At 32.5% G+C, this 144,179-nt stretch overlaps 1 protein-coding gene across 1 annotated transcript; it reads left to right on the forward strand.

Annotated features, from left to right (window-relative positions):
* Positions 1–65,165: 65,165 nt before the first annotated feature.
* Positions 65,166–65,663, forward strand: LOC139868989 (uncharacterized). Its single transcript, XM_071857323.1, has one exon. The coding sequence runs from the start codon at positions 65,166–65,168 to the stop codon at positions 65,661–65,663; it is 498 nt and encodes a 165-aa protein (XP_071713424.1).
* Positions 65,664–144,179: the final 78,516 nt, after the last annotated feature.

Below are 144,179 nucleotides of genomic sequence, written 5' to 3' on the forward strand. Positions count from 1 at the left end.
TTCATACATTCATTATAACCTCGACCAAATTTCGACGATTTACGAACCGTTATATATAAATAGATATGTATATGTATATATATATTATAACTTGAGAATATTAATAAAGTATTAAACGTATAATACTTTACACGAACGTATTTGTTTCAATATGATTTTCGACGAAAAAAAATATATATTAAATGATTGAATTATCAGAAACATTGAATTATGATTACAAGTCTCTGTTGAGAGGTCCACTATGATTTGAGAAAATCTATTCCTCTTAACGATATTCAGAATAATTTGTAAAGCTATTTATAAATAAAAACAAAAAGTGTCATTTACGAAAGTTAGACAAAAGTTAGTGGAGAATTGGTTTTCATAATATTCTATTAATCTATTTTCAAACGTACAAAGACGTTTTCAGTTTAAAAAGAATTTTATTATTAAAACGTATATAACTTTTATAAATATCTAGAATCACTTTTGACAACTCATTACTTAACCAGTATAATAAATATAACGATATTTATATTTTATTTCATTAAATATATATAACGATTTAAATTAATATTATATATATTTATAAGCGTATTATACATACATAGTTTTTTATACTTTTACTATACTTTAACTTTATCTTTACTTTACTTTAACTTTAATAATTCACTTTAATAATTCATACTTTAATAATTCACTTTAATAATTCATACTTTAATAATTCACTTTAATAATTCATACTTTAATAATTCACTTTAATAATTCATACTTTAATAATTCACTTTAATAATTCATACTTTAATAATTCACTTTAATAATTCATACTTTAATAATTCATACTTTAATAATTCAAAAATCTATTATAAATAGAATTCAATAGGTTTCATTATTTCATAGAAACTTGAAAATATATTTCTCTAAACTCTCTCAATCGATTTATATATATATATATATATATATATATATATATATATATATATATATATATATATATATATATATATATATATATATATATATATATATATATATATATATATATATATATATATATATATATATTTGCTCTGTATTATTTCAAGATATTATTAGTATACATAAAATATTACGACGGAGTGCTGTCCGAGTGATTTCAAAATAGTTTTTTTGAATGATTCGAAGCTAAGGAAATTATGGGTTATAGCTATGGAGGTGATGGGTATGGTTCATGGGTATGCTCGTGAGGTCAATCTAGTATTTATCATCTCCGTTGCGTCTAAGTACTTTCCTGCAATATTGAATCTCAATATTGATACGTTCGTGAATCCGAGGCCAACCTTGTACTTGTTAAATGACGTTATATGTATTTTTACTACGAAATACAGTATTGTGAGTTTCATTTGCTCCCTTTTATATATATTTTTAGGACTGAGAATACATGCGCTGTTTTTATAAATGTTTTACGAAATAGGCACAAGTACTAAAACTAATTCTACGTGGGTTTAAACCAGAAATATACCCTTAGCTTGGTAACATTAAACTACTTGTCTATGTACGGTAGGCGCGAATCCTAAAGATAGATCTATTGGGCCTGACAAACCCCATCCTGACTATGGGATGCTTTAGTACTTCGAGGTTATTTTAAACACACCTGATCTGGTGTACTTCAGAGGGTAAAACATGAACGTTAAGGCTTGTTACCGGGTGCCTACAACTTATAGAATACTTTTATACACTTGCGAGTGTACATATATTTATAAACGGAAATCTTGTGGTCTATTAATATGTTGAAATGATTGTTATGATAAACCTATGAACTCACCAACCTTTTGGTTGACACTTTAAAGCATGTTTATTCTCAGGTATTAAAGAAATCTTCCGCTGTGCATTAGCTCATTTTAAGGATATTACTTGGAGTCATTCATGGCATATTTTGAAAGACGTTGCATTCGAGTCATTGAGTTCATCAAGATTATTATTAAGCCAATTATAGTTGGATGTATTATGAAATGGTGTGCATGCCGTCAACTTTCGTTGTAAAGAAAGTTTGGTTTTAAAAACGAATGCAATGTTAATAAAATGTATCATATAGAGGTCAAATACCTCGCGATGTAATCAACTATTGTGAATCGTTTATAATGTATATGAACGGGTCCTTTCAGTTGGTATCAGAGCGGTGGTCTTAGCGAACCAGGTTCTGCATTAGTGTGCCTAACTGATAGTTTTTAGGATGCATTAGTGAGTCTGGACTTCGACCGTGTCTGCATTTCAAAAGTTTTGCTCATCATTCTTGTCGGAAATTACCTGCTTATCATTCTTAGTCTAGACACATCTTATTGCATTGATTGCATGAATAGTGTATAGACAAAATTCATATCTTAGCGTATCTGCTAATTCATATCTTAGCGTATCTGTTACTGTAAACTTTGCCTGACATATTCCGTAAATTCCTCCGTAATCTACGAAACCTTTTGCTCTATATAATTAGAATACCACCCGATAGCCGAAAAATCATTTCATATCGAAAAATTCTTTATTCAATCGTACGAAATGGAATTCGTCATTAGTTCAAGTCCCTCGGATTCTGAAATGGAATCCCACTCAAGTTCCGAAAGCAGTGTGACCGGAATGGATCAACCAATTAGTCATCATCTATTCTGGATGAATTGGGGATGGGTCCGTAGCCTCCTTAATCATTGGAGACAAGAAGAAGGTGATCCTTTCCATCCACCACATTGCCCTCTTGGCGAAGAACCTGAAGCACTTACCGACGAACCTATCTGAAACACCATTTTCTCTCTTATTTCTAGAGTATCTCGTCACGATTACATACTACACCAAATTCTAGATTTTATTTATCCGCTCGTCCGAACCAACAATCACCCAGGTGTAATAGAAGAAGTCAACGAGCTTCGCGCTCGGGTAGTGGCTTTGGTGAATATGGTGCAAAGGTTACAAACACCAGCAGCAGCACCAGCAGCATAAACAGTACCACCATCAGTAACACCAACAGTACCATCACCACCACCAACAACAACATCCACATCCCACACCGCAACATCACAATCTGTATCTCAAACATCAACGTCATACGCCCTGTAAATATACAGGAATATCAACAACAACAAACGATGAAGTATTAATTCATAAACTTCATTGAAGAGATATCTCTGCGGTAGTTATGTAATCTCCAAAATCTTAGAGATTATTTAATTCTGACCGTAAATCGGATGAGTGAACGGAGATGGTAGAGTAGAAACTTTGATAAAAAATGGTGTACGATTTACAAGCTAGAATTGTTTTACCAAGAGCATCAACAGGACCGTAGCATCATCAACACAGTCAGTACCGTCAGTATCGTCAGAATCAACAGCACCTGTAACATCACAAACTCTGTCAGTTCAAGAATCATTGTGGACATCATTACGAATCAACAACAAATATATTGTATCAACGAGTTATGAAGTATTAACTCATTTCCAATCGAAAGATTTATATGTATATTTTATATGTATAAATTTTTAAACCATAATAAATCTTCCCGTACTAAGCTATTATGTGTGAATCTTAACTACTCAGTTAATTCATATTACAAATATGCAATGATGTACGTCCTTCGTCCGCAACTTAACCATCGTTAATTACAATCTCTGTCTCAATTCAATAAAAAATTCAATTCATAATAAATCAAGTGTATTATTCGAATATATGTTTGATTTTACACTTTCATCATCGATGTACTCGAAACTTTTCAAATAACATCATTCGTACCTTGCGAAGTTCACAAGAATTTCACGAAAACCAACAAATAACAAAGTAATGATTCATAATTTCAATATTATTGAAGAAATACTTATGCAATTTATAAAGTTTTAGGGATTACTCAATTCTAGTTCCAACCATAAAACAAATGAGTTTAATTTAATATTAACTCATTAAATCTATATTACATCTAAAGAAAATATACACATATATTTTCATAAAGACTGTAATAAACTTCTTTTGTACAAAATATTAATTGTGAAATTTTTTTAACGGGTAGGTAATACCCGAGAGATATATAAATTCACAATTAATATATTACATTTTTCGAAACTGATTCAGCAATCATCAACTATACTCCCTACTTTCACAACAATATCCATTCTTTCATATAAATCAAAACAATCATACTCATTCAAATTCAATTACATATTCTGATTTTGAAATCGCATAATTCAATTCGAAATATAACCAGTATCATCACTCTTAGATTCCTATATCTTTAAAAGCTATACTTTGATTTCAAAACTGTGTTAGAACATCATATTTATTAACGATTACAATATGTGCTCAAACCCTTCGAAATTTCTGAAGACACTTCAACTAAGGAACAATCGAGATGATGATCCAACCACATGTTACCCACAGTTATACACCTGAAAAAAAAAACTCTCAAAACCCAAGTCATAGTTCGACATGTATCCATGTTAGACCCTTTGGCATTTACTAGCTAAAATAACTTTTCAATTCCGTTTCAAAATAGACAGTTTTGTCACAGCTCCAGCAAGTCATCTTCGACTTCTCAATCAAAACAGTCTTATTATAACCTCGATAGATACGTTGCCCTTTCGCCAATGTTACCGGGGAATCGTTTATAATCACCACATTAGCAATAAACTTACCAACAACTTCATTGATCTTTGACTTTCCAAAAAAAAAATCATTATAATTATCGAAACCCTATCATATACTCATTCGTACCTTATAACAAGAATTGCCATACCAATTATTGAGAATCAGCAATCAGTATTTTGAAACCTCGTAGCATGTCTACATCAACAATTACATATACACACAACGTCTACCTCCAAGACTTACATTCTTTGAATGAGAAATTTCTGAAAAACACCCTAAACTGCGAACCAATTCTCGAAATTTTGAAAAATGCTGATGAAGCAGCAAAAACTGTAAACGACCTTAACAGTAAAAAGTTGGATGATAAAGGATAGTATATTGGCAAAGTTCAGTAAAAGGGAAGCATTGGAACTGGAAAACGGATTGAGCAAAGTATGAAGGAGGCTGTGGACAAATCACAAAGGCTGAACCTGCCTTCAAAGAATCCAAATGATTCAGTACTTGCTGAAGTCATTAACGAATACCTTGCTCCTGACTCTAAACCCCTGCGGACAATATCCTTCATCATCCTCTGATATTAGATATTCTAAGATATCATCGTATCTTTCATTATAAATATCATCCATACTTCTGAAGATATTTTTATAATTATTCTTATTTGAAATCATTTACCTCTTCGCGCTATCTGTATTATATTATAAAAGAAACTATTTTAGTTTCTAAATTCTGAAACATTCGAGTTTAAAATAGGAATATTCTTGAAGAAGTGTTGGGAGCTGAAGCATGAGTTAGTATAATATAATGACACTTGATCAACGTGATTATATTACAGTAATTCATGCTGAGTTTCTAAATGGAACATGATGATTCACAGATCATAACGTCATCATGTGCTATGTTACACGACTCTTGTATTCTCTTCGATCTCTAAATATCAAGAAAATATTTCTTGATAATTCGGCCTTTTTCGAGGTATTCTGGTAATTTGACAAGTCAAGATCGTGTCATTACAATTTCCTTCCTAGAACATTAACAATGTTCATTCCGAAATTATATCTGCGAATTCTGGACCATTACAAGCGGTGCTTAATCGCAAGAAGAAGAAACGAAAGGACAAAGCTCCGAACTAGAAATGGGAGTATAAGTCATAGCAAATAGAAGAGAGCATTAACTGTGGATGACAATGATTATAGAAGAAGCAAGGACTTTGAAATATAAGGGAAGACATAAAACCCAACAACAACCCAGAAATCACAAACCGTATATATCAATGCATATAGCAATATAAAGACACGGGAGAACTAAAAACAGTATAAAACCAAGAGTATAGTAGAAGTAAATAGATTCTTCCGGAGGCAGCTGAAAAAGAAGAGCGACAGATATGAAAGTGAGGAGTATATCAAGAATCAGCACTGGATGAAGCATATTGACAAATACTTTAAAATATGAGTTGAGAAGGTGTGAGTTGTAAGAAAACAAATGAGGTGGATTTATAGTGAAATATCCGACAGAGAAATCAAAATGGATTATCGCATTAATTCGAAGAGGATCATAATTTCCTTAATCGCCGAATAATCAAATCCAATATAGATTACAAAGATTTTCTTTTCGGAGATCAATCGTGATGACGTCAAAAGATACGACGAATCACTATTATCTTATTTCATTCATTTACGATAACTTCACTCTCACGCTTCGAGTAATCGAATTATTTTATCCATTCTTCTTGAACATGATAAAACTCTATAATCGTTATAATAACATTCTCATTGTTAGTCATGACGGCCTCTATCAAATTTTGGGGACGAAATTTCTTTAACGGGTAGGTACTGTGACGACCCGGAAATTTCCGACCAAATTTAAACTTTAATCTTTATATTATTCCGACACGATAAGCAAAGTTTGTTAAGTTAAATCTCAAGAATTTTAAACTGTGTTCATACATTCATTATAACCTCGACCAAATTTTGACGATTCACGAACCGTTATATATAAATAGATATGTATATGTATATATATATTATAACTTGAGAATATTAATAAAGTATTAAACGTATAATACTTTACACGAACGTATTTGTTTCAATATGATTTTCGATGAAAAAAAAATATATATTAAATGATTGAATTATCAGAAACATTGAATTATGATTACAAGTCTCTGTTGAGAGGTCCACTATGATTTGAGAAAATCTATTCCTCTTAACGATATTCAGAATAATTTGTAAAGCTATTTATAAATAAAAACAAAAAGTGTCATTTACGAAAGTTAGACAAAAGTTAGTGGAGAATTGGTTTCCATAATATTCTATTAATCTATTTTCAAACGTACAAAGACGTTTTCAGTTTAAAAAGAATTTTATTATTAAAACGTATATAACTTTTATAAATATCTAGAATCACTTTTGACAACTCATTACTTAACCAGTATAATAAATATAACGATATTTATATTTTATTTCATTAAATATATATAACGATTTAAATTAATATTATATATATTTATAAGCGTATTATACATACATAGTTTTTTATACTTTTACTATACTTTAACTTTATCTTTACTTTACTTTAACTTTAATAATTCACTTTAATAATTCATACTTTAATAATTCACTTTAATAATTCATACTTTAATAATTCACTTTAATAATTCATACTTTAATAATTCACTTTAATAATTCATACTTTAATAATTCACTTTAATAATTCATACTTTAACAATTCACTTTAATAATTCATACTTTAATAATTCACTTTAATAATTCATACTTTAATAATTCAAAAATCTATTATAAATAGAATTCAATAGTTTCATTATTTCATAGAAACTTGAAAATATATTTCTCTAAACTCTCTCAATCGATTTATATATATATATATATATATATATATATATATATATATATATATATATATATATATATATATATATATATATATATATATATATATATATATATATATATATATATATATATATTTGCTCTGTATTATTTCAAGATATTATTAGTATACATAAAATATTACGACGGAGTGCTGTCCGAGTGATTTCAAAATAGTTTTTTTGAATGATTCGAAGCTAAGGAAATTATGGGATATAGCTATGGAGGTGATGGGTATGGTTCATGGGTATGATCGTGAGGTCAATCTAGTATTTATCATCTCCGTTGCGTCTACGTACTTTCCTGCAATTTTGAATCTCAATATTGATACGTTCGTGAATCCGAGGCCAACCTTGTACTTGTTAAATGACGTTATATGTATTTTTACTACGAAATACAGTATTGTGAGTTTCATTTGCTCCCTTTTATATATATTTTTGGGACTGAGAATACATGCGCTGTTTTTATAAATGTTTTACGAAATAGGCACAAGTACTAAAACTAATTCTACGTGGGTTTAAACCAGAAATATACCCTTAGCTTGGTAACATTAAACTACTTGTCTATGTACGGTAGGCGCGAATCCTAAAGATAGATCTATTGGGCCTGACAAACCCCATCCTGACTATGGGATGCTTTAGTACTTCGAGGTTATTTTAAACACACCTGATCTGGTGTACTTCAGAGGGTAAAACATGAACGTTAAGGCTTGTTACCGGGTGCCTACAACTTATAGAATACTTTTATACACTTGCGAGTGTACATATATTTATAAACGGAAATCTTGTGGTCTATTAATATGTTGAAATGATTGTTATGATAAACCTATGAACTCACCAACCTTTTAGTTGACACTTTAAAGCATGTTTATTCTCAGGTATTAAAGAAATCTTCCGCTGTGCATTAGCTCATTTTAAGGATATTACTTGGAGTCATTCATGGCATATTTTGAAAGACGTTGCATTCGAGTCATTGAGTTCATCAAGATTATTATTAAGCCAATTATAGTTGGATGTATTATGAAATGGTGTGCATGCCGTCAACTTTCGTTGTAAAGAAAGTTTGGTTTTAAAAACGAATGCAATGTTTGTAAAATATATCATATAGAGGTCAAATACCTCGCGATGTAATCAACTATTGTGAATCGTTTATAATGTATATGAACGGGTCCTTTCATATATACATGTAGTGTTTTAATATGTATTCATACACTTTTGAAAGACTTCAAGACACTTATCAAAATACTTCTACTTAACAAAAATGCTTACAATTACATCCTCGTTCAGTTTCATCAACAATTCTACTCGTATGCACCCGTATTCGTACTCGTACAATACACAGCTTTTAGATGTATGTACTATTGGTATATACACTAAAATGATCAGCTCTTAGCAGCCCATGTGAGTCAACTAACACATGTGGGAACCATCATTTGGCAACTAGCATGAAATATCTCATAAAATTACAAAAATATGAGTAATCATTCATGATTTATTTACATGAAAACAAAATTACATATCCTTTATATCTAATCCATACACCAACGACCAAAAACACTTTAAAACACTTTCATTCTTCAATTTTCTTCATCTAATTGATCTCTCTCAAGTTCTATCTTCAAGTTCTAAGTGTTCTTCATAAATTCCAAAAGTTCTAGTTTCATAAAATCAAGAATACTTCCAAGATTGCAAGTTTACTTCCAAGTTTTCTAAATCCATTCCAAGTAATCATCCAAGATCAAGAAACCTTTGTTACTTACAGTAGGTTATCTTTCTAGTACAAGGTAATAATCATATTCAAACTTTAATTCAATTTCTATAACTATAACAATCTTATTTCGAGTGGAAATCTTACTTGAAATTGTTTTCGTGTCATGATTCTGCTTCAAGAACTTTCACGCCATCCAAGGATCCTTTGAAGCTAGATCCATTTTTCTCATTTCCAGTAGGTTTATCCAAGGAACTTGAGGTAGTAATGATGTTCATAACATCATTCGATTCATACATATAAAGCTATCTTATTCGAAGGTTTAAACTTGTAATCACTAGAACATAGTTTAGTTAATTCTAAACTTGTTCGCAAATAAAAGTTAATCCTTCTAACTTGACTTTTAAAATCAACTAAACCCATGTTATATATCTATATGATATGCTAACTTAATGATTTAAAACCTGGAAACACGAAAAACACCGTAAAACCGGATTTACGCCGTCGTAGTAACACCGCGGGCTGTTTTGGGTTAGTTAATTAAAAACTATGATAAACTTTGATTTAAAATTTGTTATTCTGGGAAAATGATTTTTATTATGAACATGAAACTATATCCAAAAATTATGGTTAAACTCAAAGTGGAAGTATGTTTTCTAAAATGGTCATCTAGACGTCGTTCTTTCGACTGAAATGACTACCTTTACAAAAATGACTTGTAACTTATTTTTCCGACTATAAACCTATACTTTTTCTGTTTAGATTCATAAAATAAAGTTCAATATGAAACCATAGCAATTTGATTCACTCAAAACGGATTTAAAATGAAGAAGTTATGGGTAAAACAAGATTGGATAATTTTTCTCATTTTAGCTACGTGAAAATTGGTAACAAATCTATTCCAACCATAACTTAATCAACTTGTATTGTATATTATGTAATCTTGAGATACCATAGACACGTATACAATGTTTCGACCTATCATGTCGACATATCTATATATATTTCGGAACAACCATAGACACTCTATATGTGAATGTTGGAGTTAGCTATACAGGGTTGAGGTTGATTCCAAAACATATATAGTTTGAGTTGTGATCAATACTGAGATACGTATACACTGGGTCATGGATTGATTCAAGATAATATTTATCGATTTATTTCTGTACATCTAACTGTGGACAACTAGTTGTAGGTTACTAACGAGGACAGCTGACTTAATAAACTTAAAACATCAAAATATATTAAAAGTGTTGAAAATATATTTTGAACATACTTTGATATATATGTATATATTGTTATAGGTTCGTGAATCAACCAGTGGCCAAGTCTTACTTCCCGACGAAGTAAAAATCTGTGAAAGTGAGTTATAGTCACACTTTTAAAATCTAATATTTTTGGGATGAGAATACATGCAGGTTTTATAAATGATTTACAAAATAGACACAAGTACGTGAAACTACATTCTATGGTTGAATTATCGAAATCGAATATGCCCCTTTTTATTAAGTCTGGTAATCTAAGAATTAGGGAACAGACACCCTAATTATTTCGAATCCTAAAGATAGATCTACTGGGCCTAACAAACCCCATCCAAAGTACCGGATGCTTTAGTACTTCGAAATTTATATCATATCCGAAGGGTGTCCCGGAATGATGGGGATATTCTTATATATGCATCTTGTTAATGTCGATTACCAGGTGTTCACCATATGAATGATTTTTATATCTATGTATGGGATGTGTATTGACATATGAAATCTTGTAGTCTATTGTTACGATTTGATATATATAGGTTAAACCTATAACTCACCAACATTTTTGTTGACGTTTAAAACATGTTTATTCTCAGGTGAATACTAAGAGCTTCCGCTATTGCATACTAAAATAAGGACAAGATTTGGAGTCCATGTTTGTATGATATTATGTAAAAACTGCATTCAAGAAACTGATTTCGATGTAACATATTTGTATTGTAAACCATTATGTAATGGTCGTGTCTAAACAGGATATTTTAGATTATCATTATTTGATAATCTACGTAAAGCTTTTTAAACCTTTATTTATGAAATAAAGGTTATGGGTTGTTTTAAAAATGAATTCAGTCTTTGAAAAACGTCTCATATAGAGGTCAAAACCTCGCAACGAAATCAATTAATATGGAACGTTTTTAATCAATAAGAACGGGACATTTCAATATGTTTGACGAAATCTTTATTTTTGTAGTTCATAGGTTGAATGTTTATTTCAGGTTAGTTCGCACTCTTCTCGATTTTGATGGTTATAAAGAGGTATATTCTTATGCCTTTCACGTTAATAACGTTGTAATGTGACCTTAGTTTTTTTATCTTACAAAGCTATTACATTAAATACATTAATCGCCTAACGAGTGTCGTCAATAATGAGTCTAAATAGTTTGATGTTCAGGTATATTTATTTGATTAGATTTCGATTTGTAAGATGTTTCATGACCTTAAATTTAATCTTTTCGTTTATAATGTTGATGTCAAAAAAGGTAAACGATTTCAATACAAGTTAAATTTGTAATAACTGGCGTTTTTTGTTAATGTTACTTTTTGTAGGTAATCGAAAGTTGATGATATTATAATCACTTTAGAAGTCTGGATATGCATCAAGGAATAATGAAACACGATTTTTTGTCTTCATCAAAATTGCAGGTTATGTTTAATTTTATTGTTATTAATATTGATCTTATTGAAAACTTATAAATGATCAATTTTCATTCTACTAAAAATATCTTCATATGATATATGCTTCAAGAACGGAATCATATTAAAATGGGATCCAAACTTAATTAGTTTGCTTCCTCTGTTTCTTCCTTACTTTTAGGAACAATAACACACAATTAAGATCAGTTTATAAGATCTTTAATACAAATTTAAAATTAAATTTCATTTAATTTTTATACAAATTTAAAATTGGAAACACTATTATATTATTTGTCTGATATTTAACTACGGTTCTTTGGGCCTCGATTTTGCAATTCATGGTCTTTGTCTGCTTTGTTTCTTGGGTTTTTTCATCACATATACTAGATTTACAGCCATGTGACGCTTTTATGGTCTGAAGCATTACAAGCATGGTCCCTCCATTTGATAAGGTGATTATAATTTTTATGGAACTTAGACCATTTCAAAAATATGATCAGTCTGCAACCGTAAATTGGCATAACTTGGCATTAGTAACATTTGGAGAACATATTACTTTATTGCAACCATTTAACATAGTGAACTTAACTCATAAAAGAGACATTGTATTTGGGTCTCTGTTCGTCAACTTTAATTGGTAAAATGAGTCTGAAAGTAACTATTTAACATTTTTATGTTTGGGTCTAAATGACCACTTTATTATAGCTGTAGTTTCCTTCAGTTCCTTTTTGACGTATTTAGGTTTAAATGAACCATTTTACTACAACTGTGTACATGGGTTTTGATCTCAGTTCGTGTTTTAGTCTAAATGACCCAAAGTAATATAACTATGTACATGGGTCTAATAATAAAATGTGTTCTTCATTTAACATATGATATGTGTTTGGTTTTTGGTTAATAGCGGCTATATCAGTCCTTTTCATTTTTGGGTTTGGGTCTAAGTGACCACTTTATTAGAGCGTGTGAATCAGGGGATCCATTTTGGCATCTCTTAGTATGTTCCAGCAGGTAGGTTTTTTTTTTCTTTTTTCTTTTCTCTTATCTCTTTTTATTGGGATTCAGTGGGTAATGGGTCAAAACATGTCATTTTTTGGTATGTAATGGGGCGGGCTGGTGTGGCTCCAAAAAATTTCATGTTTTCAATTGTGGTTATAATTTGTTAGTTAGTCAAATATGAGAATCATGTTGACTTTTTGACTAATAAAGATTTTATCTACAACAAGGTCTTGCAGTATAAAAATATCTTATATCTTAGGTCGCTCATCATTGTTGACTTCTCTCTTGTGACGGACTTTCGTGAAGCTACATGTAGGCATTATGAAGAAAATGTATGTAAACATTGTGGATACTTCAATTTCATCTGATTAATAAAGATCGACAGGTCAGTTTGCAATTATACTTGATTGTACTTTTTAGACATATTTAGACGTGTCTCTTATTTTTTAGTATGTGATTATTGTGATCTTAAAATACTAATAGTTAGATTTATAGTATTGGATCATAACAACTTTGATTCGAGTTAACTCATTATAGGGGGTAAAATAGTAAGTTTTGGATAATTATAATTATACCTGTTGCAGCAATGATGATTTTTAAGAGGTTACTAACTACTGGTGCAATAGTGGAAGCATATAGAGCAAGGGATCCTAGAATGGTTATTGGTTATGGTCAACTATAAAATTCAAAGGAAGAATTGTTTCAAAACAATTAAAAGTTGCAAAAAATTTAAATGTAACTGATATTTTTTTTAATATATCAATGATTAATTTAGTCATAAGTGCTTTTTAAAGATTATCATTAAATAGTTTGATGATTATATCCACTTTGAATGATACTTAAATTCTATATATGTTAACTGTAGTATATAAAAATGATAATGTTATTTGTTTCCATTGATTAAGTCGACTACAAACCCATCTCCAATTCATTCAGAATAGATGATGGCTAATTGATCGATTCATTCCGGTTACTCTGCTTTCGGAGCTCGAGTGGAAATCCATATCGAAATAGCTGTCGGAATAACTATCGAAATAGCTATCGAAATCAGATGGACTCGAACTGGTTGAGGGATTCATCTCGTACGATCAGATGAAGGATTTTCGATAAGAAATAGATTATAGGATGTAGATTAGTACCCTGCAATACATAATTTACATATGCATATATAATACTAAAATCCCATAAGCTACGGAGGAATCTACGGAAGCTGTCAGGCAAAGGTAACAATAACAGATACGCTAAGATATGAATTTAACTATACACTGTCTATGCAATAAAGGCAGTAAGACGTGTCTTAGACTTTAAGGATGATAAGCAAATAATTTTTCGACACTAAATGATAAGCAAAACTTTTGACATGCAAACACGGTCGAAGTCCAGACTCATTAATGCATTCTAACGACTATCAGTTAGACTCACTAATGCAAGACCTGGTTCGCTAAGACCACCGCTCTGATACCAACTGTGAAGACCCGTCCTAATCCATCCGGACGAAGTCCATATCGATTATAAACGATTCACAACAGTTGATTACATCGCGAGATACTTGACCTCTATATGATACATTTTACAAACATTGCATTCGTTTTTGAAAAGACAAACTTTCATTACATCGAAAGTTGACAGGCATGCATACCATTTCATAATATATCCAACTATAATTGACTTGATAATAATCTTGATGAACTCGACGACTCGAATGCAACGTCTTTTGAAATATGCCATGAATGACTCCAAGTAATATCTATAAAATGAGCAAATACACAGCGGAAGATTTCTTTCATACCTGAGAATAAACATGCTTTAAAGTGTCAACCAAAAGGTTGGTGAGTTCATTAGTTTAACTTAAACAATCGTTTCCATCATTTTAATAGACCACAAGATTTCAGATTTCCATTTCTCATAAACATACGTCCCATGCATAGAGACAAAAATATCATTCATATGGATTGAACACCTGGTAACCGACATTAACAATATGCATATATAAGAATATCCCCATCATTCCGGGATCCTCCTTCGGACATGATATAAATTTCGAAGTACTAAAGCATCCGGTACTTTGGATGGAGCTTGTTGGGCTCGATAGATCTATCTTTAGGATTCGCGTCAATTAGGGTGTCTGTTCCCTAATTCTTAGATTACCAGACTTAATAAAAAGGGCATATTCGGTTTAATAATCCAGCCATAGAATGTAGTTTTAAGTACTTGCGTCTATTTCGTAAAACAGTTATAAAAGCAGCGCATGTATTCTCAGTCCCAAAAATATATATTTCAAAAGCATTTAAAAAGGGAGCAAATGAAACTCACACATATAAGTATTGTAAAATAGTTAATAAAGAATTTGCATGTATTCTCAGCCCAAAAATGTAATGAGTAAAAAGGGCAAATGAAACTCACGCATATAAGTATTGTAAAACAGTTAATAAAGCATTTGCATGTATTCTCAGCCCAAAAATGTAATGAGTAAAAAGGGCAAATGAAACTCACGATACTGTATTTTGTAGTAAAAATACATATGACGTCATTGAACAATGCAGGGTTGGCCTCGGATTCACGAACCTATATCAATTGTGTATATATTAATACGTATAATGTAAGTTACAAAATTTCATTTATTAATATGTATTATTTATATATTATAGTTTTGTAGAATTTATTCTAACCTTTATTTTAAAACGTATACTTATATTATATTTTAAGTTATATTATATATATATATCGATTTTATGTATATATATCTATAATGATTTACGTTTATATAAATAGTGACATTAATATATTTATATACATATATTTGTGGTTAGTATTGTATTTATGAAATTTTATTAGTTTGTTATGTGAATTATTAATACAATCCTAGTATATACCATAAGTATATATATAGTGTACAAAAGATTTATTTGTTAAAATAATAATTTAGATAATAATGATTTACTAATAATAATAATAATTTTATTAATAATGATAATACTAATAGCAAAAAAAATGAAAATGATAACTGTTAATGATACTAATAATAATAACTCTAAAATAATATTAATACTAATACCATACTTATGTTAATAATAAGGGTTCTAATATTTATAAAATGATAAATGATAATCATAATAATACTAGTAAATATTAATGATGATACTGATAAATATGATATTATTAATTGTAAATGTACTGATGATACTATTATTTATAAACCGGTACAAATTCTAATATTGATGATAATAATATATTTTTATTTCCTTCATAATAATAATAATAATGATAATCATAATCATAATCCTAATGATGATAAAATACTAAAATGATAAGTTTATTACTAATAATAATATTATTAATACCTATCATAATAATAATAGTAATGTCTATAATACTTTCAAATATGATAACAAGTATGATACTAATAATAACAATAACAATAACAATCAAAACAATCACAATAATAATAATAATACTAATAATAATTAATATATAATAACAATAATAAAATTAGAAAAGAAAACTACCTCACATGAAAAGAGTTTCAAAAAAAAAAAAAGAAACTACCGTCCTCTGGACTCGATCTCGTGACCACATGCTCACACGCAAACACTCTCGACCATCCCACCAATTCTGATTCTCTGTACTAATATCGAATTTAAATTTTATATATAAACTGTTTTTCTTCTATTCCTCTTCTTCTCCACAAGTCTCATGGATTCAACAAAACATCAATAACCAAAAAAAAAAAAAAAAAAAAATCAGGGTTCCTTTTAAAGCTTCAAAACATTACAGAAAAAAAAATAATTTGGGTTCTAAAATAAAAATAAAAACACTAAAGGCCTACTGCAGCGTCGGTTCTTGGAACAAAACAAAAAAAATTGATTTCGTAATAGATAACATTATAGATAATGTTTATAACACGAAATAGTTTTCTAAACATGTATAAAAACTACTGGAATCGTCAATTTGATCAGAAACATATACACGAACGCGAATTTGTCTCAAGAACAATTGTTGACTTTTTTTAAACTAAACTTTGACTTCAAAATTCAAGATCGATATAAAGATTTGAGAGTTGAGATTTTGCAGATAGATTCAAAGAAAGATTTCTAACCTTTCTGCATTTTTAGATTTTGAAACTTTATTCGAAATTGAATTAAGAGAAAAAAAATTGGAGCGTGCAGAGAAGAAGAAAAAAAAAATATCGCTGTGCTCTTTAATCCCATTGGATTTCCTTTTTATTTGATTTGCAATTATACATAATCATTTTGTAATAATAGAGATCGGTTGATAAAAAATGGAGAAAATGTCAACACAGGTTCACGAGTTTGGAGCAGGAAAGAAACAAAAAAAATAATAATAATAGAGATAAAGGATACAGAGGTCAAGCGTATAATATAGATCCCTACTGTTTTTTTTTAATTAATAATAATAATATATAATAACAATACTATTAATATCTAATAATATTAATAAAATTAATAATAATGATAAATATAATATTAATGATAATAATAATTGTAAAAATGATAATAATAATAATAATAATAATAATAATAATACCATACTAATTATGATAATATTAATATTTTATCGATAATAATAATATTAGTAATAATAATCTAATTTATACATCCAATTTCATCTTTATATGATATAAAGTGATATTATGAATACAAATATTGATATTTGACGATACAAATAACATTACTACAAAAACTATATTTGTATTTAAATTTAATTTATTAATATCATCTATTATTATGTAATATTTAATAATTATGTAATATGTATTGTAACATATACTGAATATTATATATTTATGCATTTTAATATAAATATATTATAATATTTATTTACATACTAATTATATTATACTTATGTATGTAATTATGAAAAATATAAATGTTTTATATATGTAAGTATTATATATATTTATTAAAATAGTACATTATTTCATCATAGATATATTATAAATTTCTACATATACATAATATAATAATTATGTATAAAATCATATATATATAGTTATATTTATGTATATATGTATACTACCATATATATAAAATCATGTTTTAAATGTTGAGTAGATGATTAATTATGTATATTAAACAATTAACTACAAAGTATAACATTGTACATTTAATATTTTGATAACGTTGGTAAAATATGTTTGAATCATTTATATACAATATACTATATATATTCAAAATGAAAATCTTTAGTTATTAAATGTTATCTTTTATAATAACAAAATTACTTAATAGTTCATTAATACTAATATAATTAGTTTTATATATAATTATTTATATTTACATTCTTAGTTACAATTAAAGGTTCGTGAATCGTCGGAAATAGTTAAAGGTCAAATGTTATCATGAAATAGTTCAAACATAATGAGACTCGGTTTAATAGACTTTGCTTATCGAGTCGAATCATATAAGATTATGTTTAAATTTGGTCGGAAATTCCCGGGTCATCACAGTACCTACCCGTTAAAGAAATTTCGTCCCGAAATTTGAGTGAGGTCGTCATAGCTAACAATAAATATGTTTTCCTGACGAATATGAGTTGATAACTTGAGTTTTATCATCATTGAGTAATATGGATAAAAATAATTCAATTATTCGAAGAGTGCGAATGAAGCTATTCACAAAAGGATGAAATGAGAAACAAAGATTTGTTTTTAACTTTTGACGTAGTCAGGTTTGAATTTAGAAAATAAGGCGCGTCTTAACTTTTGACATTGCCTTGGTTGAATTCCGGAATTTAAGGGATTTAAAGAAAATCTTGAAGATCTATAAAATCTGATTCTTCGGGATTTATGGAAATTAAGATCTCTTTAATTAAATACGGTGATCTGCCCCGATTACTACGTCTGATATTTCCAGTATAAATTAAGCTCTTCCTTTCCATTATTCTCACCATTCTTATACTTTCTTTCTTAGTTCATACATCCAAAAGATTCTGAAAATGATTAATCCAGTTCTGATCCTTGTCCTCATCCTTACTATCGCAACAATCATTCTCCTTTTCCAACTTCCACCAGAGGAATCTGCTTTCTTCTACTTCGCCCTCGGGATTATAATGTTTTTAATTCTCCCGTGTCTTTATGTTGCGATAAACATTGATATACACGGTTTGTAATTTATGTGTTGTTATCGGACTTTATATTCTCCCTTATATTTCAAAGCTCTATGCTTTTGTTTTCTCTTCCCGACTTCAAGTCAAGCGAATAATGGTCCAGAATTTATAGATATAGAGTTTCGAATGATTATAATGTTCTAAGCATGAAGGAACGTGATAGCACGATTTGATTTTCAAATTTATCAACATCACGGAAGATAGAACCATCAAGAATACATTTTCTTGATTTGTTACGGAGTTAAGTAGGATGAAAGAGTTATGTAACATGGCACATGATGACGTTATGATCTGTGAATCATCACGTTTCATTTAGAAACTCAGCATGACTTACTGTAATATAATCACGTTGATCAAGTGTCATTATATTATACTAACTCATGCATCAGTTCCCATCATTACTACAATAACATTCATATTTTAAGCTTGAAAATTTACAGAATATAGAAACTAACAGTTTCTATATGATGTAATACTGATAGCACGAAAAGATTAATGATTTCAGATAAGAATAGTTATAAAAATATCTCCAGAAATATGGAGGATATTTATAATGAAAGGTACGATAATATCTCAGAATATCTAAAGATCAGAGGATGATAGAAACTATTGTCTGCAAGGGTTTAGAGTAAGGAGCAAGTTATTCACTATAGACTTTAGCAGACATTGAATTATTTGGATTCTTTGAAGTCAAACTTATTCTTTGTGATTTATCCACGGCTTTCTTCATAGTTTCGCATAATCTGCTTTTCGGTACTATATTTTCTATTGAATGTTTCCAATATATTGATACACAGGAAGCACGAAGAGGTATATAATTTCGGACGAGAATATTTATGAAAATATCCTCAGAAATATCAAAGATATTGATGATGATATTTTGAAATTTCTAAGTTCGACGGTTGATGGAGAAAGATTTTCCGCAAGATTATAACATGACTTTGAAGCAAGATATTCTCTAAAGATTTCAACGGATCCAGAATTACCTGAATCCTTTGAATATAGGATTTGGTCCTTGTATTTGTCCTTGGTCTCCTTCATGGGTAACTCAATCTGTTTTTCAATACCCAATTTTCTATCGAGCGTTCCTAACACTCCTTTCTTTATCATCAAACTTTTGTCCGTTTAGACCATCTACCATTTTTCTGTTTCCTCTGCATTTAATGCTATGATATCTGAATCATCGGTTATTAATCCGAGGTGGTTTCAGGAGAATTGTGTTTTTAGATGATTAAACGCTGATGGTAATATGATGGAATATGAAAGGTTACCTGGTAACAATAAAAGAGCACGCGTATATATAAACGTTATAATAAGGTTGTTTCGTACGAAAAGTCGAAGTTGACTTGTTGGAGTTGTGACAAAATTGGCTAATTTTGAAAAGGGATCGCAAAGTTGTTTTTGTTAATAAATGCCAAAGGATCTGACGCGGCTACGTGTTGAACTTTTACTCAATTGCCGAGAGTTTCTCAGGTGCATAACTATATGCATAAATCTTTCCTTCCGTAGATGAAGTGCGGTTGATTCATCCTATCGATTGAGGTGTTTTCAAGAATCATGAAAGGTTTGAACGCAGAATGTAATCGTGAAGATACAAATGAGGTTTAAGACGAAATCAAGTGGCAAACTTGAAGAATTGTTTAGTTTCATATGTTATATTCAATATTTTAATTCATTTTAATTGTCCAATGTTATTAGTCCACAGTCGATAGTCCACAGTTGACAGTGCAATCATTCATATATAGTTTAATATATAATATTTGAATTAATTAATACGTATCGTGACCCGTGTACATGTCTCAGACTCGATCACAACTCAAAGTATATATATTATTATAGAATCAACCTCAACCCTGTATAGAGAACTCGATCATTACTGCATATAGAGTGTCTATGGTGATTCCAAATAATATATATAGATGTGTCGATATGATATGTCAAAACCTTGTATACGTGTCCCGATATTTAAAGTGCGTAAAATAAATAACAGAAATTAAATGACGATAAATAAAGTGCGTAAAGTAAATAACAGAAATTAAATGACAATAAATAAAATTGCGAGAATATAAATTGCGATAAAATAAATTGCGATAAATAAATTGCGATAAATAAAATGTAATACGGAATTAACAGTTAGCTAGGAACAGTTAGCTAGGATTTTGTTAGCGTGGTTTCTTAATAAAATTTAATATTGTTAATTAGTCTGTTTCTAATCAATTTTTATTGTGTCCATTATTTCTTCATTATGCCACTTGTTGGATTCTGATAGGTCAAAATTCAAATATGAAATTGAATTTGAATGAAAATAGTTATTCTTTGGTGAACGGATAAGTATCCCGGTGGTTGTAAATAGAATAGTGAATAACTGTTGAATCAGATTCGAAGAATATACAGTGTAACTTATTAATGTGAAATTTAAATATTCCTCGGGTATTACCTACCCGTTAAAATATTTTTATTATTAACAGTTTGTACAAAAGAATTTTTAATTACAATCTTTATGAAAACATATATACATATATATTTTCTTCAGATGTAATCATGAATTTAATGAGTTAACATGATATTAAACTCATTTAGTTTTCAGTTGGAACTAGAATAAATAATCTCTAAAACATTAGAGATTACATAATCACCATGTCGAACGAAGATAACTGATGTAGAATGTCATGTAGAATGATGATTATACTCGAGGTATAGATTGAGATGTTGAGGCATGTGATATTGAAATTTGGGTTGTTGGTGGTACCGTTGGTGCCGGTGATTTGGATGAAGCTGGTACGTTTTGCACCATATTTTCCAAGACTACAACTTATGCGCGAAGTTCGTTAACTTCTTCTATTACACCGGGATGATTGTCGGTTCGGACGAGCGGATGAATGAGGTTTAGAATCTGAGATAGTATATGATCGTGATGAGATACTTTGGAAATGAGAGAGAAAATGGTGTCTCGAACAGGTTCGCCGGTAAACGTTTTAGGTCCATTGTCAAGAGGTGAATTTGGTTAGTGGAAATGATCGCCTTCTTCGCGTTTCCATTGATTAAGTCGACTACAAACCCATCTCCAATTCATTCAGAATAGATGATGGCTAATTGATCGATTCATTCCGGTTACTCTGCTTTCGGAGCTCGAGTGGAAATCCATATCGAAATAGCTGTCGGAATAACTATCGAAATAGCTATCGAAATCAGATGGACTCGAACTGGTTGAGGGATTCATCTCGTACGATCAGATGAAGGATTTTCGATAAGAAATAGATTATAGGATGTAGATTAGTACCCTGCAATACATAATTTACATATGCATATATAATACTAAAATCCCATAAGCTACGGAGGAATCTACGGAAGCTGTCAGGCAAAGGTAACAATAACAGATACGCTAAGATATGAATTTAACTATACACTGTCTATGCAATAAAGGCAGTAAGACGTGTCTTAGACTTTAAGGATGATAAGCAAATAATTTTTCGACACTAAATGATAAGCAAAACTTTTGACATGCAAACACGGTCGAAGTCCAGACTCATTAATGCATTCTAACGACTATCAGTTAGACTCACTAATGCAAGACCTGGTTCGCTAAGACCACCGCTCTGATACCAACTGTGAAGACCCGTCCTAATCCATCCGGATGAAGTCCATATCGATTATAAACGATTCACAACAGTTGATTACATCGCGAGATACTTGACCTCTATATGATACATTTTACAAACATTGCATTCGTTTTTGAAAAGACAAACTTTCATTACATCGAAAGTTGACAGGCATGCATACCATTTCATAATATATCCAACTATAATTGACTTGATAATAATCTTGATGAACTCGACGACTCGAATGCAACGTCTTTTGAAATATGCCATGAATGACTCCAAGTAATATCTATAAAATGAGCAAATACACAGCGGAAGATTTCTTTCGTACCTGAGAATAAACATGCTTTAAAGTGTCAACCAAAAGGTTGGTGAGTTCATTAGTTTAACTTAAACAATCATTTCCATCATTTTAATAGACCACAAGATTTCAGATTTCCATTTCTCATAAACATACGTCCCATGCATAGAGACAAAAATATCATTCATATGGATTGAACACCTGGTAACCGACATTAACAATATGCATATATAAGAATATCCCCATCATTCCGGGATCCTCCTTCGGACATGATATAAATTTCGAAGTACTAAAGCATCCGGTACTTTGGATGGAGCTTGTTGGGCTCGATAGATCTATCTTTAGGATTCGCGTCAATTAGGGTGTCTGTTCCCTAATTCTTAGATTACCAGACTTAATAAAAAGGGCATATTCGGTTTAATAATCCAGCCATAGAATGTAGTTTTAAGTACTTGCGTCTATTTCGTAAAACAGTTATAAAAGCAGCGCATGTATTCTCAGTCCCAAAAATATATATTTCAAAAGCATTTAAAAAGGGAGCAAATGAAACTCACACATATAAGTATTGTAAAATAGTTAATAAAGAATTTGCATGTATTCTCAGCCCAAAAATGTAATGAGTAAAAAGGGCAAATGAAACTCACGCATATAAGTATTGTAAAACAGTTAATAAAGCATTTGCATGTATTCTCAGCCCAAAAATGTAATGAGTAAAAAGGGCAAATGAAACTCACGATACTGTATTTTGTAGTAAAAATACATATGACGTCATTGAACAATGCAGGGTTGGCCTCGGATTCACGAACCTATATCAATTGTGTATATATTAATACGTATAATGTAAGTTACAAAATTTCATTTATTAATATGTATTATTTATATATTATAGTTTTGTAGAATTTATTCTAACCTTTATTTTAAAACGTATACTTATATTATATTTTAAGTTATATTTTATATATATATCGATTTTATGTATATATATCTATAATGATTTACGTTTATATAAATAGTGACATTAATATATTTATATACATATATTTGTGGTTAGTATTGTATTTATGAAATTTTATTAGTTTGTTATGTGAATTATTAATACAATCCTAGTATATACCATAAGTATATATATAGTGTACAAAAGATTTATTTGTTAAAATAATAATTTAGATAATAATGATTTACTAATAATAATAATAATTTTATTAATAATGATAATACTAATAGCAAAAAAAATGAAAATGATAACTGTTAATGATACTAATAATAATAACTCTAAAATAATATTAATACTAATACCATACTTATGTTAATAATAAGGGTTCTAATATTTATAAAATGATAAATGATAATCATAATAATACTAGTAAATATTAATGATGATACTGATAAATATGATATTATTAATTGTAAATGTACTGATGATACTATTATTTATAAACCGGTACAAATTCTAATATTGATGATAATAATATATTTTTATTTCCTTCATAATAATAATAATAATGATAATCATAATCATAATCCTAATGATGATAAAATACTAAAATGATAAGTTTATTACTAATAATAATATTATTAATACCTATCATAATAATAATAGTAATGTCTATAATACTTTCAAATATGATAACAAGTATGATACTAATAATAACAATAACAATAACAATCAAAACAATCACAATAATAATAATAATACTAATAATAATTAATATATAATAACAATAATAAAATTAGAAAAGAAAACTACCTCACATGAAAAGAGTTTCAAAAAAAAAAAAGAAACTACCGTCCTCTGGACTCGATCTCGTGACCACATGCTCACACGCAAACACTCTCGACCATCCCACCAATTCTGATTCTCTGTACTAATATCGAATTTAAATTTTATATATAAACTGTTTTTCTTCTATTCCTCTTCTTCTCCACAAGTCTCATGGATTCAACAAAACATCAATAACCAAAAAAAAAAAAAAAAAATCAGGGTTCCTTTTAAAGCTTCAAAACATTACAGAAAAAAAAATAATTTGGGTTCTAAAATAAAAAAAAAAACACTAAAGGCCTACTGCAGCGTCGGTTCTTGGAACAAAACAAAAAAAATTGATTTCGTAATAGATAACATTATAGATAATGTTTATAACACGAAATAGTTTTCTAAACATGTATAAAAACTACTGGAATCGTCAATTTGATCAGAAACATATACACGAACGCGAATTTGTCTCAAGAACAATTGTTGACTTTTTTTAAACTAAACTTTGACTTCAAAATTCAAGATCGATATAAAGATTTGAGAGTTGAGATTTTGCAGATAGATTCAAAGAAAGATTTCTAACCTTTCTGCATTTTTAGATTTTGAAACTTTATTCGAAATTGAATTAAGAGAAAAAAAATTGGAGCGTGCAGAGAAGAAGAAAAAAAAAATATCGCTGTGCTCTTTAATCCCATTGGATTTCCTTTTTATTTGATTTGCAATTATACATAATCATTTTGTAATAATAGAGATCGGTTGATAAAAAATGGAGAAAATGTCAACACAGGTTCACGAGTTTGGAGCAGGAAAGAAACAAAAAAAATAATAATAATAGAGATAAAGGATACAGAGGTCAAGCGTATAATATAGATCCCTACTGTTTTTTTTTAATTAATAATAATAATATATAATAACAATACTATTAATATCTAATAATATTAATAAAATTAATAATAATGATAAATATAATATTAATGATAATAATAATTGTAAAAATGATAATAATAATAATAATAATAATAATACCATACTAATTATGATAATATTAATATTTTATCGATAATAATAATATTAGTAATAATAATCTAATTTATACATCCAATTTCATCTTTATATGATATAAAGTGATATTATGAATACAAATATTGATATTTGACGATACAAATAACATTACTACAAAAACTATATTTGTATTTAAATTTAATTTATTAATATCATCTATTATTATGTAATATTTAATAATTATGTAATATGTATTGTAACATATACTGAATATTATATATTTATGCATTTTAATATAAATATATTATAATATTTATTTACATACTAATTATATTATACTTATGTATGTAATTATGAAAAATATAAATGTTTTATATATGTAAGTATTATATATATTTATTAAAATAGTACATTATTTCATCATAGATATATTATAAATTTCTACATATACATAATATAATAATTATGTATAAAATCATATATATATAGTTATATTTATGTATATATGTATACTACCATATATATAAAATCATGTTTTAAATGTTGAGTAGATGATTAATTATGTATATTAAACAATTAACTACAAAGTATAACATTGTACATTTAATATTTTGATAACGTTGGTAAAATATGTTTGAATCATTTATATACAATATACTATATATATTCAAAATGAAAATCTTTAGTTATTAAATGTTATCTTTTATAATAACAAAATTACTTAATAGTTCATTAATACTAATATAATTAGTTTTATATATAATTATTTATATTTACATTCTTAGTTACAATTAAAGGTTCGTGAATCGTCGGAAATAGTTAAAGGTCAAATGTTATCATGAAATAGTTCAAACATAATGAGACTCGGTTTAATAGACTTTGCTTATCGAGTCGAATCATATAAGATTATGTTTAAATTTGGTCGGAAATTCCCGGGTCATCACAGCATTCACCAAATCATCACCATGTATCTTATTTTTGTAGTGACCCGAACTTTTCCATGTTTATATATATTAATTGAGATTGATATTTACATGATTAAATGTTTCCAACATGTTAAGCAATCAAACTTTTTAAGACTTGATTAATTGAAATATGTTTCATATAGACAATTGACCACCCAAGTTGATCGGTGATTCACGAACGTTAAAACTTGTAAAAACTATATGATGACATATATATGGATATATATATATATATAGTTAACATGATACTATGATAAGAAAACATATCATAAAGTATATTAACAATGAACTACATATGTAAAAACAAGACTACTAACTTAATGATTTTTAAACGAGACATATATGTAACGATTATCGTTGTAAAGACATTTAATGTATATATATCATATTAAGAGATATTCATACATGATAATATCATGATAATATAATAATTTAAAATCTCATTTGATATTATAAACATTGAGTTAACAACATTTAACAAGATCGTTAACCTAAAGGTTTCAAAACAACACTTACATGTAACGACTAACGATGACTTAACAACTCAGTTAAAATGTATATACATGTAGTGTTTTAATATGTATTTATACACTTTTGAAAGACTTCAATACACTTATCAAAATACTTCTACTTAACAAAAATGGTTACAATTACATCCTCGTTCAGTTTCATCAACAATTCTACTCGTATGCACCCGTATTCGTACTCGTACAATACACAGCTTTTAGATGTATGTACTATTGGTATATACACTCCAATGATCAGCTCTTAGCAGCCCATGTGAGTCACCTAACACATGTGGGAACCATCATTTGGCAACTAGCATGAAATATCTCATAAAATTACAAAAATATGAGTAATCATTCATGACTTATTTACATGAAAACAAAATTACATATCCTTTATATCTAATCCATACACCAACGACCAAAAACACCTACAAACACTTTCATTCTTCAATTTTCTTCATCTAATTGATCTCTCTCAAGTTCTATCTTCAAGTTCTAAGTGTTCTTCATAAATTCCAAAAGTTCTAGTTTCATAAAATCAAGAATACTTTCAAGTTTGCTAGCTCACTTCCAATCTTGTAAGGTGATCATCCAACCTCAAGAAATCTTTGTTTCTTACAGTAGGTTATCATTCTAATACAAGGTAATAATCATATTCAAACTTTGGTTCAATTTCTATAACTATAACAATCTTATTTCAAGTGATGATCTTACTTGAACTTGTTTTCGTGTCATGATTCTGCTTCAAGAACTTCGAGCCATACAAGGATCCATTGAAGCTAGATCCATTTTTCTCTTTTCCAGTAGGTTTATCCAAGGAAATTAAGGTAGTAATGATGTTCATAACATCATTCGATTCATACATATAAAGCTATCTTATTCGAAGGTTTAAACTTGTAATCACTAGAACATAGTTTAGTTAATTCTAAACTTGTTCGCAAACAAAAGTTAATCCTTCTAACTTGACTTTTAAAATCAACTAAACACATGTTCTATATCTATATGATATGCTAACTTAATGATTTAAAACCTGGAAACACGAAAAACACCGTAAAACCGGATTTACGCCGTCGTAGTAACACCGCGGGCTGTTTTGGGTTAGTTAATTAAAAACTATGATAAACTTTGATTTAAAAGTTGTTATTCTGAGAAAATGATTTTTATTATGAACATGAAACTATATCCAAAAATTATGGTTAAACTCAAAGTGGAAGTATGTTTTCTAAAATGGTCATCTAGACGTCGTTCTTTCGACTGAAATGACTACCTTTACAAAAACGACTTGTAACTTATTTTTTCGACTATAAACCTATACTTTTTCTGTTTAGATTCATAAAATAGAGTTCAATATGAAATCATAGCAATTTGATTCACTCAAAACGGATTTAAAATGAAGAAGTTATGGGTAAAACAAGATTGGATAATTTTTCTCATTTTAGCTACGTGAAAATTGGTAACAAATCTATTCCAACCATAACTTAATCAACTTGTATTGTATATTATGTAATCTTGAGATACCATAGACACGTATACAATGTTTCGACCTATCATGTCGACACATCTATATATATTTCGGAACAACCATAGACACTCTATATGTGAATGTTGGAGTTAGCTATACAGGGTTGAGGTTGATTCCAAAATATATATAGTTTGAGTTGTGATCAATACTGAGATACGTATACACTGGGTCATGGATTGATTCAAGATAATATTTATCGATTTATTTCTGTACATCTAACTGTGGACAACTAGTTATAGGTTACTAACGAGGACAGCTGACTTAATAAACTTAAAACATCAAAATATATTAAAAGTGTTGTAAATATATTTTGAACATACTTTAATATATATGTATATATTGTTATAGGTTCGTGAATCAACAGTGGCCAAGTCTTACTTCCCGACGAAGTAAAAATCTGTGAAAGTGAGTTATAGTCCCACTTTTAAAATCTAATATTTTTGGGATGAGAATACATGCAGGTTTTATAAATGATTTACAAAATAGACACAAGTACGTGAAATTACATTCTATGGTTGAATTATCAAAATCGAATATGCCCCTTTTTATTAAGTCTGGTAATCTAAGAATTAGGGAACAGACACCCTAATTGACGCGAATCCTAAAGATAGATCTATTGGGCCTAACAAACCCCATCCAAAGTACCGGATGCTTTAGTACTTCGAAATTTATATCATATCCGAAGGGTGTCCCGGAATGATGGGGATATTCTTATATATGCATCTTGTTATTGTCGGTTACCAGGTGTTCACCATATGAATGATTTTTATCTCTATGTATGGGATGTGTATTGAAATATGAAATCTTGTGGTCTATTATTATGATTTGATATATATATAGGTTAAACCTATAACTCACCAACATTTTTGTTGACGTTTTAAGCATGTTTATTCTCAGGTGATTATTAAGAGCTTCCGCTGTCGCATACTTAAATAAGGACGAGATTTGGAGTCCATGCTTGTATGATATTGTGTAAAAACTGCATTCAAGAAACTTATTTTGTTGTAACATATTTGTATTGTAAACCATTATGTAATGGTCGTGTGTAAACAGGATATTTTAGATTATCATTATTTGATAATCTACGTAAAGCTTTTTAAACCTTTATTGATGAAATAAAGGTTATGGTTTGTTTTAAAATGAATGCAGTCTTTGAAAAATGTCTCATATAGAGGTCAAAACCTCGCAACGAAATCAATTAATATGGAACGTTTTTAATCAATAAGAACGGGACATTTCAGTTGGTATCAGAGCGTTGGTCTTAGAGAACCAGAAAATTTGCATTAGTGTGTCTTATCGAGTTTGTTAGGATGCATTAGTGAGTCTGGACTTCGACCGTGTTTTCTTTAAAAATGATTGCTTAACATTTTTGTTGGAAACTATATATTTTTAACATATGAATATTATGTGATATATTAATCTCTTAACGTGTTTGATATTATGTGATAGATGTCTACCTCTAGAACAAGTCCCATTGACTCACCTAATAATAATGAAGAGTCAAATGTAAATTGGAATGATTTGTGGACTGATTCACAAGTTCCCGAAGAGGAACCGGAAGAAGAGTCGGAACAGGAAGAAGAATCGGAACCGGAAGAAGAATCGGAACCGGATGAAGAAATAGAACCGGTGGGGGAAATAATAAAACGGTTAAGTAAAAGAAAATCCTCAACCAACCGACCAAAGTTAATTTTGGTCAATGGTGTTTCCGCCAAGGAAGCAAAATATTGGGAGGATTACCAATTCTCCGATGAATCGGATTCCGACGAGAATTCCAATGATGTTATAGAAATTACCCCAACTGAATTTAAAAAGGCAAAAGAAAATAATAAGGGAAAGGGCATAAAAATAGAGAAATCTAATTCCAACCCCGATGAACTTTATATGTATCGTCAACCCCCGAAGTCCTTAAGTTGTAACAATGACCTGGGAACCTCTAAACCACCAGGTTTTTCTAAACCAATGTGGACAACGACGGCTCGTATTAGGTGAACATCATATATCCCTAGAAACTTGGCAAAACGAACCAAAACCGAAGAAGAAGAAACAAGCGAGTCGGAATAAGATAGTTGTATTCGTGTGGTGTAATATATGTAATATAGTATGCTTATGCTTTATGATATATGTAAAAATTGCTTGTATTAATAAGTATTTTTATTGATGAATCTAACTCTTGTCTATTTTACAGTATAAAAAACACAAAATGGATAGACAACCCAATATTTTAAGAGACCTACCCGGAGACATGATTGATGAAATCTTGTCTAGAGTCGGTCAGAATTCTTCGGCACAACTATTTAAGGCGAGATCAGTTTGTAAGACATTCAAAGAACGTTCCAAGAATGCCTTGGTTTATAAAAGGCTTTCGTTCGAAAGATGGGGGATATCACATTGGGAAATCCATAAGTTACGATGTGTTTACTTTGACGCATATATTGCGGGGAACCCAAATGCTATTTTACGCAATGGGTTAAGAAATTATTTTGACTCAATATATCCGAATATTGGACTTCGTGATTTAGAAAAAGCGGCTAACATGCAACATAAAGAAGCATGTTATGCTTACGGATTAGTAATGTTCGCTTCTCACCAAAGTGAGAACAAGAACATCGGGCTACAACTATTAAACAAAACGTTCCCACAAGTGACGGAGTCGGTAATTGGGGTAAGAAATGAGGTTTTTAGATTGTTACGGGACTGTTGGACATTACGTAACCCTCGTCCCTTTGACGACGTTACAACACACTGTCTTATCAACGGCCATAACGGTTATGTTCCACAAGACCAAGGATGGGAAGTAATCCTAGTAAAACCAGAATGCATGACTTGTTTCTGGACGTATGAATTACGTGTCTTTATTGCCTTTGCTGAACGACTTGTGTACTAGCTAGAATTATCTTCACAACCATCTTGTATCAAATTTATTGTGTGCTATATTTCATGCTATATGTAAAATAAGCGGTATTGTAAGTTTGTAAAATATTGTGTAAAAGTTTGAACGCGAAATATTATTATAATCAGTTTTTCATATAGAATTGTAGTAGTTGAATTGTATATTAGCTACTAAGTATGAACTTAACGGGTAGGTACTACCCGAATTTAAACTTATAAAACGCTAATATGAAGAAAAAGCTTTTATAAATGAGTTCATATTATGCTACGAAATACTATTAACTACTCTTAATATTCTGTATGATTAACTTGTTCCATTTGACTATTTTGAAGGAAATGGCACCGACTACTCGACACACCGTGAATATGAATGAAGAGGAATTCCGTACTTTTCTAGCTTCAAACATAGCCGCAGTACAGGCTGCGCTACATACCAATAATAACCTTGGATCTAGCAGTACAGGAAATCGTGTAGGATGCACCTACAAAGAATTCACTGCCTGCAAACCTTTGGAATTTGATGGAACCGAAGGACCGATCGGATTGAAACGGTGGACCGAGAAGGTCGAATCGGTGTTTGCCATAAGTAAGTGTACTGAAGAGGACAAAGTGAAGTACGCTACGCATACCTTCACAGGTTCTGCGTTAACATGGTGGAATACCTATCTAGAGCAAGTGGGACAAGATGATGCGTACGCACTACCGTGGTCCGCATTCAAGCACTTGATGAACGAGAAGTACCGTCCCAGAACCGAGGTCAATAAGCTCAAGACAGAACTTAGAGGGTTACGAACCCAAGGATTTGATATTACCACGTACGAAAGACGATTCACAGAATTGTGCCTATTGTGTCCGGGAGCATTCGAAGATGAGGAAGAGAAGATCGACGCGTTTGTGAAAGGATTACCGGAAAGAATCCAAGAAGATATAAGTTCACACGAGCCCGCCTCCATACAACAGGCATGTAGAATGGCTCACAAACTAGTGAACCAGATTGAGGAAAGAATTAAAGAACAGACGGCTGAAGAGGCCAATGTGAAGCAAGTCAAAAGAAAGTGGGAGGAAAACGGTGATAAGAATCACCAATACAATAACAACAACAATTACAATAATAATCGCAACAATTATCCCAACAATCGCAACATCAATCGCAACTACAACAAACGGCCCAAAAACAACAACAACAACAACAACAACAACAACAACAACAACAACAGCAACTACAACAATCATCCCAACAACAATAATAACCGCAACAACAACAACAACAATCAGAAGCAGCTATGCCAAAGGTGTGAAAAGTATCACTCGGGGTTCTGCACCAAATTTTGCAACAAGTGTAAAAGAAATGGTCATAGCGCAGCGAAGTGTGAGGTTTACGGACCAGGGGTTAATAGAACGAAAGGAACAAATGGTGTCGGAACGAGTAATGGCGGAGCAAGTAGTGTCGGAGCAAGTTACGCCAATGTAGTTTGTTATAAATGTGGAAAACTGGGCCACATTATTAGAAATTGCCCGAACCAGGAGAACACGAATGGACAAGGCCGCGAAAGAGTTTTCAATATTAATGCGGCAGAGGCACAGGAAGACCCGGAGCTTGTTACGGGTACGTTTCTTATTGACAATAAATCTGCTTACGTTTTATTTGATTCGGGTGCGGATAGAAGCTATATGAGTAGAGATTTTTGTGCTAAATTATGTTGTCCATTGACGCCTTTGGATAGTAAATTTTTACTCGAATTATCAAATGGTAAATTAATTTCAGCAGATAATATATGTCGGAATCGAGAAATTAAACTGGTTAGCGAAACATTTAAGATTGATTTGATACCAGTAGAGTTAGGGAGTTTTGATGTGATAATCGGTATGGACTGGTTGAAAGAAGTGAAAGCAGAGATCGTTTGTTACAAAAATGCAATTCGCATTATACGAGAAAAAGGAAAACCCTTAATGGTGTACGGAGAAAAGGGCAACACGAAGCTACATCTTATTAGTAATTTGAAGGCACAAAAACTAATAAGAAAAGGTTGCTATGCTGTTCTAGAACACGTCTAGAAAGTACAAACTGAAGAAAAGAGCATCAATGATGTTCCCATTGCAAAAGAATTTCCCGATGTATTTCCGAAAGAATTACCGGGATTACCCCCACATCGATCCGTTGAATTTCAAATAGATCTTGTACCAGGAGCTGCACCAATAGCTCGTGCTCCTTACAGACTCGCACCCAGCGAGATGAAAGAACTGCAAAGCCAATTACAAGAACTTTTAGAGCGTGGTTTCATTCGACCAAGCACATCACCGTGGGGAGCTCCTGTTTTGTTTGTCAAGAAGAAAGATGGTACATTCAGGTTGTGTATCGACTACCGAGAGTTGAACAAACTTACCATCAAGAACCGCTACCCACTACCGAGAATTGACGACTTATTTGATCAACTACAAGTCTCGTCTGTTTATTCAAAGATTGACTTACGTTCCGGGTATCATCAAATGCGGGTGAAAGAAGATGATATTCCAAAGACTGCTTTTAGAACACGTTACGGTCATTACGAGTTTATGGTCATGCCGTTTGGTTTAACTAATGCACCAGCTGTGTTCATGGACCTTATGAACCGAGTGTGTGGACCATACCTTGACAAGTTGTCATTGTTTTCATTGATGACATACTTATTTACTCAAAGAATGACCAAGAACACGGTGAACATTTGAGAAAGGTGTTAGAAGTATTGAGGAAGGAAGAATTGTACGCTAAGTTTTCAAAGTGTGCATTTTGGTTGGAAGAAGTTCAATTCCTCGGTCACATAGTGAACAAAGAAGGTATTAAGGTGGATCCGGCAAAGATAGAAACTGTTGAAAAGTGGGAAACCCCAAAAACTGCGAAACACATACGCCAGTTTTTAGGACTAGCTGGTTACTACAGAAGGTTCATCCAAGACTTTTCCAGGATAGCAAAACCCTTGACTGCATTAACGCATAAAGGGAAGAAATTTGAATGGAATGATGAACAAGAGAAAGCGTTTCAGTTATTGAAGAAAAAGCTAACTACGGCACCTATATTGTCATTGCCTGAAGGGAATGATGATTTTGTGATTTATTGTGACGCATCAAAACAAGGTCTCGGTTGTGTATTAATGCAACGAACGAAGGTGATTGCTTATGCGTTTAGACAATTGAAGATTCACGAACAAAATTATACGACGCATGATTTGGAATTAGGCGCGGTTGTTTTTGCATTAAAGACTTGGAGACACTACTTATATGGGGTCAAAAGTATTATATATACCGACCACAAAAGTCTTCAACACATATTTAATCAGAAACAACTGAATATGAGGCAGCGTAGGTGGATTGAATTGTTGAATGATTATGACTTTGAGATTCGTTACCACCCAGGGAAGGCAAATGTGGTAGCCGATGCCTTGAGCAGGAAGGACAGAGAACCCATTCGAGTAAAATCTATGAATATAATGATTCATAATAACCTTACTACTCAAATAAAGGAGGCGCAACAAGGAGTTTTAAAAGAGGGAAATTTAAGGGATGAAATACCCAAAGGATCGGAGAAGCATCTTAATATTCGGGAAGACGGAACCCGGTATAGGGCTGAAAGAATTTGGGTACAAAAATTTGGAGATATGAGAGAAATGGTACTTAGAGAAGCTCATAAAACCAGATACTCAATACATCCTGGAACGGGGAAGATGTACAAGGATCTCAAGAAACATTTTTGGTGGCCGGGTATGAAAGCCGATGTTGCTAAATACGTAGGAGAATGTTTGACGTGTTCTAAGGTCAAAGCTGAGCATCAGAAACCATCAGGTCTACTTCAACAACCCGAAATCCCGGAATGGAAATGGGAAAACATTACCATGGATTTCATCACTAAATTGCCAAGGACTGCAAGTGGTTTTGATACTATTTGGGTAATAGTTGATCGTCTCACCAAATCAGCACATTTCCTGCCAATAAGAGAAGATGACAAGATGGAGAAGTTAACACGACTGTATTTGAAGGAAGTCGTCTCCAGACATGGAATACCAATCTCTATTATCTCTGATAGGGATGGCAGATTTATTTCAAGATTCTGGCAGACATTACAGCAAGCATTAGGAACTCGTCTAGACATGAGTACTGCCTATCATCCACAAACTGATGGGCAGAGCGAAAGGACGATACAAACGCTTGAAGACATGCTACGAGCATGTGTTATTGATTTCGGAAACAGTTGGGATCGACATCTACCGTTAGCAGAATTTTCCTACAACAACAGCTACCATTCAAGCATTGAAATGGCGCCGTTTGAAGCACTTTATGGTAGAAAGTGCAGGTCTCCGATTTGTTGGAGTGAAGTGGGGGATAGACAGATTACGGGTCCGGAGATTATACAAGAAACTACCGAGAAGATCATCCAAATTCAACAACGGTTGAAAACCGCCCAAAGTCGACAAAAGAGCTACGCTGACATTAAAAGAAAAGATATAGAATTTGAAATTGGAGAGATGGTCATGCTTAAAGTTGCACCTTGGAAAGGCGTTGTTCGATTTGGTAAACGAGGGAAATTAAATCCAAGGTATATTGGACCATTCAAGATTATTGATCGTGTCGGACCAGTAGCTTATTGACTAGAGTTACCTCAACAACTCGCGGCTGTACATAACACTTTCCACGTCTCGAATTTAAAGAAATGTTTTGCTAAAGAAGATCTCACTATTCCGTTAGATGAAATCCAAATTAACGAAAAACTTCAATTCATCGAAGAACCCGTCGAAATAATGGATCGTGAGGTTAAAAGACTTAAGCAAAACAAGATACCAATTGTTAAGGTTCGATGGAATGCTCGTAGAGGACCCGAGTTCACCTGGGAGCGTGAAGATCAGATGAAGAAGAAATACCCGCATCTATTTCCAGAAGATTCGTCAACACCTTCAACAGCTTAAAATTTCGGGACGAAATTTATTTAACAGCGATATGTATTTTAAAACGTGTTTATTAATATTGATAATATATATTTAACAATACAATAAAATATAATATTAACTTGGTCATAAAAACGAATTGTTATTATATATATATATTAACAAATAGCGAGACGATGATTTATAGAAGTAAATGATCAAAATACTCGAAAGTTTCAGATATACTTTGAGTGGTATAGTTTAGGGATAATTTAAGGCTATATTTTGACAAAGGTACGTGATACGAAATGTAAAATACAAGTTTTCTCAGCGTACGAAAGGACATTTGAAAAACCGAAACCGGAACATAAGTCGAGTGATGACGTACGACTTATCGGAACAAAAATTACAAGTCAACTATGCATGTGAATTTAATATAATATATAATTAATTATATAAATTAAATATATTATATATATTATATAAAATTATGTCGACAAACAAAAAGTTAAAAGTTTGTGAGCTGGATCAGAGGGCCATGCGATCGCATGGCCTTGAAGCACAAATCCCATGCGATCGCATGGGGTACTTTTTCAGAAAAGGTTCTTTAAATTGCGCGATTTTTGGCTCAAACTGAATCTATCTCTCTTTCTCTAGTATTATTACTCCGTAATATTTATTTAATTTATTTTATTATTATTATTATTATTATTATTACTATTATTATTATTATTATTATTATTATTATTATTATTATTATTATTATTATTATTATTATTATTATTATTATTATTATTAATCTTATTATTATTAGTATTATTAATTATGTATTATACATAAAATACTACGACGAGGTCATGAGTGGGTTATTTTCAAAATGGTTTTCAAGCGGGATAGAGCTAAGGAAATTATGGGTTATTGCCGAGGAGGTTATGGGTAATGTTCGGGGGTATATTTGTGAATCAAACTTAGTGTTTATCATCTCCGTTACGTCTACGTACTTTTCTACAATATTGAATCTCAATATTAATACGTAAGCATTTATATTTTATATTTTATAAATTAATAGTGTATACATACTAGTGCTCGAGTGTATATATTTATACATGCTTGTATGCTAAATTTCATCGTTAAACGGTTTATAATAAATCACGAATTAAATACATATATTACAGGTAAAAGGTATATGATATACATGTTTTCGGAAAGCTGGCGAAAAATCAATAACTTTTCATTTAGATATCGAATAGTTTCGAGGAACGAATCAAAAGATATGGTCAACTGAATTATAATTGACATTAATTGGATTTGCTTTTTGAATCTGCAATTAATACTTAAATAACTTGTTTACGAGATTGATAAAATAGATTTTTGAATATTACCAACCGAGTAAATGAATCCTTATATAAGGTACGTCTCGTTTGTTGAACTATTGTCAAAATTGACTTTTTGGATAACTTTTGTATGTCAATTTCGAGCATTAGGATTGTGATACACTATGACCTGACCTAGCTTGATAGACATTTATTGACCAACATATGTTCTCTAGGTTGAGATCTACGATTATTTGATATACCGAGTTTCGGTCACATTACGATGAACAACTTTATGTGCTGCTAAGGTGAGTTTCATTGATCCCTTTTTAATTGCTTTTGCAATATATTTTTGGACTGAGAATACATGCACTTTATTTTAAACGCAATGGATACAAGTACATACTAAATTCTACACTGAGTTTGAACCGAAAATCCCTTAGCTTTGGTAACTAGTAACTGCCAGTTATAAGAACTGGTGGGCGCGAGTAGTAGTATATGGATCCATAGGGCTTGATATCCCCGTTCGAGCTAGAGCGCTAGCCTTTTAACGGACGTATGCTATTTGAGAAGCGTACACGTTGGTTTGCGTGTATTATTAAGATGATTATACAAATGGTACAAATTATATATACGTTAAGTTTAGTTACCAGGGTGCTCAATTTCGTAGAATATTTTGATAAACATTTCTGGATGAAACAACTGAAATCTTGTGATCCACCTTTATATACAGATTATGCGCAACATTAAAACTATGAACTCACCAACCTTTGTGTTGACACTTGTTAGCATGTTTATTCTCAGGTTCCCTAGAAGTCTTCCGCTGGTTGCTTATATGTTAGACAAGCTATGTGCATGGAGTCTTACATGGCATATTTTTCAAGGAAATGTTGCATTCACCAAATCATCACCATGTATCTTATTTTTGTAGTGACCCGAACTTTTCCATGTTTATATATATTAATTGAGATTGATATTTACATGATTAAATGTTTCCAACATGTTAAGCAATCAAACTTGTTAAGACTTGATTAATTGAAATATGTTTCATATAGACAATTGACCACCCAAGTTGATCGGTGATTCACGAACGTTAAAACTTGTAAAAACTATATGATGACATATATATGGATATATATATATATAGTTAACATGATACTATGATAAGAAAACATATCATAAAGTATATTAACAATGAACTACATATGTAAAAACAAGACTACTAACTTAATGATTTTTAAACGAGACATATATGTAACGATTATCGTTGTAAAGACATTTAATGTATATATATCATATTAAGAGATATTCATACATGATAATATCATGATAATATAATAATTTAAAATCTCATTTGATATTATAAACATTGAGTTAACAACATTTAACAAGATCGTTAACCTAAAGGTTTCAAAACAACACTTACATGTAACGACTAACGATGACTTAACGACTCAGTTAAAATGTATATACATGTAGTGTTTTAATATGTATTTATACACTTTTGAAAGACTTCAATACACTTATCAAAATACTTCTACTTAACAAAAATGGTTACAATTACATCCTCATTCAGTTTCATCAACAATTCTACTCGTATGCACCCGTATTCGTACTCGTACAATACACAGCTTTTAGATGTATGTACTATTGGTATATACACTCCAATGATCAGCTCTTAGCAGCCCATGTGAGTCACCTAACACATGTGGGAACCATCATTTGGCAACTAGCATGAAATATCTCATAAAATTACAAAAATATGAGTAATCATTCATGACTTATTTACATGAAAACAAAATTACATATCCTTTATATCTAATCCATACACCAACGACCAAAAACACCTACAAACACTTTCATTCTTCAATTTTCTTCATCTAATTGATCTCTCTCAAGTTCTATCTTCAAGTTCTAAGTGTTCTTCATAAATTCCAAAAGTTCTAGTTTCATAAAATCAAGAATACTTTCAAGTTTGCTAGCTCACTTCCAATCTTGTAAGGTGATCATCCAACCTCAAGAAATCTTTGTTTCTTACAGTAGGTTATCATTCTAATACAAGGTAATAATCATATTCAAACTTTGGTTCAATTTCTATAACTATAACAATCTTATTTCAAGTGATGATCTTACTTGAACTTGTTTTCGTGTCATGATTCTGCTTCAAGAACTTCGAGCCATCCAAGGATCCATTGAAGCTAGATCCATTTTTCTCTTTTCCAGTAGGTTTATCCAAGGAAATTAAGGTAGTAATGATGTTCATAACATCATTCGATTCATACATATAAAGCTATCTTATTCGAAGGTTTAAACTTGTAATCACTAGAACATAGTTTAGTTAATTCTAAACTTGTTCGCAAACAAAAGTTAATCCTTCTAACTTGACTTTTAAAATCAACTAAACACATGTTCTATATCTATATGATATGCTAACTTAATGATTTAAAACCTGGAAACACGAAAAACACCGTAAAACCGGATTTACGCCGTCGTAGTAACACCGCGGGCTGTTTTGGGTTAGTTAATTAAAAACTATGATAAACTTTGATTTAAAAGTTGTTATTCTGAGAAAATGATTTTTATTATGAACATGAAACTATATCCAAAAATTATGGTTAAACTCAAAGTGGAAGTATGTTTTCTAAAATGGTCATCTAGACGTCGTTCTTTCGACTGAAATGACTACCTTTACAAAAACGACTTGTAACTTATTTTTCCGACTATAAACCTATACTTTTTCTGTTTAGATTCATAAAATAGAGTTCAATATGAAATCATAGCAATTTGATTCACTCAAAACGGATTTAAAATGAAGAAGTTATGGGTAAAACAAGATTGGATAATTTTTCTCATTTTAGCTACGTGAAAATTGGTAACAAATCTATTCCAACCATAACTTAATCAACTTGTATTGTATATTATGTAATCTTGAGATACCATAGACACGTATACAATGTTTCGACCTATCATGTCGACACATCTATATATATTTCGGAACAACCATAGACACTCTATATGTGAATGTTGGAGTTAGCTATACAGGGTTGAGGTTGATTCCAAAATATATATAGTTTGAGTTGTGATCAATACTGAGATACGTATACACTGGGTCGTGGATTGATTCAAGATAATATTTATCGATTTATTTCTGTACATCTAACTGTGGACAACTAGTTATAGGTTACTAACGAGGACAGCTGACTTAATAAACTTAAAACATCAAAATATATTAAAAGTGTTGTAAATATATTTTGAACATACTTTAATATATATGTATATATTGTTATAGGTTCGTGAATCAACAGTGGCCAAGTCTTACTTCCCGACGAAGTAAAAATCTGTGAAAGTGAGTTATAGTCCCACTTTTAAAATCTAATATTTTTGGGATGAGAATACATGCAGGTTTTATAAATGATTTACAAAATAGACACAAGTACGTGAAATTACATTCTATGGTTGAATTATCAAAATCGAATATGCCCCTTTTTATTAAGTCTGGTAATCTAAGAATTAGGGAACAGACACCCTAATTGACGCGAATCCTAAAGATAGATCTATTGGGCCTAACAAACCCCATCCAAAGTACCGGATGCTTTAGTACTTCGAAATTTATATCATATCCGAAGGGTGTCCCGGAATGATGGGGATATTCTTATATATGCATCTTGTTATTGTCGGTTACCAGGTGTTCACCATATGAATGATTTTTATCTCTATGTATGGGATGTGTATTGAAATATGAAATATTGTGGTCTATTATTATGATTTGATATATATATAGGTTAAACCTATAACTCACCAACATTTTTGTTGACGTTTTAAGCATGTTTATTCTCAGGTGATTATTAAGAGCTTCCGCTGTCGCATACTTAAATAAGGACGAGATTTGGAGTCCATGCTTGTATGATATTGTGTAAAAACTGCATTCAAGAAACTTATTTTGTTGTAACATATTTGTATTGTAAACCATTATGTAATGGTCGTGTGTAAACAGGATATTTTAGATTATCATTATTTGATAATCTACGTAAAGCTTTTTAAACCTTTATTGATGAAATAAAGGTTATGGTTTGTTTTAAAATGAATGCAGTCTTTGAAAAACGTCTCATATAGAGGTCAAAACCTCGCAACGAAATCAATTAATATGGAACGTTTTTAATCAATAAGAACGGGACATTTCAATTTTGACTGCATTGTTAACGAAAGTACTATTGTAAACTATTATTTACGGTGATTGTCTATATGTAGAAATCATCAGATGTCGAAAACCTTTGATTTAAATATTCATTTATGGTGTGCCTTTTCAAAAGAATGCAATGTTTACAAAACGTATCATATAGAGGTCAAATACCTCACAATGAAATCGATGAATGACGTGTTCGTCCATATAGATTTGGAGCGATCGTCACAGTTGGTATCAGAGTGTTGGTCCTAGTGAACCAGGTCTTGCATGAGTGTGTCTAACTGATAGTTGTTAGGATGCATTAGTAAGTCTGGACTTCGACCGTGTCTGCATGTTAAAAGTTTTGCTTATCATTTCTTGTCGAAAATTACCTGCTTATCATTCCTAGTCTAGACATATTTTACTGCATTGATTGCATGAATAGTGTATAGACAAAATTCATATCTTAGTGTATCTGTTACTGTAAACTTTTCCTGACATCTTCCAAAAATTTCTCCGTGATTTATGGAATTTGGTATTATATATACATATGTAAATTATGTATTGAAGAATACCAAACTAAATTCTATAATCTATTTCATATCAAAAATCATCTCTCTAATTATACAAGATGGATCCCGTATCTAGTTCAAATTCCTTAAATTCTGACAGCTATTCCGATATGGATATTCACCTGAATTCCGAAGACAGTGTAACTGGAATGGATCAACCAATTAGCCATCATCTATTCTGGATGAATTGGGGATGGGTTCGTAGCTTACTTAATTATTGGAGACAAGAAGAAGGCGATCCCTTCCATCCACCACATTGCCCTCTTGGCGAAGAACCTGAAGCACTTACCGGCGAACATGTTCGAGACACCATTTTCTCTCTCATTTCCAGAGTATCTCATCATGATCATATACTCTCTCAAATTCTGGATCTTATTCATCCGCTCGTCCGAACCGCCAACCATCCCGGTGTAGTAGAAGAAGTCAACGAGCTTCGTTCTCGGGTATTGGCTTTGGAGGATATGGTGCAAAGGTTACAAGCACCAGCAAAATCACCGGCATCAACAGTACCACCGACAACAACACCAACACCAACAGTACCATTACCACCACAACCAACATCCGCATCGCAAACCTCAACTTCACAATCTGTTCCATGAGCATCAAAGTCATACGCACCATAGTTACCAAGAAATACCAGCAACAATAACCGATGAAGTATTAACTCATTTTTTCCCTGAAGAAATTTTATGTATATTTAATATATATGAATTTTGAAATCAAAATAAATCTTTTCGTACTAATCTATTACGTGTGAATCTTAACTGGTAGGTACTACTCGGTTAATTCATATGCTATGATGTACATCCTTCGTTAATGACTTAACCATCGTTAACTACAATCTCTGTTTCCAACTCAATGAATTCTATTTCATAATAAACTAAGTATATTATTCAATTATATGGTTGATTTTATACTTTCATCTTCGATGTATTCGAAACTTTCTAGAAAACATCATTCGTACCTTGAGAAGTTAGCAAGAGTTCCATGAGCACCAACATGATTCACCGAGAAAATATCAATAAAACTGAGTATTGATTACATTAGTGAATTACTCCGTAAAGATTATTAAATCTTTAATGTTTTAGAGATTATTCATTTCTAATTCAAGTCAAAAATAAAATGAGCTTAATATGATATTAACTCATCAAATCTGTATTACATCTGAAGAAAATATACATACATATATTTTCATAAAGACGGTAATAAAAATTCTTTTGTACAAAATATTACTTGTGAAATCTTTCACGGGTAGGTAATTCCCGGGAAATATATAAGTTCACAATTAATATGTTATACTATACATTCTTCAACTTTGATTCAAAAAAATTATTAACTATGCTCACAGCGATATACAATCGTTTCCATACAAATTCAATTACATATTCTGATATTGACAGAGCAGAATCCAAGTCAAGATTTAACAAGTGACATCATTCTTAGATCTCTACATCTTTCAAAGCTATACTTTGACTTCAAAACGGAGAAAGATCCTTTAGCATTGTTATTACCAAAAATAATCTTGCAATTTCTTTTCAAAGTATCCAATTTTATCACACTTCCAACTAGTCAACTTCAACTTTTTAGATTAAGCCTTATTGTAACCTTGATATATACGTTTTGTTACTGGGAAATCTTTCATCTTCCACCACATTAGTAGTAAATTTACCAAACAACTTTATTAATCCTTGACCTTTCGAAAAATTCTTATACTCATTGAAACCATATCATGTACTCATCCACATCTTGTAACAATAATTGCCATATCAACTACCGGGAATTAGCAATCAGTATTTCGAATATCGCAGCAATTCTACGTCAACAGTTATATATACATATAATGTCTATCTTCTAGACTTACATACTTCGAATGTGAAGTTTCTGAAAAACATCCTAAACTATGAACTAGTTCTCTGAAATTGGAACAATGCTGATGAAGCAGCAAAAACTGTAAACGACCTTAACAGTCAAAAGTTTAATGATAAAGAATAGTATGGTGGTAAAGCTGAGAAAAAGAGAAGGTTTGGAACTGGAAAACGGATTGAGCAAAGTATGAAGGCGGCTGTGGATAAATCACAAAAACTGAACCTGCCTTCAAAGAATTCAAATGATTCAGTGTCTGCTGAAATCCTTAGTAAATATCTTGCTCTTTACTCTAAAACCTTTGCGGACAATATTCTTCATCATCATCATTATCTTAAATATTCTAAGATATCATCATATCTTTCATTATAAATATCCTCCATATTTCTGAAGATATTTTCATAACTATTCTTATCTGAAATCATTTATCTCTTCACGCTATCTGTGTTACATCATAAAAGAAACTATTTTAGTTTCTAATTTCTGAAAATTTCGAAAAATGGATATTTTTGAAGTAGTGTTGGGAATTGAAGCATGAGTTAGTATAATATAATGACACTTGATCAACGTGATTATATTAAAGTAAGTCATGCTGAGTTTCTAATGGAACGTGATAAAGGTTCACAGATCATACCCTCATCATGAACCATGTTACATAACTCTTTCATTCTATTTAACCTCTAAACATATCAAGAAAATATTTTCTTGATGATTCGGTCTTTTCTAGATATTCTGGTAATTTGACAAATCAATATCGTGCCATTACAATTTCTTTCTTAGAACATTAACTATGTTCATTCCGAAATGAATAGCTACGAATTCTGGACCATTATTCGCTTGACTTAAAATCGGGAAGAGAAAACAAAAGCATGAAGCTCTGAAATATAAAGGAGAATATAAGCCCGATAACAACCCCGAAATTTACAAACCGTGTATATCAATGCGTATAGAAATATAAAGACACGGGAGAATGAAAAACAATATAACCCCAAGGTAATAGTAGAAGAAGATAACCTCCTCTGGTGGCAGATGAAAAAGAAGAATGAATGATATGATCGCCAAGAAAATATCAAGAATCAGAACCGGATGAAGCATTTTCACAAATCTTTTGTAAGTATGAAATAAGAAAGAAGATTATAGGAGTGGTGAAAATAAATGAAACGGAAGAGGTTAATTTATAGCAAAATATCAGACATAGCAATTGAGGCAGATTACGCATTTAATCAAAGGAAATCCTAATTTCCTTAAATTCCGAAGAATCAAATCTTATTTAAATTATGAAGATTTTCTATTCCTTAAATTCCGGAAATCAATCGTTACTACATCAAGAGATAAGACGAATCTCTATTCTCCATTTCACTCTATTACGATAACTTCTCTCATACGCTTCGAGTAATCGGATTGTTTTATCCGTATTATTCAATGGCGATAAAATTCTATTTACCAACTCATATTCGTCATGAAAACATTTTTATTGTCAGCCATGACGACCTCACTCAAATTTCGGGACGAAATTTCTTTAACGGGTAGGTACTGTGATGACCCGGAAATTTCTGACCAAATTTAAACTTAATCTTTAACGTTTCCGACACGATAAGAAAAGTCTGTAAAGTTGAATCTCAAAATTTTTGAACTATTCAATTACCTTTCGATTGTTCTCAACGATTCGCGAACAATTATAGGTAAACAGATACATATATATACCATAACTTGAAAACGTAACAAAGTGTTGAGTATATGATACTGTGCATTAAACTTATTGGTTTGATTATCTGATTGATATATTTAGATACAGAGTTAAAAGATTATGCCAAACAATTGAATTAAAAGATAATTAATAAAGTCCCTTAAAGATTATGATATTATTACGGGTCTCTGTTGTAAGGTCCACGTTGATCTGGGAAATCATTAATTCTTAACGGTATTCGGAATAAATGGTAAAGTGTTTGTTTAAATAATGTAATTTGGACACATACAATAATAATAAATATCAACTGTTGGAATTAGATATATGAATAACTTGCGATATGTATTTTAAAACATGTTTATTAATATTGATAATATATATTTAACAATACGATAAAATATAATATTAACTTGGTCATAAAAACGAATTGTTATTATATATATATATATATATATATATATATTAACAAATAGCGAGACGATGATTTATAGAAGTAAATGATCAAAATACTCGAAAGTTTCAGATATACTTTGAGTGGTATAGTTTAGGGATAATTTAAGGCTATATTTTGACAAAGGTACGTGACACGAAATGTAAAATACAAGTTTTCTCAGCGTACGAAAGGACATTTGAAAAACCGGAACCGGAACATAAGTCGAGTGATGACGTACGACTTATCGGAACAAAAATTACAAGTCAACTATGCATGTGAATTTAATATAATATATAATTAATTATATAAATTAAATATGTTATATAAAATTATGTCGACAAACAAAAAGTTAAAAGTTTGTGAGCTGGATCAGAGGGCCATGCGATCGCATGGCCTTGAAGCACAAATCCCATGCGATCGCATGGGGTACTTTTTCAGAAAAGGTTCTTTAAATTGGGCGATTTTTGGCTCAAACTGAATCTATCTCTCTTTCTCTAGTATTATTACTCCGTAATATTTATTTAATTTGTTTTATTATTATTATTATTATTATTATTATTACTATTATTATTATTATTATTATTATTATTATTATTATTATTATTATTATTATTATTATTATTATTATTATTATTATTATTATTATTATTATTATTATTATTATTATTATTATTATTTATATTATTAAGATTAATATTATTATTAATCTTATTATTATTAGTATTATTAATTATGTATTATACATAAAATACTACGACGAGGTCATGAGTGGGTTATTTTCAAAATGGTTTTCAAGCGGGATAGAGCTAAGGAAATTATGAGTTATTGCCGAGGAGGTTATGGGTAATGTTCGGGGGTATATTTGTGAATCAAACTTAGTGTTTATCATCTCCGTTACGTCTACGTACTTTTCTACAATATTGAATCTCAATATTAATACGTAAGCATTTATATTTTATATTTTATAAATTAATAGTGTATACATACTAGTGCTCGAGTGTATATATTTATACATGCTTGTATGCTAAATTTCATCGTTAAACGGTTTATAATAAATCACGAATTAAATACATATATTACGGGTAAAAGGTATATGATATACATGTTTTCGGAAAGCTGGCGAAAAATCAATAACTTTTCATTTAGATATCGAATAGTTTCGAGGAACGAATCAAAAGATATGGTCAACTGAATTATAATTGACATTAATTGGATTTGCTTTTTGAATCTGCAATTAATACTTAAATAACTTGTTTACGAGATTGATAAAATAGATTTTTGAATATTACCAACCGAGTAAATGAATCCTTATATAAGGTACGTCTCGTTTGTTGAACTATTGTCAAAATTGACTTTTTGGATAACTTTTGTATGTCAATTTCGAGCATTAGGATTGTGATACACTATGACCTGACCTAGCTTGATAGACATTTATTGACCAACATATGTTCTCTAGGTTGAGATCTACGATTATTTGATATACCGAGTTTCGGTCACATTACGATGAACAACTTTATGTGCTGCTAAGGTGAGTTTCATTGATCCCTTTTTAATTGCTTTTGCAATATATTTTTGGACTGAGAATACATGCACTTTATTTTAAACGCAATGTATACAAGTACATACTAAATTCTACACTGAGTTTGAACCGAAAATCCCTTAGCTTTGGTAACTAGTAACTGCCAGTTATAAGAACTGGTGGGCGCGAGTAGTAGTATATGGATCCATAGGGCTTGATATCCCCGTCCGAGCTAGAGCGCTAGCCTTTTAACGGACGTATGCTATTTGAGAAGCGTACACGTTGGTTTGCGTGTATTATTAAGATGATTATACAAATGGTACAAATTATATATACGTTAAGTTTAGTTACCAGGGTGCTCAATTTCGTAGAATATTTTGATAAACATTTCTGGATGAAACAACTGAAATCTTGTGATCCACCTTTATATACAGATTATGCGCAACATTAAAACTATGAACTCACCAACCTTTGTGTTGACACTTGTTAGCATGTTTATTCTCAGGTTCCCTAGAAGTCTTCCGCTGTTTGCTTATATGTTAGACAAGCTATGTGCATGGAGTCTTACATGGCATATTTTTCAAGGAAATGTTGCATTCACCAAATCATCACCATGTATCTTATTTTGACTGCATTGTTAACGAAAGTACTATTGTAAACTATTATTTACGGTGATTGTCTATATGTAGAAATCATCAGATGTCGAAAACCTTTAATTTAAATATTCATTTATGGTGTACCTTTTCAAAAGAATGCAATGTTTACAAAACGTATCATATAGAGGTCAAATACCTCGCAATGAAATCGATGAATGACGTGTTCGTCCATATAGATTTGGAGCGATCGTCACACATTGAGATCCAGTTACACCATAATAATTGTCATGAATATAAATCATAAGATGAGTAAACGATATACTTTTCTTGAAGAAATTGATGAACGGAGAGAAACCTATGATCAAAAGTATGACCGTCTCTTTGGATAGTCCACACTACACTTCAAACAACGTCAATGGATGTTAGTCCAAACCCAAGTAATAATTAATCAACATTTGATTAATATTATGAACCCAAAATAATACTCCGTATGAAACAATGTTATTTTTTTTTTACTTTCTCTCTTACTGATCTCATAACCCAATATATATATATATATATATATATATATATATATATATATATATATATATATATATATATATATATATATATATATGTGAATATATGATATACTCCGTTTGTTTGGTAGCAAAAAGCAAATTAAAAGAATATCTTGTTTTCGATTTCTTTGTGTGTAATATCATATTTCATTTGATTTGGTTTTAAAAAGTCGTATTTCTCAAATACTTTAAGGATATGTTATGTAACTTATAATTAATAATTTCTATCATGTCGCTTTCATGTGAATAGTAAAGTAATTAATTTCGTTTCATTTACTATTCATATAAATAGTAAATGCATTAATTTTGATTTACTATTTTGTTACTTGAATAATATATATACATCATATATATATATATATATATATATATATATATATATATATATATATATATATATATATATATATATATATATTTTAACGTCTCGGTGTATATGTGTGTGACCCCGAAGGCTCAAATGAAGTTGGCCATATAGTTATATGTTGTACCTTGCACATTAAACCTACAATTAAGTACTTATGTTACTAATTGTGTTCGGCAGCATCACATCGGGTTTGCTGTATATATATTGCATCTAGCGTAAGTTGCTCCAATTAAACTATTACTTATGTATTTCTTGTACCAACAAGAACTAGACTATCATGTACTAATAGCCAAAGTATTCAGCAAAATTGGAAGTGAAGTTTTAATTAAGCGACACTTAGAATAAGAAAGAAGTAAACAACAAATTAACACAACGATTTACATGGTTCAATCATAATTAATGACCGACACGAATTGGACCTAGCCACAATTCCAAAAATCTTGAACATACTAGCTAAGACTTAAAGGTTAGTGTGATGTGACACGGTCGTGGCCTCGGGAGGAGTTTTTTGGGTGTCTTAAGTTTCGTACATCTATCCTGTGGATGATCTCAAATTTTACCAATAACTAGGTTGACCTTGCCTATTGTGTACGTTTCATAACTATTTTACCAGCAATAACTGTCCAATTTAGTGAGTGTTTAATTTAATTTCAAGAACTTTTGGTACTTAATTGCAGTGGAATAGAATTTAGGTACTTTCGATGAACACTTCATTTTGGAGCCTTAAACAATGATATTTGCATAGTGTTCCGAGTCAGACGATCTCCATCCAGGCATTAATTTTGTTCCGTCAGTCTAGTAGGCATAAGTTGACAAAAACTGACGGTCGTCGCCGCGGCGTCAGTTTTCGTCAGCATCGGGCGTTAGTTGGACTAGCAACCGAAAAAGGTCAGTTTGGTATGTCAGTTTGTTATTGGGCCACGTGCACTAGCCGTTGTCCAACGGCTATCTATGCCGTTTTTCCTTTTTTTTCTTATTTAATTTCAATTATAAATACCACATATATTATTCATTTTTTTACAACAAAAACAAAAACTTTCTCTCAATATTTATACATTTTACTCTAAAAAATTATACAATTATGGCATCATATTTACTAGCTTTCGATTCCCATTCGGAGGATATTCGTGCCCAACAAGTAAGGAATAAAGGACGTGATCAAGACATTGTTACAAGAGAAATAAGGGATAGGGCGGTGCACGACCAACTCACTGAAGATTTAACCGGGCATATTTGGAATCTTCCAACGTCATTTTGACCTACGAATTAGTCTTTATTTATGTAATCTTAAATTTTATTATTTTTAGATGGTATTTTTTTTGTATTACTTCTTTTATTTAATAGTTTGTATTTTGTTTTTATAATTAATGAATATCTTATTATTAGTTATATTAAAAACTGTGTTAAATTATATAAATAATATGTAAAAATAAAAAATAGATGGACTCTACATGTAACACCCCGTCAGAACACACTAACGGAATATTAACTCATGGTCCCACAGTTAACAGTCACGCCCTTTAAATGAGACGTTCTCAGAAAAGCAATCGCATATATTTCAAAAGACGTTGTCATTAAATGTAAATAAAGTAAAAAAAATTAACATTAATGACATAAGTAAATAATCTCAATATTAATTAAAAGAAACAGTTTTAAATGCGAAAGTAATTGTCTTGACATAAATCATGCTGGACTCCAATCCAGTGTATGCACCACCACGTAAGCACATAGTCATTAAAGTTTGCGGAAGCATAGTACTTTTAAAAACCCGAGATAATACATAAAAAGATCAACAAAAATGTTGAGTGAATCTACAGGTTTAGTAAATCAGTTTATCTGTTGTTAGACCACGAGATTCGTTCAAAGAAGTAAAATTTATACATCTGTTATGAGCACTTGAATATAAAGCTTTAACCCGCTGATAACTAATGCGCCACACGACTTCCTTTACCCTATATAGCATACACTGATGACGTATATGGTTACGGAGTAATAAGCACCCGTTCGTTGGACGGGGTTTGTCAGACCTATGGATCCGTTCTTATAGTTCGAGCCTTACGTATGTAATAAATATATTCAAGCTAAGGGCTTTTTAGATCGAACTCATTATGTATATTCAGTTTAGTACTCGTGTCTAATGCGTAAAACAGTTTCAAAAAAGCATGTTATCTCATCCCAAAAAGGTAAAAGTGTATGGGACTATAAACTCACCCTGTGTGTACTTGAGTAAATCACAAGTAAAGAGTAGTCGAATTACTACGACCGAGTAATGTAACCTAAATGCACCAATATATAGTTACCTAAGTTTGCTTCAAAAGACTGACTCACAGTACAGTTGTCCTATTGCTCAGACCGACGCACTTGTAAAGTAAAAGTAAACACAAAAGTCAACTAGTCAAGCAAGTTAACAAAAGTCAAGCTTGGTCAACCTAAGTCAACTACAAGAAAACTGCGTTCTTAGGACCCTTCGTCTGGGACCCCTGCGAAAAAGCTTCATAAGCAACTAAAAATTAGGACGGGGTAATTCTTGAGGTCCCATAAGATATATGCAAAAGTAGTGGTGTCTAATGCTAATAAAGTGGGGTCCTAAGAATATGACACGTAATTTTTGGGTCGTATCATTGATATGCTTATAAATCTTTATCCTAAAAAGCTGTTTAATATGACACACAATTTGTTGGGGTCCTATTTTTTTTAGGACACTTAGAAGGTGAGTCGCATGGTGTCATAAAATCTATATGATAGGACACATAATTTTTTGGTCCTATTATCATAGGTGTTCATAGGACACTTGATATGTTCATAGGACACTTTATTTGTGAAGTCTTATTACAATGCAACATGGTGGGTCGCTTTTATAATAAGGTCACAAAAATAGGACGCTTGGGTATTTGAGGTCCTAATTATCATATGACTATATAGGACCCTTAAATTTGTGGTTGCATAAAAATGTACTTAATAGGACACTGTCTTGTTGGTATCTCATAATGATCAACCAACAAGATAATAAGGTCACAAAAATAGGACATGATCATATACATGGCGATGTATATGTATATTTTAAGCGCAAAAGCTAAAGACAAGACTTGCGTGAAGTCCTTTAGCCAGATAAAAAGGATCCGCTAAAATCAAAGATCAGCGGAGGCCGCTTAGTTCATCTGCAAAGTTTAAGACCTGCGGGAGTTTACCGCTAGTCGGTAGCGAGTAGCGGAGTTGCGGTCACAAAGGTGATTCGCCGAAGTTTCCAAACCTATAAATAGGTAGCTTGGCCTCCTATTTTAGGTTGTTGATTCCATTGGATTTGCTCTCAAGGCCTTCGTGATTCTCCTGTAACCTTGCCCAAGGAATACGATTGTGCATAAGGTAAATTCATTCAAGACTGGGTCAGGGTGATTGATCAATTATGCCTCAAAGTGAAACACGATCATCGGGGCCCAAAATGAGGATCAACCTCCCGTTCCACCCCTAAATATCATTGCACTTGATCCTAGATTCAACTCCGAAAGGAGGACGAAAATAGGATCGATCAATTGGCGCCATCTGTGGGACACGAAATAAAAATTGAATATGAAATATTAATGTCGTGTTAGCGAGTTAATCAATTTTGTGTTTGATTTTTTAATCGTGATATGTTTAATGATTCGCAGGTAAAAACACAATTAAAACGCTATGAAAACGTTACGCAAAAATACGAGCGAGTAGCAAAAACATGAAATTTTTAAACAACAGCGAACTCCGAAGTTAATTAGCATGGTGCAAAAGCACAAAAGAGGTCGCAAGCTAAAAGCAGCAGGATGTGCGAAAAATGGAAACTTGAGCCAATCACGTTTCCATATATGTCCGCTTAAGACATGTCTGAAAAACCAATAGTTGTATCATGTAAACTAGCAGACACCGGAATAACAATAATGAAAGTACATGTGGATAATGGCAGCAGTGTAGACATAATTTACGAACAATGTTACCGCAAGTTGCCAAAATGTATTCAGATGATCGCTACTGAAACTTCACTTTTAGGATTCGCGGGAGAATCTGCATGGCCTATGGGCCAATTGATATTAAATGTCGAGCTTATTGATGAAATTGATAAAAAAAATTATTGCGACAGGCGGAATTAAAATTCTATGTAGTACGCTCGAATTCTCGATATAACATGCTACTAGGAAGATCTGCGCTAAGTAAGCTTGGCATTATCCCATCAACAATACAAGGGATGATAAAATTCACGACCCAAGCGGAAATTGCAACGGTGAATTCAGCAGAAATTCCGCCGATGTGCGCAACAGTTAACACTCAAGAAGCAGTTCTGGAACACGCTAATATTGAAGATGATATGGTCATCATAAATAAAAAATATCCGGAACAACAAATAAAAATTGGCGCTAACTTAGACACAGAGATAAAAAAGAAAATTGTGCAATTATTGGTTGCAAATATGCATGTCTTCGCTTGGTGTGAGCAGGATATGACTGGAGTTCCGTGCGAGATCGCAGAACATAGACTCAACGCTAATCTTACGCTAAATCCAATAGTTCAAAAACGCAGGGGGATGTCCCCCGATCGCATGAAATGGCTATGTGGCTAGGTAACGAAACTTGTTAATGCAGGTATTTTGCTGGAAGTACAATATCAAACTTGGGTTGCAAACCCCGTGCTTGTGAAAAAGCCAGACGGATCTTGGCGAATGTGCATAGACTTCAAAGATATAAATAAAGCGTGTCCAAAGGACAATTATCCGCTACCAGAAATCGATTGGAAGGTAGAATCGCTACATGCGTTTCCCTATAAATGCTTTTTGGATGCCGCCAAGGGATATCATCAAATACCAATGGTGAAAGAAGATGAAGATAAAACCGCATTCCATACGGGAAAAGGTATATTCTGTTACATAAAGATGCCGTTCGGGCTTAAAAACGCTGGCGCAACATATCAGCGGCTAATTGATAGCGCGTTTGAGAGCCATATTGGGCAAAATCTTGAGGCTTACGTTGATGACTTGGTTATTAAAAGCGAATCACAAGAGCAAATTTTGATTGACATGGCAGAAACCTTTGCGAACTTGCACCGCATAAACATGAAACTCAATCTGTCAAAATGCAGTTTTAGCGAAAGAGAGGGCAAATTTCTGGGATATTATGTTACGGAGCAAGGTATCCAGGCTAATCCCAAAAAGATAGCTGCGATTGAAAGTATGACCGCTCCTAAAACAATCAAAGAAGTCCAAAGCTTAACAGGCAAATTAGCGGCATTAACAAGGTTCCTATCGAAAGTCGCGGAAAGGCAATTACCCTTCTTCCAAACATTAAAAGGGTGTCTAAAACAGAAAAATTTCGTATAGACAAAAGAAGCGGATGATGCGTTCTAAGAAATGAAGAAGTTATTTGCAAACGCCTACGCTAATTGCGCCTATCGAGGGCGAAATACTTTACCTCTATATTTCAATAGCAAATGAAGCATTTGGCTCGGTGTTAATTGCGGAGCGCGAAAAAACACAAAAGCCGGTTTATTTCGTTAGCAAAGCTTTAGCGGGAAGCGAAATCAATTACGCACCAATTGAGAAATTCGTATATGCCTTAGTTTTAACATCGCGAAGATTGCAGCGGTACTTTCAAGGGCATCCGATACATGTGCTAACTGATATGCTGAAAGGACCCGTTCATATACATTATAAACGATTCACAATAGTTGATTACATCGCGAGGTATTTGACCTCTATATGATACATTTTACAAACATTGCATTCGTTTTTAAAAGACAAACTTTCTTTACAACGAAAGTTGACAGCATGCACACCATTTCATAATACATCCAACTATAATTGGCTTAATAATAATCTTGATGAACTCAATGACTCGAATGCAACGTCTTTCAAAATATGCCGTGAATGACTCCAAGTAATATCCTTAAAATGAGCTAATGCACAGCGAAAGATTTCTCTAATACCTGAGAATAAACATGCTTTAAAGTGTCAACCAAAAGGTTGGTGAGTTCATAGGTTTATCATAACAATCATTTCAATATATTAATAGACCACAAGATTTCCGTTTATAAATATATGTACACTCGCAAGTGTATAAAAGTATTCTATAAGTTGTAGGCACCCGGTAACAAGCCTTAACGTTCATGTTTTACCCTCTGAAGTACACCAGATCAGGTGTGTTTAAAATAACCTCGAAGTACTAAAGCATCCCATAGTCAGGATGGGGTTTGTCAGGCCCAATAGATCTATCTTTAGGATTCGCGCCTATCGTACATAGACAAGTAGTTTAATGTTACCAAGCTAAGGGTATATTTCTGGTTTAAACCCACGTAGAATTAGTTTTAGTACTTGTGCCTATTTCGTAAAACATTTATAAAAACAGCGCATGTATTCTCAGTCCCAAAAATATATATAAAAGGGAGCAAATGAAACTCACAATACAGTATTTCGTAGTAAAAATATATATAACGTCATTTAACAAGTGCAAGGTTGGCCTCGGATTCACGAACGTATCAATATTGAGATTCAATATTGCAGGAAAGTACGTAGACGCAACGGAGATGATAAACACTAGATTGACCTCACGAGCATACCCATGAACCATACCCATCACCTCCATAGCTATAACCCATAATTTCCTTAGCTTCGATTCATTCAAAAAAACTATTTTGAAATCACTCGGACAGTACTCCGTCGTAATATTTTATGTATACTAATAATATCTTGAAATAATACAGAGCAAATATATATATATATATATATATATATATATATATATATATATATATATATATATATATATATATATATATATATATATATATATATATATATATATATATATATATATATATATATATATATAAATCGATTGAGAGAGTTTAGAGAAATATATTTTCAAGTTTCTATGAAATAATGAAACCTATTGAATTCTATTTATAATAAATTTTTAAATTATTAAAGTGAATTATTAAAGTATGAATTATTAAAGTGAATTATTAAAGTATGAATTATTAAAGTGAATTATTAAAGTATGAATTATTAAAGTGAATTATTAAAGTATGAATTATTAAAGTGAATTATTAAAGTATGAATTATTAAAGTGAATTATTAAAGTATGAATTATTAAAGTGAATTATTAAAGTATGAATTATTAAAGTGAATTATTAAAGTTAAAGTAAAGTAAAAGTAAAGTAAAGGTAAAGTTAAAGTATAGTAAAAGTATAAAAACTATGTATGTATAATACGCGTATAAATATATATAATATTAATTTAAATAGTTATATATATTTAATGAAATAAAATATAAATATCGTTATATTTATTATACTGGTTAAGTAATGAGTTGTCAAAAATGATTCTAGATATTTATAAAAGTTATATACATTTTAATAATAAAGTTCTTTTTAAACTGAAAACGTCGTTGTACGTTTGAAAATAGATTAATAGAATATTATGGAAACCAAATCTCCACTAACTTTTGTCTAACTTTCGTAAATGACACTTTTTGTTTTTATTTATAAATAGCTTTACAAATTATTCTGAATATCGTTAAGAGGAATAGATTTTCTCAAATCATAGTGGACCTCTCAACAAAGACTTGTAATCATAATTCAATGTTTCTGATAATTCAATCATTTAATATATATATTTTTTAATTTTGTCGAAAATCATATTGAAACAAATACGTTCGTGTAAAGTATTATACGTTTAATACTTTATTAATATTCTCAAGTTATAATATATATATACATATACATATCTATTTATATATAACGGTTCGTGAATCGTCGGAATTTGGTCGAGGTTATAATGAATGTATGAACACAGTTTAAAATTCTTGAGATTTAACTTAACAAACTTTTCTTATCATGTCGGAATAATATAAAGATTAAAGTTTAAATTTGGTCGGAAATTTTTGGGTCGTCACAGTACCTACCCGTTAAAGAAATTTCGTCCCCGAAATTTGATAGAGGTCGTCATGACTAACAATGAGAATGTTATTATAATCATTATAGAGTTTTATCATGTTCAAGAAGAATGGATAAAATAATTCGATTACTCGAAGCGTGTGAGTGAAGTTATCGTAAATGAATGAAATAAGATAATAGTGATTCGTCGTATCTTTTGACGTCATCACGATTGATCTCCGAAAAGAAAATATTAGTAATCTATATTGGATTTGATTATTCGGCGATTAAGGAAATTTTGATCCTCTTCGAATTAATGCGATAATCCATTTTGATTTCTCTGTCGGATATTTCACTATAAATCCGCCTCATTTGTTTTCTTACAACTCACACCTTCTCAACTCATATTTTAAAGTATTTGTCAATATGCTTCATCCAGTGCTGATTCTTGATATACTCCTCACTTTCATATCTGTCGCTCTTCTTTTTCATCTGCCTCCGGAAGAATCTATTTACTTCTACTATACTCTTGGTTTTATAGTATTTTTAGTTCTCCCGTGTCTTTATATTGCTATATGCATTGATATATACGGTTTATGATTTCTGGGTTGTTGTTGGGTTTTATATCTTCCCTTATATTTCAAAGTCCTTGCTTCTTCTATAATCATTGTCATCTACAGTTAATGCTCTCTTCTATTTTCTATGATTTATACTCCCATTTCTAGTTCGGAGCTTTGTCCTTTCGTTTCTTCTTCTTACGATTAAGCACCGCTTGTAATGGTCCAGAATTTGCAGATATAAATTTCGGAATGAACATTGTTAATGTTCTAGGAAGGAAATTGTAATGGCACGATCTTGACTTGTCAAATTACCAGAATACCTCGAAAAAGGCCGAATCATCAAGAAATATTTTCTTGATATTTAGAGATCAAAGAGAATACAAGAGTCGTGTAACATAGCACATGATGACGTTATGATCTGTGAATCATCATGTTCCATTTAGAAACTCAGCATGAATTACTGTAATATAATCACGTTGATCAAGTGTCATTATATTATACTAACTCATGCTTCAGCTCCCAACACTTCTTCAAGAATATTCCTATTTTCAACTCGAATGTTTCAGAATTTAGAAACTAAAATAGTTTCTTTTATGATATAATACAGATAGTGCGAAGAGGTAAATGATTTCAGATAAGAATAATTATAAAAATATCTTCAGAAGTATGGATGATATTTATAATGAAAGATACGATGATATCTTAGAATGTCTAATATCAGAGGATGATGAAGGATATTGTCCGCAGGGGTTTAGAGTCAGGAGCAAGGTATTCGTTAATGACTTCAGCAAGTACTGAATCATTTGGATTCTTTGAAGGCAGGTTCAGCCTTTGTGATTGGTCCACAGCCTCCTTCATACTTTGATCAATCCGTTTTCCAGTTCCAAAGCTTCTCTTTTTCTGAGCTTTGCCAATATACTATCCTTTATCATCCAACTTTTTACTGTTAAGGTCGTTTACAGTTTTTGCTGCTTCATCAGCATTTTTCAAAATTTCGAAAACTGGTTCGCAGTTTAGGGTGTTTTTCAGAAATTTCTCATTCAAAGAATGTAAGTCTTGGAGGTACACGTTGTGTGTATATGTAATTGTTGATGTAGACATGCTGCGAGGTTTCAAAATACTGATTGCTGATTCTCAATAATTGGTATGGCAATTCTTGTTATAAGGTACGAATGAGTATATGATAGGGTTTCGATAATTATAATGATTTTTTTTTTGGAAAGTCAAAGATCAGTGAAGTTGTTGGTAAGTTTATTGCTAATGTGGTGAATATAAACGATTCCCCGGTAACGTTGGCGAAAGGGCAATGTATCTTTCGAGGTTATAATAAGACTGTTTTGATTGAGAAGTCGAAGTTGACTTGCTGGAGCTATGACAAAACTGTCTATTTTGAAATGGAATTGAAAAGTTATTTTAGCTAGTAAATGCCAAAGGGTCTAACACGGATACGTGTCGAACTATGACTTGGGTTTTGAGAGTTTTTCAGGTGTATAACTGTGGGTAACATGTGGTTGGATCATCATCTCGATTGTTCCTTAGTTGAAGTGTCTTCAGGAATTTCAAAAGGTTTGAGCACATATTGTAATTGTTAATACATATGATGTTCTAACACAGTTTTGAAGTCAAAGTATAGCTTTGAAAGATATAGAAATCTAAGAGTGATGATACTGGTTATATTTCGAATTGAATTATGCGATTTCCAAAATCAAAATATGTAATTGAATTTGAATGAGTATGATTGTTTTGATTTATATTAAAGAATGGATATTGTTGTGAAAGTAGGGAGTATAGTTGATTATTGCTGAATCAGTTTCGAAAAATGTAATATATTAATTGTGAATTTATATATCTCTCGGGTATTACCTACCCGTTAAAAAAAATTTTCACAATTAATATTTTGTACAAAAGAAGTTTATTACAGTCTTTATGAAAATATATGTGTATATTTTCTTTAGATGTAATATAGATTTAATGAGTTAATATTAAATTAAACTCATTTGTTTTATGGTTGGAACTAGAATTGAGTAATCCCTAAAACTTTATAAATTGCATAAGTATTTCTTTAATAATATTGAAATTATGAATCATTACTTTGTTATTTGTTGGTTTTCGTGAAATTCTTGTGAACTTCGCAAGGTACGAATGATGTTATTTGAAAAGTTTCGAGTACATCGATGATGAAAGTGTAAAATCAAACATATATTCGAATAATACACTTGATTTATTATGAATTGGATTTTTATTGAATTGAGACAGAGATTGTAATTAACGATGGTTAAGTTGCGGACGAAGGACGTACATCATTGCATATTTGTAATATGAATTAACTGAGTAGTTAAGATTCACACATAATAGCTTAGTACGGGAAGATTTATTATGGTTTAAAAATTTATACATATAAAATATACATATAAATCTTTCGATTGGAAATGAGTTAATACTTCATAACTCGTTGATACAATATATTTGTTGTTGATTCGTAATGATGTCCACAATGATTCTTGAACTGACAGAGTTTGTGATGATACAGGTGCTGTTGATTCTGACGATACTGACTGTGTTGATGATGCTACGGTCCTGTTGATGCTGTTGGTAAAACAATTCTAGCTTGTAAATCGTACACCATTTTCGATCAAAGTTTCTACTCTACCATCTCCGTTCACTCATCCGATTTACGGTCAGAATTAAATAATCTCTAAGATTTTGGAGATTACATAACTGCCGCAGAGATATCTCTTCAATGAAGTTTATGAATTAATACTTCATCGTTTGTTGTTGTTGATATTCCTGGATATTTACAGGGCATATGACATTGATGTTTGAGATACAGATTGTGATGTTGCGGTGTGGGATGTGGATGTTGTTGTTGGTGGTGGTGATGGTACTGTTGGTGTTGCTGATGGTGGTACTGTTTATGCTGCTGGTGCTGCTGCTGGTGTTTGTAACCTTTGCACCATATTCTCCAAAGCCACTACCCGAGCGCGAAGTTCGTTGACTTCTTCTATTACACCGGGGTGATTGTCGGTTCAGACGAGCGGATAAATAAAATCTAGAATTTGGTGTAGTATGTAATCGTGACGAGATACTCTAGAAATAAGAGAGAAAATGGTGTTTCGGATAGGTACACCGGTAAGTGCTTCAGGTTCTTCGCCAAGAGGGCAATGTGGTGGATGGAAGGGATCACCTTCTTCTTGTCTTCAATGATTAAGGAGGCTACGAACCCATCCCCAATTCATCCAGAATAGATGATGACTAATTGGTTGATCCATTCCGGTCACACTGCTTTCGGAACTTGAGTGGGATTCCATTTCGGAATCCGAGGGACTTGAACTAATGATGAATTCCATTTCGTACGATTGAATAAAGAATTTTTCGATATGAAATGATTTTCCGGCTATCGGGTGGTATTCTAATTATATAGAGCAAAAGGTTTCGTAGATTACGGAGGAATTTACGGAATATGTCAGGCAAAGTTTACAGTAACAGATACGATAAGATATGAATTAGCAGATACGCTAAGATATGAATTTTGTCTATACACTATTCATGCAATCAATACAATAAGATGTGTCTATACTAAGAATGATAAGCAGGTAATTTCCGACAAAAATGATGAGCAAAACTTTTGATATGCAGACACGGTCGAAGTCCAGACTCACTAATGCATCCTAACGACTATCAGTTAGACACACTAATGCAGACCTGGTTTGCTAAGACCACCGCTCTGATACCAACTGAAAGGACCCGTTCATATACATTATAAACGATTCACAATAGTTGATTACATCGCGAGGTATTTGACCTCTATATGATACATTTTACAAACATTGCATTCGTTTTTAAAAGACAAACTTTCTTTACAACGAAAGTTGAGGGCATGCACACCATTTCATAATACATCCAACTATAATTGGATTAATAATAATCTTGATGAACTCAATGACTCGAATGCAACGTCTTTCAAAATATGCCATGAATGACTCCAAGTAATATCCTTAAAATGAGCTAATGCACAGCGGAAGATTTCTTTAATACCTGAGAATAAACATGCTTTAAAGTGTCAACCAAAAGGTTGGTGAGTTCATAGGTTTATCATAACAATCATTTCAATATATTAATAGACCACAAGATTTCCGTTTATAAATATATGTACACTCGCAAGTGTATAAAAGTATTCTATAAGTTGTAGGCACCCGGTAACAAGCCTTAACGTTCATGTTTTACCCTCTGAAGTACACCAGATCAGGTGTGTTTAAAATAACCTCGAAGTACTAAAGCATCCCATAGTCAGGATGAGGTTTGTCAGGCCCAATAGATCTATCTTTAGGATTCGCGCCTACCGTACATAGACAAGTAGTTTAATGTTACCAAGCTAAGGGTATATTTCTGGTTTAAACCCACGTAGAATTAGTTTTAGTACATGTGCCTATTTCGTAAAACATTTATAAAAACAACGCATGTATTCTCAGTCCCAAAAATATATATAAAAGGGAGCAAATGAAACTCACAATACTGTATTTCGTAGTAAAAATACATATAACATCATTTAACAAGTGCAAGGTTGGCCTCGGATTCACGAACGTATCAATATTGAGATTCAATATTGCAGGAAAGTAGGTAGACGCAACGGAGATGATAAACACTAGATTGATCTCACGAGCATACCCATGAACCATACCCATCACCTCCATAGCTATAACCTATAATTTCCTTAGCTTCGACTCATTCAAAAAAACTATTTTGAAATCACTCGGATAGTACTCCGTCGTAATATTTTATGTATACTAATAATATCTTGAAATAATACAGAGCAAAAAAAAATATATATATATATATATATATATATATATATATATATATATATATATATATATATATATATATATATATATATATATATATATATATATATATATATATATATATATATATATATATATATATATATATAAATCGATTGAGAGAGTTTAGAGAAATATATTTTCAAGTTTCTATGAAATAATGAAACCTATTGAATTCTATTTATAATAGATTTTTGAATTATTAAAGTGAATTATTAAAGTATGAATTATTAAAGTGAATTATTAAAGTATGAATTATTAAAGTATGAATTATTAAAGTGAATTATTAAAGTATGAATTATTAAAGTGAATTATTAAAGTATGAATTATTAAAGTGAATTATTAAAGTTAAAGTAAAGTAAAAGTAAAGTAAAGGTAAAGTTAAAGTATAGTAAAAGTATAAAAACTATGTATGTATAATACGTGTATAAATATATATAATATTAATTTAAATAGTTATATATATTTAATGAAATAAAATATAAATATCGTTATATTTATTATACTGGTTAAATAATGAGTTGTCAAAAATGATTCTAGATATTTATAAAAGTTATATACATTTTAATAATAAAGTTCTTTTTAAACTGAAAACGTCGTTGTACGTTTGAAAATAGATTAATAGAATATTATGGAAACCAAATCTCCACTAACTTTTGTCTAACTTTCGTAAATGACACTTTTTGTTTTTATTTATAAATAGCTTTACAAATTATTCTGAATATCGTTAAGAGGAATAGATTTTCTCAAATCATAGTGGACCTCTCAACAAAGACTTGTAATCATAATTCAATGTTTCTGATAATTCAATCATTTAATATATATATTTTTTAATTTCGTCGAAAATCATATTGAAACAAATACGTTCGTGTAAAGTATTATACGTTTAATACTTTATTAATATTCTCAAGTTATAATATATATATACATATACATATCTATTTATATATAACGGTTCGTAAATCGTTGGAATTTGGTCGAGGTTATAATGAATGTATGAACACAGTTTAAAATTCTTGAGATTTAACTTAACAAACTTTGCTTATCGTGTCGGAATAATATAAAGATTAAAGTTTAAATTTGGTCGGAAATTTTAGGGTCGTCACATATGCCGGTTAAGCAAGTATTAAGCAAGCCTGAAATATCTGCCAGACTCGCCAAGTGGGCGATTGAATTAGGGGCATATGAAATCGCTTATCTCCCGCGAACTGCGCTTAAGGGCCAAGTGCTCGCAGATTACCTTGCTAAAATGACAGGTGAGTTGGAAGTCACTCACGAAAGAACCACGCTAAAACATGTTCATGGGGAAACTTGGGACTTGTTTACTGATGGCACATCTTGTATAGAAGGCGCAGGTGCGGGTTTAGTTTTAACAAGCCCAAGTGGCGAAGAACATACATATGCACTGCATTTTAACTTCGATGTAACAAACAATGAAGCTGAATATGAAGCATTACTTGCTGGCTTGAATATAGCAAGAAAAATGCAAGTCGCGAAACTTCGCGTATTTATTAACTCGCAACTAGTCGTGAACCAGTTCAATGGTTCATTCGAGGCACATGAAGTGTCAATGCAAAAATACTTGAAGCTGGTTCAAGAAGCCGCGCAGAACTTTGAACATCTTGAAGTTTTGCAAGTACCTAGAAGTCATAATAAAAAGGCGGATGCGCTAAATAAACTGGCGGCCTTAACATTTTCTCATTTTCAGAAACTAATTTGGGTTGAGGAATTACCAAACAAATCAATTGATGGCGGACTAGAAGTCGCGGCTATTGAAGAAACACAACCAAATTGGATGAATCCTATCATTGACAAGCTGCGAGATGATGTGTTGCCATATGATAAGAATGAAGCCCGCTTAGTTCGCATAAGGGCTCCCATGTACATCCTCGAGAATGGAATATTATACCGAAAGTCTTTTAATGGTACATTGATGCGGTGTTTGGGGCCGGAGGAAGCGGTATTGACCGCTGAAGAAGTACATAACGGTTCTTGTGCGCTTCACTCAGGATACAAAACTATCGCGGCTAAGATTATGCGCATGGGCTATTTTTGGCCAAGCATGTATCGAGATGTTGCGAAAATTGTAAAAAGATGCCAAAGTTGCCAAAGGCATGCGCCACAAAACAGGCAACCAAGACATGACATGATTCCAGTGAACTCCCCATGGTCATTCTATAAGTAGGCCATTGATATAGTTGGAGCATTAATGTGAAGTTTTTGATTGTCGCAATTGACTATTTTACCAAGTGGGTAGAGGCTAAGGCAGTTCGCACAATTACAGGTGTCCAAATTCCCAACTTTGTTTGGGAAAATATAGTTTGTCGCTTTGGTATTCCACGCGAACTTGTTAGTGATAATGGTGCATAGATCGCGCAAGATCCATTCAAAACATGGTGCGCGGATATGAACATCATTCAGAAATTCACGGTAGTTGCGCATCCTCAAGCTAATGGCTTATGCGAGGTTACTAATCGCGATATATTTAGCGGCATAAAGAAGCGCTTAAATGAGAAGCGAACTGCATGGGTGGATGAGTTACCCAATGTGTTATGGGCTCATCGCACAACTTTCAAAAAGAGTACTGGTGAAACACCTTTTAGTCTTGTGTATGGTTCGGAGGCAGTAATTCCCGCTGAGATTCTCATACCTACACATAGAATCGCCAACTTTGATGAAGGTGCAAATGATGAAGCCTTGTGCATAAACTTAAATTTTGTAGAAGAGCGCATGTTAATGGTTGCGATAAGGGAAGCAAACAATAAGCAACAAATAGCGAAGTACTATAACAAAAAAGTTCGCGCCCTTGCTTTTGATATTGGCGAATGGGTTTTGCGGAATGATATGCCTAAATCGGACGGTTTAGTTTATGCGATGTCGTTAGGTCGCAAGGTGCCGATATAAACTTACCAGTAGGGGTACCTCTATAGTTTTATTTATATTGCGGGGCCTAAATTCACTTTTTACTTTCTAGAGTAGAAGGTGTAAGTTAACCTAGGGTCGTATTTTTAAATGGTTTAACGAATTGAAGATCAAGTGGACAATTATTTTTGAGTAAATTACCTGGTTACAGATAGTAGTTGAGTTTTTAAGCTATTATTCCTAATTGCAGAAAAGTAAAGGTGGTGGAGGGATATCCGGAGTATGCAGATCAAGGTAATATTGACCAAGATATCGATTTAGGCTAGGGAAAGGTAGTTACGTTTGTTTTATGGTTATGAATAGAATAGTAATGATCTGGTTGGATGAGCCAATCACAAAGACCTACTTATCTCTGGACTCTCGGAGTTCTCTTTGAGTAGTAAGAAGCATGTCACTTGGTATGTAATTGAAGGGTTACCATACCTCGGAGGCTACCCTCAGTAAAGCAATGGGTTTATTAGTGAGTTGAGTTCGAATCCTAACCCTCTTTATGAGTTTCGAGAACTGAATAACAAAGTGTCCTGCTGATTGAACACTGATCACAAACAGAAGGAGTCCGTCGGGTTAAGTTGACAAAACTTTAATGTAAACTAATAACCTTACCATCATACTAGTGAGATCATACCAATCTAAATATTATACAGCATTATAGTTGATACGTTGAAAGTAAAACAGATAGAAATCTAGCAGAACAGTCAATAAGTATACTAGGTCTTAACAGCTCCTAGGAGGTCTCCTCAGAACAGTCAATAAGTATACTAGGTCATTCATGTCTCAATTCCTAGGTTTCGTGTCCTAAAAGTGTATTGACTGCCTTTCCGGAACACCGGCCATACCGAGTTCATAGAATCTTCAGGTACAGTAAAACTAAGGGTCTTAATCCTATGAAGTAGCTAAGTTCATATAGGTGGACTAGTCCTGATCACAACTTAGGTTGGTCAATGTGATGACCCGTCCAAATCTACTTGGACGAATACATCATTCATTGATTTCATAGTGAGGTTTTGACCTCTATATGATACGTTTTGTAAACATTGCATTCTTTTGAAAAGGCACACCATAAATGAATATATAAATCCAAGGTTTTTGATGTCTGATGATTTCTACGTATAGACAATCACCGTATATAATAGTTTTTAACAATACATCCGTTGACAATACAGTCAAATAAGATACATGGTGATGATTTTGTGAATGCGAAGTTTTCTCGAATAAAGCATTTATGACTCCATGCACATAGCTTGTATAATGTATAAGTAAATAGCAGAAGACTTCTAGGAACTTGAGAATGAACATGCTTAAAAGTGTCAACACAAAGGTTGATGAGTTCATAGTTTTAATGTTGCGCATAATCTGTATATAAAAGTGGATCACAAGATTTCAGTTGTTTCATCCGAAACGTTTATCAAAAGATTCTACGTAACAGAGCACCCTGATAACCAAACTTAATGTTATAATGATAATTACCATATTCGTTTTAATATACGCAAACCAACGTGTCATAAACTCAAATAACATACGTCCGTTAAAAGGCTAGCGCTCTAGCTCGGACGGAGATGTCAAGCCCTATGGATCCATATATAATTATTCGTGCCCACCAGTCCACATCCTATGTACTGGCAGCTACTAGTTACCAAAGTTAAGGGATTTTCGATTTAACTCGGCGTAGAATTAAGTATATACTTGTATCCATTACGTTTGAAATAAATTGCATGTATTCTCAGCCCAAAAATATTTAAAGCATTTAAAAAGGGATCTATAAACTCACCTTAGCAGCACATAAATTCATTCACCGAAATGTGACTGAAACTCGGAATGCAAATCGTAGATCTCAACCTAGAGAACATATGTTGGTCAATAAATGTTTAACAAGCTAGGTCGGGTCATAGTGTATCACAATCTTAATGCTCGAGACCGACATGTAAAAGTTAACAAAAGTCATCTCAAAAGTCAACCTGACCCAATATGATCTTTAAATCTATACATGTTTATTATCATAGTATAAGTCTTGATAATTGAACGTATTTATAGTTTATCAAACTCAAAATATTATTTATTTCAGGAGCTATATTATATTTAAATTATCATGGCAATCGAAAATATTTTATAATTTCACATAGCTTTCCAATACTTGTGAAATCAGATTATAGTGTTTATAAAGCTTTAAAACACGATAAGACAGTCAACTTCGACAATTGTTTAACAAAACGAGACGTGCTTTATATAGAAATTCATTTACTCGATTAATAATATTTGAAAATTCAATTTATCAATCTCATAGACAAGTTGTTTAAATATTAGTTTACAGTTTCAAACACAATTTCATTTAACGTTAACCATAATTCAGTTGACCATATCTTTTAATCCGTTCATCGAAATCACGCGATTTCTAAATTAAAAGTTAATAATTTTTCGCCAGCTTTCCAAAAACATGCATATCATATACTTTATATCAGTAGCATATGTATCAAATTCGTTATTCATCATAAACTATCTAACGACAAAATTAAATCATACAAGCATGCATAAACATATATACTCGAGCACTAGACATGGATACACTATTAATATATAAAAGATAAGATGTGAATGCTCACGTATCAATATTGTGATTCAATATTGTAGGAACGTACGTAGACGCAACGGAGATGATAAACATTAGTTTGATCTCACGAGCAATACCCCCGAACCATACCCATCACCTCCTTAGCTATAACACATAATTTCCTTAGCCTATCTCGCTCGAAAAACCCGTCTTGAAATAATTCGCTCATGACCTCGTTGTACTATTTTATGTATAAATAATAATAATACTACTAATAATAATAATAATATTAATATTAATAATAATAATATTAATCTTAATAATAATAATAATAATAATAATAATAATAATAATAATAATAATAATAATAATAATAATAATAATAATAATAATATAAATAATAAAAATAATAAGAACAGGGGGAGTAATATATCGGTGATGTATGTGTGTGTAACTCTGAATTTCGTCGAGCTTTTAAAGACTGGTGCCACCAAACCTCCCCATGCGATCGCATGGGGATTGAGCCTTAAGGCCAAGCGATCGTATGGTGGCTTCTCCCAGCTCACATCGCATTAAAAATCTTGTCGACACCCGATTTATATTATTATATATAATATATTTAATTTATATAATTAATTATATATTATATTATATTTACGTGTATAGTTAATTTGTAAATTTAGTTACAACGACTCGTGCATTGTCACTTGACTTATGTCCCGGTTCCGGTTTCTTGAACGCATTTTCGTACGCTTAGAAAACTAGCATTTTACGTTTCGCGATGTGTACCTTTATCAAAAATTAGACTTAATTATCGGTAATTTATATTATAAGAAATGTTACTTGATCGTTTGAGTGTTTTGGTCATTTGCTTCTATAAATCAACATCTCATTATTTATCAAAGTATATTTAATTCAAAACGTTTTATATCTAAGTTAACATTATATTTTGTAAATATATATATATATATATATATATATATATATATATATATATATATATATATATATATATATATATGATTATGAAAATGCTTAATCTCGTTCTAATCCTTGATATTTTCCCTAATTATTATTTCTATCATCCTTCTTTTCAATCTTCCACCAGAAAAGTCTGTTTACTTCTACTATTACCTTGGGGTGATACTATTCTTAATTCTACCGTGTCTTTATATTGCTATTCGTATTAATATCCATGATTTGTAACCTCCGTGTTGTTATTGGGCTTTATATTTTCTCTTATATTTTGGAGCTCTTTGCCTTTTTATTCTCTTCTCGACCTCTTGTAAAGCGAGTAATGGTCCAGAATTCGTAAGTATGGAGTTTCGAATGAACTTAATGTTCTAAACAAGAAAGAACGTAATAGCATGATTTGATTTGTCAAATTACCAGAATCACTGAGAATAGAACTATCAAGAATATACTTTCTTGATATGTTCAGAAGTTAAGCAGAATGAAAGAGTTATGTAACATGGCATATGATGACGTTATGAATCTGTGAATCATCACGTCCCATTAAAAACTCAGCATGACTTACTGTAATATAATCACGTTGATTAAGTGTCATTATATTATACTAACTCATGCTTCAGTTCCCAACACTACTTCAATAACATTCATATTTTAAGTTCGAAATTTTCAGAATTTAGAAACTAAAATAGTTTCCTTTCTGATGTAACATTGATATCGCGAAAAGATAAATTATTTCAGATAAGAATAGTTATGAAAATATCTTCAGAAATATCGAGGATATTTATAATGAAAGATACGATGATATCTTAGAATTTCTAATATCGATGAATGATGAAGAAAATTTGTCCGCAAAAGTTTAGAGTCAGGAGTAAGGTATTCGTTAATGACTTCAGTAGATACTGAATCATCTGGATTCTCTGAAGGCTGGTTTAGTCTTTATGATTTGTTCACAGTCTCCTTCATAGTTTGCTTAATCCGTTTTCCAGTTCCAACTTTTCTGAGCTTTACCAACACACTTATTCTTTATCATCAAACTTTTGGCTGTTACAGTTGTTTACAGTTTTTGCTGCTTCATTCAGCTTTTTCAAAGTTCAGAGTATTGATTCGTAGACTGGGTGCTTTTCAGAATTTTAGAATGGAAGATCATAATTCTAAGAGATAAATGTTATATGTATACATATAACTGTTTATGTAGAAATGCTGCGAAATTCAAAAATACTGATTGCTGATTCCTAGAAATTGGTAGGGCAATTCTCGTTACAAGTTTCGGATGAGTATATGATAGGGTTTCACCGAACAAATATAATGGTTCTTTGGAGAGACTTAAGCCAATAAGTAATGAAGTTGCTGGTAAGTTTACTGCTAATGTGGTGGAATATAAACGATTCCCCGGTAACAATAAAAGAGTACGCATATATATATATCAAGGTTATAATAAGGTTGTTTAGAACGAAAAGTCAAAGTTGACTTGCTGGAGCTGTGACAAAACTGGCTATCTTGAACAGGAGTTGCAAAGTTATTTTCCATAATAATAACACTAAAGGAATTAGCACAACTATGTGTTAAACGTTTACCCAGTTTCTGAGAGTTTTTCAGGTGTATAACTATATGCATAAATCTTTCCTTCCGTAGATGAAGTACGGTTGGTTCATCCTCTCGGTTGAGGTGTTTTCAAGAATCATGAAAGGTTTGAACGCAGATTGTAATCGTCAAGATAAAAATGAGGTTTAAGATGAAATCAAGTGGCAAACTTGAAGAAATGTTTAGTTTTATATGTTATAATCAATATTTTAATTCATTTTAATTGTCCAATGTTATTAGTCCACAGTTAGTAGTCCACAATTAGTAGTTCAACAATTCATATATAGTTTAATATATAATATTCGAATAAATTAATACGTGTCGTGACCCATTATATACATGTCTCAAACTCGATCACAACTCAAAGTATATATATTATTGTAGAATCAACCTCAACCCTGTATAGCTAACTCGAGCATTACTGCATATAGAGTGTCTATGGTTATTCCAAATAATATATATAGATGTGTCGATATGATATGTCAAAACCTTGTATACGTGTCCCGATATTTAAAATGCGTAAATAACAGTATTTAAATGATGATAAATAAAGTGTGTAAAATAAATAACAGAAATTAAATGACGATAAATAAAATTACGAGAATTAAAATCGCGATAAATAAAATGTAATAAGAAATTAACAGTTAGCTAGGAACAGTTAGCTAGGATTTTGTTAGCGTGGATTCTTAACAAAATTTCTCATAGTTAATTTGTTTGTTTCTAACAAATTTTATTTTTGTCCAATGTTTTCTTCATTATGCCACTTGTTGGATTCTGATAGGTCAAAATCCAAATATGAAATTGAATGAAAATAGTTATTCTGCGGTGAATGGATACGTATATCTGTGGATGTAAGTAGGATAGTAAATGACTGTTGAATCAAATATGAAAGAATGTATAGTGTAACTTATTAATGTGAAATCTAAATATTCCACGGGTATTACCTACTCGTTAAAATATTTTCACCATTAACAGTTTGTACAAAAGAATTTTTAATTACAATCTTTATGAAAACATATATACATATATATTTTCTTCAGATGTAATCATTGATTTAATGAGTTAATATGATATTAAACTCATTTGATTTACCGTTAGAACGAATATATAATCTCAAAAATATTAGAAATTACATAATCGTCATGTAGAACGACGATAAATGATGTATAACGATACGTAGAACGATGATTATACTCGAGGTACAGAATGAGATGTTGAGGCATGGATTGTTGATGGTACATGTGTTGTAATTGATGGTACTATTGTTGTAGGTGATTGAAATGTCCCGTTCTTATTGATTAAAAACGTTCCATATTAATTGATTTCGTTACGAGGTTTTGACCTCTATATGAGACGTTTTTCAAAGACTGCATTCATTTTAAAACAAACCATAACCTTTATTTCATTAATAAAGGTTTAAAAAGCTTTAGGTAGATTATCAAATAATGATAATCTACAATATCCTGTTTACACACGACCATTACATAATGGTTTACAATACAAATATGTTACAACAAAATAAGTTTCTTGAATGCAGTTTTTACACAATATCATACAAGCATGGACTCCAAATCTCGTCCTTATTTAAGTATGCGACAGCGGAAGCTCTTAATAATCACCTGAGAATAAACATGCTTAAAATGTCAACAAAAATGTTGGTGAGTTATAGGTTTAACCTATATATATCAAATCATAATAATAGACCACAAGATTTCATATTTCAATACACATCCCATACATAGAGATAAATATCATTCATATGGTGAACACCTGGTAACCGACATTAACAAGATGCATATATAAGAATATCCCCATCATTCCGGGACACCCTTCGGATATGATATAAATTTCGAAGTACTAAAGCATCCGGTACTTTGGATGGGGTTTGTTAGGCCCAATAGATCTATCTTTAGGATTCACGTCAATTAGGGTGTCTGTTCCCTAATTCTTAGATTACCAGACTTAATAAAAAGGGGCATATTCGATTTCGATAATTCAACCATAGAATGTAGTTTCACTTACTTGTGTCTATTTTGTAAATCATTTATAAAACCTGCATGTATTCTCATCCCAAAAATATTAGCTTTTAAAAGTGGGACTATAACTCACTTTCACAGATTTTTACTTCGTCGGGAAGTAAGACTTGGCCACTGGTTGATTCACGAACCTATAACAATATATACATATATATCAAAGTATGTTCAAAATATATTTACAATACTTTTAATATATTTTGATGTTTTAAGTTTATTAAGTCAGCTGTCCTCGTTAGTAACCTACAACTAATTGTCCACAGTTAGATGTACAGAAATAAATCGATAAATATTATCTTGAATCAATCCACAACCCAGTGTATACGTATCTCAGTATTAATCACAACTCAAACTATATATATTTTGGAATCAACCTCAACCCTGTATAGCTAACTCCAACATTCACATATAGAGTGTCTATGGTTGTTCCGAAATATATATAGATGTGTCGACATGATAGGTCGAAACATTGTATACGTGTCTATGGTATCTCAAGATTACATAATATACAATACAAGTTGATTAAGTTATGGTTGGAATAGATTTGTTACCAATTTTCACGTAGCTAAAATGATAAAAATTATCCAATCTTGTTTTACCCATAACTTCTTCATTTTAAATCCGTTTTGAGTGAATCAAATTGCTATGGTTTCATATTGAACTCTATTTTATGAATCTAAACAGAAAAAGTATAGGTTTATATTCGGAAAAATAAGTTACAAGTCGTTTTTGTAAAGGTAGTCATTTCAGTCGAAAGAACGACGTCTAGATGACCATTTTAGAAAACATACTTCCACTTTGAGTTTAACCATAATTTTTGGATATAGTTTCATGTTCATAATAAAATTCATTTTCCAAGAATAACAACTTTTAAATCAAAGTTTATCATAGTTTTTAATTAACTAACCCAAAACAGCCCGCGGTGTTACTACGACGGCGTAAATCCGGTTTTACGGTGTTTTTCGTGTTTCCAGGTTTTAAATCATTAAGTTAGCATATCATATAGATATAGAACATGTGTTTAGTTGATTTTAAAAGTCAAGTTAGAAGGATTAACTTTTATTTGCGAACAAGTTTAGAATTAACTAAACTATGTTCTAGTGATTACAAGTTTAAACCTTCGAATAAGATAGCTTTATATGTATGAATCGAATGATGTTATGAACATCATTACTACCTTAAGTTCCTTGGATAAACCTACTGGAAAATAGAAAAATGGATCTAGCTTCAACGGATCCTTGGATGGCTCGAAGTTCTTGAAGCAGAATCATGACACGAAAACAAGTTCAAGTAAGATCATCACTTGAAATAAAATTGTTATAGTTATAGAAATTGAACCAAAGTTTGAATATGATTATTACCTTGTATTAGAATGATAACCTACTGTAAGAAACAAAGATTTCTTGAGGTTGGATGATCACCTTACAAGATTGGAAGTGAGCTAGCAAACTTGAAAGTATTCTTGATTTTATGTAACTAGAACTTGTAGAATTTCTGAAGAACACTTAGAACTTGAAGATAGAACTTGAGAGAGATCAATTAGATGAAGAAAATTGAAGAATGAAAGTGTTTGTAGGTGTTTTTGGTCGTTGGTGTATGGATTAGATATAAAGGATATGTAATTTTGTTTTCATGTAAATAAGTCATGAATGATTACTCATATTTTTGTAATTTTATGAGATATTTCATGCTAGTTGCCAAATGATGGTTCCCACATGTGTTAGGTGACTCACATGGGCTGCTAAGAGCTGATCATTGGAGTGTATATACCAATAGTAAATACATCTAAAAGTTGTGTATTGTACGAGTACGAATACGGGTGCATACGAGTAGAATTGTTGATGAAACTGAACGAGGATGTAATTGTAACCATTTTTGTTAAGTAGAAGTATTTTGATAAGTGTATTGAAGTATTTCAAAAGTGTATAAATACATATTAAAACACTACATGTATATACATTTTAACTAAGTCGTTAAGTCATCGTTAGTCGTTACATGTAAGTGTTGTTTTGAAACCTTTAGGTTAACGATCTTGTTAAATGTTGTTAACCCAATGTTTATAATATCAAATGAGATTTTAAATTATTATATTATCATGATATTATCATGTATGAATATCTCTTAATATGATATATATACATTAAATGTCTTTACAACGATAATCGTTACATATATGTCTCGTTTAAAAATCATTAAGTTAGTAGTCTTGTTTTTACATATGTAGTTCATTGTTAATATACTTAATGATATGTTTACTTATCATAGTATCATGTTAACTATATATATATCCATATATATGTCATCATATAGTTTTTACAAGTTTTAACGTTCGTGAATCACCGGTCAACTTGGGTGGTCAATTGTCTATATGAAACATATTTCAATTAATCAAGTCTTAACAAGTTTGATTGCTTAACATGTTGGAAACATTTAATCATGTAAATATCAATCTCAATTAATATATATATACATGGAAAAGTTCGGGTCACTACAGTACCTACCCGTTAAATAAATTTCGTCCCGAAATTTTAAGCTGTTGAAGGTGTTGACGAATCTTCTGGAAATAGATGCGGGTATTTCTTCTTCATCTGATCTTCACGCTCCCAGGTGAACTCGGGTCCTCTACGAGCATTCCATCGAACCTTAACAATTGGTATCTTGTTTTGCTTAAGTCTTTTAACCTCACGATCCATTATTTTGACGGGTTCTTCAATGAATTGAAGTTTTTCATTGATTTGGATTTCGTCCAACGGAATAGTGAGATCTTCTTTAGCAAAACATTTCTTCAAATTTGAGACGTGGAAAGTGTTATGTACAGCTGCGAGTTGTTGAGGTAACTCAAGTCGGTAAGCTACTGGTCCGACACGATCAATAATCTTGAATGGTCCAATATACCTTGGATTTAATTTCCCTCGTTTACCAAATCGAACAACGCCTTTCCAAGGTGCAACTTTAAGCATGACCATCTCTCCAATTTCAAATTCTATATCTTTTCTTTTAATGTCAGCGTAGCTCTTTTGTCGACTTTGGGCGGTTTTCAACCGTTGTTGAATTTGGATGATCTTCTCGGTAGTTTCTTGTATAATCTCAGGACCCGTAATCTGTCTATCCCCCACTTCACTCCAACAAATCGGAGACCTGCACTTTCTACCATAAAGTGCTTCAAACGGCGCCATCTCAATGCTTGAATGGTAGCTGTTGTTGTAGGAAAATTCTGCTAACGGTAGATGTCGATCCCAACTATTTCCGAAATCAATAACACAAGCTCGTAGCATGTCTTCAAGCGTTTGTATCGTCCTTTCACTCTGTCCATCAGTTTGTGGATGATAGGAAGTACTCATGTCTAGACGAGTTCCCAATGCTTGCTGTAATGTCTGCCAGAATCTTGAAATAAATCTGCCATCCCTATCAGAGATAATAGAGATTGGTATTCCATGTCTGGAGACGACTTCCTTCAAATACAGTCGTGCTAACTTCTCCATCTTGTCATCTTCTCTTATTGGCAGGAAGTGTGCTGACTTGGTGAGACGATCAACTATTACCCAAATAGTATCAAAACCACTTGCAGTCCTTGGCAATTTAGTGATGAAATCCATGGTAATGTTTTCTCCCATTTCCATTCCGGGATTTCGGGTTGTTGAAGTAGACCTGATGGTTTCTGATGCTCAGCTTTGACCTTAGAACACGTCAAACATTCTCCTACGTATTTAGCAACATCAGCTTTCATACCCGGCCACAAAAAATGTTTCTTGAGATCCTTGTACATCTTCCCCGTTCCAGGATGTATTGAGTATCTGGTTTTATGAGCTTCTCTAAGTACCATATCTCTCATATCTCCAAATTTTGGTACCCAAATCCTTTCAGCCCTATACCGGGTTCCATCTTCCCGAATATTAAGATGCTTCTCCGATCCTTTGGGTATTTCATCCTTTAAATTTCCCTCTTTTAAAACTCCTTGTTGCGCCTCCTTTATTTGAGTAGTAAGGTTATTATGAATCATTATATTCATAGATTTTACTCGAATGGGTTCTCTGTCCTTCCTGTTCAAGGCATCGACTACCACATTTGCCTTCCCTAGGTGGTAACGAATCTCAAAGTCGTAATCATTCAACAATTCAATTCACCTACGCTGCCTCATATTTAGTTGTTTCTGATTAAATATGTGTTGAAGACTTTTGTGGTCGGTATATATAATACTTTTGACCCCATATAAGTAGTGCCTCCAAGTCTTTAATGCAAAAACAACCGCGCCTAATTCCAAATCATGCGTCGTATAATTTTGTTCGTGAATCTTCAATTGTCTAGACGCATAAGCAATCACCTTCGTTCGTTGCATTAATATACAACCGAGACCTTGCTTTGATGCGTCACAATAAATCACAAAATCATCATTCCCTTCAGGCAAAGACATTATAGGTGCCGTAGTTAGCTCTTTCTTCAATAACTGAAACGCTTTCTCTTGTTCATCATTCCATTCAAATTTCTTCCCTTTATGCGTTAATGCAGTCAAGGGTTTTGCTATTCTGGAAAAGTCTTGGATGAACCTTCTGTAGTAACCAGCTAGTCCTAAAAACTGGCGTATGTGTTTAGGAGTTTTTTGGGGTTTCCCACTTTTCAACAGTTTCTATCTTTGCCGGATCCACCTTAATACCTTCTTTGTTCACTATGTGACCGAGGAATTGAACTTCTTCCAACCAAAATGCACACTTTGAAAACTTAGCGTACAATTCTTCCTTCCTCAATACTTCTAACACCTTTCTCAAATGTTCACCGTGTTCTTGGTCATTCTTTGAGTAAATAAGTATGTCATCAATGAAAACAATGACAAACTTGTCAAGGTATGGTCCACACACTCGGTTCATAAGGTCCATGAACACAGCTGGTGCATTAGTTAAACCAAACAGCATAACCATAAACTCATAATGACCGTAACGTGTTCTGAAAGCAGTCTTTGGAATACCATCTTCTTTCACCCGCATTTGATGATACCCGGAACCGTAAGTCAATCTTTGAATAAACAGACGAGCCTTGTAGTTGATCAAATAAGTCGTCGATTCTCGGTAGTGGGAAGCGGTTTTTGATGGTAAGTTTGTTCAACTCTCGGTAGTCGATACACAACCTGAATGTACCATCTTTCTTCTTGACAAACAAAACAGGAGCTCCCCAAGGTGATGTACTTGGTCGAATGAAACCACGCTCTAAAAGTTCTTGTAATTGGATTTGCAGTTCTTTCATCTCGCTGGGTGCGAGTCTGTAAGGAGCACGAGCTATTGGTGCAGCTCCTGGTACAAGATCTATTTGAAATTCAACGGATCGATGTGGGAGTAATCCCGGTAATTCTTTCGGAAATACATCGGGAAATTCTTTTGCAATGGGAACATCATTGATGCTCTTTTCTTCAGTTTGTACTTTCTCGACGTGTGCTAGAACAGTATAGCAACCTTTTCTTATTAGTTTTTGTGCCTTCAAATTACTAATAAGATGTAGCTTCGTGTTGCCCTTTTCTTCGTACACCATTAAGGGTTTTCCTTTTTCTCGTATAATGCGAATTGCATTTTTGTAACAAACGATCTCTGCTTTCACTTCTTTCAACCAGTCCATACCGATTATCACATCAAAACTCCTTAACTCTACTGGTATCAAATCAATCTTAAATGTTTCGCTAACTAGTTTAATTTCTCGATTCCGACATATATTATCTGCTGAAATTAATTTACCATTTACTAATTCAAGTAAAAATTTACTATCCAAAGGCGTCAATGGACAACTTAATTTAGCACAAAAATCTCTACTCATATAGCTTCTATCCGCACCCGAATCAAATAAAACGTAAGCAGATTTATTGTCAATAAGAAACGTACCCGTAACAAGCTCCGGGTCTTCCTGTGCCTCTGCCGCATTAATATTGAAAACTCTTCCTCGGCCTTGTCCATTCGTGTTCTCCTGGTTCGGGCAATTTCTAATAATGTGGCCCGGTTTTCCACATTTATAAGAAACTACATTGGCATAACTTGCTCCGACACTACTTGCTCCGCCATTACTCGTTCCGATACCATTTGTTCCTTTCGTTCTATTAACCCCTGGTCTGTAGACCTCACACTTCACCGCGCTATGACCATTTCTTTTACACTTGTTGCAAAATTTGGTGCAGAACCCCGAGTGATACTTTTCACACCTTTGGCATAGCTGCTTCTGATTGTTGTTGTTGTTGCGGTTATTATTGTTGTTGGGATGATTGTTGTAGTTGCTGTTGTTGTTGTTGTTGTTGTTGTTGTTGTTGTTGTTGTTGTTGGGCCGTTTGTTGTAGTTGCGATTGATGTTGCGATTGTTGGGATAATTGTTGCGATTATTGTTGTAATTGCTGTTGTTGTTGTATTGGTGATTCTTATCACCGTTTTCCTCCCACTTTCTTTTGACTTGCTTCACATTGGCCTCTTCAGCAGTCTGTTCTTTAATTCTTTCTTCAATCTGGTTCACTAGTTTGTGAGCCATTCTACATGCCTGTTGTATGGAGGCGGGCTCGTGTGAACTTATATCTTCTTGGATTCTTTCCGGTAATCCTTTCACAAACGCGTCGATCTTCTCTTCCTCATCTTCGAATGCTCCCGGACACAATAGGCACAATTCTGTGAATCGTCTTTCGTATGTGGTAATATCAAATCCTTGGGTTCGTAACCCTCTAAGTTCTGTCTTGAGCTTATTGACCTCGGTTCTGTAGTGACCCGAACTTTTCCATGTTTATATATATTAATTGAGATTGATATTTACATGATTAAATGTTTCCAACATGTTAAGCAATCAAACTTGTTAAGACTTGATTAATTGAAATATGTTTCATATAGACAATTGACCACCCAAGTTGATCGGTGATTCACGAACGTTAAAACTTGTAAAAACTATATGATGACATATATATGGATATATATATATATAGTTAACATGATACTATGATAAGAAAACATATCATAAAGTATATTAACAATGAACTACATATGTAAAAACAAGACTACTAACTTAATGATTTTTAAACGGGACATATATGTAACGATTATCGTTGTAAAGACATTTAATGTATATATATCATATTAAGAGATATTCATACATGATAATATCATGATAATATAATAATTTAAAATCTCATTTGATATTATAAACATTGGGTTAACAACATTTAACAAGATCGTTAACCTAAAAGTTTCAAAACAACACTTACATGTAACGACTAACGATGACTTAACGACTCAGTTAAAATGTATATACATGTAGTGTTTTAATATGTATTTATACACTTTTTAAAGACTTCAATACACTTATCAAAATACTTCTACTTAACAAAAATGCTTACAATTACATCCTCGTTCAGTTTCATCAACAATTCTACTCGTATGCACCCGTATTCGTACTCGTACAATACACAGCTTTTAGATGTATGTACTATTGGTATATACACTCTAATGATCAGCTCTTAGCAGCCCATGTGAGTCACCTAACACATGTGGGAACCATCATTTGGCAACTAGCATGAAATATCTCATAAAATTACAAAAATATGAGTAATCATTCATGACTTATTTACATGAAAACAAAATTACATATCCTTTATATCTAATCCATACACCAACGACCAAAAACACCTACAAACACTTTCATTCTTCAATTTTCTTCATCTAATTGATCTCTCTCAAGTTCTATCTTCAAGTTCTAAGTGTTCTTCATAAATTCCAAAAGTTCTAGTTTCATAAAATCAAGAATACTTTCAAGTTTGCTAGCTCACTTCCAATCTTGTAAGGTGATCATCCAACCTTAAGAAATCTTTGTTTCTTACAGTAGGTTATCATTCTAATACAAGGTAATAATCATATTCAAACTTTGGTTCAATTTCTATAACTATAACAATCTTATTTCAAGTGATGATCTTACTTGAACTTGTTTTCGTGTCATGATTCTGCTTCAAGAACTTCGAGCCATCCAAGGATCCATTGAAGCTAGATCCATTTTTCTCTTTTCCAGTAGGTTTATCCAAGGAAATTAAGGTAGTAATGATGTTCATAACATCATTCGATTCATACATATAAAGCTATCTTATTCGAAGGTTTAAACTTGTAATCACTAGAACATAGTTTAGTTAATTCTAAACGTGTTCGCAAACAAAAGTTAATCCTTCTAACTTGACTTTTAAAATCAACTAAACACATGTTCTATATCTATATGATATGCTAACTTAATGATTTAAAACCTGGAAACACGAAAAACACCGTAAAACCGGATTTACGCCGTCGTAGTAACACCGCGGGCTGTTTTGGGTTAGTTAATTAAAAACTATGATAAACTTTGATTTAAAAGTTGTTATTCTGAGAAAATGATTTTTATTATGAACATGAAACTATATCCAAAAATTATGGTTAAACTCAAAGTGGAAGTATGTTTTCTAAAATGGTCATCTAGACGTCGTTCTTTCGACTGAAATGACTACCTTTACAAAAACGACCTGTAACTTATTTTTCCGACTATAAACCTATACTTTTTCTGTTTAGATTCATAAAATAGAGTTCAATATGAAACCATAGCAATTTGATTCACTCAAAACGGATTTAAAATGAAGAAGTTATGGGTAAAACAAGATTGGATAATTTTTCTCATTTTAGCTACGTGAAAATTGGTAACAAATCTATTCCAACCATAACTTAATCAACTTGTATTGTATATTATGTAATCTTGAGATACCATAGACACGTATACAATGTTTCGACCTATCATGTCGACACATCTATATATATTTCGGAACAACCATAGACACTCTATATGTGAATGTTGGAGTTAGCTATACAGGGTTGAGGTTGATTCCAAAATATATATAGTTTGAGTTGTGATCAATACTGAGATACGTATACACTGGGTCGTGGATTGATTCAAGATAATATTTATCGATTTATTTCTGTACATCTAACTGTGGACAACTAGTTATAGGTTACTAACGAGGACAGCTGACTTAATAAACTTAAAACATCAAAAAGTGTTGTAAATATATTTTGAACATACTTTAATATATATGTATATATTGTTATAGGTTCGTGAATCAACAGTGGCCAAGTCTTACTTCCCGACGAAGTAAAAATCTGTGAAAGTGAGTTATAGTCCCACTTTTAAAATCTAATATTTTTGGGATGAGAATACATGCAGGTTTTATAAATGATTTACAAAATAGACACAAGTACGTGAAACTACATTCTATGGTTGAATTATCGAAATCGAATATGCCCCTTTTTATTAAGTCTGGTAATCTAAGAATTAGGGAACAGACACCCTAATTGACGCGAATCCTAAAGATAGATCTATTGGGCCTAACAAACCCCATCCAAAGTACCGGATGCTTTAGTACTTCGAAATTTATATCATATCCGAAGGGTGTCCCGGAATGATGGGGATATTCTTATATATGCATCTTGTTATTGTCGGTTACCAGGTGTTCACCATATGAATGATTTTTATCTCTATGTATGGGATGTGTATTGAAATATGAAATCTTGTGGTCTATTGTTACGATTTGATATATATAGGTTAAACCTATAACTCACCAACATTTTTGTTGACGTTTAAAGCATGTTTATTCTCAGGTGAATATTAAGAGCTTCCGCTGTTGCATACTAAAATAAGGACAAGATTTGGAGTCCATGTTTGTATGATATTGTGTAAAAACTGCATTCAAGAAACTGATTTCGATGTAACATATTTGTATTGTAAACCATTATGTAATGGTCGTGTGTAAACAGGATATTTTAGATTATCATTATTTGATAATCTACGTAAAGCTTTTTAAACCTTTATTTATGAAATAAAGGTTATGGTTTGTTTTAAAAATGAATGCAGTCTTTGAAAAACGTCTCATATAGAGGTCAAAACCTCGCAACGAAATCAATTAATATGGAACGTTTTTAATCAATAAGAACGGGACATTTCAGTTGGTATCCGAGCGTTGGTCTTAGAGAACCAGAAAATTTGTATTAGTGTGTCTTATCGAGTTTGTTAGGATGCATTAGTGAGTCTGGACTTCGACCGTGTTTTCTTTAAAAATGATTGCTTAACATTTTTGTTGGAAACTATATATTTTTAACATATGAATATTATGTGATATATTAATCTCTTAACGTGTTTGATATTATGTGATAGATGTCTACCTCTAGAACAAGTCCCATTGACTCACCTAATAATAATGAAGAGTCAAATGTAAATTGGAATGATTTGTGGACTGATTCACAAGTTCCCGAAGAGGAACCGGAAGAAGAGTCGGAACCGGAAGAAGAATCGGAACCGGAAGAAGAATCGGAACCGGATGAAGAAATAGAACCGGTGGGGGAAATAATAAAACGGTTAAGTAAAAGAAAATCCTCAACCAACCGACCAAAGTTAATTATGGTCAATGGTGTTTCCGCCAAGGAAGCAAAATATTGGGAGGATTACCAATTCTCCGATGAATCGGATTCCGACGAGAATTCCGATGATGTTATAGAAATTACCCCAACTGAATTTAAAAAGGCAAAAGAAAATAATAAGGGAAAGGGCATAAAAATAGAGAAATCTAATTCCAACCCCGATGAACTTTATATGTATCGTCAACCCCCGAAGTCCTTAAGTTGTAACAATGACCCGGGAACCTCTAAACCACCAGGTTTTTCTAAACCAATGTGGACAACGACGACTCGTATTAGGGGAACATCATATATCCCTAGAAACTTGGCAAAACGAACCAAAACCGAAGAAGAAGAAACGAGCGAGTCGGAATAAGATAGTTGTATTCGTGTGGTGTAATATATGTAATATAGTGTTCTTATGCTTTATGATATATGTAAAAATTGCTTGTATTAATAAGTATTTTTTTATGAATCTAACTCTTGTCTATTTTACAGTTTAAAAACACAAAATGGATAGACAACCCAATATTTTAAGAGACCTACCCGGAGACATGATTGATGAAATCTTGTCTAGAGTCGGCCAGAATTCTTCGGCACAACTATTTAAGGCGAGATCAGTTTGTAAGACATTCGAAGAACGTTCCAAGAATGTCTTGGTTTATAAGAGACTTTCGTTTGAAAGATGGGGGATATCACATTGGGAAACCCATAAGTTACGATGTGTTTACTTTGACGCATATATTGCGGGGAACCCAAATGCTATTTTACGCAACGGGTTAAGAAATTATTTTGACTCAATATATCCGAATATTGGACTTCGTGATTTAGAAAAAGCGGCTAACATGCAACATAAAGAAGCATGTTATGCTTACGGATTAGTAATGTTCGCTTCTCACCAAAGTGAGAACAAGAACATCGGGCTACAACTATTAAACAAAACGTTTCCACAAGTGACGGAGTCGGTAATTGGGGTAAGAAATGAGGTTTTTAGATTATTACGGGACTGTTGGACATTACGTAACCCTCGTCCCTTTGATGACGTTACAACACGCTGTCTTATCAACGGCCATAACGGTTATGTTGCACAAGACCAAGGATGGGAAGTAGTCCTAGTAAAACCAGAATGCATGACTTGTTTCTGGACGTATGAATTACGTGTCTTTATTGCCTTTGCTGAACGACTTGTGTACTAGCTAGAATTGTCTTCACAACTATCTTGTATCAAAGTTATTGTGTGCTATATTTCATGCTTTATGTAAAATAAGCGGTATTGTAAGTTTGTAAAATATTGTATAAAAGTTTGAACGCGAAATATTATTATAATCAGTTTTTCATATAGAATTGTAGTAGTTGAATTGTATATTAGCTACTAAGTATGAACTTAACGGGTAGGTACTACCCGAATTTAAACTTATAAAACGCTAATATGAAGAAAAAGCTTTTATAAATGAGTTCATATTATGCTACGAAATACTATTAACTACTCTTAATATTCTGTATGATTAACTTGTTCCATTTAACTATTTTGAAGGAAATGGCACCGACTACTCGACACACCGTGAATATGAATGAAGAGGAATTCCGTACTTTTCTAGCTTCAAACATAGCCGCAGTACAGGCTGCGCTACATACCAACAATAACCTTGGATCTAGCAGTACAGGAAATCGTGTAGGATGCACCTACAAAGAATTCACTGCCTGCAAACCTTTGGAATTTGATGGAACCGAAGGACCGATCGGATTGAAACGGTGGACCGAGAAGGTTGAATCGGTGTTTGCCATAAGTAAGTGTACTGAAGAGGACAAAGTGAAGTACGCTACGCATACCTTCACAGGTTCTGCGTTAACATGGTGGAATACCTATCTAGAGCAAGTGGGACAAGATGATGCGTACGCACTACCGTGGTCAGCATTCAAGCACTTGATGAACGAGAAGTACCGTCCCAGAACCGAGGTCAATAAGCTCAAGACAGAACTTAGAGGGTTACGAACCCAAGGATTTGATATTACCACGTACGAAATACGATTCACAGAATTGTGCCTATTGTGTCCGGGAGCATTCGAAGATGAGGAAGAGAAGATCGACGCGTTTGTGAAAGGATTACCGGAAAGAATCCAAGAAGATATAAGTTCACACGAGCCCGCCTCCATACAACAGGCATGTAGAATGGCTCACAAACTAGTGAACCAGATTGAAGAAAGAATTAAAGAACAGACTGCTGAAGAGGCCAATGTGAAGCAAGTTAAAAGAAAGTGGGAGGAAAACGGTGATAAGAATCACCAATACAACAACAACAGCAATTACAACAATAATCGCAACAATTATCCCAACAATCGCAACATCAATCGCAACTACAACAAACGGCCCAACAACAACAACAACAACAGCAACTACAATAATCATCCCAACAACAATAATAACCGCAACAACAACAACAATCAGAAGCAGCTATGCCAAAGGTGTGAAAAGAATCACTCGGGGTTCTGCACCAAATTTTGCAACAAGTGTAAAAGAAATGGTCATAGCGCGGCGAAGTGTGAGGTCTACGGACCAGGGGTTAATAGAACGAAAGGAACAAATGGTGTCGGAACGAGTAATGGCGGAGCAAGTAGTGTCGGAGCAAGTTATGCCAATGTAGTTTGTTATAAATGTGGAAAACCAGGCCACATTATTAGAAATTGCCCGAACCAGGAGAACACGAATGGACAAGGACGTGGAAGAGTTTTCAATATTAATGCGGTAGAGGCATAGGAAGACCCGGAGCTTGTTACGGGTACGTTTCTTATTGACAATAAATCTGCTTACGTTTTATTTGATTCGGGTGCGGATAGAAGCTATATGAGTAGAGATTTTTGTGCTAAATTAAGTTGTCCATTGACGCCTTTGGATAGTAAATTTTTACTCGAATTAGCAAATGGTAAATTAATTTCAGCAGATAATATATGTCGGAATCGAGAAATTAAACTGGTTAGCGAAACATTTAAGATTGATTTGATACCAGTAGAGTTAGGGAGTTTTGATGTGATAATCGGTATGGACTGGTTGAAAGAAGTGAAAGCAGAGATCGTTTGTTACAAAAATGCAATTCGCATTATACGAGAAAAAGGAAAACCCTTAATGGTGTACGGAGAAAAGGGCAACACGAAGCTACATCTTATTAGTAATTTGAAGGCACAAAAACTAATAAGAAAAGGTTGCTATGCTGTTCTAGCACACGTCGAGAAAGTACAAACTGAAGAAAAGAGCATCAATGATGTTCCCATTGCAAAAGAATTTCCCGATGTATTTCCGAAAGAATTACCGGGATTACCCCCACATCGATCCGTTGAATTTCAAATAGATCTTGTACCAGGAGCTGCACCAATAGCTCGTGCTCCTTACAGACTCGCACCCAGCGAGATGAAAGAACTGCAAAGCCAATTACAAGAACTTTTAGAGCGTGGTTTCATTCGACCAAGCACATCACCGTGGGGAGCTCCTGTTTTGTTTGTCAAGAAGAAAGATGGTACATTCAGGTTGTGTATCGACTACCGAGAGTTGAACAAACTTACCATCAAGAACCGCTACCCACTACCGAGAATCGATGACTTATTTGATCAACTACAAGGCTCGTCTGTTTATTCAAAGATTGACTTACGTTCCGGGTATCATCAAATGCGGGTGAAAGAAGATGATATTCCAAAGACTGCTTTCAGAACACGTTACGGTCATTACGAGTTTATGGTCATGCCGTTTGGTTTAACTAATGCACCAGCTGTGTTCATGGACCTTATGAACCGAGTGTGTGGACCATACCTTGACAAGTTTGTCATTGTTTTCATTGATGACATACTTATTTACTCAAAGAATAAACAAGAACACGGTGAACATTTGAGAAAGGTGTTAGAAGTATTGAGGAAGGAAGAATTGTACGCTAAGTTTTCAAAGTGTGCATTTTGGTTGGAAGAAGTTCAATTCCTCGGTCACATAGTGAACAAAGAAGGTATTAAGGTGGATCCGGCAAAGATAGAAACTGTTGAAAAGTGGGAAACCCCGAAAACTCCGAAACACATACGCCAGTTTTTAGGACTAGCTGGTTACTACAGAAGGTTCATCCAAGACTTTTCCAGAATAGCAAAACCCTTGACTGCATTAACGCATAAAGGGAAGAAATTTGAATGGAATGATGAACAAGAGAAAGCGTTTCAGTTATTGAAGAAAAAGCTAACTACGGCACCTATATTGTCATTGCCTGAAGGGAATGATGATTTTGTGATTTATTGTGATGCATCAAAGCAAGGTCTCGGTTGTGTATTAATGCAATGAACGAAGGTGATTGCTTATGCGTCTAGACAATTGAAGATTCACGAACAAAATTATACGACGCATGATTTGGAATTAGGCGCGGTTGTTTTTGCATTAAAGACTTGGAGGCACTACTTATATGGGGTCAAAAGTATTATATATACCGACCACAAAAGTCTTCAACACATATTTAATCAGAAACAACTGAATATGAGGCAGCGTAGGTGGATTGAATTATTGAATGATTACGACTTTGAGATTCGTTACCACCCGGGGAAGGCAAATGTGGTAGCCGATGCCTTGAGCAGGAAGGACAGAGAACCCATTCGAGTAAAATCTATGAATATAATGATTCATAATAACATTACTACTCAAATAAAGGAGGCGCAACAAGGAGTTTTAAAAGAGGGAAATTTAAAGGATGAAATACCCAAAGGATCGGAGAAGCATCTTAATATTCGGGAAGACGGAACCCGGTATAGGGCTGAAAGGATTTGGGTACCAAAATTTGGAGATATGAGAGAAATGGTACTTAGAGAAGCTCATAAAACCAAATACTCAATACATCCTGGAACGTTGAAGATGTACAAGGATCTCAAGAAACATTTTTGGTGGCCGGGTATGAAAGCCGATGTTGCTAAATACGTAGGAGAATGTTTGACGTGTTCTAAGGTCAAAGCTGAGCATCAGAAAACATCAGGTCTACTTCAACAACCCGAAATCCCGGAATGGAAATGGGAAAACATTACCATGGATTTCATCACTAAATTGCCAAGGACTGCAAGTGGTTTTGATACTATTTGGGTAATAGTTGATCGTCTCACCAAATCAGCACACTTCCTACCAATAAGAGAAGATGACAAGATGGAGAAGTTAGCACGACTGTATTTGAAGGAAGTCGTCTCCAGACATGGAATACCAATCTCTATTATCTCTGATAGGGATGGCAGATTTATTTCAAGATTCTGGCAGACATTACAGCAAGCATTAGGAACTCGTCTAGACATGAGTACTGCCTATCATCCACAAACTGATGGGCAAAGCGAAAGGACGATACAAACGCTTGAAGACATGCTACGAGCATGTGTTATTGATTTCGGAAACAGTTGGGATCGACATCTACCGTTAGCAGAATTTTCCTACAACAACAGCTACCATTCAAGCATTGAGATGGCACCGTTTGAAGCACTTTATGGTAGAAAGTGCAGGTCTCCGATTTGTTGGAGTGAAGTGGGGGATAGACAGATTACGGGTCCGGAGATTATACAAGAAACTACCGAGAAGATCATCCAAATTCAACAACGGTTGAAAACCGCCCAAAGTCGACAAAAGAGCTACGCTGACATTAAAAGAAAAGATATAGAATTTGAAATTGGAGAGATGGTCATGCTTAAAGTTGCACCTTGGAAAGGCGTTGTTCGATTTGGTAAACGAGTGAAATTAAATCCAAGGTATATTGGACCATTCAAGATTATTGATCGTGTCGGACCAGTAGCTTACCGACTAGAGTTACCTCAACAACTCGCGGCTGTACATAACACTTTCCACGTCTCGAATTTAAAGAAATGTTTTGCTAAAGAAGATCTCACTATTCCGTTAGATGAAATCCAAATCAACGAAAAACTTCAATTCATCGAAGAACCCGTCGAAATAATGGATCGTGAGGTTAAAAGACTTAAGCAAAACAAGATACCAATTGTTAAGGTTCGATGGAATGCTCGTAGAGGACCCGAGTTCACCTGGGAGCGAGAAGATCAGATGAAGAAGAAATACCCGCATCTATTTCTAGAAGATTCGTCAACACCTTCAACAGCTTAAAATTTCGGGACGAAATTTATTTAACGGGTAGGTACTGTAGTGACCCGAACTTTTCCATGTTTATATATATTAATTGAGATTGATATTTACATGATTAAATGTTTCCAACATGTTAAGCAATCAAACTTGTTAAGACTTGATTAATTGAAATATGTTTCATATAGACAATTGACCACCCAAGTTGATCGGTGATTCACGAACGTTAAAACTTGTAAAAACTATATGATGACATATATATGGATATATATATATATAGTTAACATGATACTATGATAAGAAAACATATCATAAAGTATATTAACAATGAACTACATATGTAAAAACAAGACTACTAACTTAATGATTTTTAAACGGGACATATATGTAACGATTATCGTTGTAAAGACATTTAATGTATATATATCATATTAAGAGATATTCATACATGATAATATCATGATAATATAATAATTTAAAATCTCATTTGATATTATAAACATTGGGTTAACAACATTTAACAAGATCGTTAACCTAAAAGTTTCAAAACAACACTTACATGTAACGACTAACGATGACTTAACGACTCAGTTAAAATGTATATACATGTAGTGTTTTAATATGTATTTATACACTTTTTAAAGACTTCAATACACTTATCAAAATACTTCTACTTAACAAAAATGCTTACAATTACATCCTCGTTCAGTTTCATCAACAATTCTACTCGTATGCACCCGTATTCGTACTCGTACAATACACAGCTTTTAGATGTATGTACTATTGGTATATACACTCTAATGATCAGCTCTTAGCAGCCCATGTGAGTCACCTAACACATGTGGGAACCATCATTTGGCAACTAGCATGAAATATCTCATAAAATTACAAAAATATGAGTAATCATTCATGACTTATTTACATGAAAACAAAATTACATATCCTTTATATCTAATCCATACACCAACGACCAAAAACACCTACAAACACTTTCATTCTTCAATTTTATTCATCTAATTGATCTCTCTCAAGTTCTATCTTCAAGTTCTAAGTGTTCTTCATAAATTCCAAAAGTTCTAGTTTCATAAAATCAAGAATACTTTCAAGTTTGCTAGCTCACTTCCAATCTTGTAAGGTGATCATCCAACCTCAAGAAATCTTTGTTTCTTACAGTAGGTTATCATTCTAATACAAGGTAATAATCATATTCAAAATTTGGTTCAATTTCTATAACTATAACAATCTTATTTCAAGTGATGATCTTACTTGAACTTGTTTTCGTGTCATGATTCTGCTTCAAGAACTTCGAGCCATCCAAGGATCCATTGAAGCTAGATCCATTTTTCTCTTTTCCAGTAGGTTTATCAAAGGAAATTAAGGTAGTAATGATGTTCATAACATCATTCGATTCATACATATAAAGCTATCTTATTCGAAGGTTTAAACTTGTAATCACTAGAACATAGTTTAGTTAATTCTAAACGTGTTCGCAAACAAAAGTTAATCCTTCTAACTTGACTTTTAAAATCAACTAAACACATGTTCTATATCTATATGATATGCTAACTTAATGATTTAAAACCTGGAAACACGAAAAACACCGTAAAACCGGATTTACGCCGTCGTAGTAACACCGCGGGCTGTTTTGGGTTAGTTAATTAAAAACTATGATAAACTTTGATTTAAAAGTTGTTATTCTGAGAAAATGATTTTTATTATGAACATGAAACTATATCCAAAAATTATGGTTAAACTCAAAGTGGAAGTATGTTTTCTAAAATGGTCATCTAGACGTCGTTCTTTCGACTGAAATGACTACCTTTACAAAAACGACCTGTAACTTATTTTTCCGACTATAAACCTATACTTTTTCTGTTTAGATTCATAAAATAGAGTTCAATATGAAACCATAGCAATTTGATTCACTCAAAACGGATTTAAAATGAAGAAGTTATGGGTAAAACAAGATTGGATAATTTTTCTCATTTTAGCTACGTGAAAATTGGTAACAAATCTATTCCAACCATAACTTAATCAACTTGTATTGTATATTATGTAATCTTGAGATACCATAGACACGTATACAATGTTTCGACCTATCATGTCGACACATCTATATATATTTCGGAACAACCATAGACACTCTATATGTGAATGTTGGAGTTAGCTATACAGGGTTGAGGTTGATTCCAAAATATATATAGTTTGAGTTGTGATCAATACTGAGATACGTATACACTGGGTCGTGGATTGATTCAAGATAATATTTATCGATTTATTTCTGTACATCTAACTGTGGACAACTAGTTATAGGTTACTAACGAGGACAGCTGACTTAATAAACTTAAAACATCAAAAAGTGTTGTAAATATATTTTGAACATACTTTAATATATATGTATATATTGTTATAGGTTCGTGAATCAACAGTGGCCAAGTCTTACTTCCCGACGAAGTAAAAATCTGTGAAAGTGAGTTATAGTCCCACTTTTAAAATCTAATATTTTTGGGATGATAATACATGCAGGTTTTATAAATGATTTACAAAATAGACACAAGTACGTGAAACTACATTCTATGGTTGAATTATCGAAATCGAATATGCCCCTTTTTATTAAGTCTGGTAATCTAAGAATTAGGGAACAGACACCCTAATTGACGCGAATCCTAAAGATAGATCTATTGGGCCTAACAAACCCCATCCAAAGTACCGGATGCTTTAGTACTTCGAAATTTATATCATATCCGAAGGGTGTCCCGGAATGATGGGGATATTCTTATATATGCATCTTGTTATTGTCGGTTACCAGGTGTTCACCATATGAATGATTTTTATCTCTATGTATGGGATGTGTATTGAAATATGAAATCTTGTGGTCTATTGTTACGATTTGATATATATAGGTTAAACCTATAACTCACCAACATTTTTGTTGACGTTTAAAGCATGTTTATTCTCAGGTGAATATTAAGAGCTTCCGCTGTTGCATACTAAAATAAGGACAAGATTTGGAGTCCATGTTTGTATGATATTGTGTAAAAACTGCATTCAAGAAACTGATTTCGATGTAACATATTTGTATTGTAAACCATTATGTAATGGTCGTGTGTAAACAGGATATTTTAGATTATCATTATTTGATAATCTACGTAAAGCTTTTTAAACCTTTATTTATGAAATAAAGGTTATGGTTTGTTTTAAAAATGAATGCAGTCTTTGAAAAACGTCTCATATAGAGGTCAAAACCTCGCAACGAAATCAATTAATATGGAACGTTTTTAATCAATAAGAACGGGACATTTCAGGTTCTGGGACGGTACTTCTTGTTCATCAAGTGCTTGAATGCTGACCACGGTAGTGCGTACGCATCGTCTTGTCTCACTTGCTCTAGATAGGTATTCCACCATGTTAACGCAGAACCTGTGAAGGTATGCATAGCGTACTTCACTTTGTCCTCTTCAGTACACTTACTTATGGCAAACACCGATTCGACCTTCTCGGTCCACCGTTTCAATCCGATTGGTCCTTCGGTTCCGTCAAATTCCAAAGGTTTGCAGGCAGTGAATTCTTTGTAGGTGCATCCTACACGATTTCCTGTACTGCTAGATCCAAGGTTATTGTTGGTATGTAGCGCAGCCTGTACTGCGGCTATGTTTGAAGCTAGAAAAGTACGGAATTCCTCTTCATTCATATTCACGATGTGTCGAGTAGTCGGTGCCATTTCCTTCAAAATAGTCAAATGGAACAAATTAATCATACAGAATATTAAGAGTAGTTAATAGTATTTCGTAGCATAATATGAACTCATTTATAAAAGCTTTTTCTTCATATTAGCATTTTATAAGTTTAAATTTGGGTAGTACCTACCCGTTAAGTTCATACTTAGTAGCTAATATACAATTCAACTACTACAATTCTATATGAAAAACTGATTATAATAATATTTCGCGTTCAAACTTTTACACAATATTTTACAAACTTACAATACCGCTTATTTTACATATAGCATGAAATATAGCACACAATAAATTTGATACAAGATGATTGTGAAGATAATTCTAGCTAGTACACAAGTCGTTCAGCAAAGGTAATAAAGACACGTAATTCATACGTCCAGAAACAAGTCATGCATTCTGGTTTTACTAGGATTACTTCCCATCCTTGGTCTTGTGGAACATAACCGTTATGGCCGTTGATAAGACAGCGTGTTGTAACGTCGTCAAAGGGACGAGGGTTACGTAATGTCCAACAGTCCCGTAACAATCTAAAAACCTCATTTCTTACCCCAATTACCGACTCCGTCACTTGTGGGAACGTTTTGTTTAATAGTTGTAGCCCGATGTTCTTGTTCTCACTTTGGTGAGAAGCGAACATTACTAATCCGTAAGCATAACATGCTTCTTTATGTTGCATGTTAGCCGCTTTTTCTAAATCACGAAGTCCAATATTCGGATATATTGAGTCAAAATAATTTCTTAACCCATTGCGTAAAATAGCATTTGGGTTCCCCGCAATATATGCGTCAAAGTAAACACATCGTAACTTATGGATTTCCCAATGTGATATCCCCCATCTTTCGAACGAAAGCCTTTTATAAACCAAGGCATTCTTAGAACGTTCTTCGAATGTCTTACAAACTGATCTCGCCTTAAATAGTTGTGCCGAAGAATTCTGACCGACTCTAGACAAGATTTCATCAATCATGTCTCCGGGTAGGTCTCTTAAAATATTGGGTTGTCTATCCATTTTGTGTTTTTATACTGTAAAATAGACAAGATTTAGATTCATAAAAAAAATACTTATTAATACAAGCAATTTTTACATATATCATAAAGCATAAGCACACTATATTACATATATTACACCACACGAATACAACTATCTTATTCCGACTCGCTTGTTTCTTCTTCTTCGGTTTCGGTTCGTTTTGCCAAGTTTCTAGGGATATATGATGTTCCCCTAATACGAGCCGTCGTTTTCCACATTGGTTTAGAAAAACCTGGTGGTTTAGAGGCTCCCGGGTCATTGTTACAACTTAAGGACTTCGGGGGTTGACGATACATATAAAGTTCATCGGGGTTGGAATTAGATTTCTCTATTTTTATGCCCTTTCCCTTGTTATTTTCTTTTGCCTTTTTAAATTCAGTTGGGGTAATTTCTATAACATCATCGGAATTCTCGTCGGAATCCGATTCATCGGGGAATTGGTAATCCTCCCAATATTTTGCTTCCTTGGCGGAAACACCATTGACCATAATTAACCTTGGTCGGTTGGTTGAGGATTTTCTTTTACTTAACCGTTTTATTATTTCCCCCACCGGTTCTATTTCTTCATCCGGTTCCGATTCTTCTTCCGGTTCCGACTCTTCTTCCGGTTCCTCTTCGGGAACTTGTGAATCAGTCCACGAATCATTCCAATTTACATTTGACTCTTCATTATTATTAGGTGAGTCAATGGGACTTGTTCTAGAGGTAGACATCTATCACATAATATCAAACGCGTTAAGAGATTAATATATCACATAATATTCACATGTTAAAAATATATAGTTTTCAACAAAATTTGTTAAGCAATCATTTTTCAAGTAAACACGGTCGAAGTCCAGACTCACTAATGCATCCTAACAAACTCGATAAGACACATTAATGCAAAATTCTGGTTCTCTAAGACCAACGCTCAGATACCAACTGAAATGTCCCGTTCTTATTGATTAAAAACGTTCCATATTAATTGATTTCGTTGCGAGGTTTTGACCTCTATATGAGACGTTTTTCAAAGACTGCATTCATTTTAAAACAAACCATAACCTTTATTTCATCAATAAAGGTTTAAAAAGCTTTACGTAGATTATCAAATAATGATAATCTAAAATATCCTGTTTACACACGACCATTACATAATGGTTTACAATACAAATATGTTACAACAAAATAAGTTTCTTGAATGCAGTTTTTTTTACACAATATCGTACAAGCATGGACTCCAAATCTCGTCCTTATTTAAGTATGCGACAGCGGAAGCTCTTAATAATCACCTGAGAATAAACATGCTTAAAACGTCAACAAAAATGTTGGTGAGTTATAGGTTTAACCTATATATATCAAATCATAATAATAGACCACAAGATTTCATATTTCAATACACATCCCATACATAGAGATAAATATCATTCATATGGTGAACACCTGGTAACCGACATTAACAAGATGCATATATAAGAATATCTCCATCATTCCGGGACACCCTTCGGATATGATATAAATTTCGAAGTACTAAAGCATCCGGTACTTTGGATGGGGTTTGTTAGGCCCAATAGATCTATCTTTAGGATTCGCGTCAATTAGGGTGTCTGTTCCCTAATTCTTAGATTACTAGACTTAATAAAAAGATGCATATTCGATTTCGATAATTCAACCATAGAATGTAGTTTCACTTACTTGTGTCTATTTTGTAAATCATTTATAAAACCTGCATGTATTCTCATCCCAAAAATATTAGATTTTAAAAGTGGGACTATAACTCACTTTTACAGATTTTTACTTCGTCGGGAAGTAAGACTTGGCCACTGGTTGATTCACGAACCTATAACAATATATACATATATATTAAAGTATGTTCAAAATATATTTACAACACTTTTAATATATTTTGATGTTTTAAGTTTATTAAGTCAGCTGTCCTCGTTAGTAACCTACAACTAATTGTCCACAGTTAGATGTACAGAAATAAATCGATAAATATTATCTTGAATCAATCCACGACCCAGTGTATACGTATCTCAGTATTAATCACAACTCAAACTATATATATTTTGGAATCAACCTCAACCCTGTATAGCTAACTCCAACATTCACATATAGAGTGTCTATGGTTGTTCCAAAATATATATAGATGTGTCGACATGATAGGTCGAAACATTGTATACGTGTCTATGGTATCTCAAGATTACATAATATACAATACAAGTTGATTAAGTTATGGTTGGAATAGATTTTTTACCAATTTTCAAGTAGCTAAAATGATAAAAATTATCCAATCTTGTTTTACCCATAACTTCTTCATTTTAAATCCGTTTTGAGTGAATCAAATTGCTATGGTTTCATATTGAACTCTATTTTATGAATCTAAACAGAAAAAGTATAGGTTTATAGTCGGAAAAATAAGTTACAAGTCGTTTTTGTAAAGGTAGTCATTTCAGTCGAAAGAACGACGTCTAGATGACCATTTTAGAAAACATACTTCCACTTTGAGTTTAACCATAATTTTTGGATATAGTTTCATGTTCATAATAAAATTCATTTTCCAAGAATAACAACTTTTAAATCAAAGTTTATCATAGTTTTTAATTAACTAACTCAAAACAGCCCGCGGTGTTACTACGACGGCGTAAATCCGGTTTTACGGTGTTTTTCGTGTTTCCAGGTTTTAAATCATTAAGTTAGCATATCATATAGATATAGAACATGTGTTTAGTTGATTTTAAAAGTCAAGTTAGAAGGATTAACTTTTATTTGCGAACAAGTTTAGAATTAACTAAACTATGTTCTAGTGATTACAAGTTTAAACCTTCGAATAAGATAGCTTTATATGTATGAATTAAATGATGTTATGAACATCATTACTACCTTAAGTTCCTTGGATAAACCTACTGGAAAATAGAAAAATGGATCTAGCTTCAACGGATCCTTGGATAGCTCGAAGTTCTTGAAGCAGAATCATGACACGAAAACAAGTTCAAGTAAGATCATCACTTGAAATAAGATTGTTATAGTTATAGAAATTGAACCAAAGTTTGAATATGATTATTACCTTGTATTAGAATGATAACCTACTGTAAGAAACAAAGATTTCTTGAGGTTGGATGATCACCTTACAAGATTGGAAGTGAGCTAGCAAACTTGAAAGTATTCTTGATTTTATGTAACTAGAACTTGTAGAATTTATGAAGAATACTTAGAACTTGAAGATAGAACTTGAGAGAGATCAATTAGATGAAGAAAATTGAAGAATGAAAGTGTTTGTAGGTGTTTTTGGTCGTTGGTGTATGGATTAGATATAAAGGATATGTAATTTTGTTTTCATGTAAATAAGTCATGAATGATTACTCATATTTTTGTAATTTTATGAGATATTTCATGCTAGTTGCCAAATGATGGTTCCCACATGTGTTAGGTGACTCACATGGGCTTATAAGAGCTGATTATTGGAGTCTATATACCAATAGTACATACATCTAAAAGTTGTGTATTGTACGAGTACGAATACGGGTGCATACGAGTAGAATTGTTGATGAAACTGAACGAGGATGTAATTGTAACCATTTTTGTTAAGTAGAAGTATTTTGATAAGTGTATTGAAGTATTTCAAAAGTGTATAAATACATATTAAAACACTACATGTATATACATTTTAACTAAGTCGTTAAGTCATCGTTAGTCGTTACATGTAAGTGTTGTTTTGAAACCTTTAGGTTAACGATCTTGTTAAATGTTGTTAACCCAATGTTTATAATATCAAATGAGATTTTAAATTATTATATTATCATGATATTATCATGTATGAATATCTCTTAATATGATATATATACATTAAATGTCTTTACAACGATAATCGTTACATATATGTCTCGTTTAAAAATCATTAAGTTAGTAGTCTTGTTTTTACATATGTAGTTCATTGTTAATATACTTAATGATATGTTTACTTATCATAGTATCATGTTAACTATATATATATCCATATATATGTCATCATATAGTTTTTACAAGTTTTAACGTTCGTGAATCACCGGTCAACTTGGGTGGTCAATTGTCTATATGAAACATATTTCAATTAATCAAGTCTTAACAAGTTTGATTGCTTAACATGTTGGAAACATTTAATCATGTAAATATCAATCTCAATTAATATATATAAACATGGAAAATTTCGGGTCACTACAGTGATGTTGTTGAAGCTGGTAAATTTTGCACCATATTCTCCAAATTGATTATTCGAGTGCGAAGTTCGTTGACTCCTTCTATTATTTCGGGATGATTTTCGGTTGGAACAAGCGGGTGAATAAGGTTTTGAATTTGAGATAGTATATAATTATAACGAGATATTCTGGAAATGAGAGAGAAACTGGTGTCTCGAATAGGTTCGCCGGTAAGTGCTTCAGGTTCATCGCCAAGAGGTGAATTCGGTTGGTGGAAAGGCTCGCCTTCTTCTCGTCTCCATTGGTTTAGTCGACTATGAACCCATCCCCATTTCATCCAAAATAGGTGATGGCTAATTGGTTGATCCATTCCGGTTACACTGCTTTCTGAGCTTAGGTGAATATTCATATCGAAATAGCGGTCGGAATAACTATCGGAATAGCTTATTGGAATCTGAGGGATTTGAACTAGTTGTGAGTTCCATTTCGTACGATTGAGTAAAGGGTTTTTCGATATGAAATGATTTTCGGCTATCGGGTGGTATTCTAATTACTTAGAATACTTATATATAGCATAAAGATTTCGCAGATAACGGAGAAAATTTCGAAAGCTGTCAGGCAAAGGTAACAGTAACAGATACGCTAAGATACGATTTTATCTATACACTATCTATGCAATTAATGCAGTAAGATGTGTATAGACTAAGAATGATAAACAGGTAATTTTTGACACGAAATGATAAGCAAAAACTTTTGACATGCAGACACGGTCGAAGTCTAGACCCACTAATGCATCTAAACAACTACCAGTTAGACACACTAATGCAAGACCTGGTTCGCTAAGACCACCGCTCTGATACCACATGAGACGACCCGTCCTAATCCATCTGGACGAATACATTACATTTAGTTACATCGCGAGGAACTTGACCTCTATATGATACATTTTACAAACATTGCATTCGTTTTTAAAAGATAAACTTTCATTTCATCGAAAGTTGACGGCATGCATACCATTTCATAATATATCCAACTATAAATGACTTAATAATATTCTTGATGAACTCAACGACTCGAATGCAACGTCTTTTGAAATATGTCATGAATGACTCCAAGTAATATCTCTAAAATGAGCAAATGCACAGCGGAAGATTTCTTTCATACCTGAGAATAAACATGCTTAAAAGTGTCAACCAAAAGGTTGGTGAGTTCATTAGTTTATCATAATCAATCATTTCCATAATTTTAATATACCACAAGATTTTCATATTTCCATTTTTCATAAATATACATCTCATACATAGAGATAAAAATCATTCATATGGATTGAACACCTGGTAATCTACATTAACAAGATGCATATAGAATATCCCCATCATTTCGGGACTCCCTTCGGACATGATAAAATCAAAGTACTAAAGCAGTTCAAATTCTCTGACTGGGGCTTGTTAGTGCCCATAGATCTATCTTTAGGATTCGCGTCAATTAGGGTGTCTGTTCCCTAATTCTTAGATTACCAGACTAAAAGGGCATATCGGGTTTCGATCATTCAACCATATAATGTAGTTTCGATTACTTGTGTCTATTTCGTCAAACATTTATAAAAGCGCATGTATTCTCAGTCCCAAAAATATATATTGCAAAAGCATTTAAAAAGGGATCAAATGAAACTCACGATACGATATTTTGTAGTAAAAATACATATGACGATACTGAACAATGAAGGGTTGGCATTGGATTCACGAACCTATATCATTTGAATATTTATTAATACACATAACTATAGTTGATCAAAGTTATATAGTTATAACTTTATTAATTATGTTATTTTTATATTAATATATATGTTCTCATATATTCATTTTATATATTTTAAATACTTAAGAATATTAATTTTTGTTAGGTTATATGTATTTTATATATATATATATATATATATATATATATATATATATATATATATATATATATATATATATATATATATATATATATATATATATCTTTTGCTTATAATGGCAGTAGTTATAATAATACTAATATAATTTTAGCAGGAGTAGTTATAGTAATGATAGTATTAATATTAATATTAATGATAATAATAATAATAATTCTATTAATATAAATGATAGTTTTAATAATAAATAGTAGTTTTTAATAAAAATGATAAACTTAATTATAATTGTAATGAGAATAATAATTTTGATAATATTACCTAAATATTTAATAATAATAATAATAATTATAACAATTTTATTACAAATGAAAATTTTAATAATACTTAAGTTAATAATAAATACTAATTCTAACAATTTATAGAATGATTCTAATACTAGTATTAATGAAATAACAATAAATTTTATTATGTTCATAGTAATAATAATCATATTTATAATAATAATACAAATATTTATATTAACAATAATAATAATACTAATAATACTTAGTAATAATACCAATAATTAACAATAACAATAATAATATTAATAATAATATTAATAATATTCATTCTATTAATAATAACTAAGTTAAGTAATAATACTAGTAATAACAATTAGAATAACAATAATAATAACAATCATAATAATAAAAATAATAATAATAAGAATAATAATAATAATTATTATAATTTTTAATATTGAAAAACTACCTCAACAAGCTTTAAAAAAAATAGCTGTCGCGAACCGGACTTGAACCCCCGACCTCTCGAATAACCATCAACTCGTTAACCAGCTGGGATGTTGCCCCATATCCTAATTATAACAGAACCGGTTATATTTAACACGTATTTATTTTATAGTTATTGTTCTTCATCTCCAACAATCAAATCGACCAAAGCCATATCGTACCATCAACTAATTTGTTTGGTTTAGGTTTGTAATTGAAACAGGACGTACTTTTGTAATATTTGATTCAATCCGACAATAGAAACAAAAAAAAAATAATAATAACAGAAGCTGCATCAGTTTAAAAAAAAAAAAATACCACGATGACTCAATTTCAATTTCAAAATTCAAGGATGTTTTAGCCAAAGAGTATAACATGAAAAAGGTTTTAAATCATGTTTAGAAGCTTTATCAATCATCAAATTTTTTTTGAAACCTCAAATCGAATTCTAATTTCCTTATGAACAATCTGTTTGACTTTTTGAAAATTAATGTTTGACCTCTAAATTAAGAATCGATATATGGATTTGGCTTTTGAAACTTTACAGAAAGATTCACTAGAGAATTCCAAACATAATTTCATTATTAGTTTTTGAAAATTAACTCGAATTCTAGCTTTGGTAAATCATGGTAACAAAACAGAGGTATCGACATATTTATTAAAAAAAAAAGTTTACCTTATCAGAATTAAGAATTTGTGGAAGTGATAATTGATATAGATGGTCGTATAGATTCAGTAATCACTGGAATGGATCGATTTATATATCAATGTGAGAGTTGATTAAATCAGACAACAAGGACGGAAAATAAAATAAAATAAAATGAAAATCGAATATCATTGTTGCAGATTTGTACTATGATACTGATATGAATCAATTTGGAGACAGAGACAAAAATCAGATATAGTATGGATGGAGATGTGAAACCGATTTTTGGATTCTATGGTCATTAAACACGTATTTGTTTTTATATATTTTCATGTATATATTCGTAATTTATATATTATATATATATATATATATATATATATATATATATATATATATATATATATATCAATAATCTATATTTGTACATATATTTATATATAAATCTTTATTTTGTATATGTATATGTATTTATATATATCTGTATATATTTATCCGAATTTATATATATAAATATATGTATATCTCTTATATTTATATATTTATTTATTTATTTATTTTTATAGGTTATAATTAATATTATTAATAAATATAACTATAATACTAATAATAATGCTCTTAATATTAAACATGATAATAATACAAACTTAAAATAATATAATAGTAATGATAATATTACTAATGATAATAATAACAATTATCATAAATATATAACAATAATAATGTTAATAACAATAATGTTAATTATACTAATATTATTAATAATAAAAATAATATTAGTAATAATAATAATATATTAATTTATATATACCACCTTATTCATACCAAATTTCATATATATACATATATCTTGTATTAAAAAGAATAATATTAATGATACAAATATTAATATTAATATTAACATTAACATTACTTATAATAATGAAGTAATGATACTATTAATATATCAATTATATTCAAACTTGTAATTTAATATAATACCATTTATTTATGAAATATTATTTTATATGATGACATTTGCTGAATAGTTAATACTTATATATTTTATATATTTAATAGAAATCATATATACATTCTTAATAACATATATATATATATATATATATATATATATATATATATATATATATATATTTATTTTAACAGTAACCTAATTATCCTAATTATTATTTTTCATTTTTAAAGTGTACTTTATTAATTCCCAATTATATATACACCTTTATATATATATATATATATATATATATATATATATATATATATATATATATATATATATATATATACACACAATTGATCGTGAATCGTCGGGAGTAGTCAAAGGTCAAATGATATTATGAATATAGTTTACAAACTTTGTTACTCAACATTACAGACTTTGTTCTTCGTGTCGAAATCAAATAAGAATTAAGTTTAAATTTGGTCGGAAATTTCCGGGTCGTCACACTTAGCAGCCCTTGTGAGTCACCTAAACATGTGGGAACTATTATTTAACATCTAGCATGAAATATCTCACAAAATTACCAACTAATGGAGCCTATATGGAGACCATTAGTTCACATGAATGGAGGATACCACAAACACATTCTCATTCAATTTTTATGTATCAAACTTATCTCTCTCAAGTTTTCTCTCATTGTTCTAAGTGTTTTTCAGCCTTTTCTTCACAATCTAGCTCAATCTAGCTAACCTAGATCAACTTACAAATCAACTACTCAAGAATACTTCAAGAACACTTTCAAGTTTACAAGTCTACTTCCAAGCTTTCTAATCCATTCCAAGTAACCATCTAAGATCAAGAAACCTTTGTTACTTATAGTAAGTTATCTTTCTAATTTAAGGTAATACTCATATTCAAACTTTGATTCAATTTCTATAACTATAACAATCTTAATTCGAGTGATAATCTTACTTGAACTTGTTTTCGTGTCATGATTCTACTTCAAGAACTTTTCGACTATAAACCTATACTTTTTCTGTTTAGTTTCATAAATTACAGTTCAATATGAGACCATAGCAACTTGATTCACTCAAAACGGATTTAAAACGAAGAAGTTATGGGTAAAACAAAATTAGTTAAAAATGGTTAATTTGACTACGGGATGATTTTACAAAAATCTATACTAACAATATCCTAACTAACTTATATGGTATTGTACATGTATTCTAACATATATTATGTAATCTTGATAGACCATAGACACGTATACAATGTTTTGACATACCATATCGACGTCATATATATATATATATATATATATATATATATATATATATATATATATATATATATATATATATATATATATATATATATATATATATATATATATATATATATATATATATATATATATATATATATATATATATATTTTTTTTTTTGGAACAAACATAGACACTCTATATGCAGTAATGCTTAAGTTAGCTATACAGGGTTGAGGTTGATTCCAAAATAATATATATACTTTGAGTTGTGATCGAGTCTGAGACTTGTATACACTGGGTCGTGGATTGATTCGAGAAATTATATTGATTTATTTCTGTACTGCTAACTGTGAACAATTAATTTGTGGACTACAACGATGGACTGTCAACTTAACAAACTAAAATCGTTAAAACATAATAAAATATGGTCTGAATATATTTCGATCATACTTTGATATATATGTATATATTTGTTATAGGTTCGTGAATCGACCCATGGCCAAGTGTTGTTTTTTCGATGAAGGAAATCTGTGAAAGTGAGTTATAGTCCCACTTTTAAAATCTAATATTTTTGGGATGAGAATACATGCAGTTTTATAAATGTTTTACAAAATAGACACAAGTACGTGAAACTACATTCTATGGTTGAATTATTGAAATCGAATATGCCCCTTTTTGCTTGGTAGCCTAAGAATTAGGGAACAGACCCCCTAATTGACGAGAATCCTAAAGATAGATCTATGGGCACTAACAAGCCCCAGTCAGAGAATTTGAACTGCTTTAGTACTTCGATTTTATCATGTCCGAAGGGAGTCCCGGAATGATGGGGATATTCTATATGCATCTTGTTAATGTCGGTTACCAGGTGTTCACCATATTAATGATTTTTATCTCTATGTATGGGATGTATATTTATGAAAATTGGAAATATGAAATCTTGTGGTCTATTATTATGATTTGATAAATATATAGGTTAAACCTATAACTCACCAATATTTTTGTTGACATTTTAAGCATGTTTATTCTCAGGTGATTATTAAGAGCTTCCGCTGTTGCATGCTAAAATCAGGACAAGAATTAGAGTCTGCATGCTTGTTATATATTTTTTTAAAACTGCATTCGGAGATTTATATCGATGTGTAATAGTATTGTAAACCATTATGTAATGGTCGTGTATAAAAACGTTATCTTTTAGATTATCATTACTTGATAATCTACGTTATGGTTTTAAACCTTTATCGATAAAATAAAGGTTATGGGTTGTTTTAAAAATCAAATGCAGTCTTTGAAAAACATCTCATATAGAGGTCAAAACCTCGCAACGAAACCAATTAATATGAAACATTTATAATCGATATGAACGGGACATTTCAGCAATAGACTACTTAGGTTATTGTCGATGCTGTTTCTTGCTACATGTCTGTTATTCGCTGTATCGACTTGGAAAATTTATCTTTTCTAGTTCAGGTGTTTTTCTAAACCCTTTTCCCACTTGTCTAACTCTAAGGACTAGTGTGACGACCCGGAAATTTCTGACCAAATTTAAACTTAATCTTTATATTATTTCGACACGATAAGCAAAGTCTGTAATGTTGAGTCTCGAAAAATTTGGAACTATGTTCATATATTCAATTACCCTTTTGACTATGCTCTATGATTCACGAACATTTATGTGTATATAGATATGTATATACAATATATAGTTATAGTAATTGAAAATGTTAACAAAGTATTAGATGTATAATACTTTACATGAACGTATTTGTTTCAATATATGTTTAATATATATATCAACGAAATTAAAAGATAATCTCAAATGATTGAATTATCGAATACATTATAATATGATTATGGGTCTCTGTTATGAGGTCTACTGTGATTTAACAAATCTGTTTTATTCGGAAAATGATAAAATGATTTACAAGTAAGAACAAATGTGTCAATTAACGAGAACTAGACAAGGGTTAGTAGAGATTCCTATTTGATTTCCAATTCATGCTTTACAATAATTTCCTCCTGGTTCTTGATAAATAAATTATTTATCTTTCATAATATTTAATGAAAAGTGAAAACATGTGGTATAAATAACTTGGATAATGGATGTCGATCAGATAGACAAATTATCGTGCTACATTAATATGATGTCATACGTTTAATTATCCATTGGACTTTACCCTTCAATTCACGAACAACCATTTGTTAATGGACATGTGTATAAATATATATGTAACAATAAATTGGAATATTAATTTTTAGAATTAAATATATAAATAACTTGAGACGTATATTTAAAACGTGTCTATGAATATTGAATATATATGTATTAATAATGAGACAATGATTTAATGAAGCAGATGATCAAAACACTCAAATGTATAAATTACATTTCTGGCAATATAAATTATTGACGAATAAGTTTAATTATTAGTAAAGGTACGTGTCACGAGACGTAAAGTATGAGTTTTTTTAGCGTACGAAAGGACGTTCGAAAAACCGGAACCGGGATATAAGTTGAGCATCAACGTACAAGTTATCGGAACTAAAATTACAAGTCATCTATACACAAGAATATAATATAATATATATATAATTAATATAAATTATATATATATTATATATATTATAAAAATATGTCGACAAGCTAAATAACAAAACACATTTGAGCTGGCAGGAGCAGCCATGCGATCGCATGGCAAATGGGCACAGAACCCATGCGATCGCATGGGGTCTGAATTCAGAATACATCTATAAAGCTCGCTTATTTTCTGCCGAATCTATTAGCTCTTATCTCTCAATCTCTTAATCTCTCTACATATATTATTATTATTATTATTATTATTATTATTATTATTGTAGTGACCCGAACTTTTCCATGTTTATATATATTAATTGAGATTGATATTTACATGATTAAATGTTTCCAACATGTTAAGCAATCAAACTTGTTAAGACTTGATTAATTGAAATATGTTTCATATAGACAATTGACCACCCAAGTTGACCGGTGATTCACGAACGTTAAAACTTGTAAAAACTATACAATGACATATATATAGTTATATATATAGTTAACATATTTTTATTATAAGTATGTATCTCATTAGGTATTTTAACAATGAGTTATATACATAAAAATGAGACTATTAATTTAAGAAACTCGAAAACGATATATATAACGATTATCGTTATAACAACGTCTTACTAGGTACATATGAATCATATTAAGATATTGATACACTTGGTTAATTAAGTTAAATGATAAGTAAATATATTATTAAGTGTATTAACAATGAAATACATATGTAAAAATAAGACTACTAACTTAATGATTTCGAAACGAGACATATATGTAACGATTATCGTTGTAACGACATTTAACTGTATATACATCATACTGAGATATATTATATATCATAATATCATGATAATATAACAATTTAACATCTCATTTGTTATAATAAACAATGGGTTAACAACATTCAACAAGATCGTTAACCTAAAGGTTTCAAAACAACATTTACATGTAACGACTAACGATGACTTAACGACTCAGTTAAAATGTATATACATGTAGTGTTTTAATATGTATTCATACACTTTTGAAAGACTTCAAGACACTTATCAAAATACTTCTACTTAACAAAAATGCTTACAATTACATCCTCGTTCAGTTTCATCAACAATTCTACTCGTATGCACCCGTATTCGTACTCGTACAATACACAGCTTTTAGATGTATGTACTATTGGTATATACACTCCAATGATCAGCTCTTAGCAGCCCATGTGAGTCACCTAACACATGTGGGAACCATCATTTGGCAACTAGCATGAAATATCTCATAAAATTACAAAAATATGAGTAATCATTCATGACTTATTTACATGAAAACAAAATTACATATCCTTTATATCTAATCCATACACCAACGACCAAAAACACCTACAAACACTTTCATTCTTCAATTTTCTTCATCTAATTGATCTCTCTCAAGTTCTATCTTCAAGTTCTAAGTGTTCTTCATATATTCTACAAGTTCTAGTTACATAAAATCAAGAATACTTTCAAGTTTGCTAGCTCACTTCCAATCTTGTAAGGTGATCATCCAACCTCAAGAAATCTTTGTTTATTACAGTAGGTTATCATTCTAATACAAGGTAATAATCATATTCAAACTTTGGTTCAATTTCTATAACAATAACAATCTTATTTCAAGTGATGATCTTACTTGAACTTGTTTTCGTGTCATGATTCTGCTTCAAGAACTTCGAGCCATCCAAGGATCCGTTGAAGCTAGATCCATTTTTCTCTTTTCCAGTAGGTTTATCCAAGGAACTTAAGGTAGTAATGATGTTCATAACATCATTCGATTCATACATATAAAGCTATCTTATTCGAAGGTTTAAACTTGTAATCACTAGAACATAGTTTAGTTAATTCTAAACTTGTTCGCAAACAAAAGTTAATCCTTCTAACTTGACTTTTAAAATCAACTAAACACATGTTCTATATCTATATGATATGCTAACTTAATGATTTAAAACCTGGAAACACGAAAAACACCGTAAAACCGGATTTACGCCGTCGTAGTAACACCGCGGGCTGTTTTGGGTTAGTTAATTAAAAACTATGATAAACTTTGATTTAAAAGTTGTTATTCTGAGAAAATGATTTTTATTATGAACATGAAACTATATCCAAAAATTATGGTTAAACTCAAAGTGGAAGTATGTTTTCTAAAATGGTCATCTAGACGTCGTTCTTTCGACTGAAATGACTACCTTTACAAAAACGACTTGTAACTTGTTTTTCCGACTATAAACCTATACTTTTTCTGTTTAGATTCATAAAATAGAGTTCAATATGAAACCATAGCAATTTGATTCACTCAAAACGGATTTAAAATGAAGAAGTTATGGGTAAAACAAGATTGGATAATTTTTCTCATTTTAGCTACGTGAAAATTGGTAACAAATCTATTCCAACCATAACTTAATCAACTTGTATTGTATATTATGTAATCTTGAGATACCATAGACACGTATACAATGTTTCGACCTATCATGTCGACACATCTATATATATTTCGGAACAACCATAGACACTCTATATGTGAATGTTGGAGTTAGCTATACAGGGTTGAGGTTGATTCCAAAATATATATAGTTTGAGTTGTGATCAATACTGAGATACGTATACACTGGGTCGTGGATTGATTCAAGATAATATTTATCAATTTATTTCTGTACATCTAACCGTGGACAACTAGTTGTAGGTTACTAACGAGGACAGCTGACTTAATAAACTTAAAACATCAAAATATATTAAAAGTGTTGTAAATATATTTTAAACATACTTTGATATATATGTATATATTGTTATAGGTTCGTGAATCAACCGGTGGCCAAGTCTTACTTCCCGACGAAGTAAAAATCTGTGAATGTGAGTTATAGTCCCACTTTTAAAATCTAATATTTTTGGGATGGGAATACATGCAGGTTTTATAAATGATTTACAAAATAGACACAAGTACGTGAAACTACATTCTATGGTTGAATTATCGAAATCGAATATGCCCCTTTTTATTAAGTCTGGTAATCTAAGAATTAGGGAATAGACACCCTAATTGACGCGAATCCTAAAGATAGATCTATTGGGCCTAACAAACCCCATCCAAAGTACCGGATGCTTTAGTACTTCGAAATTTATATCATATCCGAAGGGTGTCCCGGAATGATGGGGATATTCTTATATATGCATCTTGTTAATGTCGGTTACCAGGTGTTCACCATATGAATGATTTTTTATCTCTATGTATGGGATGTGTATTGAAATATGAAATCTTGTGGTCTATTGTTACGATTTGATATATATAGGTTAAACCTATAACTCACCAACATTTTTGTTGACGTTTTAAGCATTTTTATTCTCAGGTGATTATTAAGAGCTTCCGCTGTCGCATACTTAAATAAGGACGAGATTTGGAGTCCATGTTTGTATGATATTGTGTAAAAACTGCATTCAAGAAACTTATTTTGTTGTAACATATTTGTATTGTAAACCATTATGTAATGGTCATGTGTAAACAGGATATTTTAGATTATTATTATTTGATAATCTACGCAAAGTTTTTTAAACCTTTATTGATGAAATAAAGGTCATGGTTTGTTTTAAAATGAATGCAGTCTTTGAAAAACGTCTCATATAGAGGTCAAAACCTCGCAACGAAATCAATTAATATGGAACGTTTTTAATCAATAAGAACGGGACATTTCAGTTGGTGTCCGAGCGTTGGTCTTAGAGAACCAGAATTTTGCATTAGTGTGTCTTATCTAGTTTGTTAGGATGCATTAGTGAGTCTGGACTTCGACCGTGTTTACTTGAAAAATGATTGCTTAACAAATTTTGTTGGAAACTATATATTTTTAACATGTGAATATTATGTGATATATTAATCTCTTAACGCGTTTGATATTATGTGATAGATGTCTACCTCTAGAACAAGTCCCATTGACTCACCTAATAATAATGAAGAGTCAAATGTAAATTGGAATGATTCGTGGACTGATTCACAAGTTCCCGAAGAGGAACCGGAAGAAGAGTCGGAACCGGAAGAAGAATCGGAACCGGAAGAAGAATCGGAACCGGATGAAGAAATAGAACCGGTGGGGGAAATAATAAAACGGTTAAGTAAAAGAAAATCCTCAACCAACCGACCAAGGTTAATTATGGTCAATGGTGTTTCCGCCAAGGAAGCAAAATATTGGGAGGATTACCAATTCTCCGATGAATCAGATTCCGACGAGAATTCCGATGATGTTATAGAAATTACCCCAACTGAATTTAAAAAGGCAAAAGAAAATAATAAGGGAAAGGGCATAAAAATAGAGAAATCTAATTCCAACCCCGATGAACTGTATATGTATCGTCAACCCCCGAAGTCCTTAAGTTGTAACAATGACCCGGGAACCTCTAAACCACCAGGTTTTTCTAAACCAATGTGGATAACGACGGCTCGTATTAGGGGAACATCATATATCCCTAGAAACTTGGCAAAACGAACCAAAACCGAAGAAGAAGAAACAAGCGAGTCGGAATAAGATAGTTGTATTCGTGTGGTGTAATATAAGTAATATAGTGTGCTTATGCTTTATGATATATGTAAAAATTGCTTGTATTAATAAGTATTTTTTTATGAATCTAACTCTTGTCTATTTTACAGTATAAAAACACAAAATGGATAGACAACCCAATATTTTAAGAGACCTACCTGGAGACATGATTGATGAAATCTTGTCTAGAGTCGGTCAGGCGAGATCAGTTTGTAAGACATTCGAAGAACGTTCCAAGAATGCCTTGGTTTATAAAAGGCTTTCGTTCGAAAGATGGGGGATATCACATTAGGAAATCCATAAGTTACAATGTGTTTACTTTGACGCATATATTGCAGGGAACCCAAATGCTATTTTACGCAATGGGTTAAGAAATTATTTTGACTCAATATATCCGAATATTGGACTTCGTGATTTAGAAAAAGCGGCTAACATGCAACATAAAGAAGCATGTTATGCTTACGGATTAGTAATGTCGCTTCTCACCAAAGTGAGAACAAGAACATCGGGCTACAACTATTAAACAAAACGTTCCCACAAGTGACGGAGTCGGTAATTGGGGTAAGAAATGAGGTTTTTAGATTGTTACGGGACTGTTGGACATTACGTAACCCTCGTCCTTTTGACAACGTTACAACACGCTGTCTTATCAACGGCCATAACGGTTATGTTCCACAAGACCAAGGATGGGAAGTAATCCTTGTAAAACCAGAATGCATGACTTGTTTCTGGACGTATGAATTACGTGTCTTTATTGCCTTTGCTGAACGACTTGTGTACTAGCTAGAATTATCTTCACAACCATCTTGTATCAAATTTATTGTGTGCTATATTTCATGCTATATGTAAAATAAGCGGTATTGTAAGTTTGTAAAATATTGTGTAAAAGTTTGAACGCGAAATATTATTATAATCAGTTTTTCATATAGAATTGTAGTAGTTGAATTGTATATTAGCTACTAAGTATGAACTTAACGGGTAGGTACTACCCGAATTTAAACTTATAAAACGCTAATATGAAGAAAAAGCTTTTATAATGAGTTCATATTATGCTACGAAATACTATTAACTACTCTTAATGTTCTGTATGATTAACTTGTTCCATTTGACTATTTTGAAGGAAATGGCACTGACTACTCGACACACAGTGAATATGAATGAAGAGGAATTCCGTACTTTTCTAGCTTCAAACATAGCCGCAGTACAGGCTGCGCTACATACCAACAATAACCTTGGATCTAGCAGTACAGGAAATCGTGTAGGATGCACCTACAAAGTATTCACTGTCTGTAAACCTTTGGAATTTGATGGAACCGAAGGACCGATCGGATTGAAACGGTGGACCGAGAAGGTCGAATCGGTGTTTGCCATAAGTAAGTGTACTGAAGAGGACAAAGTGAAGTACGTTACGCATACCTTCACAGGTTCTGCGTTAACATGGTGGAATACCTATCTAGAGCAAGTGGGACAAGACGATGCGTACGCACTACCGTGGTCAGCATTCAAGCACTTGATGAACGAGAAGTACCGTCCCAGAACCGAGGTCAATAAGCTCAAGACAGAACTTAGAGGGTTACGAACCCAAGGATTTGATATTACCACGTACGAAAGATGATTCACAGAATTGTGCCTATTGTGTCCGGGAGCATTCGAAGATGAGGAAGAGAAGATCGACGCGTTTGTGAAAGGATTACCGGAAAGAATCCAAGAAGATATAAGTTCACACGAGCCCGCCTCCATACAACAGGCATGTAGAATGGCTCACAAACTAGTGAACCAGATTGAAGAAAGAATTAAAGAACAGACTGCTGAAGAGGCCAATGTGAAGCAAGTCAAAAGAAAGTGGGAGGAAAATGGTGATAAGAATCACCAATACAACAACAACAGCAATCGCAACAATTATCCCAACAATCGCAACATCAATCGCAACTACAACAAATGGCCCAACAACAACAACAACAACAGCAACTACTACAATCATCCCAACAACAATAATAACCGCAACAACAACAACAATCAGAAACAGCTATGCCAAAGGTGTGAAAAGTATCACTCGGGGTTCTGCACCAAATTTTGCAACAAGTGTAAAAGAAATGGTCATAGCGCGGCGAAGTGTGAGGTCTACAGACCAGGGGTTAATAGAACGAAAGGAACAAATGGTGTCGGAACGAGTAATGGCGGAGCAAGTAGTGTCGGAGCAAGCTATGCCAATGTAGTTTGTTATAAATATGGAAAACCGGGCCACATTATTAGAAATTGCCCGAACCAGGAGAACACGAATGGACAAGGCCGCGGAAGAGTTTTCAATATTAATGCGGCAGAGGCACAGGAAGACTCGGAGCTTGTTACGGGTACGTTTCTTATTGACAATAAATCTGCTTACGTTTTATTTGATTCGGGTGCGGATAGAAGCTATATGAGTAGAGATTTTTGTGCTAAATTAAGTTGCCCATTGACGCCTTTGGATAGTAAATTTTTACTCGAATTAGCAAATGGTAAATTAATTTCAGCAGATAATATATGTCGGAATCGAGAAATTAAACTGGTTAGCGAAACATTTAAGATTGATTTAATACCAGTAGAGTTAGGGAGTTTTGATGTGATAATCGGTATGGACTGTTTGAAAGAAGTGAAAGCAGAGATCGTTTGTTACAAAAATGCAATTCGCGTTATACGAGAAAAAGGAAAACCCTTAATGGTGTACGGAGAAAAGGGCAACACGAAGCTACATCTTATTAGTAATTTGAAGGCACAAAAACTAATAAGAAAAGGTTGCTATGCTGTTCTAGTACACGTCGAGAAAGTACAAACTGAAGAAAAGAGCATCAATGATGTTCCCATTGCAAAAGAATTTCCCGATGTATTTCCGAAAGAATTACCGGGATTACCCCCACATCGATCCGTTGAATTTCAAATAGATCTTGTACCAGGAGCTGCACCAATAGCTCGTGCTCCTTACAGACTCGCACCCAGCGAGATGAAAGAACTGCAAAGCCAATTACAAGAACTTTTAGAGCGTGGTTTCATTCGACCAAGCACATCACCGTGGGGAGCTCCTGTTTTGTTTGTCAAGAAGAAAGATGGTACATTCAGGTTGTGTATCGACTACCGAGAGTCGAACAAACTTACCATCAAGAACCGCTACCCACTACCGAGAATTGATGACTTATTTGATCAACTACAAGGCTCGTCTGTTTATTCAAAGATTGACTTACGTTCCGGGTATCATCAAATGCGGGTGAAAGAAGATGATATTCCAAAGACTGCTTTCAGAACACGTTACGGTCATTACGAGTTTATGGTCATGCCGTTTGGTTTAACTAATGCACCAGCTGTGTTCATGGACCTTATGAACCGAGTGTGTGGACCATACCTTGACAAGTTTGTCATTGTTTTCATTGATGACATACTTATTTACTCAAAGAATGACCAAGAACACGGTGAACATTTGAGAAAGGTGTTAGAAGTATTGAGGAAGGAAGAATTGTACGCTAAGTTTTCAAAGTGTGCATTTTGGTTAGAAGAAGTTCAATTCCTCGGTCACATAGTGAACAAAGAAGGTATTAAGGTGGATCCGGCAAAGATAGAAACTGTTGAAAAGTGGGAAACCCCGAAAACTCCGAAACACATACACCAGTTTTTAGGACTAGCTGGTTACTACAGAAGGTTCATCCAAGACTTTTCCAGAATAGCAAAACCCTTGACTGCATTAACGCATAAAGGGAAGAAATTTGAATGGAAGGATGAACAAGAGAAAGCGTTTCAGTTATTGAAGAAAAAGCTAATTACGGCACCTATATTGTCATTGCCTGAAGGGAATGATGATTTTGTGATTTATTGTGACGCATCAAAGCAAGGTCTCGGTTGTGTATTAATGCAACGAACGAAGGTGATTGCTTATGCCTCTAGACAATTGAAGATTCACGAGCAAAATTATACGACGCATGATTTGGAATTAGGCGCGGTTGTTTTTGCATTAAAGACTTGGAGGCACTACTTATATGGAGTCAAAAGTATTATATATACCGACCACAAAAGTCTTCAACACATATTTAATCAGAAACAACTGAATATGAGGCAGCGTAGGTGGATTGAATTGTTGAATGATTACGACTTTGAGATTCGTTACCACCCGGGGAAGGCAAATGTGGTAGCCGATGCCTTGAGCAGGAAGGACAGAGAACCCATTCGAGTAAATTCTATGAATATAATGATTCATAATAACCTTACTACTCAAATAAAGGAGGCGCAACAAGGAGTTTTAAAAGAGGGAAATTTAAAGGATGAAATACCCAAAGGATCGGAGAAGCATCTTAATATTCGGGAAGACGGAACCCGGTATAGGGCTGAAAGGATTTGGGTACCAAAATTTGGAGATATGAGAGAAATGGTACTTAGAGAAGCTCATAAAACCATATACTCAATACATCCTGGAACGGGGAAGATGTACAAGGATCTCAAGAAACATTTTTGGTGGCCGGGTATGAAAGCCGATGTTGCTAAATACGTAGGAGAATGTTTGACGTGTTCTAAGGTCAAAGCTGAGCATCAGAAACCATCAGGTCTACTTCAACAACCCGAAATCCCAGAATGGAAATGGGAAAACATTACCATGGATTTCATCACTAAATTGCCAAGGACTGCAAGTGGTTTTGATACTATTTGGGTAATAGTTGATCGTCTCACCAAATCAGCACACTTCCTGCCAATAAGAGAAGATGACAAGATGAAGAAGTTAGCACGACTGTATTTGAAGGAAGTCGTCTCCAGACATGGAATACCAATCTCTATTATCTCTGATAGGGATGGCAGATTTATTTCAAGATTCTGGCAGACATTACAGCAAGCATTAGGAACTCGTCTAGACATGAGTACTGCCTATCATCCACAAACCGATGGGCAGAGCGAAAGGACGATACAAACGCTTGAAGACATGCTACGAGCATGTGTTATTGATTTCGGAAACAGTTGGGATCGACATCTACCGTTAGCAGAATTTTCCTACAACAACAGCTACCATTCAAGCATTGAGATGGCGCCGTTTGAAGCACTTTATGGTAGAAAGTGCAGGTCTCCGATTTGTTGGAGTGAAGTGGGGGATAGACAGATTACGGGTCCGGAGATTATACAAGAAACTACCGAGAAGATCATCCAAATTCAACAACGGTTGAAAACCGCCCAAAGTAGACAAAAGAGCTACGCTGACATTAAAAGAAAAGATATAGAATTTGAAATTGGAGAGATGGTCATGCTTAAAGTTGCACCTTGGAAAGGCGTTGTTCGATTTGGTAAACGAGGGAAATTAAATCCAAGGTATATTGGACCATTCAAGATTATTGATCGTGTCGGACCAGTAGCTTACCGACTTGAGTTACCTCAACAACTCGCGGCTGTACATAACACTTTCCACGTCTCGAATTTGAAGAAATGTTTTGCTAAAGAAGATCTCACTATTCTGTTAGATGAAATCCAAATCAACGAAAAACTTCAATTCATCGAAGAACCCGTCGAAATAATGGATCGTGAGGTTAAAAGACTTAAGCAAAACAAGATACCAATTGTTAAGGTTCGATGGAATGCTCGTAGAGGACCCGAGTTCACCTGGGAGTGTGAAGATCAGATGAAGAAGAAATACCCGTATCTATTTCCAGAAGATTCGTCAACACCTTCAACAGCTTAAAATTTCGGGACGAAATTTATTTAACGGGTAGGTACTGTAGTGACCCGAACTTTTCCATGTTTATATATATTAATTGAGATTGATATTTAAATGATTAAATGTTTCCAACATGGTAAGCAATCAAACTTGTTAAGACTTGATTAATTGAAATATGTTTCATATAGACAATTGACCACCCAAGTTGACCGGTGATTCATGAACGTTAAAACTTGTAAAAACTATACAATGACATATATATGGTTATATATATAGTTAACATATTTTTATTATAAGTATGTATCTCATTAGGTATTTTAACAATGAGTTATATACATAAAAATGAGACTATTAATTTAAGAAACTCGAAAACGATATATATAACGATTATCGTTATAACAACGTCTTACTAGGTACATATGAATCATATTAAGATATTGATACACTTGGTTAATTATGTTAAATGATAATTAAATATATTATTAAGTGTATTAACAATGAAATACATATGTAAAAATAAGACTACTAACTTAATGATTTCGAAACGAGACATATATGTAACGATTATCGTTGTAACGACATTTAACTGTATATACATCATACTGAGATATATTATATATCATAATATCATGATAATATAACAATTTAACATCTTATTTGTTATAATAAACAATGGGTTAACAACATTCAACAAGATCGTTAACCTAAAGGTTTCAAAACAACATTTACATGTAACGACTAACGATGACTTAACGACTCAGTTAAAATGTATATACATGTAGTGTTTTAATATGTATTCATACACTTTTGAAAGACTTCAAGACACTTATCAAAATACTTCTACTTAACAAAAATGCTTACAATTACATCCTCGTTCAGTTTCATCAACAATTCTACTCGTATGCACCCGTATTCGTACTCGTACAATACACAGCTTTTAGATGTATGTACTATTGGTATATACACTCCAATGATCAGCTCTTAGCAGCCCATGTGAGTCACCTAACACATGTGGGAACCATCATTTGGCAACTAGCATGAAATATCTCATAAAATTACAAAAATATGAGTAATCATTCATGACTTATTTACATGAAAACAAAATTACATATCCTTTATATCTAATCCATACACCAACGACCAAAAACACCTACAAACACTTTCATTCTTCAATTTTCTTCATCTAATTGATCTCTCTCAAGTTCTATCTTCAAGTTCTAAGTGTTCTTCATATATTCTACAAGTTCTAGTTACATAAAATCAAGAATACTTTCAAGTTTGCTAGCTCACTTCCAATCTTGTAAGGTGATCATCCAACCTCAAGAAATCTTTGTTTATTACAGTAGGTTATCATTCTAATACAAGGTAATAATCATATTCAAACTTTGGTTCAATTTCTATAACTATAACAATCTTATTTCAAGTGATGATCTTACTTGAACTTGTTTTCGTGTCATGATTCTGCTTCAAGAACTTCGAGCCATCCAAGGATCCGTTGAAGCTAGATCCATTTTTCTCTTTTCCAGTAGGTTTATCCAAGGAACTTAAGGTAGTAATGATGTTCATAACATCATTCGATTCATACATATAAAGCTATCTTATTCGAAGGTTTAAACTTGTAATCACTAGAACATAGTTTAGTTAATTCTAAACTTGTTCGCAAACAAAAGTTAATCCTTCTAACTTGACTTTTAAAATCAACTAAACACATGTTCTATATCTATATGATATGCTAACTTAATGATTTAAAACCTGGAAACACGAAAAACACCGTAAAACCGGATTTACGCCGTCGTAGTAACACCGCGGGCTGTTTTGGGTTAGTTAATTAAAAACTATGATAAACTTTGATTTAAAAGTTGTTATTCTGAGAAAATGATTTTTATTATGAACATGAAACTATATCCAAAAATTATGGTTAAACTCAAAGTGGAAGTATGTTTTCTAAAATGGTCATCTAGACGTCGTTCTTTCGACTGAAATGACTACCTTTACAAAAACGACTTGTAACTTATTTTTCCGACTATAAACCTATACTTTTTCTGTTTAGATTCATAAAATAGAGTTCAATATGAAACCATAGCAATTTGATTCACTCAAAACGGATTTAAAATGAAGAAGTTATGGGTAAAACAAGATTGGATAATTTTTCTCATTTTAGCTACGTGAAAATTGGTAACAAATCTATTCCAACCATAACTTAATCAACTTGTATTGTATATTATGTAATCTTGAGATACCATAGACACGTATACAATGTTTCGACCTATCATGTCGACACATCTATATATATTTCGGAACAACCATAGACACTCTATATGTGAATGTTGGAGTTAGCTATACAGGGTTGAGGTTGATTCCAAAATATATATAGTTTGAGTTGTGATCAATACTGAGATACGTATACACTGGGTCGTGGATTGATTCAAGATAATATTTATCAATTTATTTCTGTACATCTAACCGTGGACAACTAGTTGTAGGTTACTAACGAGGACAGCTGACTTAATAAACTTAAAACATCAAAATATATTAAAAGTGTTGTAAATATATTTTAAACATACTTTGATATATATGTATATATTGTTATAGGTTCGTGAATCAACCGGTGGCCAAGTCTTACTTCCCGACGAAGTAAAAATCTGTGAATGTGAGTTATAGTCCCACTTTTAAAATCTAATATTTTTGGGATGGGAATACATGCAGGTTTTATAAATGATTTACAAAATAGACACAAGTACGTGAAACTACATTCTATGGTTGAATTATCGAAATCGAATATGCCCCTTTTTATTAAGTCTGGTAATCTAAGAATTAGGGAACAGACACCCTAATTGACGCGAATCCTAAAGATAGATCTATTGGGCGTAACAAACCCCATCCAAAGTACCGGATGCTTTAGTACTTCGAAATTTATATCATATCCGAAGGGTGTCCCGGAATGATGGGGATATTCTTATATATGCATCTTGTTAATGTCGGTTACCAGGTGTTCACCATATGAATGATTTTTATCTCTATGTATGGGATGTGTATTGAAATATGAAATCTTGTGGTCTATTGTTACGATTTGATATATATAGGTTAAACCTATAACTCACCAACATTTTTGTTGACGTTTTAAGCATGTTTATTCTCAGGTGATTATTAAGAGCTTCCGCTGTCGCATACTTAAATAAGGACGAGATTTGGAGTCCATGTTTGTATGATATTGTGTAAAAACTGCATTCAAGAAACTTATTTTGTTGTAACATATTTGTATTGTAAACCATTATGTAATGGTCATGTGTAAACAGGATATTTTAGATTATCATTATTTGATAATCTACGTAAAGTTTTTTAAACCTTTATTGATGAAATAAAGGTTATGGTTTGTTTTAAAATGAATGCAGTCTTTGAAAAACGTCTCATATAGAGGTCAAAACCTCGCAACGAAATCAATTAATATGGAACGTTTTTAATCAATAAGAACGGGACATTTCAATTATTATTATTATTATTATTATTATTATTGTTATTGTTATTATTATTATTATTATTATTATTATTATTATTATTATTATTATTATTAATATTAATATTATTATTAATCATATTATTATTATCAGTAGTATTAATATTATTATTATTAGTATTATACATAAAATACTACGACGAAGTACTGCTCAAATGATTTCAAACCGAGTTTTCAAATGAGTCAAATCTAAGGAAACTATGGGTTATAGCTATGGAGGTTATGGGTAATGTTCATGAGTATTGTTCGCAAGTCAAACCTAGTGTTTATCATCTCCGTTGCGTCTACGTACTTTCCTACAATATTTAATCACAATATTGATACGTGAGCATTCATATCTTATCTTTTATATATTAATAGTGTATCCATGTCTAGTGCTCGAGTATATATGTTTATACATGCTTGTATGCTTTAATTTTATCGTTAGATAGTTTATGATGAATCACGAATTTGATACACATGTTGCTGATATAAAGTATATGATATGCATGTCGTTGGAAAGCTATCGAAAATTAATTACTTTTCATTTAGAAATCGCATGATTTTGATGAACGGATTAAAAGACACGGTCAACTGAACTATGTTTAACGATTAATTGAAATTGTGTTTGAAACTGTAAATTAATATTTAAATAACTTGTCTATGAGATTGATAAATTGTGTTTTTAAATATTACTAAGCGAGTAAATAAATTTTCATATAAGGCACGTCTCGTTTTGGTAAACAATTGTCAAAGTTGACTGTCTTATCATGTTTTAAAGCTTTATAAACACTATAATCTGATTTGACAAGTATTGGAAAACTATGTGAAATAATAAAATATTTTCGATTGCCATGATAATTCAAATATAATACAGCTCCTGAAATAAATAATATTTTGAGTTTGATAAACTATAAATTCGTTCAATTATCAAGACTTATACTATGTTAATAAACATGTAGAGATTTAAAGATCATATTGGGTCAGGTTGACTTTTGAGATGACTTTTGTTAACTTTTGTATGTCGGTCTCGAGCATTAGGATTGTGATACACTATGACCCGACCTAGCTTGTTAGACATGTATTGACCAATATATGTTCTCTAGGTTGAGATCTACGGTTATTTTGCATTCCGAGTTTCGGTCACATTTCGGTGAATGACTTTATGTGCTGCTAAGGTGAGTTTATAGATCACTTTTTAATTGCTTTTGCAATATATATTTTTGGGCTGAGAATACATGCAATTTATTTTAAACGCAATCGACACAAGTACATACTTAATTCTACACTGAGTTTGAACCGAAAATCCCTTAGCTTTGGTAACTAGTAACTGCCGGTTATAAGAATTGGTGGGCGCGAGTAGTTGTATATGGATCCATTGGGCTTGACATCCCCTTCTGTTCCAGGTATAGAAACCCTAGCCTGAACTACAAAACAGACGTATGCTTTTTGAGTTTAGTACACATTGGATTACGTGTATTGTACATGTTGGTTGCATGTATGTTAAAACAGGGGTACTTATTATAACGTTAAAGTTTAGTTACCAGGGTGCTCAATTTCGTAGAATCTTTTGATAAACGTTTCGGATGAAACAACTGAAATCTTGTGATCCACCTTTATATACAGATTATGCGTAACATTAAAACTATGAACTCACCAACCTTTGTGTTGACACTTTTAAGCATGTTTATTCTCAGGTTCCCAGAAGTCTTCCACTATTTGCTTATATGTTATACAAGCTATGTGCATGGAGTCATACATGTTATATTCGAGAAAACTTTGCATTCACAAAATCATCACCATGTATCTTATTTGACTGTATTGTCAACGGATGTATTGTTAAAAACTATTATATATGGTGATTGTCTATACGTAGAAATCATCAGATGTCGAAAATCTTGGATTTATATATTCATTTATGGTGTGCCTTTTAAAAAGAATGCAATGTTTACAAAACGTATCATATAGAGGTCAAAACCTCACTATGAAATCAATGAATGATGTATTCGTCCAAATGGATTTAGATGGGTCATCACAACTAGTATTGTAATCCACCTGTTACTACCGTTTCACCATTTCAGAGATCGAAACATTACTTCACGCAATCTAGGAAGAGTACCCCTCGGATTACACGCCCACTAAAGTTGATCCTCGGAGGAGGAGATATGTGAGGACTTGTCAGAGTAACCGCACCTCACCCCACCCCCCGAGCTCACCTTAATTAGCCACGTACAACGTATGAACATTAGAAGGTTGTTCAGTTTCTACAAGTTGACCCGTATCCCGTACGCTTTCATGACCGTCACTTATCTCTTTCATCCTTCACCACTACTTGACGATCTAACAAGACTTCTGGACTTAGGTCCCTAACACTCTTAGGCATTGGAGAAGTCGGGGAGGCATCTCCTTTCACAAGGTAAGAGTGTCTTCTACTGATGCTAAGCCATACCCAAAGACTTGGGAGTCGCCTCAAGACATATCGTATTACTACTTGCTACACATACAACTCGACACGAGACCCAGATTGAATTTCTAGAAAGGAACCTAATGACATTACCTGAACCCGAACATTTGGAAGAAAATTTCGGGACATTTAGGCATTGATGCATGACCTACAGAACCTACGCTCCCACATCGAGAAGATGTGAGATTAATTATGTAGATTTTGTTTTGAGATAGCATAGATAAAGCACCGTTAGATAAAATTGAGTAGAACTTCAAGTGATCACGTTACACTGACCATATGGAGTGATGTTAGAATGAACGTATGATTTAGTACAATATAATGACACCCGTCCAGCGTGATTATATTGAAGTAAATCATGCAGAAGTTCCGATGTTACTACATAAGGAGTATGAAGTGATTCAAAGAAAATTTTGGTAGGAACCACTTGAGTATACGCATTATGGTCTGTTAGAGGTAGGGAAAGAATAACCACTTAGCCTAGATACTGTACAAGAAGGGCCTTGATTGCAGAATTGATAACCCAAAAATTTGTTATAGATATAGACACCCTGGACACTTAAGGAAAAAGTTCTCAAATAGGAAAAACTTTGGACTTACTTGTGGTAGAGCAATCGTTATTTCAGCTATGGAAACTCGCATGGATCCTGATTTTAGTTAGGGTACATTTCGTCACAATGTTTTATTGTCTCGGAGTTGTTTAGTTCTAGAGCAATAGAAACCTTATATCTAAGAACCTTAGTGTTATGACTAATAAGCCATTAACAACCATGAGAGTTAAGTATTCTATAGGACAAGCTAATGGTAAGCTGGGAGAGATAGAGGAATAATTTGAGGTAGTACCTTAAAATTAACAGGTGGGTCATTTGAAGATGACCTCATGTCAACAAAACTTGGAAGTTTTAAAGTAGTAGTTGGAAAGGATTAGTTACCTACGCACAAGCAGATGTTATTTGAGAAGATTGATAGAATTTTTCACGGTAGTATAATAAGATTTGGTTGGAATGAACCTTAAGATTAACCTAACATCCATCAATTTGGGAAGTTTGATGTAATAATTGGAATGGACTTTAGGATTAACCTAATACTCATCAGGTTAGGAAGCTTTGATGTAATAGTTGGAACGGACTGGCTTTTAAGGATGAAAGCGAAAGTTATTTATAGTGAGAAGATTATTCGTATACCTCGCGAGAATGGTGAGCCATTAATAGTTTACGGGGAGAGAAGTAGCCCGAAGCTGAACCTTATTAGTTGCATGAAGGCATAAAAGGTCGTGAGAAAAGGACATTGCTACTTATGTTGGGAAGTGTCTGAGGTCAAAGCCGAACACCAAAAGCCATCTGGGTTACTTCAACAACCCAAAACCCCATAATGGAAATGGGAAGGAATAACAATGGATTTCATCACGAAGCTACTGAAAACGGTAGGCGGTTATGACACTATCTGGGTTATTGTTGATCGTCTCACCAAATCTGCTCACTTTTAGCCATGAAAGAAATCGATACAATGGACAAACTTGCACAACGATACATAAAGGAAATTGTATCCCGTCACTTCAGCGATTCAGATTCTATATTAAAGACTACCCAAGAATCTTATTTGATACTCATTCTTATGCGACTCTAAATCCTAACTTATTCCGAGAGATTTCTTATTTGATGATAATCACAACATCATCCTTCTTACTTTGATATTAGTCATACCAGTTCAAAATTTTCCAAAATCAATGGGTGGTTAATTCTCATCCTCATACTCTCCCATTCGTATCTCACTTATAAGCAACAGCTTCACACTTAAGCATTTTGGTCGAAGGACTTATGCCCTACTAATAGTCATCAACCACATTTAAATTCAATAGTTTTCATTACCTCGTGAGATTGTTGCTCAAATATCACCCGAAATTTTCAAAAATCTTTTACTCGATTCTCATCAATCTTTTTCCAACTTGTAACCTCCAAAATATGAAAATTTTGTTTGCCAAAATTTTACACACACTATTTTACAGTGCGATCCTCTCAAAGTTTTATAAAAAAATTTATTTTATTGTCATTCGTACAAATTTTAGAAATCGTATATGTTATATATAATAAAGTAAACAATTACTTATTTTTGCCTAGTACATATGAAATTTTACTTTCACTTTTACAAATCAATTATTTTATTCAAAAGATATTTTACTTAGAATAGTACATGTTGTACATAACTCCAGTTTACTAAGAACTTCGTTTCTTTTCTTACATTGTCACCTTAAACGATTTCTATAAAATTTCGTTACTTGTTATATATAAAATTTTTTGTGTTATTCGTATCCAAGTCATCATGAAGACTTTACAACTGTCAAAATCTAGAGATTCGTGTATGTGTGTGTGTGTGTGTGTATGGGATAAAGGCACTTACTGCCACGTCATGTAGAGCCTTTGGGCATCCACTAACACTTAAACCATTCAAAATTATTGCGTTACCCAAGGGATCTTATTTGCCACACCTGTTGGAGCGATGCTCTTTCTTACATAACTCTAAGTCCTGACTTATTCCAGGGGATTCTCATTTAGTGATATTAACACCATCAGTATTCTAACTTTAATATTAGTCATAACCTGTTTGACATTTTGCAAAGTCAAGAAGCGATTAACTTCTCTTCCTCATGCTCTATCTTTCATACCTCACTTTTTAGCAACGACTTCGCACGTGAACATTTTTGGCCCAAAGACTTATGTCCTGATAATTATCAAAACTACATTGAATTCATTAGTTTTCATTACCTAGTAACATGTCACCCGATGATTCAAAGATTTTTCACTCGGTTTTTTCAACTCGTAACCTCTGAAATACGAAAAACTATGTTTATCAAAAATTTTACACGTTGTTTATTTGTGCGGTCCTCACGAGATTTATGGACAAATGAAAGTAATAAAATTTTTCTGTCACTTATGCGATTTATAAAATCATATATGTATGTATATAATTAAGTTAATAAATTTACCCTTACTTATCTTGGGTTAGTACATACTAAGTTATACGTTCAAATTATTTAAAAATCGCTCCTTTATTGAGTTGCTTAAGTCAAATAGTTTTGTGCAAAATGGTACACGTTGCACATACTTCTAAACTTACTGAGAACTTCGTTCCATTTATGTTGTCACAACAAACGTTTAAAGGTTTTTCAAAACTTCCTTGGTTGATTTTATTAAAGATTTTCGTATTAGACTACACCACGTATGGATCACACTTCTTCTCGCCCTCCGTTAGGGATGAAGCTTACCATTAAGATCTTTGTTAAAAACTCTTGAGCCACTTTGGATGGCAGTTTTATAAAATTTGTTAGGAAGTCTTTACAGTCATAAAATGTTCCTTTTTAAGGTTAGACATGGCAAAAACGCGGGCTAATAAATCAGTTTTCCGAGGTACACTCAGTGGTCACCCCATTGTAGGAAAGGCACTAGGTGGGTTTCTACTCTCAATATTTCACAGCTAATCGCAACACCCTCGTAAACATCATCTCTATGATTCAGTATGTTGAGGTACAAGAAATCATTTTTGAGATTCTTTTCACTTGAAGAAAACCATTCTTTATGACCAAGGGCTCACGTATCTTCTCATCCGCGCATCCCCTTAAGTATAAGGATAAATTCAGATCAACTCGCTCATTGTACGAAGAGTTCACTCTCGTTCAAAGATCACACCTTTCATGCGATTTTCTTTCGGAAATGTAATGTAAATTACTTTAAAAATCTATGAATCTTGTTATCCTATTGGGAGGGACTACTTAAAACATCTATAACATTGATGTAGTTACTCTATATATTTCTTCCTTCGTTGGTTGCAACTATATGTTGTTCTAGTCGATGTTAACCCTAACTTCAGCATGTAATTGAAAGCATATAGTTACATTATGGAACTGTGATTTCATTCCATCCCAGGATAAGTTCACATGCAGTATGTTAAACTGGGTGATATATTTCATTGTTCGTTCAGACCGCATTGCATGTAAGTCTGATTAGTCACTCTCAGCTAAAATTTCAATTCATTTATTCAAATGAAACATTTCTTAAATATCGGGTTCTTTATGCCTATGGTCTCCTTCCAAAATTAAGGGGTTAGTAAAATTCGTGGCTAACACTATCCAGACATCAAATTGCATGGTTGTGATCACCATGTTTTCCATTTTATCTGTCAGCTTTGTATTGCGACATAAGCGCTTAATGTTTTAGATGAGTTGGTAACAATCATGATGCATTCCATGCATCCAGCTTACTAAAGACGCCTGTAAGGCTAAAAACATCATATTTCCTTTTGTAGATATATATTCAGATGACATACTCATGTTAACAAGAAACGAAATCAATTTGTTGATCTCTAAGGTCAAGAGACTTAATTAATGGCATATACCTATTCTTACTTTTATACGCCCATGTACCTTTCAAGGTAAATCGCTTACTTCTGAGCCCACGGGTCTCTCGGAACTTTGATACGCTCCTTCTTCTTCAAATTCGGTACCGTTGTTAGTCACTTCTCAAAATTTCGGGACGAAAATTTCTTTAACGGGTGGGTAATGTAACGACCCGAATTTTTTAACTTATATTTTTGTGCTATATACTTTCACGAATTTGCGTATATGTGCGTACTGAGCTAGTTTATGCTCTGGGATCTTTATTCATGATTAATTACTTTCGTTAATATCTTACAACGTGTTATTAAGTGTTTAATCACTTAACTTGATCCTCGAATACTTTTACGACCGTTAGTGTTACTTGTCGTTTGAAACGAGCTATATACTTGGTACACGTTTAACTTTGGTCATAATTGGAATATTATGACTACTTGAAACTAATTGTTATTTTCTAGTGACAATTACTTGGCTTATTGGTTGATTAATTATGTTTAGTGTTTTACTAATGCGCACTAGTTAGTCTTATTGGACTTTTTTTTTACCTTAATGGACTTAAGCCCACCCTACTCTAGCTAATGGACTTTTAAGTTAGCCCAATTTTAATAGAATTATGACCCATTAAAATGTAAGATAAAAATGCATTAAGATGAGCCAACATACTAGCATTTTTGTTAACAATTACTATACATGTTGCATGGGATCCCAACAACAAGCACCACCTTTAGACCACCACCATGCAAAAAAAAAAAAAAGTTGTCTCCCTTGTCCCCCATGGTGCCTACGGTTTTGGAGACACCAAACCACCCCTCCACCACTATAAATACAACCCTTATTCTTTCATTTCACACTTGATCTCATTCTCATTTTACACACACTTGCTCTCTAATTTTCTCTCTAGTCTTTCTCACACTAAAATTGTAAGTTCTTAAAATTTTCTTCTTCTTCTTCTTCTTCTCTTCTTAATCGCGACATCATCATCATCATAAGATCAAGCTTTTTAGCTTTTTGATCCTGTTATATCTTGTAGATTCAAACTTTGATTTTAATCCTTCAAGAACATGAAAGATTCAAGCTTTCTAGCTTTTGATCTTCATTACTTTGATGGATCTAAGCTTTATAGCTTAAAATCACTTTATTTTTGTTAAAAGATCAAAACTTGTGTTTATGATCTTCATGAAACTTGAAGATCTAGCTTTTTGCTTTAAAGATCTTCAAGAACATAAAAGATTCAATCTTTCTAGCTTTAGATCTTCATTACTTTGTTGGATCTAAGCTTTATAGCTTAAGATCACTTTGTTTTTGCTAAAAGATCAAAACTTGTGTTTATGATCTTCATGAAACTTGAAGATCTAGCTTTTTGCTTTAAAGATCTTCAAGAACATAAAAGATTCAAGCTTTCTAGCTTTGGATCTTCATTACTTTGTTGGATCTAAGCTTTATAGCTTAAGATCACTTTGTTTTTGCTAAAAGATCAAAACTTGTGTTTATGATCTTCATGAAACTTGAAGATCTAGCTTTTTGCTTTAAAGATCTTCAAGGACATAAAAGATTCAAGCTTTCTAGCTTTGAAATCTCATAATTATTGTTAAGGGATCCAAGCTTTCTAGCTTAGGGTTTCATTACTTTGTTTGATCAAATTTATGTAACTTAAGGTCTTGCTTGTTTGATTGAATCAAAGTTTGTAGCTTTAAATTTTAGAACTTGTATTTGTGTTGAGACTAAGAACATGACGTAACCTTGGTTCATCATCCATCTAAAACTCTTAAGTGAGTTGTATTCCTCCTTAGTCTTGACATGGTGTGTTGATGGTTGAAACTTGGTCAAAGTGATGCTAAAACATCAAAGAGTTGTACACTTGAGGCTTATACGCATCAAGGATGAGAACCGTGATAAGCATCAAGCACCAAGAAAACCACCGGAGCACTTGTTTTCTGTTTTTCAGGGTCTGATCAGACTCCTGGGGCTTCAGAAAAGTTGATTTCCAGATAGTTCGGTTCGAGTAGATGACTTTTTGTTTAAGACTCTCCTAAATCCGATATACGGTTTAGGATTTATAGCCTTCCGAAAATCACTACGCCTTTGTAACGACGTGCTGAAAATTCTGACCTACTCGCGCTTGACCCGTTGCCACGGTCAAACGACATCGAGTTAGGATCTGAAAATTGGAAAGAGGTAAGAGGACTCACATACGGAGCATTGGCCACTGACCACGCGTCTTTTCAGTTTATATAAAGGTCGTAGGAGCTGATCAAAGTCAGCCTTTTGTTTCGATCTCTATTCTTGTTGAAAATTTACTTTATCTTTTACGAATGATGATGACGATGATGATGCTTAGGACTTTACTTACGTACTTTTAAAATTTTTGGGACAATTTACTGACTTAGTAACCTTTGACTTAGGTTGAGGACCTTTCGGACCGACTTACTACTTGCATACTTTTCATATCGACTTTTACCACATTTTCACTGTAAGTTATAGCTCCATTTTTACTCTAACTATTATTGGGACTGAGAATACATGCGCTTTTTATGTTTTAACATACTAGACACGAGTACTTAAACTTTATATATGTGTGGGTGATATAACGGCACAAAGATTCCCCTTAGCACGGTAACGTTTAGTCATTGGTTTATGAACCGGTTAACGCGAATCGTAGATATAGATCCATAGGGTTTGACATCCCCACTCGGGCTAGTCGCGCTAGCATTTAACGGGTGTTTAATACTTCATAAACTTACGCACTCGCCAAGTGTACTTTTAGGGGGTGATATTTATATTACTTTGTTAAGTTAGTTACCGGGTGCCCACGGATAAGCATATACTTTATCATACTGATTTGAAATGCTGATTTGAAGCACTGAAATCTCGTGGTCTACATTACATTGATGATTACAATCAAACTATAGCTCACCAACATTCGTGTTGACATTTTTAAGCATGTATTTCTCAGGTGCTTAGACGTTGTTGCTTCCGCTGTTAGACTTGCTGTTATAGTCTTGGTGTTATAGACTTGCTGTTACAGACTCGTTGTGTTAGACTTTCGCTGCATTGTTTAGAGATGTCTCAATCATGGAACTTTTACTTTGCATTCACAACTTATGTTACTTTTGAACAATGGCTTTGTAATGACCTTGTGTCACGTACTTATGTTAATGCTTTCTATTCGTAGAAGCACGTTATCTTTTATAAAATATTTGATGTTAGTAAAGACGTTATCTCTTCATGAATGCAAAATTCGTTTTTAAATAGCATATAGTGTTGTAACCGTGTAATGATCATGTTGTTGATGATCCGTACACGTTGATTTTGTACGAGGCATCTCAAGTTCCATCTAGGATCATGAAAAACCTGTCTTCCAGATCATTGACCCTCATGGTGTTAGAAATTCATTGAGTCACAATTCCATAATCAGACCATAGAAATAATAGTTATGTCTCTCAGGCAGCAAGGTGTTGATTCTGATTATGAAATTGTGACTCAATGCGTTACTAACAACAATAGCATGATTTTCGACCTGCGGCTTTTGGGCCTGAATCTAGATCTTAGAAACCACATATTCTCCATCTTTTTCATCTTCATTGGCCCGATGAATCCTGACCAACTCTAGACAAGATTTCACTAGAATGAAGATGAAAAAGATGGAGAATATGTGGTATCTAAGATATAAAATGTTCGGTTGACGAACGTTAACCTCGATTTTTTGTTTTTTTTCCGATATGCATAACATCCATCTTTGTCTTTTGTTTAAAAAATAAAAAAGATGAAAATTTTCTAGTTTTGTGTTTAAAAAAAGGTGTATGTGTACTTGAGAGGTTTCTTTTACAAGAAGATGATGGGAAAATACAACCGAAGAGAGAGAAATATGCAACTTGTTGTACCCACCTTATAGTTTGTAAAGTTGATTTTTTTGGTGATACGAATCGGCGTCATAAGTAACCACGTATGTACTTAATGATGATCATTAACATGCACTAACATGTTGTACAATACAACCTGTGTAATGCACAGTTTGGAAGATATTGAAGTCAATCCAAATCCAAAATACTTATAATATTACTCGGTAGTAGAGATTATATCGTGAAAAAATTAATCCACACCAAAAGAAAACAAGTTTCCTAACATAAAAAAATAAAAAATTACATTAAATAAGTAAAATTATTACAAAATCTAAAATAAAACATTAATCTTATAGATATAGATGTCGTCTTGCAAGAAAATGCAACTCAAACGACCAAAAACAAGACATGCATTCCGGTATGGTCCATTCAATTTCCCACCCATACTTTGGAGAATAACCATTGTGGCCGTTGATAGGGCAGCACGTTGCCAAGTCACCAAAAGGATGGCGGTTCAGTCTCCACAACAACGCATCGAACATATCAAATACCCTTGTTCTGGTTGCAACCAAAAAATCCGGCACTGACCATGGTGGAAATGTTTGATTAAGAATTTGTAATCCGATGTCCTTTTCCTCTATTTGGTGAGAGGCAAACATGACCAAACCATAAACATAACATGCCTCTTTAAGTTGCATGTTCGAAGCTTTTTCTAGAAAATGAAGCCCTATATTTATGTATTTACCATTAAAATAACCCCTAAAACCATAGCGAAAACAAGCATTAGGGTTTCCTAAAAGATAACAACGCGGGAAAATATGAATCAACTTAGGGTTATTCCAAGGTGAGATAGGCCACCTATCAAAAGAAATCCTTTTAAAAACCGAAGGATCATCCGAATGCTTCGAAAAGGCTTTACAAACCAACTTGCATAAAAATAACTGGTCCGATGAATCCTGACCAACTCTAGATATGATTTCCACAAGCGTATCTTGTGGAAGATCTAGAATGTTCGGTTGATGAATGTTAACATCGATTTTTTGTTTTTTTCGATATGCATAACATCCATCTTTGTCTTTTGTTTAAAAAGTACTAAAAAAGATGAAAATTTTCTAATTTTGTGTTTAAAAAAGGTGCATGTGTACTTGAGAGGTTTCTTTTAGAAGACGATGGTAAAATACAACATCTATTAAGTCAATCTAAATCCAAATTACTTACTAATATTACTCCGTAGTAGAGATTATATCGTGAAAAATTAATCCACACCAAAAAATTACAAGTTTCCTATTTTACCCTTAAATTGCTATTAGGTCAATATACCATTTAAGGGTAAGATAGACAATTTATATCCTATAATAACTAACTCTAAAAAAATAAATCAAAACTAAATAAAAAGGTAGGGACCTACAAGTCCATCACAACACACACTCCATTAATTACCTACATAATAGGGATGCATGTACCTTACTACTGTTACCGATAAAGAAAGTTACAAGTGTAGTGACCCGAACTTTTCCATGTTTATATATATTAAATGAAATTGATATTTACATGATTAAGTGTTTCCAATATGTTAAGCAATCAAACTTGTTAAAACTTGATTAATTGAAATAGGTTTCATATAGACATTTGACCACCCAAGTTGACCGGTGATTCACGAACGTTAAAAGTTGTAAAAACTATATGATGACATATATATGATTATATATATAATTAACATGATATTATGATAAGTAAGTATCTCATTAGGTATTTTAACAATGATTTATATACATAAAATTGTGTTTATTGAATTAAGAAACTCGAAACGATATATATAACGATTATCGTTATAACAACGTCTTACTAATTACATATGAATCATATTAAGATATTGTTACACTATGTTTAATCATGATAAATGATAAGTAAACATGTCATTATGTATATTAACAATGAACTACATATGTAAAACAAGACTACTAACTTAAGAATTTCGAAACGAGACATATATGTAACGATTATCGTTGTAACAACATTTAACTGTATATATATCATACTAAGATATATTAATATATCATAATATCATGATAATGTAATAATTTAACATCTCTTTAGATATAATAAACAATGGGTTAACAGCATTTAACAAGATCGTTAACCTAAAGGTTTCAAAACAACATTTACATGTAACGACTAACGGTGACTTAACGACTCAGTTAAAATGTATATACATGTAGTGTTTTAATATGTATTCATACACTTTTGAAAGACTTCAAGACACTTATCAAAATACTTCTACTTAACAAAAATGCTTACAATTACATCCTCGTTTAGTTTCATCAACACTTCTACTCGTATGCCCCCGTATTCGTACTCGTACAATACACAGCTTCTAAATGTATGTACTATTGGTATATACACTCCAATGATCAGCTCTTAGCAGCCCATGTGAGTCACCTAACACATGTAGGAACCATCATTTGGCAACTAGCATGAAATATCTCATAAAATTACAAATATATTAGTAATCATTCATGACTTATTTACATAAAAACAAAATTACATATCCTTTATATCTAATCCATATACCAATGACCAAAAACACCAACAAACACTTTCATTCTTCAATTTTCTTCATCTAATTGATCTCTCTCAAGTTCCATCTTCAATTTCTAAGTGTTCTTCATAAATTCTACAAGTTCTAGTTTCATAAAATCAAGAATACTTCCAAGTTTACTAGCTCACTTCCAATCTTGTAAAGTGATCATCCAACCTCAAGAAATCCTTGTTGTTTACAGTAAGATATCATTCTAAATCAAGGTAATACTCATATACAAACTTTGATTCAATTCCTATAACTATAACTATCTTAATTCGAGTGATAATCTTACTTGAACTTGTTTTCGTGTCATGATTCTACTTCAAGAACTTTCAAGCCATCCAAGATCCTTTAAAGCTAGATCATTTCTTGTCACTTCCAGTAGGTTTACATACTAAACTTTAGGTAGTAATGATGTTCATAACATCATTCGATTCATACATATAAAACTATCTTATTCGAAGATTTGAACATGTAATCACTAGAACATAGTTTAGTTAATTCTAAACTTGTTCGCAAACAAAAGTTAATCCTTCTAACTTGACTTTTAAAATTAACTAAACACATGTTCTATATCTATATGATATGCTAACTTAATGATTTAAAACCGGAAAACACGAAAAACACCGTAAAACCGGATATACGCCGTCGTAGTAACACCACGGGCTGTTTTGGGTTAGTTAATTAAAAACTATGATAAACTTTGATATAAAAGTTGTTCTTCTGGGAAAATAATTTTTCTTATGAACATGAAACTATATCCAAAAATCATGGTTAAACTCAAAGTGGAAGTATGTTTTCCAAAATGGTCATCTAGACGTTGTTCTTTCGACTGAAATGACTACCTTTACAAAAACTACTTGTAACTTATTTTTCCTACTATAAACCTATACTTTTTATGTTTAGATTCATAAAATAGAGTTCAATAATAAACCATAGCAATTTGATTCACTCAAATCGGATTTAAAACGAAGAAGTTATGGGTAAAACAAGATTGGATATTTTTTGATTGTTGTAGCTACGGGAAATATTGTAACAATTCTATACAAATCATATCCTAGCTAACTTATATTGTATTATACATGTATTCTAATGTAATCTTAGGATACCATAGACACGTATGAAAATGTTTTGACATATCATATCGACCCATGTATATATATTATTTGGAACAACCATAGACACTCTATATGCAGTAATGTTGGAGTTAGCTATACATGTTTGAGGTTGATTCCAAAAATATATATACTTTGAGTTGTGATCTAGCCTGAGACATGTATACACTGGGTCTTGGATTGATTTAAGATAATATATATCAATTTATTTCTGTACATCTAACTGTGGACAACTAGTTGTAGGTTACTAACGAGGACAGCTGACTTAATAAACTTAAAACATCAAAACGTATTAAAAGTGTTGTAAATACATTTTGAACATACTTTGATATATGTACATATTTGTTATAGGTTCGTGAATCGACCAGTGACCAAGTCTTACTTCCCGACGAAGTAAAAATCTGTGAAAGTGAGTTATAGTCCCACTTTTAAAATCTAATATTTTGGGATGAGAATACATGCAGTTTTATAAATGTTTTACGAAATAGACACAAGTAATTGAAACTACATTATATGGGTGAATGATCGAAGCCGAATATGCCCCTTTTTCTTGGTAACCTAAGAATTAGTAAACCGATCTACTAATTGACGCGAATCCTAAAGATAGATCTATTGGGCCTAACGAACCCCATCCAAAGTACCGGATGCTTTAGTACTTTGAATTCGTTTATATCATGTCCGAAGGATTTCCCGGAATGATAGGGGATATTCTTATATGCATCTTGTTAATGTCGGTTACCAGGTGTTCACCATATGAATGAATTTTATCTCTATGTATGGGATGTATATTGAAATATGAAATCTTGTGGTCTATTATTATGATTTGATAATATATAGGTTAAACCTATAACTCACCAACATTTTTTGTTGACGTTTTAAGCATGTTTATTCTCAGGTGATTATTAAGAGCTTCTGCTGTTGCATACTAAAATAAGGACAAGATTTGGAGTCCATGCTTGTATGATATTATGTAAAAACTGCATTCAAGAAACTTATTTTTGATGTAATATATTCTTATTGTAAACCATTATGTAATGGTCGTGTGTAAACGATATATTTTAGATTATCATTATTTGATAATCTACGTAATGCTTTTTAAACCTTTATCGATAAAATAAAGGTTATGGTTGTTTTAAAAATGAATGCAGTCTTTGAAAAACGTCTCATATAGAAGTCAAAACCTCGCGACGAAATCAATTAATATGGAACGTTTATAATCAATATGAACGGGACATTTTAGTTGGTATCCGAGCGTTGGCCTTAGAGAACCATAAAATTGCATTAGTGTGTCTTACCGAGTTTGTTAGGATGCATTAATGAGTCTGGACTTCGACCGTGTTTTTCTTCAAAAACGATTGCTTAACATTTTTTTTGTTGGAAACTATATATTATTAACATGGAAATATTATGTGATATATTAATCTCTTAACGTTTTTGATATTGTGTGATAGATGTCTACCTCTAGTACAAATCCCATTGATTCACCTAATAATAATGAAGAGTCGAATATATTTTGGGAAGATTTACAAATTCTCGAAGAGGAACCGGAAGAGGAGGAACCGGAAGAGGAGGAACCAGAAGAAGAGGAACCAGAAGAGGAGGAATCGGAAGAGGAGGAACCAGAAGAAGAAGAGGTTTCGGAGGAAGAAATATTGATACCTATAGTAAATCGATTAAATAAAAGAAAATCCTTAACCAACGGACCAAAGTTAATAATGGTCAATGGTGTTTCCATCGAGGAAGCAAAATATTGGGAAGATTACCAATTTTCCGATGAATTGGATCCCGATGAGGATTCCGATGATGTTATAGAAGTTACCTCGACCCAATTTAATAAAGCGAAAGAAAATAATAAGGGAAAAGGTATAAAAATAGAGAAACCCGATTCCAACCCCGATGAACTTTATATGTATCGGCAACATCCGTATTTCCTAAAATGTAACAATGACCCGGGAACCTCTAAACCACCAGGTTTTTCTAAACCATTGTGGAAAACGACGGCTCGTATTAGAGGAACACTATATATTCCTAGAAAATTAGGAAAATGAACCAAGTCCGAAGAAGAAGAAACCAGTGATTCAGATTAGAGGGTTGTAATCATGTTGTGTATTATATGTATGGTAGTGTGCTTGTACTTTTATGTTCTATGTAAAAATTGCTGGTATTATTTGTTAATTAACTTTTACAAATCTAATCCTTGTCTATTTTACAGTATAAAAACAAAATGGACGTTAAGGGTAGACAACCGAATATTTTAGAAGACCTACCAGAGGATATGATTGAGGAAATATTGTCTAGAGTCGGTCAGAATTCATCAGCACATTTAGTTATGGCGAAATTAACTTGTCAAGCATTTGAAAGACTTTCCAGAAATGCCTTAGTTTATAAAAGGCTTTCCTTTGATAGGTGGGTTATATCACATTGGGGAGACCGTAAGTTGCGCCGTGTTTTATTTAAAGCGTTAAATGCGGGGAACCCAAATGCAATTTTACGCTACGGGTTAAGAACCTATTTTGACTCAACATATCCCAACATAGGATTTCATGAATTAGAAAGAGCTTCTAACATGCAATATAAAGAAGCATGTTATGCTTACGGGTTAGTGATGTTCGCTTCTTACCAAAGTGAGAAAAAGAACATCGGATTGCAGCTTTTAAATAAAACCTTCCCACAAGTGACGGATTCAGTAGTTGGGGTGAGAAACAAGGTTTTTAGATTATTACGGGGCTGTTGGACATTACGAAACCCTCGTCCTTTTGACGACATTACAACATGCTGCCTAGCCAATGGTCATAACGGTTATTTTCCACAAGACCAACGATGGGAAGTCATCTTAGTAAAACCAGAATGCATGACTTGTTTCTGGACTTATGAATTACGTGTCTTTATTTCCTTTGCTGAATAACTTGCGTATTAACTAGATTTATCTTCAAAACTGTCCTGTATCAAAGTGTACTATATTTCATGTTATATGTAATATAGCGATGTTGTAAGTTTGAAGAATATTTATATGTGATATATTATTATAATCAGTTTTTCATATGGAATTATAGTAGTTAATTTTATATTAGCTACTAAGTATGAACTTAACGGGTAGGTAGTACCCGAATTTAAACTTATAAAACGCTAATATGAAGAAAAAGCTTTTATAAATGAGTTCATATTATGCTACGAAATACTATTGACTACTCTTAAATTCTATATGATTAACTCAATTCTTTTGGCTATTTATGAAGGAAATGGCACCGGCGACTCGTCAGAATTTGAACATGAGCGAGGAAGACTTCCGTGTTTTTCTTGCTGCAAACATAGCCGCAGTACAGGCTGCGCTACATACCAACAATAACTCTGAATCTAGCAATGCAGCTAACGGCGCAAGAAATCGTGTAGGATGCTCCTACAAAGAATTCACTGCCTGCAAACCTTTGGAATTTGATAGAACCGAAGGACCAATTGGATTGAAACGGTGGACCGAGAAAGTCGAATCGATGTTTGCCATAAGTAAGTGTACTGAAGAGGAAAAAGTTAAGTACGCTACGCATACCTTCACAGGTACTGCGTTAACGTGGTGGAACACCTATCTTGAATAGGTAGGACAAAATGCTGCTTACGCACTACCGTAGTTGGCATTTAAGCAATTGATGAACAAGCAGTACCGTCCTAGAAACGAAGTCAATAAACTCAAGGCAGAACTTAGAGAGTTACGAACACAAGGGTTCGACGTTACCACATATGAACGACGACTCACAGAGTTGTGCCTATTGTGTCCGGGAGCATTCAAAGATGAAGAAGAGAAGATCGACGCGTTTGTAAAAGGGTTACCATTAAGGATTCAAGAAGATGTGAGTTCACACGAGCCCGCTTCCATACAAAAGACAAGTCGAATGGCTCATAAACTCATAAATCAGATTGAGGGAAGAATTAAAGAGCAGGCGGCTGAAGAAGCCAACACGAAACAACTCAAGAGAAAGTGGGAAGAAACCAGTGACAAGGGTCACCAATACAACAACAACAATTACAACCACAACCGCAACAACAATCGCAACAATAACCGCAATCCCAACAATAACTACAACAAACGTCCCAACAACAACAACAACTACAACAACCGTTCCAACAACAATAACAATCTCAACAACAACCTCAATAGCAACAACGGCAACAAAAACCAAAAATGCCAAAGGTGTGAAGAGTACTACCAGAATGGGTTCTGCACGACATTTTGCACCAAGTGTAAAAGAACTGGCCATGGTGCGAAAAAGTGTGAGGTCTACGGACCAAAGTTTAACAGAACTAAAGGAACAAATAGTGGCGAAACAAGTAATGCCGCCTTTGTTTGTTATGGATGTGGAAAACCGGGCCACATTAGAAGTAATTGCCCGAATCAGGGGAATACTAATGGGCAGGGCCGCGGAAGAGTTTTCAATATTAATACGGCAGAAGCGCAGGAAGACCCGGAGCTTGTTACGGGTACGTTTCTTATTGATAATAAATCTGCTTATATTTTATTTGATTCGGGTGCGGATAGAAGCTATATGAGTAGAGATTTTTGTGCTAAGTTAAGTTGCCCATTGACGCCTTTGGATAGTAAATTTTTACTTGAATTAGCAAACGGTAAATTAATTTAGCAAATAATATATGTCGGGATAGAGAAATTAAACTGGGGGATGAAACGTTTAAAATTGATTTAACACCAGTCGAGTTAGGAAGTTCTGATGTAATAATTGGCATGGACTGGTTGAAAAAGGTGAGAGCAGAGGTCGTTTGTTACAAAAATGCGATTCGCATTATGCGTGAAAAAGGAAAACCTTTAATGGTGTACGGAGAAAAGAACAACGCAAAATTAAATCTTATTAGTAGTTTTAAGGCGCAGAAACTAATAAGAAAAGGTTGTTACGTAATTCTAGCACACATCAAGGAAGTTAAACCTGAAGAAAAGAACATCAGTGATATTCCCGTCGCAAAAGAATTTCCCGATGTATTTTCGAAAGAATTACCGGGATTACCCCCACATCGATCCGTTGAATTTCAAATAGACCTTGTACCAGGAGCTGCACCAATAGCTCGTGCTCCATACAGACTCGCACCCAGTGAAATGAAAGAATTACAAAGTCAATTACCGGAACTGTTAGAGCGTGGTTTCATTCGACCAAGCACATCACCATGGGGAGCTCCTGTTTTGTTTGTCAAGAAGAAAGATGGTACATTTAGGTTGTGTATCGACTACCGAGAGTTGAAAAAACTTACCATCAAGAACCGCTACCCACTACCGAGAATCGACGACTTATTTGATCAACTACAAGGCTCGTCTGTTTATTCGAAGATCGATTTACATTCTGGATATCATCAAATGCGGGTGAAGGAGGATGATATTCCAAAGACTGCTTTTAGGACGCGTTACGGTCATTACGAGTTTATGGTTATGCCGTTTGGATTGACTAACGCAGCAGCTGTGTTCATGACCTCATGAACCGAGTCTGTGGGCCATATCTTGACAAGTTTGTCATTGTTTTTATCGATGACATACTTATTTACTCGAAGAATGATCAAGAGCACGAAGAACATTTGAGAAAAGTGCTAGAGTTGCTGAGAAAAGAAAAACTGTACGCTAAGTTTTCAAAGGGTGCATTTTGGTTGGAAGAAGTTCAATTCCTCGGTCACATAGTGAACAAAGAAGGTATTCAGGTGGATCCAGCAAAGATTGAAACCGTTGAAAAGTGGGAAACCCCAAAAACTCCGAAACACATACGTCAGTTTTTAGGACTAGCTGGTTACTACAGAAGGTTCATCCAAGACTTTTCCAGAATAGCAAAACCCTTGACTGCATTAACGCATAAAGGGAAGAAATTTGAATGGAAAGATGAACAAGAGAAAGCGTTTCAATTGTTAAAGAAAAAGTTAACTACGGCACCTATATTGTCATTACCTGAAGGGAATGATGATTTTGTGATAAATTGTGACGCCTCAAAGTAAGGTCTCGGTTGTGTATTAATGAAACGAACGAAAGTAATTACTTATGCGTCTAGACAATTGAAGACTCATGAACAAAATTATACGACGCATGATTTGGAATTAGGCGCGGTTGTTTTTGCATTAAATACTTGGAGGCACTACTTATATGGGGTCAAAAGTATTATATATACCGACCACAAAAGTCTTCAACACATATTTAATCAGAAACAACTGAATATGAGGCAGCGTAGGTGGATTGAATTGTTGAATGATTACGACTTTGAGATTCGTTACCACCCGGGGAAGGCAAATGTGGTAGCTGACGCATTGAGCAGAAAGGACAGAGAACCCATTCGAGTAAAAGCTATGAATATAACGATTCACAATAACCTTACTACTCAAATAAAGGAGGCGCAACAAGGAGTTTTAAAAGAGGGAAATTTAAAGGATGAAATACCCAAAGGATCGGAGAAGCATCTTAATATTCGAGAAGACGGAACCCGGTATAGGACTGAAAGAATTTGGGTACTAAAATTTGGAGATATGAGAGAAATGGTACTTAGAGAAGCTCATAAAACCAGATACTCAATACATCCTAGAACGGGGAAGATGTACAAAGATCTCAAGAAACATTTTTGGTGGCCAGGTATGAAAGCCGATGTTGCTAAATATGTAGGGGAATGTTTGACGTGTTCTAAGGTCAAAGCGGAGCATCAGAAACCATCAGGTCTACTTCAACAACCCGAAATCCCGGAATGGAAATGGGAAAACATTACCATGGATTTCATCACTAAATAGCCAAGGACTGCAAGTGGTTTTGATACTATTTGGGTAATAGTTGATCGTCTCACCAAATCAGCACACTTCCTGCCAATAAGAGAAGATGACAAGATGGAGAAGTTAGCACGACTGTATTTAAAGGAAGTCGTCTCCAGACATGGAATACCAATCTCTATTATCTCTGATAGGGATGGCAGATTTATTTCAAGATTCTGGCAGACATTACAGCAAGCATTAGGAACTCGTCTAGATATGAGTACTGCCTATCATCCACAAACTGGTGGGCAGAGCGAAAGGACGATACAAACGCTTGAAGACATGCTACGAGCATGTGTTATTGATTTCGAAAACAGTTGGGATCGACATCTACCGTTAGCAGAATTTTCCTACAACAACAGCTACCATTCAAGCATTGAGATGGCGCCGTTTGAAGCACTTTATGGTAGAAAATGCAGGTCTCCAATTTGTTGGAGTGAAGTGGGGGATAGACAGATTACGGGTCCGGAGATAATACAAGAAACTACCGAGAAGATCATCCAAATTCAACAACGGTTGAAAACCGCTCAAAGTCGACAAAAGAGCTACGCCGACATTAAAAGAAAAGATATAGAATTTGAAATTGGAGAGATGGTCATGCTTAAGGTTGCACCTTGGAAAGGCGTTGTTCGATTTGGTAAACGAGGGAAATTAAATCCAAGGTATATTGGATCATTCAAGATTATTGATCGTGTCGGACCAGTAGCTTACCGACTTGAGTTACCTCAACAACTCGTGGCTGTACATAACACTTTCCACGTCTCGAATATGAAGAAATATTTTGTTAAAGAAGATCTCACTATTCTGTTAGACGAAATCCAAATCAACGAAAAACTTTAATTCATCGAAGAACCCGTCGAAATAATGGATCGTGAGGTTAAAAGACTTAAACAAAACAAGATACCAATTGTTAAGGTTCGATGGAATTCTCGTAGAGGACCCGAGTTCACCTGGGAACGAGAAGATTAGATGAAGAAGAAATACCCGCACTTATTTTCAGAAGATACGTCAACACCTCTAACTGCTTAAAATTTCGGGACGAAATTTATTTAACGGGTAGGTACTGTAGTGACCCGAACTTTTCCATGTTTATATATATTAAATGAAATTGATATTTACATGATTAAGTGTTTCTAACATGTTAAGAAATCAAACTTGTTAAGACTTGATTAATTGAAATAGGTTTCATATAGACAATTGACCACCCAAGTTGACCGGTGATTCACGAACGTTAAAACTTGTAAAAACTATATGATGACATATATATGATTATATATATAATTAACATGATATTATGATAAGTAAGTATCTCATTAGGTATTTTAACAATGAGTTATATACATAAAATTGTGTTTATTGAATTAAGAAACTCGAAACGATATATATAACGATTATTGTTATAACAACGTCTTACTAATTACATATGAATCATATTAAGATATTGTTACACTATGTTTAATCATGATAAATGATAAGTAAACATGTCATTAAGTGTATTAACAATGAACTACATATGTAAAAAACAAGACTACTAACTTAATGATTTCGAAACGAGACATATATGTAACGATTATCGTTGTAACAACATTTAACTGTATATATATCATACTAAGATATATTAATATATCATAATATCATTATAATGTAATAATTTAACATCTCTTTAGATATAATAAACAATGGGTTAACAACATTTAACAAGATCGTTAACCTAAAGGTTTCAAAACAACATTTACATGTAGCGACTAACGATGACTTAACGACTCAGTTAAAATGTATATACATGTAGTGTTTTAATATGTATTCATACACTTTTGAAAGACTTCAATACACTTATCAAAATACTTCTACTTAACAAAAATGCTTACAATTACATCCTCGTTTAGTTTCATCAACAATTCTACTCGTATGCACCCGTATTAGTACTCGTACAATACACAGCTTCTAAATGTATGTACTATTAGTATATGCACTCCAATGATCAGCTCTTAGCAGCCCATGTGAGTCACCTAACACATGTGGAAACCATCATTTGGCAACTAGCATGAAATATCTCATAAAATTACAAAAATATTAGTAATCATTCATGACTTATTTACATGAAAACAAAATTACATATCCTTTATATCTAATCCATATACCAACGACCAAAAACACCTACAAACACTTTCATTCTTCAATTTTCTTCATCTAATTGATCTCTCTCAAGTTCCATCTTCAAGTTCTAAGTGTTCTTCATAAATTCTACAAGTTCTAGTTTCATAAAATCAAGAATACTTCCAAGTTTACTAGCTCACTTCCAATCTTGTAAAGTGATCATCCAACCTCAAGAAATCCTTGTTGTTTACAGTAAGATATCATTCTAAATCAATGTAATACTCATATACAAACTTTGATTCAATTCCTATAACTATAACTATCTTAATTCGAGTGATAATCTTACTTGAACTTGTTTTCGTGTCATGATTCTACTTCAAGAACTTTCAAGCCATCCAAGATCCTTTGAAGCTAGATCATTTCTTGTCACTTCTAGTAGGTTTACCTACTAAACTTGAGGTAGTAATGATGTTCATAACATCATTCGATTCATACATATAAAACTATCTTATTCGAAGATTTGAACATGTAATCACTAGAACATAGTTTAGTTAATTCTAAACTTGTTCGCAAACAAAAGTTAATCCTTCTAAATTGACTTTTAAAATTAACTAAACACATGTTCTATATCTATATGATATGCTAACTTAATGATTTAAAACCGGAAAACACGAAAAACACCGTAAAATCGGATATACGCCGTCGTAGTAACACCGCGGGCTGTTTTGGGTTAGTTAATTAAAAACTATGATAAACTTTGATTTAAAAGTTGTTCTTCTGGGAAAATGATTTTTCTTATGAACATGAAACTATATCCAAAAATCATGATTAAACTCAAAGTGGAAGTATGTTTTTCAAAATGGTCATCTAGACGTCGTTCTTTCGACTGAAATGACTACCTTTACAAAAACTACTTGTAACTTATTTT

Source organism: Rutidosis leptorrhynchoides, chromosome 9, assembly GCF_046630445.1.
Source record: "Rutidosis leptorrhynchoides isolate AG116_Rl617_1_P2 chromosome 9, CSIRO_AGI_Rlap_v1, whole genome shotgun sequence".
Taxonomy (NCBI): domain Eukaryota; kingdom Viridiplantae; phylum Streptophyta; class Magnoliopsida; order Asterales; family Asteraceae; genus Rutidosis; species Rutidosis leptorrhynchoides.

Bases quoted from the DNA above. Each gene is read 5' to 3' on its own strand.
- LOC139868989 (XM_071857323.1), top strand. From the start codon at position 65,166: ATGAACATCATTCAGAAATTCACGGTAGTTGCGCATCCTCAAGCTAAT.